Raw genomic sequence first — 103,513 nt, 5'->3', positions numbered from 1 at the left:
CCACTATGTTCTTAAATCACTACACTATCCCACCCACTCTGTTCTTACATCACTACACTATCCCACCCACTCTGTTCTTACATCACTACACTATCCCACCTACTCTGTTCTTACATCACTACACTATCCCACCCACTCTGTTCTTACATCACTACACTATACCACCCACTCTGTTCTCTTACATCACTACACTATCCCACCCACTCTGTTCTTACATCACTACACTATCCCACCCACTCTGTTCTTACATCACTACACTATCCCACCCACTCTGTTCTTACATCACTACACTATCCCACCCACTCTGTTCTTACATCACTACACTATCCCACCCACTCTGTTCTTACATCACTACACTATCCCACCCACTCTGTTCTTACATCACTACACTATCCCACCCACTCTGTTCTTACATCACTGCACTATCCCACCTACTCTGTTCTTACATCACTGCACTATCCCACCCACTCTGTTCTTACATCACTACACTATCCCACCCACTCTGTTCTTACATCACTACACTATCCCACCCACTCTGTTCTTACATCACTACACTATCCCACCCACTCTGTTCTTACATCACTGCACTATCCCACCTACTCTGTTCTCTTACATCACTACACTATACACCACCCACTCTGTTCTTACATCACTACACTATCCCACCCACTCTGTTCTTACATCACTACACTATCCCACCCACTCTGTTCTCTTACATCACTACACTATACACCACTCACTCTGTTCTTACATCACTACACTATCCCACCTACTCTGTTCTTACATCACTACACTATCCCACCCACTCTGTTCTTACATCACTACACTATCCCACCCACTCTGTTCTTACATTATTACACTATCCCACCCACTCTGTTCTTACATCACTACACTATACCCCACCCACTCTGTTCTTACATCACTACACTATCCCACCCACTCTGTTCTTACATTACTACACTATACACCACCCACTCTGTTCTTACATCACTACACTATCCCACCTACTCTGTTCTTACATCACTGCACTATCCCACCCACTCTGTTCTTACATCACTATACTATCCCACCCACTCTGTTCTTACATCACTACACTATCCCACCCACTCTGTTCTTACATCACTACACTATCCCACCTACTCTGTTCTTACATTATTACACTATCCCACCCACTCTGTTCTTACATCACTACACTATCCCACCCACTCTGTTCTTACATCACTATACTATCCCTCCCACTCTGTTCTTACATCACTGCACTATCCCACCCACTCTGTTCTTACATCACTACACTATCCCACCCACTCTGTTCTTACATCACTACACTATCCCACCCACTCTGTTCTTACATCACTGCACTATCCCACCCACTCTGTTCTTACATCACTACACTATCCCACCCACTCTGTTCTTACATCACTACACTATCCCACCCACTCTGTTCTTTTACCAAGGACCAGCATCTTACCTCAATACTAATATATGAAATTCAGATGTTATAGGTCCCCCCTTTACCACCGTCATGTTTCCCCTTTACCTATGGCTCCGGGGGTTGCAATAGTCATAGGAAGTGCAATAGAGACCCTTCTGCCATCCAGACTTCCAGTTCTATAATCAAAAGAAACATTTTGTAAAACACTTTAACTTACTATTTTCCTTCTGAAGGTTTCTAGATTATAGGTAGAGGGAGCAATGTTTGAGGGTGGATATAGAGAGGGTATATTAATAGATATACGGTATGTGCACTGTAGGGGTCTTATAGGCTTTTGTGTTGTATCCACGGTGCGTACTCAGTAATTGCTGATGTATTATGCTTAGTGTACATTTTTGAGCAATGACTCCTGTACATACATACTACAAATGGGGGAGTATATAAAGTCCTCTGTATACCCTTGTGTAAATATATTGTCTCTCTTGATTGATGTATGTTATTTGCCATAATATCCAGATGTAAATCTAAGCTTTACAACTCTTGGGGGAAGGGGGGGGGGGGGTTGTCTTTGTTGTGTGACTGTAAAATTGAAAAATATTCTATAAAATAGATTGGATTTGAAAAAAAGATATACAGTATGTACCATATGAAAAAGAAATTTAGGTAAGTAAATGGTTTAAACATTGGGGCTCATTTACTAAGGCCCGTTCCAGACTTGCGAGTGTGATGGGATGAACTCGCATCACACTCGCAACGCATGCTGCCGGGATCGCACGGCCCGAACGCTGCACCGCGGGAGTGAACTCAGCATGTCAGTTCACTCCCGGTGTGCAGCGTTCGGGCCGTGCGTTCCCGGCAGCATGCGTTGTGAGTGTGATGCGAGTTCATCCCATCACACTCGCAAGTGTGGAACGGGCCTAAGGGTCATGGATCGCACTTTCGTCAGACTACATCTTTTTCAGGGAATTGCACTGCTTGGACAGGTATTTAACAGGACAATCCGACTAATTCGAACTAAGCGGGGGATTTAACTTTCAAATTGTGTCGTAAGCCAAGCACTTATATACACCATGAAGAAGAAGGTGAACTCTGTCGGACGTGAGCGGGGAATCGACACATGCAGGATATCGGGCGCACCATCTTAGTGACTCGCGGCACAGTGCATTATCGTCGGATAACTCCGCAGACCGGGTAAGTAAATGTGCCCCATTAAGTATATATATACACATTCTTAACTTGACTTTGTATGTACGTCGGAACACATATTTATATTAGTGTAACTCCAGAAAAATTATTTTTTGGTTCCAGTGACTATTGGACCTTTTAAACGTTAGTTGTTAAGGGAACAAGGATTAACAATTAAGCTTCATTAGAGACCCTAACAGCTTGAGCATCATATCCGGGGGCTTTCTTTTCATGCAATATTCTAACTAGTAACTAGTTCTAGAAAGGGGAACAGTTTGTCTAAATGGGGACGGGGGACATGTATATGTGTGTGTACAATTTAACCCAATTTAAACCCAATTTGGGGGACTTTTTGTTCTAATGATGTCATATAATAACTGTATATACGTGTACAATGAACAATTAGTCCTTGAAATGGCCATGGTTCTGTTTTATTTGGATCTTATCTTTGCGCATAGATATTTTCACACACAATTTCTGATGTTTCTCTCTTGGCGATTCAGCTCTCCCCGATACCGTGGTTCCTGTTTTTGGAACAATGCTCCATTCCTGTATGGCGGTGCCAGGATGTGAGTTTCGGGTGAGGTCAGCAGGTAGGACAGCTGTAGAGGAAAGGGGATTACATGGAAACGCCCCGGCATCTGACTGCGAGATTAGACTTTCGTGCCTGTATGAAGCAAGTTCATTACCCTCCACACTCCAGCTAGGAAAACATCTGCTAACTATGCTGATGTTTCCTGTCTGACTGTGGGGGAGGATCTAGAGAGGATGTAAAGTGCTCGGCTACACACAGCTCACATGTAACATTCAGCTGCACACAGGACGGACATCCAGGGCTGTGCCGGGGACCCCCAAGGTAATTTCATGGAGGGTTTCAGGGGGTGTCAGTGCTGGGCGAGGCGCAGCGTGTACTGGGTGCTCAGCATTTGTTTGAATAGCAAAGATTTTATTAGCTGGGAACATGTCTAAGCTTCATTTTCTGCAGTTTCTCTGGCTATAGAGAGGCAAGACCAGACAGATGTTGCTTTGTATGAGCTGCACATGAGAGCACGTTACATGTAGTAATAGCTATAATTACTTCTCTCACTAGATAATCCTCTGTATTCCTACCGGTCATTAGAGAAGTATCTTCTATGGATCGTAGCGACTGGGTAGTCTTTATGTGCTCCATGGTCACTTAATATTGCCTGTTCTTAAAGTAAACCTCAATTTTTAAACAAGAGAAGACGTTGGGGCAGATATGAGAAAAGGGCAAAAAGAAACCAATCCCAGAGGATCCTTGAAAGTGTTAGGTTTTCCTTTGATTCCTTGCGATGGGGAAGAATATCTATAATATCTATAATTCTGTAATACTGCATTTAGTATAAATCCCAATCCGTTAGACTCCCAGAAGTCTGTAACTTATCTTCTAACCTTGGTAGTAAGGTAAGGGGCAATACCAGGATCAGGGGTAATAATCCATCAGACAAAATCTCATGTGCCCTGGGCTGTATGAATATTATAGCTCCTACAAGTCTACAATCACTTCCTACATATGATATTAGAATCAGATTCCTGGGGAATGGGGGATTAGTTAGTTCTGCTTGGTTTCAGGACCCTTGGGGGACCTTCAAAGGTCCTTAAATGGCTCTTGTGTACATGTGCATTGAGAGCTGGAACAAATATACAGGTAGTCCCCGGGTTACGTACAAGATAGGTTCTGTAGGTCTGTTCTTAAGTTGAATTTGTATGTAAGTCGGAACCGTATACTGTATTTTATAATTGTAGCCCCAGCCAAAATTTTTTTGGTCTCTGTGATAATTAAGTTTTAGAAATGTTGTTGTCATAGGAACCAGGATTATCAATAAATCTTAATTGCAGACACCTTTAGTAATTGTTATAGCTTATCATTGTAGCCTAGGGCTAAAGTACAGAAAATTACGAACATCCACAGGTCCGTTTGTAACTAGGGGTCGTCTGTAAGTCGGGTGTTCTTAAGTAGGGGACCGCCTGTACAAGGATTTCATGGGTGAAGGTCTTTTTCAGTATGAAATTTGTTGGGTGGATTGGGTTGCCATGAGCCCTCTACAAGGCTTGGGCCCCGGACTACCACCCAAACCGCCTATATTATCATCCACTGCACATGTTTATCGCAGCTCATAGATGTATATACTGTGGATTTTTAAAATTTATGAATCCTGTAAAAATTTTCCCTCGATTTGTGTATAACCCATGTGGATTTAGCAATTTTAAACCTTTTTTACGATCAATTTACATTCCGTGTATATGTGCCCTGAAAATGGAAGGTCCCGTGGCTGGGGCTCTTAAAGGGGCAGGGGTTGTACTCTCATATTGGAGATGATGTAGTAAGAGTTGAACAAACTCAAGTGCATCTACTTATAGTTTTCAAAGTTTTTCAGTGCGATCTGACCGGCTGTCCATTGCTTCCTACTCAGTGGCATAACTAGGAGAGGCAGGGCCCCATAGTAGACTTCTGAAGGGGACCCCCTGCCGGCTTAAAAATATACATACATTACATTCCTATATACATAAACATACAGTTCATCACTCATACATACACATTTATACACTGTTACACACATATATTTCATATACACATCACATATACACACATACAGTGCCATATAAAGACAAACAGATAAGTACACAAAAAGCGTACTGTATTTATACACACCATACACCATATACACATACAGCATATACACATCACAGATACACACACAAGATATATATATATACCACAATGTGCAGCATAATATGTATATAATGGTGCACATTCTTTATTCTTTAGTGTCAGGTCGGATGACGGGGCCCCCTGACACTGTGGGCCCCATAGCGGCTGATATGGCTGCTACCGCTGTAGTTACGCCCGTGTTCCTACTATAGGGGTGGAGTACAGTATAGAGGATGATGACTGCAGATTATTTTGAGGTCACCCTACATGGAGCGGTGGTTCTGCAGTATAGATTTCCGCAAGGTCCAGTTATATAACCTAGATCTTGGCAGACATTACTGCCACATATCTAAGGAATCTAATTTCTTCCGGCATTTATATCTTCTAGCTTTACTTTGTAACAATTGCATTCCTTAGTGTCACATATAAATGAACGAGCCGATACCCTGCAGGCCAAGGCTGTGAGCACAACACTATCCTGACCCAAGGCGATAACGGGTGAAAGTGATATCTTTAGAGCAAACATTGAGTTCTCTGTTATTTTGCAAATACCCGGTCATGGGATTGTGCTTTAACTCCTTCCTTATGTATTCGCAGTTTGGTTTTCTCTTTCAGCTCAGGGATACAAAGTTCACTAAAAAAAAACAGGATCAAAAACAGCTTTTACCCAGCATTACTATTGGGAGAAGTGATTCACATGTGGCAGACCCTAAACCTGAAGCACAAGCCCCTGTGTGCCGCTGGTATTTCATGCAGTGTGTGGATAGGATTCGTTTAAATCCCCTCCTCTATGCTGAGACGTTAAATTGCCATTGGTTTCACACAAGAAAACTTTATAAAAATAGTAAAGAAAAAAAAACTCATTTTTCATCTAAGGTTTCGTCTATGCAGCCATGGGTTAATTTAAAGTGTAACTAAACTTTCGACAAAATTTTATAAATGAATAGAGCAGACGATAATAGTAAACTTTGTAATATATTTTATTAAAGAAATCTGTTCCGGTGTCTTTATTTTCCCTCGTTTGTTCCTGTATTTAGCAGTTTATGTAAATCAGCTTTCCGTCCTATAGTCAGAATCCTCTGTATGGATTCTGACTGCTCAATTCTGAACTTGCTGATCTCACAGGGTTTGTTAGGGTCTGCACCCCATTACTGTGTCATTTACTTACCCGGTTCTGTCACGATCCCGCGGTGCATTGTCCGACTTGGATTAAGGTCTGCCGGGATTCACTAAGGTCGTACGCCCCCGATATCCAGTAGGTGTCGCTGCTGCGCCGAAGTTCACCATCTTCTTCCTGGTGCATGTAAGTGCTTGATCTTGCGACACATTTCGTTTTTTTAAATTCCGCCGTTTTTCCGAATCCGTCGGGTTGTCCGACAGCCACGCCCCCGATTTCTGTCATGTGAAAGCCGGCGCGATTGCACCTAAATCTGATCACGTGCGCCAAAATCCCAGAGGAATTTGGCGCAAAACGGAAAAATTTGGGAAACCCGACCAAAGTGCGGACGCGGAGCCCTTAGTAAAGGAGCCCCACTGTATCCACTGACAGCTGAGAGCTAAGGAGAAGCTGGTAAAGTGTCTAATGACTTATCTCTTTATAGACAGTCCCTGGATAATCTAATCTCCTCAGAGAAGTGAATAATCAAAAATATTTTCAAGGGATGGAAAGAGTTAAACATTAGCCTCCTTATCTGTCTGAAGTGGATGAACCTCAGTAGGTTTTCAGATATACTGCTCACTGCAGACATAGAGAAGCTAGGTAAGTAAATGAAGTATTTTTCACAGTTTACTGCCATCACCTGCTGTATTCTTTTCTGAAAATAATAATAATTATAACAACAATAATAATAATAGCATCAAATGTTTAGTTACTCCTTGAAGTTCATGCATATTAATCGTTACAGACAAATATTTTAGGGGAATTTTTTAGCATTTTGGGCATTTATTTTAAACAAGCCATAAGTTCTATTTTTATCTGACATTTTTTATCCGATGGGTTTCTCTGTAGGAGGCAAATGCAAGAAAAAGGTTTTAAAATAAAAATATAAAGGAAAAAGCTAAAAGAATCTTCAAAATGCTAAACAAATCAAAAACCCACATTATTTGTATAAATCTGTGGGACAGCACCACGCCAATTCTGTGGCTGCTTACACTTAGAGACTACATACTGGGTATCCTCCTCCTTAAAAGGGTTTTCTGGGATCAGACTAAAATTAGCTGGAAGAGAACTTGTCACCAGGTTTTACCCCACTAAACTACCAGCCCCCTCAGTAATGAAAAGTTCTTTCTAGAATTCTACATTTTATGTGAAATCTCCCGCCGTTTACCTGTAGAAAATCTCGCGAAAATGCAAATATGACTCATGATTTACACATCAGATGATTGGCTGCAGGGAGTCACTTCAGCCTCCCCAATCTTCTGTTCTATAGCACCTAAAGACATGCTACTGGTGTCATATTAAAGATAAGGATCTCATCTTTCAGAGCACTCTTCTGATATTTGGTTGGCTAGGCTAGGTTTGTATCTTCATATATTTCTCATTATTGGAATGTCAGTCAGTAACACTGGATCTGTTACCCAATGTTCACCAATGGCACCCAACAGGACAGACTGACTGAAGATGGATTCCGCCAGGTTTTTATCATAGTGTCCGTCATTGTAGCTGTGCTGCATTCTCTGACATTTATAACTGGAGCCTCCAGCGGAGATATGAAACGAGTCTTACACCGGAAGGAAGTTCATAAATAACAACCATGTGTAGCCATGACAGCTTGTTCTGCGGTTTTCTTCTGTAAAAAATCAGCAAGTAAGCCGACACTGTGTAATGTGCCACCCAAAAAGCCATTGCCACATGGATGTGATCATCACCCACAGCAGAACAAGAGCATTCTGCAGATTCACAGGCTGTTACACTGTCTCACTCTATTCTTCTTGTGCTCGGCACCCCCGAAGGGCTCCTGCACTCTGTAACAGCCTTTAAAGCTACAGCATGATCCATTCTAGCTCATTAGCATCATTATAAAAATTTCTTTTAGAAGGAAGGAGACAATGGATAACATATATAAGAAGATTACCACAGTCCCGGTGCCTGGATCTATGAGTAATGTCCCGGGTTTATACATGCTTGATTTGAATGGTGGATTTCCTTTAAAGAAAATCACCACTAGGGGGAGCTTATTGTATATGAAGTTAATGCTGCTCAGTAGTTTCTGTGTTTTGTTAAAGGGGTTGTCTGGACAGGTCATTGAGCTGTTTGGGAAGACTCCCTTTACCCTTTACAGACAAAACAAACAGAGCTGGAAGAAGATGGTTCCATTCCCTTTTTAGCATGGGCCGTTGTACTCAAGTGGAGAGGAACTGTCCCTATGCACTGGATGAAGTTTCTGGTTCGGTCCAATGTGGTGCCTGGAGGTGCCAAAACAGCTGATCAGACACCACTGGTCGGATGTGATGAGCTATTTTGTAGATTGGCCATTAGTATCTGAAACAACAACTTCAACTCCTCTTTTGTTGAGTTGCTCAGTAATTTCAGAATTTTCTACATAGTAAAAGGTTGTATTGTTATGTTACCGGACTCCATAGTCACTACTTTCTGTTTCATTAGTAAAGGGGAACAATTTTAAAGTAAAGGGGAACATATCAGAGCTATTACTGACGTATACGGTTTTTCCACCAGAAATGACTTTGTATTAACTGTTATGGACTCGTGAAAAAAATGCTTTGCAAATATTTTAGTCTGTCGCCTGGAAGTCACGAGTCACACAGGTGCACAGCTCGTTATAACACATAAAGCTGTGTGATGCTAACGAGCCCTGCACCTGTGTGACATCACATGACCAGGGACTGGTGTTTATCTACAAAAAATAAAGTCACCTGTTGCATGACAGGAAGAAGACAGCAAGCAGAGATCTCGAAAACCATGAGGCATTGATCCAGAAAGTATATTGGAAAATGAAATAACTTTTCATTTCACAAACAATATCAATTATTTGCTGTAATGTGCTTAAAGTGTACAACCCCTTTAAGTCTCATAAGCAAAATAAGACTGAAGGGCTCCTGGGTTCAGTCTCATTAGCATAATTATAATAGTTGATTTTAGAAGGAAGGAGGCCATGGATAACACGTAAAAGAAGATTACCACAGTCACGATGCCTGGAATGTGCTTAAAGTGTACAATCCCTTTAAGTCTCAAAAGCATATTAAGACTGAAGGGCTCCTGGGACAGTTCAATCTCATTAGCATAATTCAAAAGTTGATTTTAGAAGGAAGGAGCCCACATATAAGAAGATTATTACAGTCACAGTGCCTTACTCATTGATACAGGTACTGTGACTGTGATAATCATCTTATATTTGTAATCCATGGCCTCCTTTCTTCTAAAATCAAATTTTAGAATTATGCTGATGAGACTGAACCGCCCCAGGAGCCCTCCAGTCCCTGCTTTATCATGATGGATTTTCAAGGTGGGTTTCCTTAAAGGGGTATTCTCGTCTGGGCATTCACATTCACTTTGATTAATCTGCCATTAATAAACATTTCTTCAATTGGATGTTATTAAAAAAAATGTTCCTGTGTGAAGATAATTTTCCATAAATGTAGTGATATGGTCCCTTAGAAACGAGATGGCTTCCTCGGATACGGCCACCTCTGCTGAAGGGATTGCACAAATAAACAAAAAGTTTTTGTATATGAAATATCTGAAAATTACTACATGTCCCACAGCCGTCCTGTAGTGATGATCGCTGAAGCCAGGTGGTCAGGCAGGGCTCAATAGTACATGTCTGGCCACTGCTGCCTAAATGTGACGTGGTCGTAACCGAGGAAGCTATCTCGTTTCTAAGGGACAACATGGCAACATTTATGAGAAATTATCTTCACACAGGAACATTTTTTTTAATAACATCCAATTGAAGAAATGTTTATATATAGAAGATTAATGAAACTGAATGTGAATGCCGAGACGAGAATACCCCTTTAAGTATCATAAAAGTGCCTAAGAATTCATAATTTTTTTACTTCCAAATGTGCCCATGGTTCGTGTATTTTGTAGTCTCGCTGACCTTCGGTTGTTTCGTTTTTGTGTTTTTTCACTGTTGCTCGTTTATACATGTTGGGACATTGCAAGGTTATTCTTTGTTTCTCTGGAGGCTTTATCTGCAGGGCCCCTGAGTCAGCAGATGTAGAGTCTGCCTTTATGACTGCTACAATTAGGTGAGAAGCTGATATGGCGTCTGAGGCTGATTAAATCAATAAGAGGCAATTACTTTTATTTTTGTAAGCGACTGGAAACTACCGAATTGTTCTGTGGGTTGAGAAGATGTCTGGATCAGTTTGCTTTCACAGCAGCGTCCCGGGCTCCTAAGTAATGGAGCTGCTATGATGGATACACATTATTCACATTTATTGGCTCGTGTGGATTTCACCAGGTTTGAGCAGCGAGAAGAGTGATATAAAATTGCCAGGGGGTCTAATGCTCCCCGGTGACAAATACATTTGGATCATCCACCAGGGGATTGGCTACAGCACTGTTCTAGCTGTCCAAAATCACATGCAAATGAGCTTTGAAAAGTCTCTTTGTGACTGAGAGGAGTCATTTCCAAAGGCTGAAGGGGTATCATCACTTTAAATGCTCCTACCATGGTTTTGGGATCACAATAAAGATGAGAATATCAGCTTTCAATATTAAAGGGGTATTCACACAAAGACATGTTTCTTAAATGTACTCAGGATAACAAAATAACACATTCTCTAATTCACTGTTATTAACAGAAATGCAGCATTTCACAGATATAAGTCCAACCTGTAGTACATATAAGTCCTGGTGTACACAACCTCAGTTGCCCCTAGACATGACCCAGCAACTTCTGATTTAGGGTCGGGCCGCCATCTTGGATGAGATTGTGCAGAGGAGATTTCTGTCTGTCTCTGCTGTGTGTCTGTAGCCACGCCCCCTGCATGGAGCTCAGAGACACTCACTGATCACTTCCTGCCAGAGGATGCTGAGCAGAGAATCTATAAAACTACAAGGAGAGAAGTGATCTGGGGGAAGGGAGAGGCAGGCACATATCTGTGAGGTGTAGCAGAGCTCACAGTTTAACAGTGTAATGGTTTGTCAGCCTCTGTCTGTCAGCCTATGTGTAGTATCCTTCTATGTATTAGTGTAAGCACAATGTCAGAAGCCAGATGAAAGTGCATATACACCTTGTACCCTGATAATCTAACCACATTGTTACCCCACAGAACTAGATGGGTCATAATGTGTCTGCTTAGAAAGTCCCGCCCACACCCTGGGATTTTACACAGATTAGCATAGAGAGTGAAAGGAGCCAAAACTGAGTAAAATTGTAAAGTAAGGGGTTAAAATGATCTTTATTCTGTTAACATCAGTAGGGGATTGAAATGTGAGAATTTTCTTTCGTGGGAAAACCCCTTTAAGCTGCGGTTCAATATCCTAACTATGTCTTTAACCTTGTAAATCTTCAGTTTTGTAGCTCATAGAATCACATTTTGTGTTTTAAAAGAAGTGATTCTGAGCTTTAATGTGATGCCGAAAGCTGCTGGGTACTAGGTGCTCAACATTTAAAGTAATGCATCACCTCCAACTTTTCAAAAAAGACTCATCTCAGGCAAAAGTGACTCTTCTCTGCTCATATGAATACAGCTTTGAAGGTGAACTGTTTAAAGGTAAATAGAGGGACGTGTATCTTCAGAGAGTAAATTTATCAATCCCCACGCTCAAGGATTCTGGCATCCATAAGTTTCAAAATGAATTGCAACTTTTTGGATTTATTTGTGCAAAAATTTTTAATTTCCACACTCTTCATCTCACTCCATTGGAGGGGTGGTATAGAAAGTGGGGTAACATGCGAAAACAAAATATGCTTAAAGATGCAGCAAATATATCAACCGTTGTGTGATTTGATAACTTTGGGATAACTTTGACTTTGTAACTTGATATTAGAATAAATTCAACAACAAAAAAAACTTCTGAGCTTTGAAGTATATCCTCAGGGAGTAATCGGCAAGGCAGAGGTTAAAAAGTACCTTGGTGTACTGTTCTAAGTAGACCTACCTATGCAGCACGGAGATGATAAGAATCTGTAAACCAATCACTTAAAGCGTAAGAGGAAGGAAGGAATTATAGTTTTGTCTGTTTAAGCTACCGTTACCTATGTCTGCACATGAGTGTATGAGGAGCTGTACAACACCCCAGGGCGTACATAAATAACATGACCACAAAACGAGTACAGAACTGACACAATGTACAACAGACTAAAGTACATTGCCCATAAACAATTAACAAGCACATGAATTATGAACGGTGCCTAAAAGCAGATACATTTCTAACCGAGCTCTTAGTAAAGCTGCCTGGAAGTTCATAAACTTCAGGTGTAATATGTTAAATCTACACATGTTGGTCAATGCATAAGTGTAAAACATACATATATATTCATTTACTTATACAGGGTAAGGTAATAGAATGGTAAACCAGCTCTCCCTGCCTGATTGCCCAGCCTGCTCTAAGAGGTAGGAGACAACTGATAAAAGTTTCCTTCCTGTGCCAAAATGCAAAGACAGAGACAAAGGCAAGACTATACAAATAGAGAGGGATAGTCCCCAAATACATGTCAGAACCAACAGGACAATGATATACAAAATCACTAGAAAAATGCGTAGTCAAAGATACAGGTTAAATAATAAAAGCTGTCAGAATAGAGTAGAGAGAATAAACACAGCGAGCAAAGTCCAAGACTAAGGCTGTCAAATAGATGTGCCTGATTGCCCAGCCTACCCTAAAAAGTAGGAGACAACTGATCAACGTTTCCTTCCTCTGCCAAAATGCAAACACAGAGACAAAGACAATACAAAATCCCCCACTGACTATATCAGCACATCCTCATACGTACTTTTACGGACAGTGGATGATACAGAATGTCACAGGTGCTCCTGCCACCCATCTCCCGGGTCGCAGGCGCACCCGTGCCCCTCTCTGCTGCTCCGGTCCCCTAGCGATACACTCACCTCGCCACGATCCATTGCTGACTCCGGCCGATAATTGGCGCTGGCCGGCCATTCTAGTTAAATTCCAGCCCCTTCCTGTGTCCCCTGCCGGATCTTTGAGCCTATGCCATAGAGAAAGCTCCCCTGCGATATTCCTGTGTTCCTGTTCCTATGTTCCTGTGTGTTCCAGCTCCTGAGTTCCCGTGTTCCTGTTCCCGTGCTCCTGTGTGTTCCTGCGTTCCTGTTCCCGTGCTCCTGTGTGTTCCTGCGTTCCTGTTCCCGTGTCCCTGTGTGTTCCTGCGTTCCTGTTCCCGTGCTCCTGTGTGTTCCTGCGTTCCTGTTCCCGTGTCCCTGTGTGTTCCTGCGTTCCTGTTCCCGTGCTCCTGTGTGTTCCTGCGTTCCTGTTCCCGTGCTTCTGTGTGTTCCTGCGTTCCTGTTCCCGTGCTCCTGTGTATTCCTGCATTCCTGTTCCCGTGCTCCTGTGTGTTCCTGCGTTCCTGTTCCCGTGTCCCTGTGTGTTCCTGCGTTCCTGTTCCCGTGCTCCTGTGTGTTCCTGCGTTCCTGTTCCCGTGTCCCTGTGTGTTCCTGCGTTCCTGTTCCCGTGCTCCTGTGTGTTCCTGCGTTCCTGTTCCCGTGTCCCTGTGTGTTCCTGCGTTCCTGTTCCCGTGCTCCTGTGTGTTCCTGGGTTCCTGTTCCCGTGCTCCTGTGTGTTCCTGCGTTCCTGTTCCCGTGCTACTGTGTGTTCCTGCGTTCCTGTTCCCGTGCTCCTGTGTGTTCCTGCGTTCCTGTTCCCGTGCTCCTGTGTATTCCTGCATTTCTGTTCCCGTGCTCCTGTGTGTTCCTGCGTTCCTGTTCCCGTGTCCCTGTGTGTTCCTGCGTTCCTGTTCCCGTGCTCCTGTGTGTTCCTGCGTTCCTGTTCCCGTGCTCCTGTGTGTTCCTGCGTTCCTGTTCCCGTGCTCCTGTGTGTTCCTGCGTTCCTGTTCCCGTGCTCCTGTGTGTTCCTGCGTTCCTGTTCCCGTGCTCCTGTGTGTTCCTGCGTTCCTGTTCCCGTGCTCCTGTGTGTTCCTGCGTTCCTGTTCCCGTGCTCCTGTGTGTTCCTGTTCCCGTGCTCCTGTGTGTTCCTGGGTTCCTGTTCCTGTGCTCCTGTGTGTTACAGTCTGTTCCTGTGTTCCCGTTCCCCTCTTCCTGGACCTCGCGTTGCTGAGCCTGGATTGGACTTGACTTTGCATCTCTGCCACCTGCCCTGACCCTGTACCTGAACCCTACCACGAGACTTTCTTTTGCAAAGGTACCTCGACCTTGGCCGCCAACGTGGACAAAGTCGCACCTGTGGAACGACCTGGTTTCACCCCGCCATAGCAAGGCCATCCCGCTTTGCGGTGAGCTCTGGTGAAGACCAGGTGCCACCTAGACTCCGGTCCCAGGTGTCGGTTAGTACCACCTCCCGTGGTGGTCCAGAGGATCCACTCATCCCGAATCCTGACACAGAAATAGGTTTAACACAAAACTGCATCAATTGTTCTAGAAACACTTGCAAGTTGTGTGAGAAGGAGGTTGTCCCAAACATGTTGCTCGAAACCTTCTCTATCTCCATGCCATCCATTTACCAAATATTAGAAATTGAACAAAAGTTTCTTAAAGTAAGACATTGCAAATTAAACAAGACAATCTTCTTCTGCATAAGATGTATCCCTGTTTCTGATGTTAGATGATAAATTTGGCGCAGTTTAATTGGAAATCTTTGTTTAGAAAGAAAAAAAAATCCAACAAATTTCTGGCACATTTGCACTAATAGCCCGTCCCAAGGAATTTCCAATATCAAAGTCCCCCAAAAATCAGCATATATCCATCACATATATGTCATATACATAGTGGGGCAGATTTATCAAGTGTCTGAAACTAAAAATATTTACAGTTGTCCATGGCAACCAATCACAGCTCAGCTTTCATTTTACCAGTGCTCATGAATATTTTAAAGAGGAGCTGTGATTGGTTGCCATGGGCAACTGGAAATATTCTGACTTTCAGACACTTGATAAATCTGCTCCATGATGTATATAACGGTGCACATCCTTCATTCTTTAGTGTCAGGTCAGATGATTGGGCCCCCTGACACTGCGGACCCCATAGCGGCTGCTATGGCTGCTACCACTGTACTTACACCCTTGATATTGATAAATTATCTAATATCTGGTCCCTACACTAACACACATTACAAAAAAACATGAGGTAAAATGAGGGTCTCACCATATATTTTTGGATAGAACCCGACCATCCTGTGGAATGATGCAAAAATATAAGAATTTTACCATTATGTGTGGAAAACATGATCAGTAATGGGCCAAATTCTTCTGTATTTAGGTGGGTAGGAAGTGATGCAGAAAAAGGGGTTTACAGGCGGTCCCCTACTTAAGGACACCCGACTTACAGACAACCCCTAGTTAAAGACGGACCCCTCTGCCCACTGTGACCTCTGGTGAAGTCTCTGGATGCTTTACTATAGTCCCAGATTACTGATAATCCTTGGTCCCATTAAAGCAAAATATTTTGAAACTCCAATTGTCACTGGGGCAAAATAATTTTTTTTCTGGATCTACAATTATAAAATAGACAGTTTCGACTTACAAACAAATTGAACTTAAGAACAAACCTATGGACCCTATCTTGTACATAACCCGGGGACTGCCTGTATGTAAAGTAAAAGTACAAGAGAGAAGTTTACAGTAACGCAGGGCTATGCTTCCTCTATTCTTACCGCCTGCCTCTAAATCCTCCTCATCTGGCACCAGACTTCCCATTACGACACAACTTGAGATGAGAAACCACTGATCAGGTTTCTGTCTTTTCCTCCCTTAGGCTATACATTCCTCAGAAGACAAGGCTTTAGCATTCCTCAGGATTGTTCTTCATGATAGATCAGCAACTTGTAGGAGGCAGTGGCACAGGACGCTGGCATCACTGGTGTCACCGGCGCTGGGCACCTCAGGGGACTTCTGAGGGAACCCACAGAGAAGCTTTAGTGGGCTTCACCATGCGTCAGCTGTGTAACGGGAATGGCAGCTGTGCAGGCTTCATCCTGAGAGCAGGTTAGTGATTATGTGTCCTGTCACTGCAGGGACATGTGTACCCTGGATGTAATGATATATTAACCCTCTCCTGACTTTCACCAGCAAATTAATGCCAAGTAATGCAGGCCTGCTCTGGCAGCGCGCCATCTGTGCTGTGTTTCTTCTCTTCGCTTTTATTTATCCATGTATAATATTACTTTATATTATATGATAATTTATCTGTGGTCTTCTCTTGTTATACGTGTAACTAGAGGAGACTGGGGGGCATTTGGCCGCAGTCCTGGGAGAGGGGATTTTTATTGGTACCGGCTGGAAGTCAAGTTTTACAAGTAGGGTATAACTGAGTAAAACATGTAATGTAGCCTCTCATAAGTTCTTTGATCAGTATGTAGGACTTTAAAGAGGACAAGTCCTCCCCATATCACCTAAAATTAGCTGCTAGTGGGGTACTGTAACTTAATTACAGACATTTTTCTGATATGCAAATTAGCTTTTCTAACTCATCTCTGGCATCTGTGACTCCTCTCTCTCCCGGGCTGGCAGTGAGCCCCATTATTGTGACTGACAGCTCTGTGTCTCTTCAAATCCCTGCTCTGCCTCCTTGTACTAAGGGACCGTCTGCTAATATTCAACTACAGACATATAAAGCTCTATTTACTTATAGGTAATATTATGTCAATTTTTTTTCACAGTGCCCTGTGCTACATTTATGACATGTGATCAGTGACATCATCGCAGGTCCTTTAGCCTTCTAACAATAGCAAACTATACGCCACCCCTTTCTTTCTTCTACTTCTTCAATATTGTGTTAAAGATATGCCCAGCAGCCCCCCCCCCCACTAATAAAATTCCCAGCACCCTACACCACTAATAAAATGCCCAGCAGCCTCCCCCACTAATGATATGTCCAGTAGCCTCCCCCACTAATAAAATGCCCAGCAGCCTCCCCTCACTAATGAAATTCCCAACAGACTCCCTTCACTAATGAAATGCCCAGCAGCCCCCCCCCCATTAATTAAATGCCCAGCAGCCTCCCCCCACTAATGAAATGCCCAGCGGCCTCCCCCCACTAATGAAATGCCCAGCAGCTTCCCCCAGTAATGAAATGCCCAGCAGCCTCCCCCCACTAATGATATGCCCAGCAGCCTCCTTCAGTAATGAAATGCCCAGCAGCCTCCTCTCATTAATGAAATGCCCAATAGCCTTTGCTCACTAATGAAATGGCTAACAGCTTAGCCTCATGAATGAAATTCCCAGCAGCCTCCCCCCCAATAATAAAATGCTCTGCAGCCTCCCCCGATAATGAAATTCCCAGCAGCCTCCCTTGATAATGAAATGCCCAACAGCCTCCCCCTGATAATGAAATGCCCCGCAGCCTCCCCCGATAATGAAATTCCCAGCAGCCTCCCCCGATAATGAAATGCCCAACAGCCCCCCCCCCCCCGATAATGAAATGCCCAGCAGCCTCCCCCGATAATAAAATGCCCAGCAGCCCCCCCCCCATAATGAAATGCCCAGCAGCCTCCCCCGATAATGAAATGCCCAACAGCCTCCCCCCGATAATAAAATGCCCAGCAGCCCCCCCCCCGATAATGAAATGCCCAGCAGCGTCCCCCACTAATGAAATGAGTGTCTATGTGTAGTACAGTGAATGCATGTGCTGTGCTCTAATCTTGTCCTCCCTAACAAGACTCACCCACCTGCTACCCAAACCGGTTGTATCATTCATTTATCGTTGGGACCTACAGGGCACCAACAAGCCCCTGTCACTTGGCTGGAGCATTTTAATACAGGAATAGAACAGAAAACTAAACCTGGTATAGGAACGTCTAGCTACAGCCCCTAAAAAGTTTTTGCTACGATGTAAACCATGGTAGTGACTCTGCACTGACAGCTGTAGGTACATGTTTGCCCAGAAGCGAGCGCACACATTTCCAGGCTACAGAGCTGCTCGCTGCCCACATTTCTCTGCGTGTTGCTATTTTTCCGGCACTTAGAAACCCCAGAGGTTTGGCGGCCGTCCACTATAAATCAGGTGGCTCCTTGCAGGGAGATGGGGCGGCCTATATTTGGGGGGTTTAGATGTCGAAATAGACTGTTTACTTGCAGGATTTTGTAGGTAGTGACAGCGATCCATACAACCCCTGCACGTACAGCTGCTATTTACTGAGCTATTTATAAGCGCGGTGACTTCTCGTCATAAGACGTGTGCGGAGGTGAGAGAAAGACATCGATGGAGGCGACTTTCAGCTGTAGGAATACAGAGAAGTGAAATCAGAAGATCTCAGAAATGTACACCGTATAATATGCAGCCTGAGAAGCAGGTGAAATGTCTTGGGATTACACAGTACGAGGAGAGCTAATTTTATCTCTAGGCTTTAGCTAAAGATCTTCTCCAGGGAATGTATCAAAAGTATTTAAATAACAAAGCAAAAGCTATATACTACCTCTGTATTCTACTCTACTATCTACCAATAAAATCCAGCCTGATAAACCAGGGACATTACTCATAGATCCAGGCACCGTGACTGTGGTAATCTTCTTATATTTCTTATCCGTTGCCTCCTTCCTTCTAAAGTCAACTTTAAAATTATGGTTATTATGTTATGGTGTTACCAAAAGTGTAGAAGCACTTCCCCCTCCCACTATGCGAGATTACAGCTGGCAGAGAGAGGGGGAAATGCAGAGGGAGTGGTGGGGAGGGGCAGATAGTGTAACAGCCTGTGAAGCTACAGCAAAAACGGCTCTGTAAACTCCTAGCAGACCCCTATTGTCTCATTAGCATAAGTTGATTTTAGAAGGAAGGAAGCCATGGATTACAAAAATGGGGAGTATTTATCAGGGCTTCTGTGCGTGAAAAGGGGGTGCGGCTGGCTGAGGTGGGCATGGCTGGTGGGGATTGGGTGGACGCTGGGCCTTCTAGTTCCCAATACAGCTGCCAAATTTTCATATGTGAAAATTCACAAGCTGCGATTATTTCTATGCCAGACAGGACTCCAGGCTGGAGCCTCTTAAAGTATCCTATTGTGCACGAGTGCCGGTGTATGATATATAGCCCACTCTTAGTAGATTACCACAGTCACGGTGCCTGGATCTATGAGGAAGTGTTTATCAAGAGGGATTTTAATGGTAGATTTCCTTTAAACATCACATGTGAACTTGATGTTAAATGACATTAACATGACTTGTTACCCAAACACATTAAACGTGTAATCAGGAAGGTCATTTTTACATGATGGAATGTTCCTTTTGCCTCTGGCACCTTGATTTAAAAAATGCCTTTGTTGAATAATTCCAGTGTTTTTAAATTGTATAACATTACGTGCTCCCTGCCAGTGGTGTGTGGTGAGTCCCGGAGGAGGAGCAGTTCAAATGAGAAATGCTTGTGGCAGTGAGCTTACATAATTGGGGGAGGGAGCAGGGGAGAGGATGGGGGAGGGCAATGAGTGAGAAGGAGGGAGGAGGGATTAAGAAGAAGACGACCTTTGCTATTGTAGCTCATGCAGTATTGATCAATCAATGGACTTTGTAATTTGTTACCTTATAGTGGTTGTGAGACACTGAAGGGGTTAACTGTGGATGGGCGGTATGTTTCCCCTAGGTTTTGCTTCTATGCAAGGCCTTAGTGCTGAGGTGGGTTTGTCCAGCACCTTGGACACAGGTGATGGGTGCAGACTAATGAAGCCTGGATAAAATCACTCAGCAGAGTTGAGTGGGTTGTCTCTCTGGAAGGAGGCTGGAGAGGACGCATCCTTGATCTCTGTGCCTGGAGCTGCCAAGTGTTTTTTTGTTCTTAGTGGTGAGTCAGCGAACCAATGTTTAGTTAGCACCCTGACGGGTAGGATATTATTTTGTTTTGGTGCCTGAATGTAAAGGCTATTTTGTTTTCCTGCTGAAATAAACACAGGCTAGACCTGTTTTGGACTATACTTTGGTGTCACTGTCGTGAACTGCATCACAGCACCCCGCTACCACGGTCTCTACTGGGCCAAATCCCCACATATGGTGCTTCGGATTGCGGGCAGTTCAAAAAGACATACACCTGAAAGTCTTCCTACGTCCTGCAACATGGCATGTCCTGGGTGAAAGCAGCAGGCAAAGTGCAGGATAAAGCCAAGATGGAGGACTTTATTAAATACCTGCAAGAGGAGGCCAGAGCTAATCGGCAGCAGCAGCAGGAAGAGTCCCTGATAGCCATGGGAGTAGAGAAGGCGTCTGTCTCCAAGAAGGTGACACCGGAGGTAGGTGTACCCGATGCCAAGGTGCCTGAAGTACGGATCTCGGAGTCCCTCTCCAGGGCCCAGATTCAGGAAGCGAAGGAGTTTGTGCTCCGAAATATGGATGTGTTCTCTAAGTTACCGGGACGTACTTCAGTCATCAAGCATGACATCATAACCGAACCCCACATCCGGGTACACAAAAACCCTACCGGGTCCCTGAAGCGCGCCGGCTTGCCATATCCGAAGAAGTCAGGCAGATGTTAGACCTGGGGGTTATCAAGGAATCTAAAAGTGACTGGTCGAGTCCTATTGTGTTGATCCCCAAACCTGATGGTTCCCTACGGTTCTGCAATGATTTTAGGAAGTTGAACGAGGTGTCCAAATTTGATTCCTATCCCATGCCCAGGGTTGACGAGTTGATAGAGCGACTTGGACAGGCTAGGTTCTTCTCCACCCTTGACCTGACGAAAGGGTATTGGCAGGTACCCCTGACTGACAGGGCTAAAGAGAAGACCGCTTTTGTTACCCCTGGGCTTTTTCAGTACGTGGTACTCCCCTTTGGGCTACATGGGGCTCCCGCCACATTCCAGAGGTTAATGGATCTCGTGCTAAAACCTCACCGGAGTTATGCCTCGGCCTACTTGGATGACATCATAGTCTATAGTAACGACTGGGAGAGTCACCTGGCCAAGGTGCAAGCAGTGGTAGACTCCCTGAGGGCAGCAGGGCTGACAGCGAACCCCCAAAAGTGTGCACTGGGTCTGGAAGAGGCCCGTTACCTGGGGTACCGTATTGGGCGAGGGGTCATCAAACCCCAAGTAAATAAAGTAGAGGCGATCCAGCAGTGGCCACGACCTTTGAGCAAGAAGCAAGTGAGGGCTTTTCTGGGCATAGTGGGCTATTATTGCCGATTTATCCCCGATTTTGCGACAATAGCGGCACCCCTGACTGACCTGACCAAGGGTAGCAGGGCGGTGATGGTAAAGTGGAGTGAAGAGGCTGAGGGGGCGTTTCAGCGACTCAAGACGGTTTTGTGTGAGGGACCGGTACTGATCACCCCTAACTTCACCAAGACCTTTATTGTGCAGACTGACGCTTCTGACGTGGGCTTAGGGGCTGTCCTGTCCCAAGTAGTGGAGGGTGAGGAACATCCCGTGACATTCCTGAGCCGCAAGCTCACACCTCCTGAAAAGAACTATAGTATAGTTGAGAGGGAGTGCTTGGCGATCAAATGGGCTCTGGAATCCCTGAGGTATTATCTGGTAGGGCGACAGCTTACACTAGTGACTGATCACTCTCCCCTAACCTGGATGAGTCAGGCCAAAGAGAGGAACGCCAGGGTCACAAGGTGGTTCCTAATGCTCCAGAATTTTAAATTCACGGTGGAACATCGAGCAGGAAAGCTGCATGGGAATGCCGATGCCCTATCCCGTACCCACTGTCTGATGGCCAAAAGTGTTCGTCCCCACAGGGTCAAACAGAGGGGGAGGGTATGTGAGACACTGAAGGGGTTAACTGTGGATGGGCGGTATGTTTCCCCTAGGTTTTGCTTCTATGCAAGGCCTTAGTGCTGAGGTGGGTTTGTCCAGCACCTTGGACACAGGTGGTGGGAACAGCCCAATTAGCCTCATAAGGCCGCTCAGCATAGTTGAAGTTGTTGTCTCTCTGGCAGGAGGCTGGAGAGCACGCAGCCTTGACCTCTGTGCCTGGAGCAGCCAAGTGTTTTTTTTCTTAGTGGTGAGTCAGCGAACCAATGTTTAGTTAGCACCCTGATGGGTAGGATATTATTTTGTTTTGGTGCCTGAATGTAAAGGCTATTTTGTTTTCCTGCTGAAATAAACACAGGCTAGACCTGTTTTGGACTATACTTTGGTGTCACTGTCGTGAACTGCATCACAGCACCCCGCTACCACGGTCTCTACTGGGCCAAATCCCCACATGGTCTAAAAGTGTCATGAATAGCACCAGGAGTAGCTACCTCTTAACGTAGAAAGGAGATGATGACATGGGGTGGAAGTGATCAAAGGAGGGGGCAAATTTTGGCAAAATATCCCATTGTCTGCCTAATCTGCCACTGGTGGGTGCGTTTCCATTGTCCATGGAGAAGAGATGTTTTGGGGAAAATAAGAATCGTAATGTTACTACTTTGTGCTGTCAGGAGATTAGTCACTTTTTCAAGCACCTGCACATCTCCTCTCCCTCGCACTTTGTATTTTAAGGGACACTGTCGGAAATACTGTAGTTATCATTGGGCATTCAGAGCCCATACTCCAAATCTCTTCAGTCCATTGAAGGAGCATCGACCTTTTGTAGGGGCAGTACATTATTCTGTAAATGTGAGATTGTGCCCAAGGCAGAAAATATAACATTATTTCTTTATAATAAAATGGCAGCGATAGACGGGTGACAATGTATCTAATTCCACTTACTGCTCAGCATCGGGTACATTAGTCTTGTGTAGATTTGTGGCTGTACTGAGCCAAACCCTGGAGACTTCTTCCAGACGTCTCTTAGACTTACTTTCCTTGCCAACTATCCCATTTACTTTTATGCATTGTCAGCAAAATCTCTCCACCTGTCAGCCCGCACATAAACAATACCGACCAATAAGTACACACGGAGCAGTGTAATATCACAGGAGTCATCTAGATCGCCCACAGCAGATTCCTGCTGAATGGAGATTAAAGAAAGACAAACTCTACATCACTTCATCCTTCACTGATGTGTCATGGGAAGGTAACGCAGTACGTTAACGATTTTTGTATTTTTTAGTTAAAGGGGTTGTCCACTTTCAGCAGCTAATTGTTTTGAAAAGTTCTACAATTTTCCAATATTCTTCATGTATCAATTCCTCAAAGCTTTCTAGATCTCTGCTTGCTGTCATTTAACAGGCTTTATTGTTTACTTCATGTGGGTAGAAATCAGTTCCTGGTCATGTGATGTCACACAGGTGCACGGCTCGTTAGATCCCTGATCATGTGATGTCATACACATGCATCGCTCATTATATTACAGAGAGTAATCAGAGCTGTGTCATACTGATGAGCAGTGTACCACTGTGACATTGCATTACTAGGGATATAACGAGCCGTGAACCTGTGTCACATCACATGACCAGGGATATAACCAGCTGTGCACCTGTGTGACATTACCTGACCAGGGATATTACAATCTAAGCACCTGTGTGACATCACATGGCAAGGGATATAACGAGACATCACATGGCCAGGGATATTATGAGCTGTGCATCTGTGTGACATCACATGGCCGGGGATATAACGAGCCATGCATCTGTGAGACATCACATGGCCAGGGATATTATGAGCTGTGCATCTGTGTGACTTCACAGGACCAGGGATAATGAGCTGGGAACCTTTATAACATCACATGACCAGGGATTTAACGAGCCGTGAACCTGTGTGACATCACATGACCAGGGATATAACGAGACATCACATGGCCAGGGATATTATGAGCCGTGTATCTGTGTGACATCACATGTCTGGGATTAAAGGAGCAGTGCACCTGTGTGACATCACATGACCAGCGATAATTAGCAGTGAACCTGTGTAACATCACATGACCAGGGATATAACGAGCTGTGCACCTGTGTAACATCACATGACCAAGGAAATAATGAGCCGTGCACCTGTGTGCCTTTGCATGACCAGGGATATAATGAGCCGTGCACCTGTGTGACATCACATGACCAGGAATATAATGAGCCATGCACCTGTGTGACAACACATGACCACAGAAAGTAAACAATTAAGCTTCCTAGAGAATGACAGCAAGCAGAGATCTAGAAAACTGTGAGGAATTGATACAGAAAGTATATGGAAAAATTGTATAACTTTTCATTATGCAAACAATATCAATTATTTGCTGAAAGTGGTCAACCCCTTTAAGTGAATAAATGGATTATGTAGGTCCAAAAGTGGTGTAGTAATAGTTTTCCTTCGGTTTTCCCACATGGAACGACTTGAGGCTGTTGTTCACCTGTTTTTGTTATGCCTCTGAGAAGCAGCCAGGTTTGAGCTGCGATTCCTATTTCTCAGTCCTTCCATCGAAAGGGCTGTCCAATTCTAATTCTTAAAGGGCTGTCTAATTCTAATTCTTAAAGGGCTGTCTGATTCTAATTCTTAAAGGGCTGTCTAATTCTAATTCTTAAAGGGCTGTCCAATTCTAATTCTTAAAGGGCTGTCTAATTCTAATTCTTAAAGGGCTGTCTAATTCTAATTCTTAAAGGGCTGTCTAATTCTAATTCTTAAAGGGCTGTCTGATTCTAATTCTTAAAGGGCTGTCTAATTCTAATTCTTAAAGGACTGTCTGATTCTAATTCTTAAAGGGCTGTCTAATTCTAATTCTTAAAGGGCTGTCTATTTCTAATTCTTAAAGGGCTGTCTGATTCTAATTCTTAAAGGGCTGTCTAATTCTAATTTTTAAAGGGCTGTCTGATTCTAATTCTTAAAGGGCTGTCTAATTCTAATTCTTAAAGGGCTGTCTAATTCTAATTCTTAAAGGGCTGTCTGATTCTAATTCTTAAAGGGCTGTCTAATTCTAATTCTTAAAGGACTGTCTAATTCTTAAAGGACTGTCTGATTCTAATTCTTAAAGGGCTGTCTAATTCTAATTCTTAAAGGGCTGTCTATTTCTAATTCTTAAAGGGCTGTCTGATTCTAATTCTTAAAGGGCTGTCTAATTCTAATTCTTAAAGGGCTGTCTGATTCTAATTCTTAAAGGGCTGTCTAATTCTAATTCTTAAAGGGCTGTCTAATTCTAATTCTTAAACGGCTGTCTGATTCTAATTCTTAAAGGGCTGTCTAATTCTAATTCTTAAAGGACTGTCTGATTCTAATTCTTAAAGGGCTGTCTAATTCTAATTCTTAAAGGGCTGTCTATTTCTAATTCTTAAAGGGCTGTCTAATTCTAATTCTTAAAGGGCTGTCTAATTCTAATTCTTAAAGGGCTGTCTATTTCTAATTCTTAAAGGGCTGTCTAATTCTAATTCTTAAAGGGCTGTCTGATTCTAATTCTTAAAGGGCTGTCTGAACATTGTATACAGTGAGGTGCACTCAAAGGACACATTACTAATAAGTTAAGTCATTCACATGCCTCTGGTGCATATGTCATAGCAGAGACCAGTGAATGGCTGCAGCAGTGATGTCATGACAAATGGAAAATCGCTATTTCCAGGCAAGGATCAGAAACACCAGGGGCCAGCTGTTGGCATTTAAAGGGTATATAGGAGATTAAGGTTTTCCTTGTTTTACTTTTTACTTTATACAATTGCCAATCTCTTCCGTCTTACAACCACTGTAATTAAATGTGATGAAAATGTAGATGATAATTCCAGGTTTTGTGTTCACATGTGGAAGATGTATAGCAGAAACTTTAGTGAGAAATACAATTTTTGCATTGTTTTTAAGCTGCTGTAAAGAAACAGCCTAGAGTGGAAAAACAGACAAGGACAGTGAGCCCTAAGGCTAAACTTTCTTCCCATATGTCCCTGCCTAATTGGCCAACGTCCCTAAGCAGTAAGTGACAACTGATTAATGTTCTTTTCCTGTGCCAAAGTGCAAATATGGATGCAAAGACACAACAATAGAAACATAGAAGAGTAGTTGACAAATACAGAAACAGAACCAAGAGGGAGAAGCTGTACAAAATCGACAGTCAGAAAACAGGAAACAGGTAATGGAAACCAAAATACAGAGGCCAAGTTAAACATCAAATAATAGTTACCAGATAAATATGACTTGTAGCAAGCAAGGAGGAAACAGATTGCAAACCTTTTATGAGTTGTTAGGGTCCTGGTCGGGAATGTGATTGGATCAGTTCTCTGATATGCAGAAAGGGCATATAAATAGGGAAGAAATGTGAGTGGAAGGAAATTTTGCCCATCACAGCTGATTTCACTGTTTGCAACTCAGATCAAAATGAACAGGAGACATATACTTGTGGTGGAAATCAAATAAGAGAGTCAGGAAAGAAATGATTGAGACAAATAGGAAAAAAAATAAAAGAAAATCTGCACAAGCAACTGCTAAAGGTAGAAAAATCATCTTTGGAACTTTTTAAAATACATAGTTAAAAAAGTGACATCACAAAGGGGAAAAATGATGCTGGTGACGCTTTTCAGACAATGGCAATTAGCCATTTTAGCCATTTTAATAGGAAAGAAATAAACCAGTGTTCAGACTAGTAAGATCAGAATGAATCTTATCAGCACATCTTCACCCAGACTCTACAGACAGAGGATGGCGCTGTAGTCTGAAGGGGCACATATGTTACAATTGTATTCTGACACAAGCAGCTTGTGGAAACTGATACTCTACATAACTTTTTTTTCTTTATGATGACCGACTATATATTTATATAGATAAGTTTTCTTTGTCAGTTACAATGAGGATTTGAGACATTTATGCAGAACTGAAGATGTGGAATCTGCATTAAATTGCAGAACAATGGCAGCGAATGGTGTTATAGTAAACCTGGTCACGTACAGTATGGGACTGCAATTTTTTGGGGTTAAACTGACTACCGGTATTTTTCTTTTTAGTATCTTCGCAAGGGGTGGCTTAACATAATAAAAGAGCTTATACTTACCTTATCCCCCCTCCATGGCACCTCCCATCACCTCCCATCTATCGTTGTGCTTTATTCATCTTTTATAAACCCTACTACTTTCTCTATTTTCCTTGTACTTCTCCCTTAAGTGGCAAAGCTGTGATGTCCAAACGTTCTGAAATGTTACGCTGAATAGCTCCATAAATTGTGTTTAACAACAGGCTGCCAGGAATGTAGAACATTACACAGCCCTGTCCTCCCACGTCTGGTGACATGGGAGGCTGGAGAAGGATGAAGAAAACACTTACATTTCCCAAGGTTTTTGCACAATGAGATTATTTTAAGGGGTGTACGGCTTTTTACAGTCCCCAAAATGCAACCAATCATTTATTACCCAATCATTCAGGTCTGGGACACAATCACACTGAAACTTAGCATGTGCAGTGGTGCAGTTAGCAGCACGTCTGACTCCATACATCTACAGATACAGAGTCCACATATAATGATTGAACACTGTACCCAGCTTTCCCATGGAAAGTGAATGGAGCACACTAATGTTATCACTCACATTCTGCTGATTGCTTGGACCATCAGTGATTAGGCACTTATAACCAATCCTGGGAACCTGGTTAAAATAGCGCATTTTTTAATTTTCTGCTGCTTTAGTCATGAGTTATAGGAAAGGTAAGGACTAGACTTAAAGGGGTATTCCTACGAAGACAAGTTTCTTAAATGTACTCAGGATAACTAAATAACACATTCTCTAATTCACTGTTATTTATAAAAATGCAACATTTCACAGATATAATTCCAACCTGTCTCTATCAGTCCTGGTGTATACAATATCAGTTGCCCATTAATCTTCTGACTTTAGGGTCGGGCAGGTCATATTTTTCTCATGAATAGATTTTCCTGTCTGCAACCTGTAGTGTCTTTGTATCAAGTAAACAGAGCTGACAGTGTTTGTTCAGATGTAGCAGAGTTAAGAGTGTCATTGTGTGTTATATGCATCTTATGGATATCATCATCTCATCTCTGATTTGTCTCATCTCTCTTTCTATGTATCAGATACTAGTGAATGTTCAGAAGCTAAATGAAAGTGTATATAAACCTGTACCCTCATAATCTAAGCACATTGTCAGCACACAACATATCATAGCACAGAGGAATCATGAAGTGTGTGTTTAGAGAGTCCCTGTCCACACTCTGGAGTTTTGCACTGACCATCAGGGAGTGATAGGAGCTAAAAAAGCAATCACACTAAGTAAAATTGTAAAGTAAGGGGGTAAAATGATGTTTATTGTGTAAACATCACTAGGGGGTTAACATATGGACCCTAACCACAATGTTCGGGTCTGTGCTGAACATTGCGAGTTTGGGTTTTCGAACTTGGACTTCCGCCAGAAGTTCCAGATTGGCATTTAGGCTCACCCCCACTGACACCAGTCACAGGTGTTTACCCCTTAAATTCTGCTGGCAAAGCAGCTGGTGGTTATAAAATGCCAGCAGTTTGATCAACAATTTTAGGGAAAATAGCGACACGCATGCTGGCAGCTTCAAAGAGCACCTGAAATGGATCTTATGTTCAAAGTTCGGCATAACTCGGTGAACCTGAACCTGAGCCTGAGCAGAGCCTTTCATCAATTGTAAGGATGGAGACATATATAATAAGGTATATATGCCTAGTCATAGGTTTTTTCCAGAATATTATTACTATTGTGTTTTTTTGTTTTTGTTTTTGTATATACTGTGAAACCTCTTTGACCACCCAAAAAGGCCATTAAAAAAATCTTCTGTGTAACATATGGAAAATTTGGTGAAAGAAGCCAAGTCTAGATAAGGGAGAGGTCTTCTCATAGAGGTGGTCTGCAGGTTTCACTGTAATAGCTTATTACAAAGTAAGTGTTCTAATGCATATGGATGGATCGTTAGGTGATCGCTATAACACCCTCTTCCTTCACTTTCTCTAGTCTTTATTCAATGCTTACAGCCTTCTAAATCATAGGTCTTCATTATCTTTCAGAATCTTCCAAGACTATTCCAAGAACTTCCACATAAAGATATGAAGAACTTGAAAATTATTTCAGATTAACAAATTTGGGACCTTATTTGAAATTACCGTTGACGATAGTCTAACGCCACATGGTCTACCGATCCCTAAATGGGATGAGTCCATTTTATTTTCCATCGGACCTGTTTTAAGAGATATATGTGCTTATTTATTGTATTTTACATCCAAAGCAAAATATTTTTGGAGTAAAGTTCCCCCAAGATTCTTTTTGATTTTGGATGCATGGAGTAAGCTGTGATTTTTGCCAATATTATGGACTGTTCAGTCACCAAGCTCTACCTCACGAGGCTCCATAAATATTTTTTACCTAAGCAGTATTTATGTTAGGCGGAAGATCAACTAAGATATTGTCCAAGCAAAGTATTACATTGATCGTCATCCCCGGCACATCACATGGATAAGATACAACAGATATCATGCTACATTTCATTACCATGACAAGTCTTTAAACCTTCTTCAATCCTAGAGGACAAGTCTTCTTGTTGCGATGATGCTCTGTATTCGGTGGCAGTACCGGTTAACCCACCCGAAAAGGACAGTATGGATCCCACCTCTTCTCTGTGCCGTTGCCTTCTTGATCTATTTCATCTATTTCTGCCCAGACTACTCAAATCCAGTGGATTCTGTAGATGCATTTGATAAGAATGTTTGCATGTGTGGACTGTGTAAGCCGAAGCCCCTAAGGACTCCATGGTTTGAGCAACATTTTAATGGATCTATTGAGCCTTTACTAGTAAGAAAGGATCAGGTCATACCCATCCATGTTCTGAAATGGTGGCTGGTGAGTATAACTGAACAAGGTTTTGCTCCTCATAGTTATTAAGTATTTGCACGTATCCTACACTTTAAAGGGATTCTCCAGGCAAAGAATCTTCTGTGATATGCCTAGAGTATTGATGGCGAACCTTTTAGAGGTCGAGTGCCCAAACTGCAACACAAAACCCTGCTTATTTATCGCGAGGTGCCAACCAAAAATTAAAGCAGTGACTTATTGCTCCCTGTTCCACAACTTTAAATCATATTGGCAGCAACACAGTAGAAAGATGGAAAATTTTCATCATTTTAGCTTCTTTCCAGTTCCCCTCTGTACACAGAGAATCGTGGGCCAGCAGTAGGTCCTCCAAAAATAATTCAATCCTGTCTTATTCTTCCTCTTCCTACAGTCCCAAGTAGCCAAGTAAGTATCAAAATATCACTGAAAGCAGTATCTTTTAAGTTGCTTGGAACTGCAGGAAGATTCTTTGAGTCGTGTCTGGTGTGCTGGGGCGATGGCCCGGGTGCCCACAGAAGGAGCTCTGAGTGCCGCCTCTGGCACCCGTGCCATAGGTTCGCCACCACCGGCCTAGAGTATGGACAGCGGCGGTGGAGCATGTTGCCTTTTCCATAATACACAGTGCAGTGAGGTTCTGCATTTGGCATAATAATTAGTTCTGCCAATGTTGCACTTAGTAGGAATTCCTATTTCAGCAATCAGAGCCCCAAAGGTTTTATATTGATAGTATAAAGCATAAATCATAAATGTAAAAGCTCTGTACTACAGCTTAAGTGCTTGCCCGGTCTTTATCAGGGGCGAGCACGGGGTCGGGAGGAGGAGGTGGTAGGGTTGAGCTTCCATAGGCAGATGGGTGTTTGCGTCACAAATCTTCCGACAAGTCCTATATTTTGCGGCACGAACGCCCGACTCACTGACAATACGGTGACACACTGTGAGCTCACCGTCACCTGGAACCATAGAGGTCTATGGGGGCCGTGATCTAGCCGCAAATCATGCAACCAGATCACGGTCCCCATAACGGCCGTGTTAATGCACCCTAAGCCTGGCCTTTAAGAGTGAAGTCTATATTTGCTGGTAGACCTGAGGTATGTTAGTGGAAAAAGTCCAGCATCTGATTTCCAACACTTTCGAGATCCTATTTGGTTCATGGTCCATTTCGGTGGCTTCATTTTGAAAATTAACTTTCTAGTGAGATGTAAATTGGTTGTATAAAGTCATTTCTGGCGAAGAGTTTAGCACTGAAGTCAAGCTTTCCCAACCCTAGAATGTCCCATTCGTTGTAAATGATGTTGCTGAATCAAAGGACATCACTAACAAGCTCTTCTGAAATTTGCCCTATGATGCTAATCTTATAGGAAAGGGTGTTCTGAAACAGGGAGAGCTTGACTTCAGTAATAGATACTCCTCCCCATGTTATTCACTTCAAAGTTGATTTTCTGGATGATGCCACCACACTGGCCCATGAAAGAAACATCATCTGGAATCTTTGTGATTGTTCTGTGTTGTTATAAATCCCATGATGCCTGAGCATAGCATCACTTGGGCAGCTAGAGACTGTACCATCTCTGCCTTCTGGAAAGTTTAAGGGAAATCTACCATCAAAATCCATAAAGATAAACCAGGGACACTTACTCATAGACACTATGGGGCACATTTACTTACCTGGTCCTGTCGGGATCCAGTGGCGCGTTCTCCGTCGAGGATTCGGGTCTTCTGGCGATTCACTAAGGTAGTGCGCCCGAGGTCCACCAGGTGTCGCTGCTGCACTGAAGTCCGCCGGAGTTCGCCGGAGTTCATCATCCTACGCTGGGTGCAGGTAAGCGTGTGTCAAGCGACACTTTTTTTAAAAAAAATACGTCTTTTTTTCAGAATCCGTCGGATTTTCCGACGGCCACGCCCCCCCTGATTTCCGTTGTGTGCATGCCGCCGGCGATGCGCCACAATCCGATCGAGTGTGCGAAAAACCCGGGGCAATTCAGGGAAAAATGGAGCAAACCGGTAATATTCGGGAAACTGACGAAAAATAGCGATTTGGGCCTTTAGTAAATGACCCCCTATGACTGCGGTAATCTACTTATATTTTTATCCATGGAATTCCATGGCAATTTCACATATAATGCCTCGCTATATTTAAAATATATAAAAAAAAATGTTTGAGATCATATTTTATATGTTAGGCAGAAGTTTTTCAAACATTTTTCTAATATACATTTTTACTTATTTTGTAAAAGAAAATCAGGCTCGAAATTCATCTCTTAGTAACAGCTTTTATCTCTCTCTTGTGATGTAAAATCCCTAGTCCAGCCTATACAGTGTCTGTCTGTGGAAACGGACTCCAGGATTAGATCTAATTCCCCTGTGTTTTTTTTAATTCAACTCAGAGCATTGAGTTTTAACCCTTTCCATTCTCTGCCTGGCTGTAGTATTCTATGAGCACTACTTTGCAATAGAATATCCTATAAATCCCTCAGCACGTCTCTCCTTGTTTAGCTCAAAGTGAGAGACAGGGAGAAGGAGTAAAAGAATTCTGTTGTAAAATAATGCTGAAAACAGGGAGAGAGCAGAAAGGGTTAATACTTACTGTTAAGAGGTATGTAAAGAAACACAGGGAGTGCAGAAAGAGGCCCATAGTTTGACTGGAATACAGATTTCCCTTATCAACTGAGAGATTGAAGGGTCACTTTGCAGCCTGTTACTTTACAAACTAAGTAGAATTTCTAATTAAAGTGCATTAGAACATTATTCACAACATTCCTCTAACATTCTTTATCAGGAATTATCTTAAATGGCAGAAGCTCTTTAAATATTGCTGTAACGGGGCTGACTGGGAACAGATAGACAAGCACAAACTGTAAGCCCTAACCCTAAACCCACCAGAACTTTCCAAATCGAAACCACCCAAGGCGGTGGCCATTATGTGCTTAACTATAAATAATAGCAACTGACGAAGACAAGACAAACTATTAAGAGAAGTCAGAGCTGAGTCAGAAATCTAGAGAAAAACAAAGTACCAAATTGATAGACAAAGGGATAACCAGAAAGACAAGCCAAGGGGTCAGAAGATACTAGATGTAAGCAGACGCTTGGTCAAGTTTGAACTATAACAAATGCTGAGTATTGATTCTAAGGGCCTTTGATGTGATGTCATAATCTTGGTACAAACCCTGATAGGATAAGGATTCTGTCCATCACAGCAGTAACTGTTGATGAACCAGAAAGGACTCTGCTGGGTGTGGAGCATAATTAATCAAACCTGCTAGGAAGAAACCGACCAGTGTTCCCACTAGTGAAGGCAGAACACCTTATTGACCGAGGTTGATTCTGGAACAGATATAACAATTGTTGTGCATGATATCAGCAAAGGAACACAAAGTCCAGCAGAAGTAGAGATCTTCTCAAATCGAATTTCTTTATTATCTCATATAAAACCCATACAGATGGGAGTTATGAGTAATTATAATATGAGTAAGGACTTTTGTCCGAAACGCGTCAACATGTGATTTGCTTATCTGTATGGGTTTTATATGAGATAATAAAAGAAATTGGATTTTAGAAGTTCTCTACTGCTGCTGGACTTTGTCTTCCTCTGCTGATTGCTGCACATGTTCATCCAGTGTTGGTCATGTGCACGTGGAGATGGTTTAGTGTGGGAGACTACTCCGTTGAGGTGGGAAAGCTGGAAGTTACTTTCCTTTGGATGATAATACTGTTTGCACACACTTCTGCAGGGTCTTCAGCAGGTCACTTGTTTTCTATGAAATCTGGTGCCTTCTTCGGTCTTTGCAATGCAAAAGTTAAGTTCTCCCAAATGTCATGACTTTGTTACTGGCGCATTTCGGTTGTGTTGCGGAAACCATAAGCCAGTGATGGCGAACCTTTTAGAGGTCGAGTGCCCAAACTGCAACACAAAACCCTGCTTATTTATCGCGAGGTGCCAACCAAAAATTAAAGCAGTAACTTATTGCTCCCTGTTCTTCAACAACTTTAAATCATATTGGCCTCCTGAGGGCAGCAACACAGTAGAAAGATGGAAAATTTGCATAATTTTAGCTTCTTTCCAGGGTCCCTCTGTACACAGAGAATCGTGGGCCAGCAGGAGGTCCTCCAAAAATAATTCAACCCTGTCTTATTCTTCCTCTTCCTACAGTCCCAAGTAGCGAAGTAAGTATCAAAATATCACTGAAAGCAGCATCTTTTAAGTTGCTTGGAACTGCAGGAGGATTCTTTGAGTCTTGTCTGGTGTGCTGGGGCGATGGCCCGGGGGCCCACAGAAAGGGCTCTGAGTGCCACCTCTGGCACCCGTGCCATAGGTTCGCCACCACTGCCATAAGCTGTAAAAACATTTAGCAAATTAAGATAATAAAGATCTGAATTTTGTGGTTTGCATTTAGCATCCTGGCTCCGTGTATTTACCACCACATGTTAAATCTTTCATCAGATCTTGTAATTGTCAATGGTACAAAACACTGAACAGATTATAAAGATATAGTTCAGCCTGCGGCTCAGTATTTTTCAGAATAAGTTAGAGCTTTTACAAGAAAACCCTTTTGATTTGTTCTCTAAAGCCTTCCATGAAGCTCTGTGACTGCCAGCAGGCTTCAATAATTCACATCTGAATAGAGGAGCATGGGGAGCGGATACAAAGAAACTGGGGCAGACCTGAAGATAGACACATTCGCTAGTGTAGCATTAAAATCCCACTATATAGACAATTTTGGGTTCATTTATTTAGTATCTTTCTCTGCTTGTTTCTAGCAGAACCATAATTGCATCTATCATTGGACCTAAATGAAGCTGAGGTCCACTTTTCATCTATATAGAACTTGTCCAGCTATAATGGTATCATAAATGTGTTATCGTTGGATAATCAAGACCTAATCAATAAGAACAAATTTTTTGAGAAAATACTAATTGACCTAAATATGCAAAAGGATTTATAACAAAAAGTTTACTGTGTCGACTGTCTGAATAGCCAGGATGTGCTATAAATGTCTAAACCGCCCAATGGGTGGACAAACATCAGTTTTGGTTGGTTGGGGACCTCCGTTCTTAAGTTAGGTTCAGGTCCAATGAGGTCAGAGATTGGAAATCCCCTTTAAGGCCAAGCAACAAAACAAATATGTATTCCAGGTGCAAATATGCAGAAAAGTGCTTGCTATCTTTTCTATAAAATAGTGTTTTTATTAATTTTCTGGTTAGTATTCATATAATATAATTGAACTTTTTGTTGCTGGTTTTCTAGCATCTTCAAGGGTTAAACAATGCAAGTCACATCCCCTGGGTCCTGGAGCAACTGTTTCAAGTTATTCAAAGTGGGAACCCATATGAAGAACATTACAACCGGCCGTGCCGAAGCTGTGCTGTGGTGGGAAATTCTGGTAATCTCAGAGGATCACGTCACGGGGAAAAAATTGATTTGCATAATTTCATTATCAGGTATTTTCCCAGTTTATTTATCATTAATTAAAAAAAAAACCTTGTAGTTGACACATTAGTTTAAGGTATAAATAAGGTATAAATCAGTTGTACTCAATGTAAAGACTACAGGATTGTAAGGTTATAGTTCTGTCCTATAATGTATATAAAAAATCCAAAGCTGGGATCTCATTATTACTATTCAACGTAACCGTCAGGCACCAGGGGTAGTGAATCCTCTGGACCACCGCGGACGATGACGTAAGCCAACACCTGGGACCGGAGTTTAAGTGGTACCCGGTTTTCACCAGAGCCCGCCGCAAAGCGGGTTGGACTTGCTCCGGCGTGGTACCACCAGGTCATTCCACAGGTGCGACTTTGTCCACAGTGGCGGCCAAGGTGTAGTACAGAGTCATAAGGCAAACTCATGGTCAGGTAGGTCGAGACAGGGAGCAGGGGATCAGTGTCAGGGACATAGCGGAAGGTCAGGACAGGCAGCAGAGGAGCGAGATCAGGAACGGAACGCGGAGGATATAGGAACAAGCTTTCTCAATGGAAACGAGGCACAAAGATCCGGCGGGGAAGACAGGAAGGGGCTGAGAATTTATCAGGATTGGCAGCCGGCCAGTGGCAATTATCGGCACACCGGACTGCCGGAGCCAGCGTTGGAACGAGGAGAGAAAAGCACCATGTGGGGTCCAGGGACACATATAGGAGCACGGGTGCGCCTTCGACCCGGGTCGTGGGTTGTAGGAGCGAACCCGTGACAGTAACTACGAGTATAAAAACATCCTACAGCATTCTAAGCTCTCATACACACAACGGCCATGGCCAAAGCACATGGTCCTGTAGATGAGGCCTAAGGATGAACAGACAAAGAAGTTCAAGAAAGTAGCCCCCCTCCATGCTGTATTTAAAGGAAACCTACCATTTGATTTCATGCATTATGACATACCTTGGGAATACATTGATGCAGACACATATCTTGTTTGACCCCTGTGCTGAGTGGTTTTGCTCAATTAAGTATAACATTCAGGACCTTGCTTCAGCCTGCCATTGATAAACACATTACACAGAGCTTTCTGAACAGTCCAGACAGAACTAATCAACCTGAGCTGGATGACTCAGCAGCTGGGGGATGGTGCAGCGATTGATTACTTCTGCCTATCAGGCACAACACAGTGATTACAACATTCTCTGGTGCAGTGCATACTTAATGTGAAAGGAAAAGTGGGGAGCCAGAGCTTCATTATCATAATTTTATAATTGTTTTTTCAGCAAAACCACTGAGCTCAGAGATTAAACAAGATTTGTTTGTGCATCAGTGTAGCTACAGCATTCTCAAGGTATGTTTTCTTCGAAACGCTTGAATTCAAATGGTAGGTTTTCTTTAAGATTCCATGAAATGTAAGCCTCTAAGAGGATTTTTAGGGCAGTGATGCCAAACCTTTCAGAGTCCAAGTGCCCAAATCACACTCCAAAACTCACTTGCTCATCGCAAAGTAGCAACATGATTTAAGCTGGGTTTTAGTATTAGTAAATAGTAATAGTGAAAACTATTCTGTGCTTCCTAACTACACCTATAGTATAAGTATTATTGCCACCCCCCCCCCTTAGTACACACGTAAGTTTGTGCCTCCACTCTCCAGTGTCAGTACTGCCTCTCAAATTTTGTGCCCTCTTCCTGTCCCCTATAGTTTTGTGCTCCTTCCTGCCTTTTTCAAATAAATTTAGTCTCCCTCAAACCAAGACATCCACTACCATTGAAAGGGGTGAAAATCCTAAGTAACATTAGAGTTTAAGTCTAGAAAGAATAGTGGGTCATGGATCAGCACCAATAATAATCTGTCCCTATCTGCGCCTCCCTGGGGTTGTCACTTTACCTCATGTTTTTTGTAATGTGTGTGTATGTGTGGGGGGCATGATATTAGAAATGTACCAATATACATCTATTAATAGTTCTGTTCTGATTTCTTGATAAGTAAAGTGAAGCCTCCTGTATTTTACCTCATCAGTCAGAGATTCCTGACCATAAAATAACCGCAGATGAAGGGTCATGTGATCTCTATCTGTCCATGAACAATCACCCTGCCAGCGCCTTATGAATTCAAGCATATAATACCAACATAAGGTCCTGGCAGGGCGTGTGCCCAGAGAGAAGGCTCGGAGTGCCACCGCTGACACCCATGCCATAGGTTTGCCACCACAACTATTTGAGCAGTTCTGTAATGAAGAGGAGCCTCTGGTGTGGCAGTAGTATAGTAATGAAATATCTGCACCTCTTTTTAGCTGGATCTTCATCATAATTATTACTTATAAGTCACAGAGGTGGGAATGTTCTGGTTTATTTCCAAGACTAAGTAATATTAAAGAAGTTTTCCCACCAAACAAGTTAGGCCCTATCCATAGGACTGATGTCAGTCGCTCCACAATGAGTTAGGAATCACTAAAATAAGGAAATAACAAGAAATTTCTGCTGACATCTGATATTTTGGTATAATTCTACGCCATGTAGTATTTAGCAATGTCACAGACAAACTGTCCACTAGTTCAGCCCCTTATCACTGCCATATTGTAGATGTCTATGGTAAATACGCACTAGGCAAATAATGAACATTCTGTAAAATTTTGAGCATACACAACTTTTTTGTGGACTTTCGCACCTTTTTTTACACTCTGATTCGCCCATTAAGATGAAGGGGTATCACAGCACACGTGGCCTGATTCTTGGTATGGACAAGAATCATCTACATTGATGTAAATTCACTTCACTCTTGGTTATTCTATCAAAGTTTGCATTACTTCTTAAAGGAAATCTACCATCAGAATCCATCATGAGAAACCAGGGACACTTACTTGTAGATCCAGGCACCATGTGTCATGGGTGCTCCCGTGACCCATATCGCAGCGCCCACGCATCTCACCTGTCCCCGTCCCTGCTTCCGGTCCGTCGGCTGTGTGAGCATATCCCTGGCTCCTAGGGCACGCGTGCCAGCATCAGCAAATTTAAAGGACCAGTGCGCCATTAATTGGCACTGGCAATTTCCCACAATGCTATTTAAACTGGCCTCTTCCTGCACTCTCTGCTGGATCTTTGTGCCTCACAGCCTTACAAAAAGCTTGTTTCCCCCTTACCTTTGCGATTAGTGAGATTTCCCGTTGTGACCCCAGACCTGTTCCCATTTATGTTCCTCCTCTGCCTGCCCTGACTTTCTGCTCTGCCTATGACCCTGAACCTATGGCGCCTGTCTTGACCTCCTGCCTGTTCCCTACCAAGAATTTGCCTTCTTTTTCTGTACCTCGCCTTGGCAGCCACCACGGACAAAGTTGCACCTGTGGAAGGACCTGGTAGTACCACACTGCAGCAAGTCCTACCCACTTTGCGGCGGGCTCTGGTGAAAACCGGGTGCCACTTACACTCTGGTGTCGGCTTACGTCATCGTCCGCAGTGATCCAGTGGGTTCACTACCCCTGGAGCCTAAGACTGTGGCTGTGGTTTGTTATTCATGGCCCCCTTCCTTCTAAAATCAACTTTTAAAATTATGCTAGTGAGCCAGAAGGACTTAGAGGTTGTTACCAGAGCCCCTCTGTACTGTAGCTTCACAGAATGTTACTGTGCGCTGAAACCTTTTCTGCTGCTGTGAGATTACATTAAGTACAGGGCGGTGGATTTGGGTCTTCTGGCGATTCACTAAGGTAGTTCCTCCAATGTCCACCAGGTGTCTCTGCTGCGCTGAAGTTCATCGGAATGCACTGAACTTCACCAAGCCGGGCCGAGTGCAGGTAAGCGCGTGTCCAGCAACACTTTTTTTTTTTTTAAATGCGGCAGTTTCTCCAAATCCGTCGGGTTTTCGTTCGGCACACGCCCCCCCGATTTCCGTCGCGTGCACGCCGGTGCCGATGCGCCACAATCCGATCGCGTGCGCCAAAAACCTGGGGCAATTCAGGGAAAATTGGCGCAAAACGGAAAAATTCGGGTAACCCGCCGTAAAAACGCAATTCAGGCCCTTAGTAAATGACCCTCATTGACCTCCATTCCTGAACATAAGACTTCTGTCTCCACAGCTACAGCGGACACTCACATTAGACAGGTGATAGCTAAAGGCTCTCTATTCTAAAACCGAGGTATAAAAGTTGACTCTTACAGGCCCGTCCGTCTCACAGTCCTATAGCCTCTCAGTTGTTGCACAGATGAACAAAATTTGTAAATTTCCAGGCCCCGACCCTTACATTGGTAAAAACTGTACCTTAATGTTCATGCTGTGAAGACATAGCAGTTACTGTAGCGATGAAAGATGTTAAAGTGCCATGTATCACCTTCAGTCCTGCATCTTATTACAAGTCTGGATGAGGGAAATGCCTCAGATGAAAGGACTAATGGAAGTACATGAGTCACCGTGTTTGCTCAAAATCCATTCACACTACATAAATAATTGACATGGAGGCTGAGAATGGGTGTTACAGGAGAAATCCAGCTCATGGCAAAATAAAGAAGGAATTTAGGTAGTAAATTCATGATCATGATAATAATAATAAGCTCATTGCTGCAAAGTGATCTCCACAAAACAGGAATTTATGGTTGATTTTCTTATTCTTAAAAGTTACAATTACTTTAATATGAAATTCAGTCTAATTCTAACCATGATCACTCAAGCTCTGTTTATCCATATGTTGATTTTTTAGATTTTTTTTCAATACTATTTTTATATTGTATATTAGAGTGCATTTCACCGCTTCTGTTCTGTGTTTTAACAGAATGAATGGGGCTCGTACTTCTGGTTTTGAAGTGGATGTTGGCTCCAGGACGACCCACCATTTTATGTATCCGGAAAGTGCTGTGCACCTTCCAAATGGAGTCCACTTGGTACTGGTCCCTTTCAAGCTACAAGACCTAAGATGGATTACAAGTGCTCTTTCAACTGGGGAAATAAAGTTGTAAGTAACCACTCACTACTAGGTGGTAAAGTTCTGGCATATGACACAGACAATTAATTGTCATAAATGGCTCGTACGGCTCATAGAGTGACCCTTATTTCCGAATCTTCAGAGCTCCCCGGCTTCCCAAAAGTCTAAGAGTGATGACACACGTGGCGTTTTGAACGTGATTTTGGACCCTTTTTAAGCAGTCCATCAAAAAACGCATGCATTTTTTGAAAACACATCCGTTTTTGACAGGTTTAACCAAATATCTTAATTCAAACTGGTCAAAAACAGATGTGTTTTTTTGACGGACTGCTCAAAATGCCACGTGTGTCATCACCCTTAGTCTTACTCATACAGCAATCGTATCAGACACAGAGTTATTACTAGTAACTATAGATGAGCGAGTATACTTGTCCGAGCTTGATGCTCGTTCGAGTATTAAGGTACTCGAAGCGGCTCGTTGCTCGGACGAGTATTTCCCCGGCTCGAGATCGAGCATTTAATTAAAAAAACACAGTGAAGAACAATGAATAATAGAATAAAAACAGTGAACACAGTGAACACAGGATCATTTAAGTGAAAAACACAGTGAAGAACACAGTGAAGAATAGATTACAGATGTTCGGCACATCTGCTTACTTGTCGGGAGATACGCGCGGAACGGTGCAAACAAAATACTATGTGAAGAACAATATATATGTGTGAAGAACACATTGAAGAACACGGTGAGCAGGACAGAGACACTGGGGAGCAGCACAGAGACACCGGGGAAGCGGCAGCACGGAGACATCGGGCAGAAGGGAGACAATGGGCCAGCACGGAGACATCGGGCAGCACAGAGACATCGGGCAGCGGCAGCAGGGAGAGATCGGGCAGCACGGAGAGATCGGGCAGCACGGAGACATCGGGCAGCAGGGAGACATCGGGCAGCAGGGAGACATCGGGCAGCAGGGAGACATCGGGCAGCAGGGAGACATCGGGCAGCAGGGAGACATCGGGCAGCAGGGAGACATCGGGCAGCAGGGAGACATCGGGCAGCACGGAGACATCGGGCAGCAGGGAGACATCGGGCAGCACGGAGACATCGGGCAGCACGGAGACATCGGGCAGCACGGAGACATCAGGCAGCACGGAGACATCAGGCAGCACGGAGACATCAGGCAGCACGGAGACATTGGGCAGCGGCAGCACGGAGAGATCGGGCAGCACGGAGAGATCGGGCAGCAGGGAGACATAATAGAATAAAAACAGTGAACACAGGATCATTTAAGTGAAAAACACAGTGAAAAACACAGTGAAGAATAGATTACAGATGTTCGGCACATCTGCTTACTTGTCGGGACATACGCGCGGAACGGTGCAAACAAAATACTATGTGAAGAACAATATATATGTGTGAAGAACACATTGAAGAACACGGTGAGCAGGACAGAGACACCGGGGAGCAGCACAGAGACACCGGGGAGCAGCACAGAGACACCGGGGAAGCGGCAGCACGGAGACATCGGGCAGAAGGGAGACAATGGGCCAGCACGGAGACATCGGGCAGCACGGAGACATCGGGCAGCACGGAGACATCAGGCAGCGGCAGCAGGGAGAGATCGGGCAGCACGGAGAGATCGGGCAGCAGGGAGACATCGGGCAGCAGGGAGACATCGGGCAACAGGGAGACATCGGGCAGCAGGGAGACATCGGGCAACAGGGAGACATCGGGCAGCAGGGAGACATCGGGCAGCACGGAGACATCGGGCAGCACGGAGACATCGGGCAGCACGGAGACATCGGGCAGCACGGAGACATCGGGCAGCGGCAGCACGGAGAGATCGGGCAGCACGGAGAGATCGGGCAGCAGGGAGACATAATAGAATAAAAACAGTGAACACAGGATCATTTAAGTGAAAAACACAGTGAAAAACACAGTGAAGAATAGATTACAGATGTTCGGCACATCTGCTTACTTGTCGGGAGATACGTGCGGAACGGTGCAAACAAAATACTATGTGAAGAACTATATATATGTGTGAAGAACACATTGAAGAACACGGTGAGCAGGACAGAGACACCGAGGAGCAGCACAGAGACACCAGGGAGCAGCACAGAGACACCGGGGAGCAGCACAGAGACACCGGGGAGCAGCACAGAGACACCGGGGAGCAGCACAGAGACACCGGGGAGCAGTACAGAGACACCGGGGAAGCGGCAGCACGGAGACATCGGGCAGCACGGAGACATCGGGCAGCACGGAGACATCGGGCAGCACGGAGACATCGGGCAGCGGCAGCACGGAGAGATCGGGCAGCAGGGAGACATCGGGCAGCACGGAGACATCGGGCAGCACGGAGACATCGGGCAGCACGGAGACATGAGGCAGCACGGAGACATGGGGCAGCAGGGAGACATGGGGCAGCAGGGAGACATGGGGCAGCAGGGAGACATCGGGAAGCACGGAGACATGGGACAGCAGGGAGACATGGGACAGCAGGGAGACATCGGGCAGCAGGGAGACATCGGGCAGCAGGGAGACATCGGGCAGCAGGGAGACATCGGGCAGCAGGGAGACATCAGGCAGCAGGGAGACATCAGGCAGCAGGGAAACATCGGGCGGCAGGGAGACATCGGGCGGCAGGGAGACATCGGGCGGCAGGGAGACATCGGGCGGCAGGGAGACATCGGGCGGCACGGAGACATCGGGCAGCACGGAGACATCGGGCAGCACGGAGACATCGGGCAGCACGGAGACATCGGGCAGCACGGAGACATCGGGCAGCACAGAGACATGGGCCAGCACGGAGACATCGGGCAGCAGGGAGACATCGGGCAGCACGGAGACATCGGGCAGCAGGGAGACATCGGGCAGCAGGGAGACATCGGGCAGCACGGAGAGATCGGGCAGCAGGGAGACATGGGGCAGCACGGAGACATGGGGCAGCACGGAGACATGGGGCAGCACGGAGACATGGGGCAGCACGGAGACATCGGGCAGCAGGGAGACATCGGGCAGCAGGGAGACATCGGGCAGCACGGGGAGACATCGGGCAGCAGGGAGACATCGGGCAGCATGGAGAGATCGGGCAGCAGGGAGACATGGGGCAGCACGGAGACATGGGGCAACACGGAGACATCGGGCAGCAGGGAGACATCGGGCAGCAGGGAGACATCGGGCAGCAGGGAGACATCGGGCAGCAGGGAGACATCGGGCAGCACGGAGACATGGGGCAGCATGGAGACATGGGGCAGCAGGGAGACATGGGGCAGCAGGGAGACATCGGGCAGCAGGGAGACATGGGGCAGCACGGAGAGATCGGGGAGACTTCAGTGGAAGAAGAGCAGCGGATCCCGGGACATCGTATCTCCCGACAAGTAAGCAGATGTGCCGAACATCTGCAATCTATTCTTCACTGTGTTTTTCACTGTGTTTTTCACTTAAATGATCCTGTGTTCACTGTTTTTATTCTATTCTTCATTGTTCTTCACATCTGCTAACTTATGAGAAGACATTCTTTTTCAATTAATTAACACATTTTATTCCCGAACCATGGTCCCTTTGAAAAATGCTCGGGTCTCCAATTGACTTCAATGGGGCTCGTTATTCGAGACGAGCACTCGAGCATCGGGAAAAGTTTGTCTCGAATAACGAGCACTCGAGCATTTTAGTGCTCGCTCATCTCTACTAGTAACGTATTGGCAACTCTACTCAACAATACTTACTTCCATGATTTGATAAAATTTGAGCAAGTGCTCTTGGTGCTTTCGTAGACATAAATGGTGAGAGCTGCACTAGAGTGACCGCCTTTCTATTGACATTGGCTGCTATACTAGATGAAGGACCCCTACTTTGGGAATTAGTACAGGTCCTGGTATCAGAGGTGGATTAAGACTGTATGAATATTATCGCCCCTACAAATCTGGAATCACTTCCTACATCTGGTGCTAGAATCAGCTTCTTGGGGAATGGAGGATGAGCCCCTTCTGCCTTTGGAGGACCTTCAGAGGACCTTTGTATTGAAAGCAGGAACAAACACATGTATGAGGATTACGTGGGTAAAGGTCCTTCCCAGTATAAAATTTGGTGGGTGGCCATGGGCCCCCTTGGCTACTGCCCAAACCGTCTATATTATAATCCACTACTATCAATGTCTGTCAGGAGAGCCCTCCTAGTATTCATAATCAACATCTTCAAATGGAGAAAAAAAAGTAACCATGAATAAAATAGTTAAAAAAAAAACAATAAAACTGATTAAATTTTAGTGCTACCCTACAGCAATCTGATCGGAATCCAGAAGTTTGATAGATATGAAATAGTTGTATAACCTAATGACTAAGTCCTCATGTATACAGGGTGTTTCCTAAGAGAGGAAATGATGAAGCTGGCCAAAGATCAAGGTCTCAATGCCAAGTCTGGAGCTCGGTGCCCTGTAAATTTGTACTTTGCTTCTAGCTAGTATGAAATAATGTAGTTATAATTACTGTTTGTAAGTTTATGATGAGAAATGAGCACAGGTTAAATGTCGTATTGTTGTGGGCAACAGTTTGTAACAAGAGCTTTGACAAACACAAATTACAAAAGCCAAAAGTGACTGTTACACTGTGCTTCGGCACAGTGTAACATTCTGTGAAGCTACAGAACAGAGGGGATCTGGTAATGCCCCCCAGAGCCCTTCTGGCTCATTAACATAATTTGGAAGGTTGGTTTTAGAAGGAAAGATTAAGAAGATTACATCAGTCACGGTGCCTGGACCTTTAAGTGTCCCTGGTTTATCATGATTGATTTTAATGGTAGATTTCCTTTAAAAGAACAGTCCAGTAACAGCCGATTCATTGAATTATACTTTGTGCAGGTCCTAAAGGGAGGAACAGGACTCTAGGTTCTAGGAGTACAATAAAAATTTGTCCTGCTCCTCCCTTCAGACCCTGCACCATGGATTTTCAATGAATTAGCTTTGACTGGAGCGTTCCTTTAAATACTTACGACATGTTCCCTTTTTGTTTCTTTTTTATTTTTACATATTTCATTTTATCTATTATATGACAAATCTACACACGTTTTCCACATTAGGATTAGATAAACTTGGCCTCAGTTCTACCCTAAAATGCAGCTCCCAATACATCATTGCATTCATCAGTGAGTTTCAGGAAGCCTAATAACATGATGGAGGGTAATAAACAATCAGTATGTCTTTTTTTACCATTTTACATATCATGTTGTTAGGCTTCTTTTAGGTCATACATTGATACAGGGAACTGCATTTCAATGTAGCACTGAAGCAAAGTTCTCCTTCGAGGACTCCCCAGGGGAGCATGCATGGTCCGTCTCCGTACAGTTATAAATGTGGCCTGAATAGGCAAATTCTCCATAAAAAGTTTAGAAATGATGTAATGATGTTATTCTAAGTCTCCCTTATTAATTATATTTTGTAATTTGCTCTGTGTTTATTTCTCTGTTTTAGTACATACACAAGAGTGAAGCAGTTTATTAGAGCAGATAAAGATAAGGTAAGTACTACTAAAAACAAATCTTTATATTCCTAAAACTTCTGTGACTGCTCTTTATTCCTCTCCTTACATTATAAGGGTTTTCCCATGAACATAAGTTTTGTTATGCATGACCGTTCTGCTCTATTAAACTCTATGGAGGTGAAGGAGATCAGTGAGCGGCGCGCTCAGCAATTTCCATCAGCTCCATAGAGGTTAATGGAGCAGAACGGTCATACACGGCCTTCTGCTCCATTACTCTGACAGAGCGACAATGGGTCCGAAGGAGGTACGTGGTCTCATCACTAAGCCCCCCACCGATCAGCAAGTTAGGCCCTACAGACAATTGTGTGTTATAACTAACCTTGCAACCTGATCCTCTGTGTAGTCCCAGGGGTTGAGTTTTGGTTTGGATGCATTTTAAAAAAACAATATGTGACTTGTCTGTGCTGCAGGCTGCTCAGCTCTCAGCCCCCACCTTTGTGCTCCTGTACAGCTCCTCCGTCACCCACTGATGTCAGCTCCCCAGGCTGTGAGCTCTGTGAAGGAACAGGAGGGAGGAGCTGTACAATAGCAAAAGATGGGGGCTGAGAGCTGAGCAGTCTGCAACAAAGACAAGTCACATATTGTTTTTTGAAATGCATCCAAACCAAAATTCAACCCTGGGACTATACAGAGGATCAGGTTGCAAGGTTAGTTATAACACACAATTGTATTGTGAAAGCAAAAGGGCATATTTGCAATGCAGCTGTAATGGGCTTCATCTGTCTTTAGTGAAAATGAGGTCTCTGGTGATAGGCAGGGCCGGCGCTATGGGTAGGCAAAGTGGGCAAGGGGTGAATCTCTTCTTTCAAATGAATCTTGAATTTTGTTTCTAGGTGCTATGGATCCAGAGATATTCAGCTTTAAAGTGAGAATATCAGGTGCCATTTTTAAATATAAAAATCACTCCCAACGGCAGTTTAACAGTTAATATCTCCATTTTCCTGACACTTAGAAACACAAATTTAGATTCATATAAAAGAGGAGACTCTATTCTTTCATAGGAACAAAGAAGTGAGGTTTTTAGTGATATTATGTATGTGATTTATTTATGTGAACATATCAATATGGGACATTTGTGAACTCTACACATGTCCATTTATTACATTAAGGAGATGTGAAGGTAAATATGTTCTGTTTGGAGAACATTTTTTGCAATGAAAGTAAAATTTAAAGTATTTTTTATAAAATGTTTCAGTTTGAATCAAAATTGTATGAAGGCGCCTCTGTCTATAAACTCTTTAATGCAATTTTGAAAATGGGGCAAGTGTCTGCTTTCAGAAATTAAATGGTTTGTTGGGTTTACTTTAATTCTTTTAGCTGTAATTTCGATTTTATTTTTAAAAGTCAAAATTGTAAAAATTGCTCTGGTCAATAAAGTGACAAAAAATCTAGAAATGCCTGGCGGTGAAAGGCTTAATACCCCTTGGTTGGATTCCCAGGTAGAGATGCTTATCATCTCTCTCCTGTCTATATATCTGTCATCTATCTGTCTAGTTATCTATCTCCTATAATCTGACCATTTATATATCTCGCTATTTTTCAATCAATCTTCTATTTCTCTTCTACTGTATTTATCTCTCATATCTATCTACTGTATATATCATCTCCTGTATATATAATCTACTGTATATATCATCTACTTTAATGTTCTGCATCTCTTTCATCTTTCATATTAATGTTCTATCATAATAATTATAATTAATAATTCTTCATTTATATAGCGCACACAGATTACACAGCGCTGCACAGAGCTTGTCACATCGGTCCCTGTCCCCATGGGGCTCACAATCTATTCAACCTACCAGTAATTTTTTGGAGTGTGGGAGGAAACTGGAGGACCCGGAGGAAACCTACGCAACATACACACAGACAACATACAAACTCTTTGCAGATGTTGACCAGTGCTTCAAGGCTGTAGTACTAACCACTGAGCAACCGTGCTGCCCATCAATCTCCCTATCATCTGTTTATCGACTATAAAATTATCCCATATTACAGTTTGTTTTACCATACTAAAGGGAGCCTCTTACTGACTGTGGCTTGTCATAAAATAGTTTTATTTTGGGGCCCCACTTTTAGTTTTGCCCAGGTCCCCACTTTGTCTAGAACCGGCCCTGGTGATAGGTTCCCTTTAAAGTCAGTGGCTGCTGGAGCACTCCATGATGTGAGAGTCTGTGATGAGGTGTGGAAGCTTTCTTCTTTTTGTAAAAGTTTCCTATCAATACCATAGGTCATTATTAAGTGGTTGGGGTGCAACACCCTGTAGCCCCACTTACAGCAATGCTGCCTGCAGAACTACTACATGCAGGATGGAGCCATCATCCAGGCCTGCTGCAGACTCAGCTCCTGTTCCCTTCAGTATAAGCCTGACAGATAAGAATCCTAAACTGCACCCCAACCAATCACATATCCAGTAATTAGGTCACTGATAGTTTTTCCACTAAAAATATTTTTTATATGGCACATTTATCATTGCAGCATGTACTAACATGTAATACCCTACATATCATTTCAGGTGTTAATATTTAATCCGGCCTTTTTTAAATACATTCATGATAATTGGACCAATCATCATGGAAAGTATCCGTCGACTGGAATGCTGGCGCTTTTTTTTGCATTACATATATGTGATGATGTGAGTAGATCCACTTCTATATATAAATGTATGGCTGTTAACTGGGGCTAGATTGTGTATCTCAAGTAAATTCTGCACAGCAGAATTGTGAGCTACTCCCAGCTCTCTTCCTTTCTTAAAGGACATCTACCATCAGGATGAAGGACTGTAAACCAATCACACTGACATACTGGTGTGTGCCCCCTCTGTCAGGATCTGCTCTTCTTTCATCTTCTTAGGACCTTGTTTAAAAAAAATTAACCACAAGGCCTCTGGCTCCATATATGCCAATGGAGCTTGGAGCCCCTTAGGCTCATTTGCATAATTTTTTAAAACCTTTATTTCTTAAAAACAGGGGCATAAAGAGCTACAAGAATAGTGGATCCTGCCAGAAGGGGCACACACCAGTATGTCAGTGTGCTTGGTTTACAGTCCTTCATCCTATTGGTAGATGGCCTTTAAAGAAAATCTACATCATGATAAACCAGGGACACGTAAATCCAGGCACCGTGACTGTTATAATCTTCTAATATTTATTATGCATGCCCTCCTTCCTTCTAAAATCACCTTATGCTAATGAGCCCGAAGAGCTCTTGGGGGTGTTAACAGAGCCGTAGCTTCCAAGCCTGTTACAATGTGCAAGGAGCACATCTCCCCTCCTACTGTGTGCCTCTGGTTTATCATGATGGATTTTAATGGTAGATTTCCTTCAGAGGAATTTTCTGGGTTTAAGGATTTTTCTAACTGGTTGTGTAAAAATAATAAAAAACGTTAATTGGTAATGAGTCATATAAAAGCATTGACCATATCTGTAAACTATACACTTTATTGTTATATATTTTGTATTTTATGTTGGAAAATTAAATAAAATGTAGTTTCAAAAAAATAAATAAATAAAAATGTCATCAGGGCCCGATTATAGGGGGGGCACCCGGGGTATTATAGGAAGGCTGTATATAGTTATCGGGAGGCTGTATATATTCATTATAGGAGGCTGTTTATATTTATTACAGAGGGCTGTATATAGTTATTATAGGGGGCTATATAAAGTTATTATATGGGGCTGTGTATAGCTATTATAGGGAGGCTGTATATAGTTACTATAGGGGGCTGTATATAGTTATTATAGGGGGCTGTAAACAGTTATTATAGGGGTTGTATATAGTTATTACAGGGGGCTGTATATAGTTATTATAGGGAGGCTGCATATAGTTATTATATGGGGCTGTGTATAGTTATTATAGGGGATGTATAGTTATTATAGGGGGCTGTATATAGTTATTTTAGGGGACTGTATATAGTTATAGGGAGGCTATATATCATTATTATAGGGGGCTGTATATAGTTATTATAGGGGGCTGTATATAGTTATTATAGGGGACTGTATATAGTTATTATAGGGAGGCTGTATATAGTTATTATAGGGGGCTGTGTAAAGTTATTATAGGGGGCTATATATAGTTATTACAGGGAGCTGTATATGGTTATTTTAGGTGGCTGTATATAATTATTATAGGGGTCTGTACATAGTTAATACAGGGGGCTGTATATAGTTATTATAGGCGGCTTTATATATAGTTTTTATAGGGTGCTGTATAAAGTTATTATAGGGGGATATATATATAGTTATTATATGGGGCTGTGTATAGTTATTATAGGGGGATGTATATAGTTATTATAGGGGGCTGTATATAGTTATTATATGGGGTTTTATATAGTTATTATAGGGCACTGTATATAGTTATTATAGGCGGCTGTATATAGATATTATAGGGGGGCTGTATATAGTTATTATAGGAGGCTGTATATAGTTATTATAGGGGGTTTTATATAGTTATTATAGGGCACTGTATATAGTTATTATAGGGGCTGTATATAGATATTATAGGGGGGCTGTATATAGTTATTATAGGGAGCTGTATATAGTTATGATAGGAGGCTGTATATAGTTATTATAGGGAGCTATATATAGCTATTATAGGTGGCTGTATATAGTTATTATAAGGGGGCTGTATATAGTTATTCTAAGAGACTGTATATAGTTATTATAAGGGGCTGTATATAGTTATTGCTAGGGGGGGCTGTATATAGTTAATGATTGGTCCCTATGATTGGTCCCCATTTGTCTGCTCCCCTTCCTTATAATGCCCCTCATCTGCTCCTCCTCTTACTGTTCCCTCTCTCTGCTCCTCTTTCTTACTATACCACCCTCTGATCCCCTCTTCTTGTGCTCCCCCTTTCTGCTCCCATTCCTTATTATGCCCCCCTCTATGCCCGCCTTTGTATTGTGCCCCCTTATTCTGCTGACCGCTGACCGCTTTCTGTATCACCATTGAAATTCATTCAACTCTATCGGTGACCGAAGGACGCCGATAGAGTTGATGTCCCAGGCCATACCGTAATCCCGAAATCCGGGACTGTCCCGCTGGAATTTATTGGCCAATGTAAAAGGACTATACATACTGATATATACGTCTATAGATTACAATCCACATCTCGTTTAATTACGATGTTTCTTCATATTTGGAAACATTTCACGATATTAAACTTTAGCCACAACCTCCAAAGTAAACAATTGACTTTATTTATCTACTTGATGTTAGATTTTCTATAAAATAAGGATTCGAGACTGATGATAAGCTCCGCATACATACCGTAGGTAACTAGCAATGTAAATAATTGTGACATTTAATGATCTTGCCAGTAATTGATTTATGTTTATTTTTGTAGATATCAGTATTTGGTTTCGGTGCAGACCAGAAAGGGAACTGGCACCACTACTGGGAAAACAACAGGTTTGCCGGAGCGTTCCGATGGACTGGTGTTCACAATGCAGAGTTTGAGTCGAAGCTCATAGAGGCCTTAGCCCAGGAAGGAAGACTGAAGTTCTACAAATAACTCACTCGTCTGTACATTCACAGAACAATATCATGTTTTCTACTTTGATAATATAAAAAAGATTCTCTAGATGTATGATGTGAGTGTCATGGTCTATTTTTGCTAAAGAGAGTTGATTTGAGGTGATGGGGCAAGTCCCGGCAGAGCTGATTGCAGAGGCACACACCCTAATAACATGAGAGGATTACACATGATGTACAAGCATTTTAGAATATCACAAAAAACAGAATTTTTACATGTATTTGTTAAATACATTGTTGATGCATTTTTAATACTGGGTAAAATGAAAATGGGGCACATTTACTTACCCGTCCATGCGCGTTCCCTGATCCGGAGTGTCCGACTGGAAAGCCACGATTCACTTAGATCGTGTGTCCGATGTCCTGTATGTGTCACTTCCCCGATCAGGTCATCTTCCTCCCGGTGTATGTAAGTGCTTGTCTTGCGACACAATTTTTAAGTTAAATCCTGCGGTTTCTCCGAATCCGTCGGATCGTCCCCCAATTTGTGTCGCATGAAAGCCAGTGCCGATGCACCAAAATCCGCGTGCGACACAATCCCCTTCTAAATCCCTGTCCTAGCGGCGCGTTCCCCGAAAATGTTGGAAAACCCCACGGAAATGCAGCCACGGGACCCTTAGTAAATAAGCCCCAATGTGTCATTGCACCCTAAAAACTGGAAATGCTATAATATAAATATAATAAATCCCCTGCCACTATAGCGCCTGCCTTGCAGTGTTCACATCAAGTGTATCATTCACATGATTGCTGTAGCGCTAAATGAGTCAAGCATTCATAAATAAAGAACCAGACGTTAGCTCAGTAAATATATGCAGCAACAGAACCAAGCTAAGGACATAAAAACAGCAGCAGAACCAAAATAATGACAATTACAGAAGCCTGTACACAAATTCAGCCTCAGGACCAACCATAGTACATAATTACAGCACAAGAACCAAGATCAATAAACAAACACAGCACCAGGACAAAAATTACTACATACATACAGCAACAGAACTAAGGTAAGTACATAAAAATACACCTGAGTGAAGTTGCCCCCCCCACCTTGTTCAAATCAAACAAAATTGGTGTCAAACGTTTGTGCTACGTTTATGCTGGTTTGTGCAGCAAAAATGTTCGTTTGTGCCGCTATCGTTTTTAAGATATTGAAAGTTTCTAGAGGTCATCAGAGGTCAACCAGCTCCCCCACATTGCCCAAACCAAACAAAACTGGTGCCGAACAATTTTGCTACGTTTGTGCTGGTTTGTGCTGCTCAAATTTTTGTTTGTGCTGATTTTGTTTTGAATATATGAACAAAATATTAAAGGTCAAAAGTTCAAGCAGCCCCCCCACATTAACCGAATCAAACAAAACTGTTGTCAAACGTTAGTGCTACGTTTGTGCTGGATTGTGCAGCAAAAATTTTCATTTGTGCCGCTATCATTTTTAATATATTCATACTTTTTTCCAGAGGTAATCAGAGTTCATTTCTTCCAAAGTAAAATGTGTTTGCTAGCTCCATCTGGTGATCAAACCAGGGATGTGTCACTATGTTTGTTTTTTACCAGTTCATCCTAACCACCTTTAACCTATGTAAACACCTGAACATACATTAAAAATGATAGCGGCACAAGCGAAATTTTTTGCTGCACAAATGTAGCACTAACGTTTGACAGCAGTTTTGTTTGATTCGGTTAATGTGGGGGGGGCTGGTTGAACTTTTGACCTTTAATTTTTTGTTCATTTATACAAAACAAAAGCAGCACAAACCAAAATTTGAGCAGCACAAACCAGCACAAACATAGCAGAATTGTTCGGCACCAGTTTGGTTTGGTTTGGGCAATGTTGGGGGGCTGGTTGACCTCTGATGACCTCTGGAAACTTTCATCAATATCTTAAAAACGATAGCGGCACAAACGAAAATTTCGGCTGCACAAACCAGCACAAACGTTTGACACCAATTTTGCTTGATTTGAAGAAGGGGGGGGGGCAACTTCACTCAGGTCATAAATACAGCATAAGAACCAAAGTCTGTATATAAATACAGCAGAGAATCCAAAATAACTACATATACACAGCACCAGAATAATAATTCCTTCATTTATACAGCGCCCACAGATTACACAGCGTTTGCCAAATCTGTCCCTGTCCCCACAGGGCTCACAATCGAATCAACCTAACAGTATCCGCAAAAAGAAGAGTAAGAAAGGGCACTATCTAGGACACTTTACAGCAATATATGGATATAGTGATGCATTAACTTGAGATGACGTCCGTTGTGATAGAAGTATAATGGTGGTGCTCAACGTATGGCAGAAAACAGTCCATTGAATCACATTTGAAAGAAAAAAGAAGAAACGCGGCCACTCACCATAAAAACTTCTTCTTTATTTTGTCTTCATATAAATAGTATGGTGGCACAGGCAAGACAGGGTAGGGGTGGGAACAGGGGGTAACACAAGGCAACAGCCGTTTCGCGCCGTCCGGCGCTTTCTCTAGCCTCCATGAAGTGGCGTCCACACCTGATATTTAAACTAACAGGTAGGGCGTCACTTCCTTGCAGCCTAGCAACCAAAGACGCTCTTGGTCAAGAGCGTAGAAACACTATGTTTATAAAGAGCGTTGTGCAAAACGAGCTAAAAACAATTGCATTAGCGGAGAAATCGAATTTTCCTATATAACGGGTATAGAAAGCTATTAAATAGACCATATTTGTATTAAACTAAGGAATATGTGGTATCGACATATCGAGGAGGTATGCAAATTTCTTTCACGTTTTTTTCTAGCGAATGCGACTAGACTACAGAACAGTATAGACCATAGCACAGGATAGCATAAACATGTACAACATTTGTTCAATTACAGGAAGACTCCCATGTCGTTTTTATCATTAAGACCTAGGGGGCCCATTGCATTGGTTCTCATGATCCACCGTGCCTCCCTTCTCAAAAGGTCCCTGTGGCGATCCCCACCGTTAGGTGGTACTGGTACGTATTCTATACAGCCAAAACGAAGTGTTTGTGTACTACCTCCATGTATTCTGTTCATGTGCTCAATGAGTCTTGGAGCGCCCTTACCGCTTTTTATTGAGTAACAATGTTCGCTAAATCTGATGTATAAGGGGCGTATTGTTTTTCCTATGTAGAAAAGTCCACATGGACATATGATCACATAAACCACGAATTTTGATTTACAGGAGAAAAACTGACGTAATGGTATGTCAATGCCACCCAAACGAAGGTACTTGGCTCTTATGTTTTGATCGCAATGTCTGCACTGGCCACATTTAAAATTGCCAGTAGGAGTCATTTTGCTTAACCAATTGTCCCTAGGGGGTGGTAAGCGGCTGCGTACCAGTATATCTTTTATACTTTTACTTCGTCTGAAGGAGATGAGGGGAGGTGCTGCGGTGAGTTCCCTCAGTAGGGGATCTTCAGCCAACATGTACCAATTTTTATATATAGTGTTTTTAATTTTTTGGGCTGTGGGGCTGTAATTGAACGTGAAAGTGAAACGTCTTGAGTTATGCTGCTTTCTCCTAATGTGCTTGGGGTGTAGCAAATTCTCACGTTTAAGAGTTACTGCTTTTTGAAAAGCTTCTTCGACGGTCTTAGGGGGGTACCCTCTTTTTAGGAGTCTCCCCCTGAGATCATCTGCTTGTGCCAGAAAGGATTCTTCACTACTATTTATCCGCCTTAGGCTACATTCACACTACAGTATGGGGGACGTATATACGGCCGACGTATATGCGGCCGATATACATCCCCCATACACTCCTATGGGCTCACGGCCCTGTACGGGAGCGGTACGGTGCAGCACACGTGCGGCACCGTACCGCTCCGTAGCCCGGGGAAAGATAGGACCTGTCCTATCTTTCCCCGTATTACGGCGCCGTGCGCCATTAGTTTCTATGGAGAGGGGCGGGGGTGAGCTGCGCTCACCTCCTCCTCCTCTCCCCGCGCTGCCGTGAGCCCGCCGTACTACGGTGCGGCGGGCTCACGGCAGTGTGAATTTAGCCTTAAGCGGACGAACTGGCTATATGGAACAGAAGTTTTAACATGTTGTGGATGATAACTCTCGTGGTGTAGGAGGCTATTTGTGGCTGTATCCTTTCTAAAGACAGTGGTGGATAGAGAAGAGTCTTTAACCTGTACCAGTACATCTAGAAATTCACATTGTGTCTCTGCAATTTTATAGGTAAACAGCATATTCATAGCATTATCATTGATATATGACATAAATTCTTGAAACATTTCTTCTGTACCTGACCACACCACGAAAATGTCATCCACATATCTTAAAAAACAATGTATAAACTTAGCAAAGCGATTTTTTGTTGAGAAGACATATTTGTCTTCGAATACGGCTAGGAAAACATTGGCGTATGTGCACGCCATGGGCGTGCCCATGGCTGTGCCATCGATTTGCTTAAACCACTGGTTCTCAAATTGAAAGGTGTTATTAGTAAGGATGAAGCGAATAGCATCGCATATAAAATCCACGAGACTGATGTTCCGATTAGAATTAAGCAGTACTTTTTTCACTGCCTCTATCCCTATATCATGGGGGATTCTAGTGTAGAGGCTTTCCACGTCTATTGTGGCTAATTTGAAGCCATCCTGCCATGGGACATTTTCTAAATTCCGAAGAAAATCATTTGTGTCTTTTAGGTACGTGGGGATCTCATGTAAAACTGGTCTTAAGATCCAATCCACGTATCTAGAAAGGGGCTCCGTAATGGAACCCACTCCAGCTACGATAGGGCGCCCTGGAGGTGACTGTAGGGTTTTATGAATTTTTGGGAGGAAATACCACCCTGGTTTTTGTGGATGCGACGGAAGGAGTTTTTCTGCAAAGGTTTTGCTCAATAGGTCTTTCTCAATGCCTTTTCTGAGGAGGGCACACAAGTTCGCTCTAATTTTAAAGGTGGGATCTGATGGTAGTTTTTGATAGACACTAGAATTGTTGAGTTGCCTGTATGCTTCTTTTTTATAATAGTCCCGGGACATAACTACTGCGTTACCCCCTTTATCTGCCCTTTTAATTACTAGGGTCTCATTATCTTTTAACCATTTTAGAGCTGTTTTTTCATTCTTAGTTAGGTTGTCTTCGTCTTTTTTGTATATTAGAGCTTTCATGCTCTGCAAGACTCTCTTATAGAATTGATCTAACGCTCCGCCTGGTGGGATGGGGGGATTAAATCTAGATTTATTTCCGCCTCTGAAACCGACTTCTGTCTCGGGGCCGGGGTTGGGGGTGTCTTGTTCTTCTAAGTCCATAAGGGACAGTAGAAGTTCTTTATCTTGTGAATCTAGTGGTTCGTTTACCATAAATCCGAGGGGACCTATTTGTACTGGTTGTTCTCCTTCTTTTTTGGGGGCACGTACTTCAGGTGTTACGGAGCTCCTACTTCTAGTCTCGCTTATTGAAAAAAACCTCTTCAGATTAATGTTACGTACACTCTTGAAGAGATCTATTTCAAAATCAACGAAATCGAATTCATTAGTGAGACAAAACCCAAGGCCTTTAGACAACACTGAAATGCATGCAGGACTTAAATCAATATTTGTAAGATTAATCACTAGTAAGCCATCGTCATTAGTCTCTCTTTCTGCCGCACTCAGGGTTCTTTCTCCTATTGTCGCCACGATACTTGCTTCCTCTTTTTTCCTTGCCCTTTTTTCCGCGCCCCCTCCTCGTGCTTTTCCTAAAGGGCCGCTCTTTTCTGTGCTTGTAGGTGGCTCAGGTTGTGGATTTTGCACTCGATTTCCAGTTCCTTCGTCGGAGACACTCGAATCGGAGTCAGTTGTCCAATAGTCGCTAGGCTTCTTTTTACTGTTAAACCTTTTGCGGATTTTGATTTGTCTCTGACTGCCCCAATCGAAGATATTGTCGTTGTCAAAGTCGTGTTTGTCTCTTATGAATTTGTCTTTTTTCTTTTCCTTTACTTCTGCTTGGATAGGTACAAGGCGTTTTTCCAGTTTTTTGATGAACGTGGTGAATTGTTGCTCTGTTAGTCTTGTCCTTAGTTCTAATTTTGTTTTGCATAATTCTTCTGTCACCGACACATATTCCTTTTCGTTCCTAGATAGCACGAGTCTCATTAGGCTCAGAGAGTGGTCGAGGTGAAGTTTTTTCCACTCTGCCAAAAAAGCGGGATCATCTTTAAATTGTGAGGCGTTTTTAAACACTCTGAGTCCCCTTGGGACTCTATTACTGGCATCATAGGAGCGCAGAGAATTGACGGTCCAGAAAATTCGTACTTCGCGTTCTGCCAAATTAAAAATCCTTTGCTCAAGGACCTTTGTGCTCAGAACCTGTAGTTCGTCTTTTTGGTTACATTGAGCAAAAAACTCCCCTGCGTCCTCTCTACCTGTCTGCAAAGCCACGTCTTCAGTCATCTCAATATTATTAGAATCAATTGCAATATTCTCCATTTCGAAAAGAAAAAACAGTTGTTTTCTAGATGTGCTCTCCTTCTTTTGTAGAAAGGTACAGTGGATCCGCAAAAAGAAGAGTAAGAAGGGGCACTATCTAGGACACTTTACAGCAATATATGGATATAGTGATGCATTAACTTGAGATGACGTCCGTTGTGATAGAAGTATAATGGTGGTGCTCAACGTATGGCAGAAAACAGTCCATTGAATCACATTTGAAAGAAAAAAGAAGAAACGCGGCCACTCACCATAAAAACTTCTTCTTTATTTTGTCTTCATATAAATAGTATGGTGGCACAGGCAAGACAGGGTAGGGGTGGGAACAGGGGGTAACACAAGGCAACAGCCGTTTCGCGCCGTCCGGCGCTTTCTCTAGCCTCCATGAAGTGGCGTCCACACCTGATATTTAAACTAACAGGTAGGGCGTCACTTCCTTGCAGCCTAGCAACCAAAGACGCTCTTGGTCAAGAGCGTAGAAACACTATGTTTATAAAGAGCGTTGTGCAAAACGAGCTAAAAACAATTGCATTAGCGGAGAAATCGAATTTTCCTATATAACGGGTATAGAAAGCTATTAAATAGACCATATTTGTATTAAACTAAGGAATATGTGGTATCGACATATCGAGGAGGTATGCAAATTTCTTTCACGTTTTTTTCTAGCGAATGCGACTAGACTACAGAACAGTATAGACCATAGCACAGGATAGCATAAACATGTACAACATTTGTTCAATTACAGGAAGACTCCCATGTCGTTTTTATCATTAAGACCTAGGGGGCCCATTGCATTGGTTCTCATGATCCACCGTGCCTCCCTTCTCAAAAGGTCCCTGTGGCGATCCCCACCGTTAGGTGGTACTGGTACCCCAAGCACATTAGGAGAAAGCAGCATAACTCAAGACGTTTCACTTTCACGTTCAATTACAGCCCCACAGCCCAAAAAATTAAAAACACTATATATAAAAATTGGTACATGTTGGCTGAAGATCCCCTACTGAGGGAACTCACCGCAGCACCTCCCCTCATCTCCTTCAGACGAAGTAAAAGTATAAAAGATATACTGGTACGCAGCCGCTTACCACCCCCTAGGGACAATTGGTTAAGCAAAATGACTCCTACTGGCAATTTTAAATGTGGCCAGTGCAGACATTGCGATCAAAACATAAGAGCCAAGTACCTTCGTTTGGGTGGCATTGACATACCATTACGTCAGTTTTTCTCCTGTAAATCAAAATTCGTGGTTTATGTGATCATATGTCCATGTGGACTTTTCTATATAGGAAAAACAATACGCCCCTTATACATCAGATTTAGCGAACATTGTTACTCAATAAAAAGCGGTAAGGGCGCTCCAAGACTCATTGAGCACATGAACAGAATACATGGAGGTAGTACACAAACACTTCGTTTTGGCTGTATAGAATACGTACCAGTACCACCTAACGGTGGGGATCGCCACAGGGACCTTTTGAGAAGGGAGGCACGGTGGATCATGAGAACCAATGCAATGGGCCCCCTAGGTCTTAATGATAAAAACGACATGGGAGTCTTCCTGTAATTGAACAAATGTTGTACATGTTTATGCTATCCTGTGCTATGGTCTATACTGTTCTGTAGTCTAGTCGCATTCGCTAGAAAAAAACGTGAAAGAAATTTGCATACCTCCTCGATATGTCGATACCACATATTCCTTAGTTTAATACAAATATGGTCTATTTAATAGCTTTCTATACCCGTTATATAGGAAAATTCGATTTCTCCGCTAATGCAATTGTTTTTAGCTCGTTTTGCACAACGCTCTTTATAAACATAGTGTTTCTACGCTCTTGACCAAGAGCGTCTTTGGTTGCTAGGCTGCAAGGAAGTGACGCCCTACCTGTTAGTTTAAATATCAGGTGTGGACGCCACTTCATGGAGGCTAGAGAAAGCGCCGGACGGCGCGAAACGGCTGTTGCCTTGTGTTACCCCCTGCTCCCACCCCTACCCTGTCTTGCCTGTGCCACCATACTATTTATATGAAGACAAAATAAAGAAGAAGTTTTTATGGTGAGCAACCTAACAGTATGTTTTAAAGTGTGGGTGGAAACCAGAAGACACCCCCGCAAACATAGAGCGAACATGCAAACTCACGTTCCACGTTCCGGACTCTCTGACGACAATGCACTGTGCTGCGATCCACGTAGATCATGTGCCCGATATCCTGCATGTGTCGCTTCCCCGAACAGGTCCGCCGAAGTTCACCTTCTTCTTTCTGGTGCATGTAAGTGCTTGGGCTTGCAATACATATTTAAATGTTAAATCCCGCGCTTAGTCGGATCGCCTGATGGCTCATCCCCCGATTTGTGTGGTGTGAAAGCCGGCGCGATTGGGGCACAATCCGATCGCATGTGACACAATCCCCGAAAAGTCAGGAAACCCAACGAAAAAGCGGCTTCGGGACCCTTAAATAAGCCCCAATTCAGATGTTGACCTGGATGGGACTTGAACCCAAGGCTCCTGCACTGCAAGGCTGTAATGCTAACCACTGAACCAAGGTCAGTATGGCTAATAATGTAAATAGAGTACCAGACAGAACTCTACATCCTGCCTTTTAAAAGAATGCACTGGATAGCAGTAAAGTGAACCTATGGTTACTGTACATCCGCAATCTATTAAAGGAAATGAACCAGTATGAAAAAGCAAAAAAAAAAAACACTGAAAATACTTAGCTACAGTCCTCTTCATCTTGATCCCAGCGGTCTTGACACACAGGGAACATCTAGAAAATAGACATAGAAAGCGGGGGAGAGATGCTGCCATCTTATTAAGGGAACTACTCCTGCCTTTTCATTAAGGAGGCTACTGCTGCCATTTTATTAAGGGGGCCTCTGTTGCCATCTCATTAAGGGGTCTCTGCTGCCATTTCATTAAAGGAAACCTACCACTACGGACCTACCTATTAAGGTAGATCCGGTGGTAGGTGCATCTAACAAATGTATGGAGTAGCCATAGCTGAGGCCATAAGGTGCGGCTACTCCACTCTCCAGTAGTCTCTTTAATCCTCCTACCAGATATCTTCAGTGCGCAGCTACAAGGAGCTGCGCGCAGAACACAGGCCAGCGGCTGTGCGATCTCGGCTCCAAAGCCAGAGCTACTGCGCATGCGCAGAACTCCGGCTTCACGGACGAGTGCTACAAGGAGCTGGGCGCTGAAGATGTCTTGGTAGGAGGATCAAAGAGGCTACTGGGGCGTGTAGTAGCCGCGCCGTGTAGCATATCAAATTTGCATATCAAGGCCATTCGTTAGATGCACCTACCACTGGATCTACCTTAATAGGTAGATCCGTGGTGGTAGGTTTCCTTTAAGAGGTTGACTGCTGCCATTTCATTAAGGGGGCTGCTATGAGCATATCATTAAGGGGGTCTCTGTGGACATTTCATTAAGGGGGCTGCTGTGAGCATTTCTTTAATAAGAGCTGCTGGAATAAGGGAGGCTTCTAGCAGTAAAAATAAGGTGTATAAGGAGTCTGGTTCTATGAGTATAATTCTGTGTCGCATATATGTGTATTCTCAAGTGTAATGTGGGGGACAGGGGTGGTAGTGAGAGCTTAGGTATATTGGGGCCCCAATCCAAAGTTTGCACCAGGGCCCAGTAGAGTCTTGTTACACCACTGATCATGCCCCCTGCATAATGTCACCTTCCTCTCCCAGCATGGGAGGAGCAAGAGGCGTGCATAATTAGCATCCAGGAGCACCGGACATCTCGTCCCTGCACTCCAGCTTGGTTTTTATGTCTATTTTCTAAGTGATTCTGAAATGTCAAGACAAGCAAAGACTGGTGTACCAGTGGAGCCACCAGTGGGCCACGACACCTGCTGCAATTGGTTCTGATAACGTATCTATGCAATAATCTTGGTTCAAGTGCTGTATCAATGTTCCGCTGCTGTATGTAATCCATGTAGTTAGAAACCAATGTGGGGGAGGTGGGTATTACTTTAATTTTTATTTCACTGCCTAGAATTTCCAGGATTTTGGACTTCCTCGTCATAAGTAAAATCAAATATTCAGGTAATACCAAACATTGCGGGTTCAGGTTTGTAGAACATGAACCTGGACCTCAGTCCTACCCAAACCCCCATGGTAACATCCGTGATCAGTGCTGGCACCTATTTAAGTTGTTATCTTTATACTCCCCAGCAAAGCCCACACCTGCATCACAATTTTGGCATTGATCTTGTTGCCTCCTGTGATAGGCTGTTAAACCGTGCTGTTAAAGAGTACATGCCCCATCCCACTATGAGAGAATACAGGAGACTGGGGTAAGTGCTGAATGAGCAGAGGAGGAGGGGGACAGTGTAACAGCCTGTGAAGCTACAGCACAGAAGGGACTTTGGTAACAACCACCAGGAGCCCTTCTAGCTCATTAGCATACTTTTAAACTTGATTCTAGAAAGAGGGAGGCCATGGATAACAAATATAAGTAGTATCACAGTCACGGTGCCCGGGTAAGTGTATTGGTTTCGGACTCTTTCCCACTGTCCAGCCAGTGGGAGGTATGTACCAGGACATCATCATCTTATGATGTCATCCCTTCCTGACGGTTTCACTGCTACATATGCAGTGCCCGGGTTATGGGTGGCCCCAACGCTATTCTGGATCCACCAAGCCCCGTCAAGGTGTCACTATGGGGCACATTTACTTACCTGGTCCCTGCACGATCCCCGAGGTGCGTTGTCCGCCGGAATGCCCATCTGCCACGATTCATGAAGATCGTGTGCCGAGTTCCTGCATGTGTCGTTTCCCCTCCCAGGTCCGCCAGAGTTCACCATCTTCCTCCCGATGCATGTAAGTGCTTGGCTTGCGACACAAATTGATTTGTTAAAACCCGCCCATTGTCCGAACCGTCGGATCATCTGATGGCCCGCCCCCCCGATTTGTGTCGTGTGAAAGCCGGTGCTGATACGCCAAAATCTGATCCCCTGCGACGCAATCCCAGCCGCGATCCACGAAAACGTCGGAAAACCCGACGGAAATGCGGCCACGGGCCCTTAGTAAATTAGCCCCTATGTGTTGCTGCTCTTCAGCAGGGATGGTAAATCATGGTGCACCCCAATGGGAAATAAGTCAGTTGGCCTGAGGAAATTCAGATACAAAGCAACACAGGCAAATCAAAGGGATGATCTCCTTCCTGGCAGAAGAAGGGTCAGTGCTGAGGAAAGGCCTGGGCTAGCTGTCCCTTTCTTTTTCAGAAGCCTGGCCACAGTCTAGGAGTCCAGGGTCTATGGCAGAGTATCCCTGTCTCAGCTTCTTCTTCTAGTTGCTCAGGTAGACTGTCAGTCTTCTCCTCCAAGCTCTGTTCCCTAACTAAAAAACACTAGGGACTAAGACTGTTATCCTAATATACCTTAGGTTCTAACAAAATTATATAAAATCATAAAAAATTATAAAGCATTTTCCAATAGACTTACATTGAGTCCCCATAATATTCTATGGCAGGAAGACTCTAAAGTAGTAAACAACTTCCAGGCAGCAGCTGTCATTCTATAAAGGTCAAGCTCAGAAATGTCTCACAATGTTCATTAACCCTTTGAACTAGTCTATACAGATACAGTAATAATAAACACAATGTATATAGGAAAACACTATACTTTAATGTAGGTTAACCATTAATAAAAAAGAAAGTAAGAAGTGTTGAGTTTGCACAGGGGAATGTTCACAAATGTCCAAAGTGCAACTTCTCTGTTCCAGGAAAGAGGAGCTGCTGCGGGGGAACAAGGAAAGGTGAGTACATGTGTTTATTATCTTATTGAGGGGGCACAATACCAGGGGGGGCTGCTGGTGGGGAGCACAATATGAGGGGTAGCTGCACAATAATGGAGTACAATAACAGGGGGAGCTGCTGAGGGGTACAATAACAGGGGGAGCTGCACAATAAGGGGGTACAATAACAGGGGGAGCTGCAGGTGGGGGCACAATAACAGGGAGAGCTGCACAATATGGGAGTACAATAGGATTGAGAGCTGCTGGGGGGGAACAATAACAGGGGGAGCTGCTAGTATGGGGGCATAATAAGGGGGAGCTGTTAAGGGAAGGGCACATTAAGGGGGGCATAATAAAATGGGAAGCTGCTGGGAGTACAATATGAGGTTGACCTACGAGGGGGCTTTAATATGAGGGTTGCTGGGAGGACACAATAAGAGGGGGCTTTAATATGAGGGGTGCTGGGAGGACAATTTCAGAGGGGCTACAGACAGGTAGCTGGGGGGACACAGCCTGCAGCCTGCACTGTGGAGAGATGAGCGCTGTGTGACGCAACGATCCTGGAAAATGGCTCATAAAGACATAATCGTCTGCAAATAAAAAGTTGGTCCTAGTTTACACATTTAGATGGATCTTCACACATTTTAGAATTTAAAAAAGCCATAAAATCTATTTTCTAATTTCCATACAAAAACTTTTTGTGAAGCGTTTTCCACAGTAAAGTCCTTACATTCTGTATTATTTGTAACAACTATAGAAACATTTATCTACTGGCAATGACCAATTTTAGCCGCTTGGTGGCGCCAGAGCCAAATTAGGCTGTGAAAGAAAGCCACAACGCGCATGCGCTCCTGCCGGCCTCCTCAATGAGGCTGTGACGTCGGCTATCTAAGTGTCTAACTCTAGTTGTAGTGAGTTGCGCATGCGCCTGCTGAGTGCTGCTGTGTTATTGGCTGCCACTCTAACCAATGACATTAGGACCTATAGTGAATGGACCCGGAAGTGCTGGGCTGGCTGTCTGCTTCCGGTTGAGAAGATGGAGGCGTTTCACCGGCTCCGGCAATTTGATGCTTATCCTAAAACGTTGGAAGATTTTCGAGTGAAGACGTGCGGCGGAGCAGTGGGTGAGGACGGGGCCCAGTGCATGGAGGAGCGGGGAGAGCCCCGGGTCCTCCGCAGCAGCTGCTGCCACTCACTGACAGGAGGAGAGGGGAGCACGGTACTGGCAGGAGGAGTATACAGGGTGCTGGCAGGAGGAGTATACAGGGTGCTGGCAGGAGGAGTATACAGGGTGCTGGCGGGAGGAGTATACAGGGTGCTGGTGGGAGGAGTATACAGGGTACTGGCGGGAGGAGTATACAGGGTACTGGCGGGAGGAGTATACAGGGTACTGGCGGGAGGAGTATACAGGGTACTGGCGGGAGGAGTATACAGGGTACTGGCGGGAGGAGTATACAGGGTACTGGCGGGAGGAGTATACAGGGTACTGGCGGGAGGAGTATACAGGGTACTGGCAGGAGGAGTATACAGGGTACTGGCAGGAGGAGTATACAGGGTACTGGCGGGAGGAGTATACAGGGTGCTGGCGGGAGGAGTATACAGGGTGCTGGCGGGAGGAGTATACAGGGTGCTGGCGGGAGGAGTATACAGGGTGCTGGCGGGAGGAGTATACAGGGTGCTGGCGGGAGGAGTATACAGGGTGCTGGCGGGAGGAGTATACAGGGGTGCTGGCGGGACGGGAGGAGTATACAGGGGTGCTGGCGGGACGGGAGGAGTATACAGGGGTGCTGGCGGGACGGGAGGAGTATACAGGGGTGCTGGCGGGACGGGGGAGCATGCGTGGTGCTCATTCATACTGTATGAACCCTGACTCCTTGCTCAAAGGTAGCTACATAACAATCTGTATGGACTGTCACTGGTGTTTTACATCACAGGACAAGGAGTACCAGTCCTATAGGGGTGCGCTGCCGGACCTAATGCCCTCACTCATGGCTACTAGCCTTATGGTACTGACGGCCTCAGATTAAATACCATTCTTACTCCTTGTAAAATGCTTTTTAAAGATTACCAGCCCTGCTATCCTCAGTGACGGGTGTAGATTATGGACTAGCAGCCCTGCTGTCCTCAGTGACTGATGGAGATTATGGACTGATAGCCCTGCTGTCCTCAGTTACGGATGTAGATTATGGACTAGCAGCCCTGCTGTCCTCAGTGACGGATGGAGATTATGGACTAGCAGCCCTGCCTTCCTCAGTGACGGATGGAGATTATGGACTAGCAGCCCTGCTCTCCTCAGTGACGGGTGTAGATTATGGACTAGCAGCCCTGCTGTCCTCCGTGACGGGTGTAGATTATGGACTAGCAGCCCTGCTGTCCTCCGTGACGGGTGTAGATTATGGACTAGCAGCCCTGCTATCCTCCGTGACGGGTGTAGATTATGGACTAGCAGCCCTGCTATCCTCCGTGACGGGTGTAGATTATGGACTAGCAGCCCTGCTATCCTCCGTGACGGGTGTAGATTATGGACTAGCAGCCCTGCTATCCTCCGTGACGGGTGTAGATTATGGACTAGCAGCCCTGCTGTCCTCCGTGACGGGTGTAGATTATGGACTAGCAGCCCTGCTATCCTCCGTGACGGGTGTAGATTATGAACTAGCAGCCCTGCTATCCTCCGTGACGGGTGTAGATTATGGACTAGCAGCCCTGCTATCCTCCGTGACGGGTGTAGATTATGGACTAGCAGCCCTGCTATCCTCCGTGACGGGTGTAGATTATGGACTAGCAGCCCTGCTTTCCTCAGTTACGGATGTAGATTATGGACTAGCAGCCCTGCTGTCCTCAGTGACGGGTGTAGATTATGGACTAGCAGCCCTGCTATCCTCCGTGACTGATGGAGATTATGGACTAGCAGCCCTGCTATCCTCCGTGACGGGTGTAGATTATGGACTAGCAGCCTTGCTTTCCTCAGTTACGGATGTAAATTATGGACTAGCAGCCTTGCTTTCCTCAGTTACGGATGTAAATTATGGACTAGCAGCCTTGCTTTCCTCAGTGACGGGTGTAGATTATGGACTAGCAGCCCTGCTATCCTCAGTGACGGGTGTAGATTATGGACTAGCAGCCCTGCTGTCCTCAGTGACGGGTGTAGATCATGGACTAGCAGCCCTGCTGTCCTCAGTGACGGGTGTAGATTATGGACTAGCAGCCCTGCTTTCCTCAGTGACGGGTGTAGATTATGGACTAGCAGCCCTGCTGTCCTCAGTGACGGGTGTAGATTATGGACTAGCAGCCCTGCTTTCCTCAGTGACGGGTGTAGATTATGGACTAGCAGCCCTGCTTTCCTCAGTGACGGGTGTAGATTATGGACTAGCAGCCCTGCTGTCCTCTGTGACGGGTGTGGATTATGGACTAGCAGCCCTGCTGTCCTCAGTGACGGGTGTAGATCATGGACTAGCAGCCCTGCTGTCCTCAGTGACGGGTGTAGATTATGGACTAGCAGCCCTGCTGTCCTCAGTGACGGGTGTAGATTATGGACTAGCAGCCCTGCTGTCCTCTGTGACGGGTGTAGATTATGGACTAGCAGCCCTGCTTTCCTCAGTGACGGGTGTAGATTATGGACTAGCAGCCCTGCTTTCCTCAGTGACGGGTGTAGATTATGGACTAGCAGCCCTGCTGTCCTCAGTGACGGGTGTAGATTATGGACTAGCAGCCCTGCTCCTCAGTGACGGATGTAGATTATGGACTAGCAGCCCTGCTTTCCTCAGTGACGGGTGTAGATTATGGACTAGCAGCCCTGCTGTCCTCAGTGACGGGTGTAGATTATGGACTAGCAGCCCTGCTTTCCTCAGTGACGGGTGTAGATTATGGACTAGCAGCCCTGCTTTCCTCAGTGACGGGTGTAGATTATGGACTAGCAGCCCTGCTGTCCTCTGTGACGGGTGTGGATTATGGACTAGCAGCCCTGCTGTCCTCAGTGACGGGTGTAGATCATGGACTAGCAGCCCTGCTGTCCTCAGTGACGGGTGTAGATTATGGACTAGCAGCCCTGCTGTCCTCAGTGACGGGTGTAGATTATGGACTAGCAGCCCTGCTGTCCTCTGTGACGGGTGTAGATTATGGACTAGCAGCCCTGCTTTCCTCAGTGACGGGTGTAGATTATGGACTAGCAGCCCTGCTTTCCTCAGTGACGGGTGTAGATTATGGACTAGCAGCCCTGCTGTCCTCAGTGACGGGTGTAGATTATGGACTAGCAGCCCTGCTCCTCAGTGACGGATGTAGATTATGGACTAGCAGCCCTGCTTTCCTCAGTGACGGGTGTAGATTATGGACTAGCAGCCCTGCTGTCCTCAGTGACGGGTGTAGATTATGGACTAGCAGCCCTGCTCCTCAGTGACGGATGTAGATTATGGACTAGCAGCCCTGCTTTCCTCAGTGACGGGTGTAGATTATGGACTAGCAGCCCTGCTGTCCTCAGTGACGGGTGTAGATTATGGACTAGCAGCCCTGCCGTCCTCAGTGACCGGTCTAGATTATGGACTAGCAGCCCTGCTGTCCTCAGTGACGGGTGTAGATTATGGACTAGCAGCCCTGCTGTCCTCATTGATGTCAGAAGCTTTAGTGATCCTTAAAACTTAGCTGTCTTCATTGATGACTACAGTTTAAGGACCAACAGTCCTACTGTCCTTCCTGCTACAATGTAGTCTCTGGTAATCTGAGTGTGTTATATTATCTATGTGGCATAGAGTGTATATATACTTGTCATATATGACCTCCGCCCTGCTTTATCCTTGGACCGTGGAGCTTGTCTGATCACTGTGGCTGCTTCATTGATCATGTTACTCCCACTGCTTGCACTGGTGGTGAAGGGTAGCAGCTTTGTCCCAGTCCACCTATGATAGAGTACACAGCATTTAAGGGAAATTAACATATTAACTATTTGTTGCACTGGATCCATGTTTAAAGGGGTTGGCCACCTTTCTACTAAAATTTTAATAAGGCTGCTACATATAGTCCATAATTATATAAATGCAGATGTGCTTAGAAAATTTTACAAAAAGTTGCTATTGTTGTACAGAGAATAATCCTACCAGCGGCTCCTTTGGTCCTTCGTCCGTCCATAAAATGGAGTCACGTGACTGCTTTGTCCAAAGCGTGGTCACAATGTACGATCCTTATACTGCCGCACCAGGCGTCCTTCACACAAGTGCAGCGCAGGTGAACTCAAGAGAGGCCGAGAAGTGGAACAGGAGCATGAGCTGTTATCAGATGTCTTCCATAGAAGGGTGATATCGGCGCATGTGCACCCTCGGCTCTTTTCATTGCGCCTGCACTGCAGTTGTGTGAAGGACGTCTGGTGCAGTGGTACATGGAAGATGCATCATAACAAAGCGGTCATGTCTGCTTTCTATGGTCACAACTTCTGACGGGTTTCCTTTAAATGTCGGCATGGAACCCCTGTTCTTTCTATTGGTGGGTGCTGTATGACACCCGGTGATCAGACGCCTTATTCTCCATCCTGTTACGGATTCTGAGGCAGCTCCCTTTCAGCAAGACATTGGCAGTGCACAAAGCGACCAAATTCTAGCTTTCATTTTTCTAGTTTAGGAAAACTTCTTCTTTGTGCCCCAGAATTTACCACTAGACTCCAAGTTATTGTAGGTGAATAGAGGAGACTGGGTACGTATTGCTTTAATGTGAGCAAACAGCTAGCGGTGAAGCGTGACGCTGCTGCTGCTCTCGTGGCGTCTCACCATTTGTTTAGACTATTGGTTTATCTCACTGTAAAGCAGGAAGTAGGATTAAGCCCGGTGTATTGTGTGTATTCTGGATAGACCTGTACTCACTGTGCTCACTAATAACATAGAATGGCGTCTTGTGGAGTAGCAGTTCCTTTTTTTTGGTGGTGAATAGAAATACTAAAAACATCTTGGGGTCTGTTGTGCCTTATGCTGTATACACTGCATTACAGTATAAGGGTGCCCTTACATTGAGTCCCACCCATCCCGTTTAGGGCCAGTTCACAGACTGTGGGTAATAGCTACTCCATGCTGTGATGTCCAGTTAAAAAAAGATTAACCCTAAAATGTTGGAAAAAGTTTATTATTCCATATTTTTGTTTACTTGGGAGTCTTTGTAGGATTGAAGCCACTCACTCCCCACTGTCTCTTTACACTTTGTGTGGTGAGCCTCCCCTGGCTGGAAGTGTGAAGGAATCCTTTATATTTTAGTCTCTCGGCTTTGGCATGATTCTATATAACATGGATAAATATGGCTGAAGAGCACAAATGAAGGGGGTTAGACATGTCTGCATGTATATGCTCCTGTGTCTTTGAGAGCTTTAGTCTTTCCCTGTCCTCCTCATTCTGTGCTCTGCATATAAACACAACGTCCTCTTTCACTGCTATTCACCGTACTAATGGCCAGTGGCTTAACAAGATATCAGTGGGCCCGACGCAAACTTCGGATGGGGGCTCCTATATATTTAAAATCGCACTGCCAACCCTGTTTCGCATGTTACACTTGAAAATACATATATATATATATATATATATATATATATATCTATCTATATCGGCTGCACCGACATATACTCATACGCCTTATACATAGTGTCCAGTAGCAGCTCCCTCATTAATATGCTGGCTATCAAATCCCCCTCCCCCCCCCCCCCCCCTCATTAATAAGATGTTCAGCGGCAGCCTCCACTCACGTCCAGTGCAGTAGTGAGGCCAAAACACCTCTATGTGCTCTCTGCCCATGCTTACAATGTGATGTCACACAGACGTGCCTCTGCCTGTGCGCTCTGATAATCGGTAGTATGTGTCTGTGTGCTTTTTCCATCCTCGTTGCGGTCTCGTCTTCTGTGACCACTAACATTACGCCACCCGCTGTGCCTCTTCTTATTGTCCCACTTCACTAACCGAGGTGTGAAAAAGGGAGGGGGAGGGAACATCTTGAGTCATGCACTGCTGCTGTAGCTCCTCCTATTCAGCAGAGCTCTGACATGTAAACAAAGAAGCATGGGGAGTCTGCACACAGTAAAAAAAGAGTAAGTAGCAGGATTGATGTACATTCAAGAATTATCCAGAAGGCAGTCAAGGCACATGGACTACTTGCGTAAAAGAGTGGCAAACCCCTTTAAGCATTTGTTCAAAGAACGCCTTATAGATACATTTGCCATAAATCAATGGCAGTGATAAAAATGGTAACTATGTATTGGCTCAAAAACTTTGTCTTTTCTTTTAAGAATTAACCTTTTTTTTTGTCTTTTAGTTACCGTGATCAGCGGGCTTATTATGCTGATATTATTTTTCTCAGAGCTCCAGTATTTTCTCACTAAAGAAGTAAGTTTGCCCTTTTATGTGACTTGTTGCTTGTACACTCAATGCACTGATAAATGACAACATTTTTACCGTTTCTTATTCGCCCAGTACCGGTTTGGTGCATGCATCTGAAAGGACTGTTCATATAACAGTATTTAACTCAGATTTTCCAGGGGAACTTAAAGTCTAATATTATTGCAAAATTGTCTTCAGACTTTGACTGACGTGTCCTGTATCCCCGATCTGGTCTTTTTTCTTTCCCACAAGTGGATTAAGCTGCTTGTGAAATAAAGGCCTAGAGGCCTCCCATTGATTCCTGTGACATTTTGGACAATTTTGAGCCCTTACTGTTTGTGAAAGTCCCCTATATAAAAGGAAGGGGCAGGAGCCTCACATCCTCTTTATTTCTTGTTTTGTCTAAGATTAAAGGAAACCTACCATTTGATTTGATGCATTATGAAGCAGACATACCCTGAGAATGCTGTAGCTACACTGATGCAGGATCATATATTGGTAAATCCCTGAGCTGAGTGGTTTTGCTGAAAAAACAATTATAACATTCAGGACCTTGGGAAAGCTGGGTCAATGGCTGCCTAGATCAACACATTACACTGAGCTTGTGCATGGAGGTTAATCAAGACATGACTAATTAACCTGAGCTGAATCACTCATACATAGCAGCTGGGGGTTGGTGCAGCAATTGATTATTCTGCCTTCAGGCACAAGCCAGGGATTACATCATCCTCTCCTGCAGAGAATAAATCAAGTGCTAGGAGAAGAGCTGAAGGAGCCATAGAAGGGACAGAGTTTCATTATCATAATGTTGTATCTCTTTTATCAGCAAAACCACTCACCACAGGGATTAACCAATATATGATCCTGCATCAGTGTAGCCACAGCATTCTCAAGGTATGTTTGCTTCATACTGCATCAAATCAAATGGTAGGTTTCCTTTAAGTATAGATCGTGAGTTGTAAGCTCTTGTGTCATTCCGATCGTTCCATCTGACCATGTTATTTCTCTGTAACGTCTTATGTTGGCTGTATATGTCCCCCTCTGTACAGCGCCACAGACTATGATGGCGCTATAAAAATAATAATTTATTATCAGTTTTGTTGTTTGTGGTTACAATGTCTAACGGGAAATAACTTGTCAGCAGTTTGTTTGCAGTTTAAGGCTTTTATCTATATTTGTCTTTTTTTTTTTTTTTCTTTTACAGATCTATCCAGAATTATTTGTTGACAAATCTAGAGGAGACAAGTTAAAGATTAACATCGATATAGTATTTCCACATATGCCATGTGCCTGTGAGTAATCTCATGAGTTATGGTCATGCCGCTTGTGATATTCTAGCAAATGTTTGGCCAGAATAAATGACATGTGACATCGCTGTGGATTGAGTTTCATTGTGACTTCTCCTTGCAACAAATTGGTTGTTTTTCAATTCTCCCATTGACAATTGGTGCTAAAGGGCTTCTACCATCAGATAGACCAGTCCTACTCACACACTCCTTAAGCATTTCGTCTTCTAGGAACTTCTTTTATTATAATCCAGAACAGCGCAGTTTCTCCGAGAAAGGATGTAAAAAAAAATTATGCAAATTGGTCTGAGGTGCTCCGCCTTGGGTCACCTGAGCGCCTATTAGTGCTTCTACTTGTAATTTATTCACTCCCTCTTAATCATCCAGTCCCGCCTTCTCCCGCCCCCATTCAGATGGCAGAGAGTTGGTGACATCGGGGACCATGAGGAATGGAAGAGTGAGGAGAGGGGAATATATTATAAGCTCTGGTGATGTAACACAGAGCATCTTAGACTCATTTGCATAATTTTTAAACTTTTTTTTTTTTTTTTTTTGGCCTAATTCCGCTGTTCAGGAATATATTAGAAGTTCCTAGAAGACAGAATGCTAAGGAGCATGTGAATAGGAGTAGTCTACCGTCCGTTTCATGGTAGATGTCCTTTAGCACATGCACAGATACTATCAGTGGAACCTTTTGTATCTGCACATGTTATTGTGTATCTTACCAGACATTTATATTTAATATAGATTGCCTACATCATTGCTTTATATATAGATCTTGTGACTTGTTTTTGCGGCAGATCTGAGCATAGATGCTATGGATGTAGCCGGGGAGCAGCAGCTGGATGTGGAGCACAATCTCTTCAAGCAGAGGTTGGATAAAGATGGGAAGCCAGTGTCTTCGGAAGTGGAAAAGCATGGTAAAAAAAGTAGAAAGCAAATAATTTGATTACCCCTTACCCTGTTCTTTATCAGGTTAAAGGAAATCTACCATCAAGATAAACCAGGGGCACTTACTCATAGATTTGGGCACCGTGACTATATAATCTATATAATCCTCTTATATTTGTTATCCATGGCCTCCTTCCTTCTGAAATTAACTTTTATAACTATGCTAATTAGCCAGCAGGGCTCTGGGTGTGGCTGTTACCAGAGCCCCTCCATGTTGTAGCATCACAAACTGTTACACTATGCAGGAACACTTCCCCCTCGCACTCTCTGAGTTTACATCAGGCAGAGGGAGGGGGAAGTGCTGAGGGGAGATGAAGACAGTGTAACAGGCTATACAGCTGCAGCACAGAGGGCCTCTGGTAACACCCTTCAGGCTCATTGGCATAATTTTAAACGTTGATTTTAAAAGGAAGGAGGCCGTAAATAACAAATACTAAAAGATTATCACAGTCCCGGTGCCTGGATCTATGAGTAAGTGTCCCTGGTTTATCATGATGGATTTTGATGGAAGATTTCCTTTAAGGGTCCTTTACAAAACTGAGCAGGTACTAGAGGTAGGTAACTATAACTTCTCTAAGTTTCTGCCTGTAAGTTGGACTGCACGTACAATGTAAGAGGTTCCCTTTAATGGATTACATATCACACAGCCCTTATCTAACATGGGAGGAGAAAAGGATGGACCATCTTGACCTCTTTGTAGACATTTGTACTGTTTGTGCTTGGATTAAGCAGGCAGCTTAGTATCTTTGTCTATCTGGCGTGCCTACAGGTTCTGCTGGGTGTCATTAATATCTGCAGCAGATATAGGGTGCACAGAACAGCTTAATATTTGGCATTGGCAAACTTACTGGGTCAGATTTTACTAATCCAGTGTAGTTTTAAGTGTATAAACCAGGCAATCCATGACTGTAGATGGCAGCCATGTTTCCTGTAAAATTAGTGGTAGGCTAAATTTGGTACTTGTTAGCAAGTCTTAAGCCAGGCCCCTTTCTTGCTAAGCCATATACCCTCTTACCCATGGATGGACAAAAAGTGTATATAGCTCCTATGAAATGTGGAAGGACGTATAGCATTTTATCACCAGAAATCTCATGCATTAGCATCAATAACCCCCCCCCCATCCCTTTTCACTAAAAGAGAACCTAAACTACCAGCCCCCTCAGGTAGGGTATGAAATGTCCTTTCTAGAATTCCCTCTTTTTATGTGAAATCTCACCCGTTTACCTATTAAAAAAAAAAATCTCCCCCACAGTCGGGCAAAAATGACTCTTCTCACCTCATTTTCACATGAGATGAGTCAAGTTTAGTGGTTGCAGGTGGAGCATCACTTCAGAAGCCCCTATCTTCTCTTCTGTAGTAGTAAGAAACATGTTTTCTGTGTCATATTAAAACCTCTCATCTCTCAGATATCCCAGAGATACAGGCAGCTAAAGACCTAGTTCTCCCTATACTCCGTATATTTTAACTACCTATATGACCAGTTATGTAGCTCACAGAACCATAAGCGTGGTGGGATCTGAAAGATGAGATTCTTAGATTTGATATGACACCTGTAGCGTGTTTCTAGGTGCTATAGAGCAGACGGGCATCTGAAGTGATACTCCACTAAACTTCACTCGTCTCATAAGAAGAGTCATATTTGCCAGACTTGGCAGAGACTTTTTAGGTGGGTAAATGGGGGAGATTTTAAATGTGAGAGAATTCTAGGAAGGACATTTCGAACTGTACTTGGTGGGTGGGAGTTTATTGGGGTAAAATCTGGTGATATGTTCTCTTTAAGGATTTGTCTATAGTAAAACATAATATGGTTTTACTAGATGTTTATTCCTTGTCCGTTTCAATTGAATATTATTTATGTTTGTTTTTTTAGATCTAGGACAGGAAGAGGAACACGTAGTGTTTGACCCGAAAACGTTAGATCCCGATCGCTGTGAAAGCTGTTACGGTGCCGAAACTGAAGATTTTCGGTACGTCTATATAATTATGAATGTCTGTGATAATTTTATGTTTGCAGTCCTAACCCCCCCCTCTTTGTGTCTCCTGTAGATGTTGTAATTCATGTGATGATGTGCGAGAGGCTTATCGTAGGAAAGGCTGGGCATTCAAGACGCCAGATTCAATAGAACAGTGTAAGCGGGAAGGGTTCAGTCAGAAGATGCAGGAGCAGAAGAATGAGGGCTGCAAAGTTTATGGCTTCTTAGAAGTTAATAAGGTAATCTCTTTGCTGAAGCTGTAGCTTGGGTCTGGGAATATGTCATCAGTTTTGACCATGGGAAACTGAAAATGTTGTTTAGTAGTCCTACAGCTCTGTGTGACCATACCTTTTGTGTGTGTGTGTGTGTTGATAGCAGCATGATTGTGGAAAATGTATTTATATTCTAGGATTGTAGCTGGATGTGGTGCCCTTGTGTGAGTGAGGTCTCTTCACACAGCACAGCCCTTTCAAACAAAAGTCACTGACTCGTGCTGTGCTCAGTGAAGAGATATCACACATCCGTGCACCAGAGTGCTCCAAGTCCAGCTACAATCCTGGAATATAAATGCATTTTTCAAAGTTCTGCTGCTACTTACAGACATATGGTTAAACAGAGATCCAGGGCTATTACCGAACAATGTCTGCAGTATTCTATGGCCAAAATTGATGCTGGACTTCATTTAATTGACATCATTAACTAAATAGAAGTAGCTTGAAGGGGGTGTCTTATTATTTGTAACCATTAGTTCCACCTTGCTGCTCACGTTAACTTTTAAAAGCTAGAAACTGGTTGTCTCCACCACAACTTCCAGCCTTAGTTGACTTTTCTAATTTTATTTAGGTGGCTGGAAACTTTCATTTTGCTCCAGGAAAAAGCTTCCAGCAGTCGCACGTCCACGGTAAGCATCGTATCACTGCCAGCATGAGGAAGAGGGGCAGGCTGACTGGAGAACAATCACATGTTGCATGGTTGAATACACAGTAGTGGTTAAACAGGATCTGAACAGGAAGATCTACAAGGAGACTATGTGGGCCGGGAGAATGGGGACGTGTACTTATTCTCTACAAAAAAAAAAAAAATTAATTTCTGCTAGGGAAGATATTTTTTTTTTCTGTAAACTTGGTTGCATTTTCTTCAATTGCCATTTGCAATTTTTTTTAAAAGCTTTTGTGGTCATACAGGCAGTCCCCGGGTTACATACAAGATAGGGTCTGTGGGTTTGTTCTTAAGTTGAATTTGTATGTAAGTCGAAACTGTATATTTTATCATTGTAGTTCCCGACAATTTTTTTTTTTGCCCCAGTGACAATTGGAGTTTCAAATTTTTTTGCTGTAATAGGACCAAGAATTATCAATAAAGCTTCATTGCAGACAATTTTAAGCTGATTATTGCAGTCTGGGACTATTTTAAAGCATCCAGAGAGCTTCACCAGAGGTCACAGTGGGCAGAGGGGTCTGTCTGTAACTATGGGTTGTCTGTAAGTCGGGTGTCCTTAAGTAGGGGACCGCCTGTATTTGTATTTATTTTTTAAAATCTTGTTGTTGGATCTGAAGCCGTGTGAGCTTATGGTAGGATATATCATAGCCAGTTCTCGGTAAGAAAACAGTGTGAATCCGCGCCATAGAGCTGAATTACATTGGTACTTTGGATTTCTGTTCTCCTGGTCCAAGGGGGACCTATAACTGAGACCCCCACCAATTAGCACCTATGGATAGGGTCTAGTGAAACGAGTGTAGTACACCCCAGCATTGCTGACCAAGCAGGACAAGTACAGCACATGCTTGATCAAGCCGGGTTATTATGCCGCCTTCGGTAGCCACAAGGCGAGGGGATCTGCAGATGTTTTTAATTTTTGCAGTACCTTTTAGAGTCCAGTGGGTGTTTTGCAGGAGTTTCACGCGATGTGCATGCAATGCGTTTCAGAGCGTAGTCCAAGCGCAATGTGTGAACTGGGCCTTATGCTCTATATGTGGCTGCCTCTATAAAGTGGTTCCTGTTAAATGATCATCCTACAACTCTTTAAAAAATTATATAATCATACTTGTTAAAAATTGATAAGAGACTGTGGTGACCCCAGTTTTTAATATAATACTTTTTTTTATACTTCACTCGCCCCCCCCCCACCCCCCACCCTGAGCTGGGGGGGGACACACAATTTCTGTGGATTAGCTGCAATGCAGAGATTGAGCAGTTGTTGTCAGGACCTTCAGTAACTCCTCTTGTCATTATTCAGAGAATCTGACTAATGTAGTGAAGGGAAAGACTGCAAGTAGCGACCTCAAGATTGATTAAGCCACGTTCACACACTGCATTTAGAAAAAGCAGTTCAAGCACAATTAGGAGGAGCCGCTCCAGGATGCAGATGTGTTTAGACTTAAACACTTGCAATCAGGGAATCGCAACACAAATTTTACTAGCAGACAATACAGGTCTTTACGGGATGAGGGCTAAACACATTTGTGTTTGGGAGTAGCTCCCCCCTTTTGCGCTTGACTTGTCTAATATATTTCACAGATCAACCTGCCAATTTTTTTTTTTTTAATTTTACAACAGAATTGCCCAAAGTTTCTTTCCAGTAAGTCAATAGGAGGGGATATTTCTGGTCTGCTGGGGACACAGTATTGTACAGGGGTCAGAGGGGTCCGTCTGTAACTAGGGGTCGTCTGTAAGCCGATGTCCTTAAGTATGGGGCCGGTATTGGTAAAGATGTGACCTATGTATGAGGTGATTATAGCTCTGACACCCTGTATGTACAGTGTCTGCAAAGAGCATTTCCTGTGGCACTGTGTTTACAGTGTTGGTTCCATTTTGGCAGTTTTTTAATACTCTTAAGGAGGGAGGGGACATTACAATGATACAAGGACTCCTGTTCACTCCTGTCCTACCCTTGAATAGTATTATTTGGAAAGCGCTGTGGGATATAGCAGGTACTGTCATGTAATAAGAACCCACTTTTCTCTTCTCTTTGTGCCTCCTCTGTGCAGTACACGCTGTGGAGAGTAAGTCTGTATTACTCTTGTATGCTTTATTACTACACTGTTGCAGTTTTTGTTGTGGTGTTGTCATTCTCTCAGTCCACATAGTCTACCAGTGTCCTGTATGATGCTCCATAACGTTTGTTGGAGTTATTAAATCAATTTGGATGGGTCCACGTCACGTTTTTTGTATGTGCTAAGTCGGGGGGAAAGCACTTGACGTATACGCTTTGCCTATACATTGACAAATAGCGGCAGACAGAGGCCGTTGTTGCTTCCGTCTGGCCACTATACGTCCTGTTTTCAAAAAAATCTGGATTGGATGACGTTGGAAGCTAAGTCTTTTCATCCTGCAGCCTCTGCCTGCGCGACGTCTGTGCTTAGTGGAGGCAATTGATGGCTATGGGGAGCGGATGCGGTGTATTGCATCTCTCCTCACAGCCCTGCAAGGCGCATACGTCTGGTCCTCGTCAAGTGAGGACCTGGTGATGTCGATCTACATATTAGGACAGTGACCTCGCTGGGGAAACACCCCCTTCATCAGCAGCAGCCAATTGTTGGCTGCTGCCGATGTACACTCCTCCCCCTGCATTCAGAAGGGGCGGGGAGGGGGGGTTCCCTGGGCGACGTACCCACTGTATAGGCATATAGAGGGACACATCTGTGCCACACGTTGTAAGGACTCGTCGGAATCCTCCTGACCTGTCCTCACAATGTATGCACAAAAAGGAGGTCTTATATTATATCCATGTTATATACAGTAATATATCTAGTAGTATATATCTGCTGGCTCCTATTATGAAGGCAGTCATTCTCTTTATGGAAATGCCATAAGAAACGGCTCAGTTTCTTGAGGGTTTAACATTAGCCTGTGCTGAGAATCCCGTTCTATACCCATGGCTAGCAATGTAAATTAACCACGTGTCATACACACATTTCTACAACAAACACAAACGCGCACACACACCCCTGCTACACTCACTCTTGTGCATGCACACACACACCCCTGCTACACTCACTCTTGTGCATGCGCACACACACCCCTGCTACACTCACTCTTGTGCATGCGCACACACACCCCTGCTACACTCGCTCTTGTGCATGCACACACACACCCCTGCTACACTCGCTCTTGTGCATGCACACACACACACCCCTGCTACACTCGCTCTTGTGCATGCACACACACACACCCCTGCTACACTCGCTCTTGTGCATGCACACACACACACCCCTGCTACACTCGCTCTTGTGCATGCACACACACACACCCCTGCTACACTCGCTCTTGTGCATGCACACACACACACCCCTGCTACACTCGCTCTTGTGCATGCACACACACACACCCCTGCTACACTCGCTCTTGTGCATGCACACACACACACCCCTGCTACACTCGCTCTTGTGCATGCACACACACACACCCCTGCTACACTCGCTCTTGTGCATGCACACACACACACCCCTGCTACACTCGCTCTTGTGCATGCGCACACACGCACACCCCTGCTACACTCGCTCTTGTGCATGCGCACACACGCACACCCCTGCTACACTCGCTCTTGTGCATGCGCACACACGCACACCCCTGCTACACTCGCTCTTGTGCATGCGCACACACGCACGCCCCTGCTACACTCGCTCTTGTGCATGCGCACACACGCACGCCCCTGCTACACTCGCTCTTGTGCATGCGCACACACGCACGCCCCTGCTACACTCGCTCTTGTGCATGCGCACACACGCACGCCCCTGCTACACTCGCTCTTGTGCATGCGCACACACGCACGCCCCTGCTACACTCGCTCTTGTGCATGCGCACACACGCACGCCCCTGCTACACTCGCTCTTGTGCATGCGCACACACGCACGCCCCTGCTACACTCGCTCTTGTGCATGCGCACACACGCACGCCCCTGCTACACTCGCTCTTGTGCATGCGCACACACGCACGCCCCTGCTACACTCGCTCTTGTGCATGCGCACACACGCACGCCCCTGCTACACTCGCTCTTGTGCATGCGCACACACGCACGCCCCTGCTACACTCGCTCTTGTGCATGCGCACACACGCACGCCCCTGCTACACTCGCTCTTGTGCATGCGCACACACGCACGCCCCTGCTACACTCGCTCTTGTGCATGCGCACACACGCACGCCCCTGCTACACTCGCTCTTGTGCATGCGCACACACGCACGCCCCTGCTACACTCGCTCTTGTGCATGCGCACACACGCACGCCCCTGCTACACTCGCTCTTGTGCATGCGCACACACGCACGCCCCTGCTACACTCGCTCTTGTGCATGCGCACACACGCACGCCCCTGCTACACTCGCTCTTGTGCATGCGCACACACGCACGCCCCTGCTACACTCGCTCTTGTGCATGCGCACACACGCACGCCCCTGCTACACTCGCTCTTGTGCATGCGCACACACGCACGCCCCTGCTACACTCGCTCTTGTGCATGCGCACACACGCACGCCCCTGCTACACTCGCTCTTGTGCATGCGCACACACGCACGCCCCTGCTACACTCGCTCTTGTGCATGCGCACACAGGCACGCCCCTGCTACACTCGCTCTTGTGCATGCGCACACAGGCACGCCCCTGCTACACTCGCTCTTGTGCATGCGCACACAGGCACGCCCCTGCTACACTCGCTCTTGTGCATGCGCACACAGGCACGCCCCTGCTACACTCGCTCTTGTGCATGCGCACACAGGCACGCCCCTGCTACACTCGCTCTTGTGCATGCGCACACAGGCACGCCCCTGCTACACTCGCTCTTGTGCATGCGCACACAGGCACGCCCCTGCTACACTCGCTCTTGTGCATGCGCACACAGGCACGCCCCTGCTACACTCGCTCTTGTGCATGCGCACACAGGCACGCCCCTGCTACACTCGCTCTTGTGCATGCGCACACAGGCACGCCCCTGCTACACTCGCTCTTGTGCATGCGCACACAGGCACGCCCCTGCTACACTCGCTCTTGTGCATGCGCACACAGGCACGCCCCTGCTACACTCGCTCTTGTGCATGCGCACACAGGCACGCCCCTGCTACACTCGCTCTTGTGCATGCGCACACAGGCACGCCCCTGCTACACTCGCTCTTGTGCATGCGCACACAGGCACGCCCCTGCTACACTCGCTCTTGTGCATGCGCACACAGGCACGCCCCTGCTACACTCGCTCTTGTGCATGCGCACACAGGCACGCCCCTGCTACACTCGCTCTTGTGCATGCGCACACAGGCACGCCCCTGCTACACTCGCTCTTGTGCATGCGCACACAGGCACGCCCCTGCTACACTCGCTCTTGTGCATGCGCACACAGGCACGCCCCTGCTACACTCGCTCTTGTGCATGCGCACACAGGCACGCCCCTGCTACACTCGCTCTTGTGCATGCGCACACAGGCACGCCCCTGCTACACTCGCTCTTGTGCATGCGCACACAGGCACGCCCCTGCTACACTCGCTCTTGTGCATGCGCACACAGGCACGCCCCTGCTACACTCGCTCTTGTGCATGCGCACACAGGCACGCCCCTGCTACACTCGCTCTTGTGCATGCGCACACAGGCACGCCCCTGCTACACTCGCTCTTGTGCATGCGCACACAGGCACGCCCCTGCTACACTCGCTCTTGTGCATGCGCACACAGGCACGCCCCTGCTACACTCGCTCTTGTGCATGCGCACACAGGCACGCCCCTGCTACACTCGCTCTTGTGCATGCGCACACAGGCACGCCCCTGCTACACTCGCTCTTGTGCATGCGCACACAGGCACGCCCCTGCTACACTCGCTCTTGTGCATGCGCACACAGGCACGCCCCTGCTACACTCGCTCTTGTGCATGCGCACACAGGCACGCCCCTGCACATCTACCGTCACTATCATTTTCAATTTGTTTTGCGCAGAAAACAAGTGCTCACACAGCTCTTTACATTAAAAAATAAAAAAGTTATAGAGTTTTGAAGGTGTGGAGTAAAAAATGAAAACTCAAAAATCTCCCCCAATGTTCTGATCACTGAAATTTGCCCTGTGTGGTGTTACTATCCAATATTTGCATGGATTGATCTCCTTTTTAATCATCAATATATTAACATGTTTAATTTTTTTTTTTCCCCTTTACCAGTCCACGACCTGCAAAGCTTTGGACTTGACAGTGTAAGTTCCCTTCTGATTTTATTATATAGGTGTAAATTCACACTAAGGTTGAGCTTCCAGTCTCTCAGCCTAATACCCTTTTGATTTGGAGGATTTTCCCGATGTCAGGATCCCTATCCCATCCTTTCCTGAGCTCCGTATACATTTATCGTAAAAAATAATGAAATATTATTGCCAAGTCCTCGTGCTGAGCAATTGCCCTGCCCATCGGCACTGATTTTCAGTTTCAATGAGCCATGAGGAATTGATTGGCTGCCAAAACACAGTTGTAAGTTATAATACTTAGGATGAAAAATCCTAAACGTAAACTATTTCCATCCCACAGATTAACATGACACATCATATAACTCATCTCTCCTTTGGAAGAGACTATCCAGGTCTGGTGAACCCTCTGGATGGGACGAGTGTGTCGGCCGTACAATGTGAGTGCACATCTTGTTCTATCAGTCTTGGTAGTGTCTTCTGGCTCAGTGTTTCCATGTAATTGTCAGACTCTCCGATGTGTCTTGCGTTACATTGTCGCTGCTCTTAAACAGTGATTTCCACCAATGTTATAGATAAAATACTGTAGTCGTACAAGAGCAAGTACTGCCCTGTTTTCCTCATGATTACATCTTTGTGGCAGATTTTCTGTGCCAATTCCATATTACAATCGTAGAAGGATGCTAGCTGTAGTATGTATCAGACGCTCTGCTCTTCTAGGGTATAGAAAGGTTTTGGATACTTTATACAGTGACATTTTGTAATCAAAATTCATCATGATAAACCAGGGACATAACTCATAGATCCAGGTACCATGACTGGGGTCATCTTCTTATATCTGTTATCTATGGCCAGTGGCGTAACTAGAGTCCACTGGGCCCCGGGACAAAATTCCTAATGGGGCCCCCCCTCCCCAACTATACCTAAAAAAAAAAAAAAAAAAACTCAAAACCCTTTCTGCTAACCGATATTTCAGTGATTATTACATATTCTGCCCCCCACAATTAATTATTACGATCTCTCCCCCCACAATGAATTATTACATATTCTGCCCCCCCCCCACAATGAATTATTACAATCTCTCCCCCCACAATGAATAATTACATATTCTGCCCCCCCCACAATGAATTATTACATATTCTGCCCCCCCCCACAATGAATTATTACATATTCTGCCCCCCCCCCCACAATGAATTATTACATATTCTGCCCCCCACAATGAATTATTACATATTCTGCCCCCCACAATGAATTATTACATATTCTGCCCCCCCCCACAATGAATAATTACATATTCTGCCCCCCCCCCACAATTAATTATTACATATTCTTCCTCCCCCACACAATTAATTATTACATTTTCTTCCCCCCCCCCACAATGAATTATTACAATCTCTCCCCCCCCCCCACAATGAATTATTACAATCTCTCCCCCCACAATGAATAATTACATATTCTGCCCCCCCCCACAATGAATAATTACATATTCTGCCCCCCCCCACAATGAATAATTACATATTCTGCCCCCCCCACAATTAATTATTACATATTCTTCCTCCCCCCCACAATTAATTATTACAATCTCTCCCCCCCCCACAATGAATTATTACAATCTCTCCCCCCCCACAATGAGTTATTACATATTCTGCCCCCCCCCACCACAATGAATTATTACATATTCTGCCCCCCCCCACCACAATGAATTATTACATATTCTGCCCCCCCCACCACAATGAATTATTACATATTCTGCCCCCCCCCACCACAATGAATTATTACATATTCTGCCCCCCCCCCACCACAATGAATTATTACATATTCTGCCCCCCCCCCACCACAATGAATTATTACATATTCTGCCCCCCCCACCACAATGAATTATTACATATTCTGCCCCCCCCCACAATTAATTATTACATATTTCCATAGCGTCCCCCATGACGGCCCCAACTGGAGGATGACCCTTGACCTCTGTAGGGACAGGAAGCAGAGAGGTTAAATACCCCACCCCGGCATCCGTACACCAGTGGCTTCCTGTCCCTACACAGGGCAGGGAGTAGAGAGAAGTCTCTCCTCATCCCCAGTAGTTGGGACGGTGAGGGGGGACCAGTGTGGCGCAGGGAATCGTCCCTTACCCTAAGGCAGTCTCGGCCTCGATCGGACTTCGGTCCTTTCCTCTGCCACAAGACAGAGATGCCTTCTTCTCCGGCTCTGCCCGCGGCTCTGCGCAGCTAAGGACACCCGGAGCGTGTCCATCGCGGCGGTCACGTGGGCCGGCCGCCGTCCGACTCTGGTGACGACTTCCGCCGGAAATGACGGGACCGGATGTGACGTCACGATGGCGCGACCCGGAAGCAGGAGCGTGGAGCGGTAAGCTTGAAAAAGCAGGTATTCACGTTGATCTGAGGTCTAATAGTCGCACTCTGGTCCTGACGAGAGTAGTCGCTAGAATCGGACGCTATTTTGAGCATTTTCCAGCCAACAAGGTCGGTTAACATGCTGTATGGTTGCCTCATATGTGTCATATGTGTTATATACAATTCAGGTCTATATAGACATGTGTATATCTTTCTTAGGGGCTTGTGCTGTGTAACCCTCAAGATACCTCAGGTACTCCTTTGTTATATTCCACTTGATTAAATGTCACAGTCTATCTCACATTTCTATAAATGTTTAGGCTTGCTGATATCAGTGGTCCCACAATTGGGAATATGGAGACACATGGCATGGAGGCTTCAAGTCTGGACCTCATATCCTTGAACCCTGTAAGTAGGGTCAACCGGGGATAGGGTGGTGGGTCACCCACATGTCCCTATATTTTCACATGAGGTGTCGGTTATGGACTAATTACCTCTCCTTCTCCTTGGCAGGAGCCCAGGGAAAAGGAGAAGGATAAAGGGAGAGCTAAAGATCAGTCCGGCACAAAGAAAACCACTTCCAGAAAGTGTAATATGTGCTTAGAGAAACTCCCTACGGACTATAAAAAGCCGGTCTGTAAAACCTGCGTAGATAATCTACTCAGAGAAGAGAGAACCTCATTTGTGGATGAAATGCGTAGCTTTATCAGAGAAGAAGTTAAAACATCTATAGCATCATCCATAACAGCTTTCATACCTCAGGAGCCTCCACATAAAAAACAAAGAGTTATAGAATCCATGTCAGATTATACATCAGACTCAGAAGGGACCAAGGAGTCTACGGATATGGAGCCCGGTCCCTCAAATTCAGCCAGTAAGATGGAGTCGAGATATTTGTTAGCATCCGAAGATCTGGAACCCTTATTAAAAGCTATGAGGGATACCCTCAAAATTGAGGAAATAGAAGAGACCAAATCTATTCAGGATGAATTATTCGGACTTCTTAAAGTTAAGAAGAGGCGAGTGTTTCCCATAAATGACACTCTTAAGGAACTAATACTAGAAGAATGGAGAGAACCGGAGAACAAAATCTCCATATCTAGAGAATTTAAAAGTCGTCTGTCCTTTGATGAAACAGAAGCCAAAATTTGGAACACTACCCCTAAGGTAGACATCCAGGTCACAAAAATGACCAAGAAGACGGACCTCCCGTTTGAGGATGCAATCCAGTTAAGAGATCCCCTGGATAGAAAGGCGGACAGCCTTCTAAAGAAGACATGGGAGTGTGCCATGTTAAACCTAAAATCAAATATTGCCACAACATCCATGGCACGGACTCTCTTTCATTGGATTACCGAACTGGAGGGTCATGTCAGAGACGGTACTCCTAGGGAGATGCTATTGAGTACATTTTCAACATTGAGAGCAGCCACCGCCTTCATCGCAGATGCCTCAGCGGAAGGAGTTAGAATAAGTGCCAAGGAAGGGGCACTATCAAATTCAGTTAGAAGATCACTTTGGCTTCGCCAGTGGACGGGCGATTTCAGATCGAAGTCAAAATTATGTGGTATTCCATTTGAAGGGGAATACCTATTCGGTTCCGAACTTGACACGCTGTTGGAAAAAGCGGCAGACAGAAAGAAAGGGTTTCCGGAATCCAGAAGTAACCAAAGAAAGCAGCCCTTTCGAGACTCCAAGGACAGAAAACAGCCCTATAGAGGGAAAGGCAAACAGGGCAGGTGGAGCTACCCTAAAGGAGGGAGAGGAAGAGGCTTCCTTCTCAGTGCCAGCAACTCGGCCCCAGCGTTTAGAAAACAATGACGCCAGGGTGGGGGGAAGACTATTGAAGTTCCACTTCCAGTGGACTCAGATAACATCAAATCCCTGGATACTAAGTATTCTTCGGGAAGGTTATCATCTAGAACTAACCTCTCTTCCCCCCAGAAAATTTGTTTTGACAGAGCAGCCCTCAGGAAACCTCTCAAACTCGCTGTGGTCAGAGATACAAAAGCTCATTCAATTGGATGTCATCATCCCAGTACCTCAGACACAGTTAAAAGAAGGACACTACTCTCCCCTCTTCTTGATAAAAAAACCAAATGGCTCTTTCAGGATGATATGCAACCTGAAGAATCTGAACAAGTACATACGATATCGAAAGTTCAAGATGGAAACAGTGAGCTCGGCAGCAGTTCTGATCCAACCAGGAGCGTCTATGTGTACGATAGATCTGAGGGACGCATATTACCATGTGCCAATACATCAAAAATCTCAAAAATTCCTCAGATTCGCAGTACGATCACCTTGGGGAGAAGAGGTCCACTATCAGTACAAGGCGCTGCCTTTTGGGATTTCTTCGGCCCCCAGGACATTCACAAAGATCATGATCGAGGTGATAGCTTTCTTGAGGCGGAAAGGGATTCTAGTCATCCCCTACCTGGACGATCTGTTACTGGTGGCCAGTTCGAAACAAGAGCTTATACACCACCGAGATTTCACAATGAGGATCCTTCATCAGTTAGGATGGATAATAAACCTGGAAAAGTCCAAACTAAACCCAAGTACAGAGGTTGTGTTTCTAGGAACGTTATTAGATTCGATACAGCAGATGTCCTTCTTACCGCCAGAGAAAGCAATGAGACTAATGCAACATGTCATATTGTTTCAAAAAAGAAGTCATTGCACGATAAGGGAAGCCATGAGGATACTGGGCCTTATGACATCTTCCATACAGAGTGTACAGTGGAGCCAGAGTCACACCAGAGTCCTTCAAAGTTGGATATTGGCCTCCTGGGACAAAGATCCCCAACATCTAAATCAAAAGGTCCAGATTCCGGAAGCTGTCAAGCAATCCCTGGAGTGGTGGATAGATACTTCCAACCTGGGAAGAGGGATATCATGGCATCCCTGGCCAGTGATAAATATCCGGACGGACGCAAGTCAGTCAGGATGGGGAGCGGACATAGCAGGCCTTCCCGTTCAAGGTCTTTGGCCGTCCTCGACCAGATCCCGTTCCTCGAACTTCCGAGAACTGAGAGCTGTTCTAGAGACCTTAAGAGCAAGTGCTCAAAGCCTGAGGGGAAAACATGTAAAAATTTATTCAGACAACACCACCACGGTGGCTTATCTCCGTCATCAGGGGGGTACCAGGAACCCCGATCTCCTCAGTCTTTCAGACGAGATATTCATCTGGGCAGAAACCAACATCCGCTCTCTTTCAGCCACCCATCTAAAAGGAGAATTGAATCAAGTAGCGGACTATCTCAGTCGTCAGACGATAGACCACAACGAGTGGTGTCTAAACGAGAACATCTTTTCAAGTCTCATACAAAAATGGGGACAACCAGTGACAGATCTTTTTGCCACCAGCAAAAATACAAAAGTTCCTCATTTCTTCTCTCTGGATCCAAATACTCCGGTTTGCCAAAGGGATGCCTTCAGCCAGTCCTGGAGCGGACCTCTAATGTACGCATTTCCTCCTATACCTCTCATAGCGAGAGTGATTCAGAAGATCAGAGAGGACCAAGCAAAGGTTATACTCATTGTTCCCTGGTGGCCAAAGAGGAACTGGTTTCCATGGCTAGGAAAGATGGCATTGGAAGGACCTGTCATGCTGGAACCTCTAAACAACCTTCTGTTCCAGGGTCCAGTGTACCATCCAGATCCACAGGCTCTCCGGCTCTCGGCTTGGATCCTGAAAGGCAATTGCTGATATCCAGGGGACTATCAAACAAGGTAATTTCCACACTCAAAGCGAGCCGCAAACCAGTTACCCACAAAATCTATGCCAGGATATGGGGAAGATTTGTGTCTTTTTGTGGCAGGACTCCTCCTAACCAAATGTCCCCTAATGTCTCACAGGTGCTCGACTTCCTGCAAGCAGGGTTTGACAAGGGCCTTAAGACGAATTCCTTAAAAGTCCAGATTTCAGCCCTCAGTGCCTTTTTCGACACCCCATTAGCCGAAAATAGATGGATCCAAAGGTTTGTCAAAGCTACGGCTAGACTAAGACCTCAAATAAAACAGAATATCCCCAATTGGGATCTTTCATTAGTACTGGATTATCTCACAAAAATACCGTTTGAACCTCTGGAGTCGGTCAAGCTTAGAGAGTTAACGCTAAAACTCACCTTTCTCATAGCCATAACAACAGCTAGGCGTTTGGGTGAGATCCAGAGTTTGTCTATTAAAGAACCTTATCTTAAAATATGTGAAGATAAGATTGTACTAATGTTAGATAAAGCCTTTACTCCCAAAGTAGCTTCATCTTTTCATCGTAACCAAGAGATTATTCTGCCTTCCTTCTGTCAGAATCCAAAACATCCCAGAGAACAGGAGTGGCATACGCTAGATGTCAGAAGATACCTGCTACATTATCTGGAAGTCACCAAATCCTGGAGAAAAGACAACAACATTCTCCTACAATTTAGAGGAAAGTGCAAGGGCAGAAAAGCTTCAAAGGCATCCATCGCCAGGTGGATAAGAACAGTCATCAAAGAAGCTTATGATGCCAACAACCTGGACATTTCAGGGACTATTAGGGCCCACTCGACCCGAGGAGTGGCAGCCTCCTGGGCGGAAAAACGGGGCGCCTCGTTAGAGGACATATGTAGAGCAGCTACCTGGTCTACTCATCTAACTTTTGCCAAACACTATAGGCTAGATGTTCAAAGTGCTAGAGACCAGTCCTTCGGAAGGAAGGTCTTACAAGCTGTTGTCCCACCCTAATTATTTATCTGGTACATCTCCAGTTGGGGCCGTCATGGGGGACGCTATGGAAAAGGAGAATTATTCTCACCGTTAATTCGGTTTCCATTAGTCCACCATGACGGCCCATATATATTTCCCACCCTGTAATTTGGAAAAAGTTAAAATTGCCTATTTGTTCTGTGTGCATCGATAACATACAATAAATGGGTTGCATCCAAGGCCGGTGTAGTTATTTAGAAGCCACTGGTGTACGGATGCCGGGGTGGGGTATTTAACCTCTCTGCTTCCTGTCCCTACAGAGGTCAAGGGTCATCCTCCAGTTGGGGCCGTCATGGTGGACTAATGGAAACCGAATTAACGGTGAGAATAATTCTCCTTTTTCCCCCAATTAATTACCACATATTCTTGCCCAACCAAGCCCCCCCCCCCCCCCATGAGTTATCAGATCAAATTAATGATTTTATAAAATAAGCCCCATTAAAAAAAAAAAAACCCTATACTCACCTCTGGCTGCGGATCCTGCGTCTCCTATCTTCTTGTCGCGGGCAGGAAGGGGTGCGCGGCAGCGTGATGACGTCATCACGCAGCCGCGCATCCCAGTTCATGGAGCGATGTGCGCCGGGGTGGTTTTCCGGCCACATCGCTCCAGTAACAGTGCTCGAGCGGCCGCTTACTGCCGCATCAGGCGCTATACAGTGACGGGCAGGAGCTTTCTGTCCGGACGGACGGAGGCCCCTGCCCGACTGCCAGTGGCTTATCGACCGCGGTCGCCATTGAGACGGTCGTCCGGGCCCCCCCGTCCGATGGGCCCGGTCTCAATGGCGACCGCTGCGACCGCGGTCGGTACGCCACTGTCTATGGCCTCCTTCCTTCTAAAATGATGCTGCTGAGTCAGAAGGTCTCTGAGCTGGGCATTACCAAAGCCCCACCATGCTCTAGCTTCAAAGACTGTTACACTGCCTTCAACACTTACCCCATCCCTCTGTGTGATGTAATCTCACAGGGGGAAATGCTTCTGCGCAGTGTAACAGCCTTTGAAGCTACAGTAACTGTACCCAGAACCCTCCAGGGTCATTAGCATCATTTTAAAAGATGATTTTAGAAGAAAGGAGGCCATGGATTTCCACAGTCCCGGTGCCTGGTTCTGAGTACGTGCCAATGGTTTATCATGATGGATTTTGATGGTAGATTTCCTTTAATATCTCTTAAAGATTTACTCATTTTGCAAGTAAAGAATTTCTCAATTTTCAACTTTTTTTTCATTTCATATGTTTTTTTCTTTCCCTATAGCATCTATGATGTTTCAATACTTTGTCAAAATTGTGCCAACAGTATATGTGAAAGTAGATGGGGAGGTAAGTAAATTAAGCTCTTCTCATCCAATAATGTATGATTAGAATGTCGAGTTTGGCAGTACTGACCAACCATCTAAAGCTACAGGAGGATTCCCAACATATCCTTACAATGTAAAGCAGCAGTGTATCCCACTCTATGCTCATACAGTGGGATGCGTCCTCCAGTTCCACACCCACCCCAAAAAAAAAAAGCAAGGCAGAGGGGTTAAGATAGGCAGTAGCCAGTGATTTGCAGCTGATGATTGTCTGGGTGTCGCCCAACTGAAGTAACTGTCCTCATATGGATAGGGAAGTTCCCACAGCGTGCGCTCAGCTTCGGCCAGGTATGGATGCCATATAGTTGCATCTGTCTCTCCAGCAAGAGGCAGGATAAAAAAAAATGCAGCTTGCTGCTTCTTTCCATCCTGTTTCCTGCTGGACGCACCGTACACTGTGCAGGTGGAGGTACAAAGGAGAGCTCCTTCAGCCAGTATAAGTCTATGTACACATACACACTGAACATGTCCAAAAATCTAGCAGAACGTGTAACCACTGTTGGGTTGAAGTTGCATGCCCATGTCTTTTCTGCTCTTATGGATGTGTATTCTGCAAGCTTCCTCTCCCCGTCAGTACATGCAGTGCGCTCTGCCAAGCATGCATGTGTACAGGGGAGTTGCTAGAGATAAGAAAGTTAGACATAGTGGGGGTCATTTACTAAGGGCCCGTTTCGCGTTTTCTCGGCGTGTTACCCGAATATTTCCGATTTGCGGCGATTGTACCTGAATTGCCCCGGGATTTTGGCGCACGCGATCGAATTGTGTCGCATTGGCGCCGGCATGCGCGCGACGGAAATCGGGGGGGGGCGTGGCCGAACTAAAACCCGACTTATTCGGAAAAACCGCCGCATTTAAAAACCGGAAATGTGTCGCTTGGGAAGCGCTTACCTTCACCTGGTCCAGCTCGGTGCATTCCGACGCGTCCAGATGCTTTTCAGCGCAGCAGCGCCACCTGGTGGACAGCGGAGGAACTACCTTCATAAATCCCGGCCGGACCCGAATCCACCGCAGAGAACGCGCCGCTGGATCGTGAATGGCCCGGGTAAGTAAATCTGCCCCAATGAGTTCAGCAAATGAAGTAAGAATATATTTGCTTTTCCCCCCCAGGTATTACGCACCAATCAGTTTTCAGTGACCAGACATGAAAAGATTGCAAATGGTCTGATTGGGGATCAGGGTCTTCCGGGGGTGTTCGTCCTCTATGAGTTGTCTCCTATGATGGTAAAACTTACGGAAAAGCACAGGTGAGAGAGCGGCCGGGAGTGGGGGGCGTCGCTGTGTGCTCCGGGGGTTCTAGAATTCACTCCTGTATCATATATTTTACTCCTTATTCCAGATCATTCACCCACTTTTTAACCGGAGTCTGTGCCATTATCGGAGGAGTGTTCACAGGTAAGTGCTACCCTGATGCCAGGAATATTGTCGCACATCCTGCAGATTGTAAATAAGAGGGTTTTCTAGGTTATAGCACTATTTTAACCCCTAAAAGACAGCTTATTTGCATTTCTGTTTTTACTCTGCTCCCTTCTCAAGCCGTAACTTTTTAAAATGGATTTATTTTTTTGTTTTTATTTTTATTTACAATGGGCTTGTTATCTGCGAGACAAATGGTATATTCTAGTTTATTTAATCCGCGCCATGTACCATATTTTTCGGACTAAGGCGCACCATCAATAAATGCTTGCTAAAATCTAGGATCATATATAAGGCGCACCGGATTAAAAGGCGCATTGGATTATAACGTGCAGCGCAATAAATGACCAGCAGGTGGCAGACCTGTGCAAAGTTCAAGGCAGTACGTGTTGTCTGTACAGTGTGGTTCATATATAAGGCGCACCAGACTATTAGGTGCACCGACACCCATCATTTTTATGGAGCTTTGTCATGTCATTTTTTTTTGTGGGATCGGATGACTTTTTCATTGAATTAAAAGTGATCCAAAGGTTGTACAGTTTTCAAAATTATATCAAATTTTTACTGGAGGTAAAATAGCGAAAAAGTGTCGATTCAGACATTTAGGCACTATTTTCCGTTAAGCGGGTTAACGCCAGGAATAATTATTTTTATGTTTTGATAGATCAGACATTTTGGGATGTTGGGATAACCTAATAATGTGTTTGTTATCCATGACCTTCCTTCCATAATCAAGTTTTATCATTATGCTAAGGAGCCCTAACTTCCCAGAACCCTTATGTGCCTCAGTAGTCTTTCAAGCTCATTACCATAATTTTAAAAGTAGATTTTAGAAGGCAGGAGGCCATGGATAACACATATAAGGAGATTACCGCAGTCCCGGTGCCTGGATCTATGAGTAATGTCCCTGGTTTATCATGGTGGATTTTCATGGGAGATTTCCTTTAAAGCTGCAGTCATTAATCTGCAGTTCCCTGTGAATGTTTTTCGATGTGTTACAGTGATATATATATATATATGGTTTTTGTTAGCTCTGTTCTCATTCTTTACTTTCACTCTCAGTTGCAGGACTTATCGATTCTCTCATCTACCACTCCACACGAGCCATCCAGAAGAAAATCGAACTTGGCAAAACCACATAATGGCCGGCGACTGGGTAATCTGCACAATGGAAATCGGGAAGGGGATGTGTTGTCTTTCTAGGCAAAACGCCATGAAGCAGTTTTTATGTCTCTAGCTGGAGCCTGCGTTGTTTCCCACGGAAATATTTTACGCCCCAACACGCCATGAACTGAGGCGGCTTCCAGCTGGGTCATGCTGTGTCACTGGTGAGGACTTGTGTCATCTCATCTTGCCTGGCGGTGACTGCAGTTCTCTCCCGGCGATGTATTTGGTGGATGATAATGTTTGGTTTTCTATGACTCTGAAGCCTCGGCTGCTGTTCTCCTCCAGCCGGAGAAATGGCTTCCACTGCCCAGGGTTGTGCCCCTGCTGCTTCTCTCAGCAGGTGACATGGAGCGTCTGCTCTTCACATTAAAGCAGATGTCGTGTATTTTTTAACCAATGACTACAAGAAGGTGACTGTAATTGTGGATCTCATCATTGCTGTACAGCTATTAAATTAACAGAATGAATGTTTCTTTTATGTTGGTGTAAGAAGCTGATTCCTTTCCTTACATGTGCAGTATTTGCAACTGGGCTCTTAGTTTTTTTTTTTTTTTTTTTTTTTTTTTTAATTCTACCTTTTTTGGAGATAACCCAGAGACGGCTGGATATTACACAGAAATGTGTAGTAACAATTTTTACAGAATAAAAGAGGCGGGCATAGGTAAAAAGAGATGTTCTTTAAAAATGATGTAAATGCTGCCAAGTTTAGGTAACATATTTTTCTGATGAAAAATCAAATCCTTTGATTTTCTCCGAAAATAAAAAGTTGCGCCTTATATATGAACCGTACTTACAGACAACAGCTGCCTTCAACTGTGCACAGGTCTGCCACCTGCTGGTCATTCATTATTATAATCAGGTGCGCCTTATTTATGAACTTAGACGTTTTAGCAGGCATTTATTGATGGTGCGCCTTATAATCCGAAAAATACTGTAAATTTTTCTGTCCGAAGCCAAGCTAAAAAATGAGAGGTGCAGACAATGACAATTCTAAACTACTCTGAATTCGGCATTTGATAAATCTGTTCATCTCGCTGTGCAACATGCAACGCGGTGGACGGGTGAAACATAAATCACCTGCGCCAGACTTCTGCCAAATTAAAGTCTAAAACACCTTGCAATGCAATTATGAAGGCTTTAAGAACTTTTTTTTTTTTTTTTTGACACTTTTCCGACTCCTCTGACAAGGGTTGCATAGTTGGACAAAAAACAGGCTGTGCAGATAAGAAATAGTCTGTGTGCTAAAAAAGAAATAAGGGCGCACCACAGCTGCTTTGAGGGTCTCCTGCTTGTATCTCTCTGCTCCGCTTCTGGATTCTCCTTTTTCCAATGCAGCCTGCGATTCTGGGCAGCTGCTCTCTGCCCCACTTCTGTTACATGTGACCAGAGCTATTACTGGGTGGTAGATTTAAATATGGAAGCTCTCAAATCAAGTAGCTCTGTTTTGGTCCACCTCCAACCAACCACAACCTGTGTAATTGCCTCTTAGGATTAACCAGCTTATAGCGTTGCCTCTTCTGTGTGAACATGAATTCGGATGAAGAAGTCGATAGAGAGGACCCATCGGTAACCGACTGCACATGACCCAATGGGGGGGGATTTAACAATTGTGTCTCAGGTTCCGCCAATTTCTAGCTGAAAAACACTTGTCTTTTGCTGCGCCAGATTTATCACAGTGATGATGAATTCTGGTGCAGCATTAGACTGTCGGTTCCTACTTTAGTTGGCCTAAACTGTGCTCCAGAATTTTGGCAACACAGACGATTCCCCACAAGCCACGCCCTTTCTTGCGAGGCCACGCCCATCTCCCAGGGGCCACACCCCTTGATCGGACAAAAAAAGTCTAAAAGCCTTTAAAATCCCTTCCACCACAGTTAGACACAAAAGCACCAGAATTGTGGCACAAGTGGCTGATTTAAAGGGTTCTGATGGTATATTTATTCCTGGTTTATTTTCTGGAGTGAAGAAGCTGAGAGAAGAAAAGCATCTAGAAATCCTCCATGTTTGGTACAACGCAGGCATTTATCCAGAGAAACGCATGCAGTTCTGTAAAAAGCGACTCAATCTCCCGGTACTTCTGCAATTTATGTCTCTGATCTCAGGAAAACCCCTAAACCCTTTGGAGAATATAGATCCTTAAATTCGTTAAGATCCGCAATGGAGGTTGAGGAGGTAAAGGAACAAAAATCCAATTAGGATATAATGTTTCAGGGGCTGGGTGAAAAACCAAAGAGTCTTTCCTGTTCATAAATATGTTATGTCTCTAATTACTGATGAGTGGAAAAATCAGGAAAGGAGCAGTTAGTCTTGGGATTGGGCACCTAAAGCAGATGTGGCTCTATCCAACGTTTCAGTGAAATCCTGCTAGTGTTTGAAGTTTCAGGTTTTTAAAGGGAACCTGCTATTAAGAACGGTCACAGTAAACCTTACTCGCCCTCCTTCCTCAGTGCCTTTGTTGAAAAGTACAGTGCAGAAGTCCTAGCTTATATCTGCCTCCTTCCACCAGTAAAATCATTCCCCAAACGTTTTCTGCCTGTATCTATGTTGGCATCCTCATCTCCGCTTGGCTCCGCCCAAAGATGGGTGCATGGAATGGTGAAAAAAAAAATTCATGCTGTGGGAGGGACAGCATTTTCGTAAGGACAGGAAGTGGACAGAGAGCACTTCCTGTCAGCTCGGGCTTAGATAAGAAGAGACACAGAGTTGTCAATCAAAAGAAGGAGGTGAGGTTCACTGGAAGCCTGAATAAAACCTGATTCTACTATTTATATCAGGTAATTTCAGTCCTATATCTTTTAATAGTGGCCAATTACATACTAGAAGACTCCAACTCTGAAGGTAATGTCTGACTACGGCAGAAGCTTTCAGAAACGGACAAGGCAGTAAGTGCAGTTGCTCACCAATGGAGTTGGCCTTCAAAGTTTTTTCCATGGAAGCAATAAGTATAAAATCTAATACAAATAATATAATACCCTCTACCTGCAAGTAATAGTTTACAGGAAAAGAAGTATAAAATCTCTCTTCCTATATAAAATATAAATGGAGACTTCCTAAGCCATTGTCGGTTAAATCGAGGGGAATGAAGTCTCCAATAGAAAAATTTTGTCAAGATAACCAAACTTTGGAGGACCCCAGGAATAGATTTATTTGCAGCCAGATGGAGAAATTCTGCTTGTTGAATCCTCGAAACAAACCCTGAGGGCTGGATGCTCTATTGCGTCGTTGGGACTCCAGACCTGCATATGCGTTCCCTCCTCTGTTACTTCAGAGGGTGCTGAAGACATAGACAAGACCATGCAAAGATCATTCTAATAGCCCTGTTGTGGACCAGGAGAGCAGTGTGGTTTTCGGGCCTGAGAGATCTATCATCATCAGACCTGTGGATTGTAGTGGACATGAAGACCTCCTGAGCAAGGGCTCAGTTTATCATACACAAGTCGACAATCTCAACCTATCAGCCTGGATTTTGAAAGGCTAATACTGTCACCACATTTGCACATATACGGCTAGTGACAGGTTCCTATAGATCCCTAATAACTGACCCCCTTCTTTTAGCTAAAAATAGTTTCCCCCACATCCACATATATCAAATTTTATCTTATGTTATCTGGCATCAGAGGGGGTGTGTCCTGCTTGGCCTCCCATTTACTCCGCCTTATGCCTCCTTACTGTTCAGAAGTTGATGTCACTCTGGTCACATGACATTATCTCATGTCTTTTAGCCTCTTAACAATGGCAAAATGTACCCCATGTATGTATCTGACCACATGAAGTCACAGCAGCCTCTATGGACTTCTTCTCCTCCTCATCCTCCATGGAGGCTGCTGTGACTTCATGTAATCACATACATGGTGTACAGTTTGCTATTGTTAGAAGGCTAAAGGACCTGTAATAATGTAATCACTCTGGTCCCATGACCTGAATGTAACACAAGGCACCATGTAAGAGTAAATAGAGCTTTATATGTCTGTAGTTGAATATTAGCAGACGGTCACTAAGTACAAGGAAGTGGGGCAGTAGTTTAAAGAGGCACAGAGCTGTCAGTCAAAATAATGGGGCGTGGTTCACTGCCAGCCTGGGAGAGAGAAGAGTCACAGCCAACAGACAGTCAGATAAGCTAATTTCCATATCAGAAAAACGTCTGTAATTAAGGTACAGAGCCCCACTGGCAGCTAATTTTAGGTGAAATGGGGAGGACTTGTAACCCTTCATGAGAAGGCATTGCTACTCAGGGAGTGGTCAAAATCTGGTGACAGGTCCTCTTTAAAAAATAAAAAATTTCCAGTGAGGTTATAAATACCCTTCAGAAAAGGGACACGTCTTCTCGGAAAGGCTTTTAAGAGTTTTGTCCTGAGATAAATCTGGATGAACCCAAAGAGTAAAGAGACGTGGTCCCTCCTTGGAATTTCTCTTGAATCCTTGACTTGCGCTTCATTGACACCAATTGACAAGATTTCTGACAAATAGCTTGTGTTATTTCTTATACCCATTATGTCAGCTAGGAGGGTAGGGGACACTTCATCTCTCTTGTGAATCGCCTTAAACTAAGGTTCTAGATGGCAGTCTCTTGTTATATCATTTCTGTTTGATACTTCAGGTACAGGTAGAAGCAGTTCTGACAGATTTGCTCATTCTTAGGAACCTAGCGAGGACAGACTTGTGAAGTTATTCGTCTGACAAGGCTTTTTAGCTCACAGGGGGATATGCCCCGGGTAAATCCCCTATTATTGTCCTGGTAGGTTTCTGGTTTCCTAAATTCTTTATTTTTGTCAAATGCTGGAATAATGAGAGAGAATTTTCAAGGTATTTTATTACTCTCTGCAAATTCAAAAGTTTATATGCATGTAGATTACTATGCCTTAACATTCAAATTCAAAGCGTTCCTCCTGCTCCTCCCCCATCGCCCTCCTGCTCCCTCCTGCTCCTCCCCCCTCGCCCTCCTCCTCCCTCCTGCTCCTCCCCCCTCGCCCTCCTCCTCCCTCCTGCTCCTCCCCCCTCGCCCTCCTCCTCCCTCCTGCTCCTCCCCACCTCGCCCTCCTCCTCCCTCCTCCTCTCGCTGACCGTAGCAAGCAAATACTTGTCATGTGCGGAGCAGTGAAGATGGGATAGATTTGAATGTGATAATAGTAGAAGATCCAGCTCACTTCGAGCCCGTGTAGAGTGCCTGACAAGGCGCGGATCACCCTTCTGTGAGGGCCGTGGCAAACTGTGCGAGGAAAGGAAATTCCAAATCCAGCCGTGTCAAAGGCAACTCGGACTTTATTAAGGCTTAATGTTAAAGGGGTTATCTGGGTGTTAAAAAATACTGAGGGCTGGGGTGGGCTAGTTAAACAAAATAAACATGTACTTACCTCATCCGGCGCCGCTGATGTCTTGCCCCGCGGTCCTTCTCCTCTGTGCGCCGGTTTGTATACAGGGAGCTTCCGGCCGGCTGGAAGCTCCCATCCGACACCATCTCCCAGCACTTACAATGCTGAGAGATGGGGACGGATGGGAAGAGCCATCCACATCGCGGATCGAAGGGCCCGCGGCGCAGGACATCGGCGGCGCCGGAGGAGGTAAGTACATGTTTATTATGTTTAACTAGCACACCCCAGCCCGGCCATAAGTAATTTTTAACAGCCGGATAACCCCCTCAGAATCCAAGCGTGTTGTTGGCCATCAACACGCTTGGATTTTAACATTATGCCTTAAAGGGGTTCTCTGGAGGTGGAAAAACATGGCTGCAGTCTTCCAAAAACAGCGCCTCACCTGACCATGGGTAGTGTGTGGTATTGCAACTAAGCTCCATTCATTTCTATACAGCTGAGCTGCAGTACTGTCAGTAACCATGGTCAGGTGTGGTGCTGTTTTTGGAAGACTGCAGCCATGTTTTTCCACCTCCTGAGAATCCCTTTAATAAAGTCTGAGTTAATATAGTATAGTTTATACGGTTGAAAAAAGACACTTGTCCATCAAGTTCAACCAAGGAAGGGAATGGATTGGATGAGGAAGGGATTTAGGGGAAACAATTCTATATAACATAACCATCAATGTCATTTAGGTGTAAAAAGGCATCTAGACCCTTCTTGAAGCTCTCTGCTGTCCCTGCTGTGACCAGCGCCTGAGGCAGGCTATTCCACAGAGTGACAGTTCTCATAGTAAAAAAGCCCTGTCGCCTCCGGTGATTAAACCTTGATTTCTCCAAACGGAGACAGTGCCCCCTTGTCTATTGATTTGATTTAATCTGGAACAACTTTCCACCATATTTTTTGTATGGACCAGTCATATATTTAAATAAATTAATCATGTCCCCTCGTAGTCGTCTCTTTTCCAGACTAAATAAATCTAGTTGTTTTAATCTTTCCTCATAACTAAGACCCTCTATACCCCTTATCATTTTTGTGGCTCTACGTTGAACCCTCTCCAGCTCCAGGGCATCCTTTTTATGGACCGGTGCCCAGAACTGGACAGCATATTCCAGGTGTGGCCGAACCAGTGCCTTGTATAGTGGTAATATTACATCCCTATCACGAGAGTCCATACCACTTTTGATACATGACAAGATCCTACTAGCTTTAGAGGCAGCTGCTTGACATTGAATGCTGTTACTCAATTTATGATCTACTAGTACCCCCAGGTCCTTCTCAACAAGGGACTCTCCCAGATTTACTCCTCCGAGGACATATTTTGCCTTTGGATTATTGGCCCCCAGGTGCATAACATTACATTTATCCACATTAAACCTCATTTGCCAAGTGGATGACCAAACATTCAGTTTGTCCAAGTCACCCTGCAGCCTATGAACATCCTCCATAGACTGTATTGCACTACACAGTTTGGTGTCATCTGCAAAAATAGACACAGTGCTATTAATTCCTACCTCTATATCATTGATAAATATATTAAATAGTAGTGGGCCAAGCACAGAACCCTGAGGTACACCACTCATAACTGGTGACCATTCCGAGTAGGAATCATTGACCACAACTCTCTGGATACGATCCTTCAGCCAGTTTTCAATCCAATTGCAAATGATTTCTGCCAAACCAATAGCCCTAATTTTACCCATCAGGCGTCTATGAGGGACAGTGTCAAATGCCTTTGCAAAGTCCAAGAACACAATATCCACAGCAGCTCCTCCATCCAGGCACCTGCTCACCTCTTCATAGAAGCAGATAAGGTTAGTCTGACAACTTCTATTCTTAGTAAACCCATGCTGGTTGTCACTTATTATACTATTTGATGTCACATACTCCAGTATAAAGTCTTTTACTAACCCTTCCAATACTTTCCCCACAATGGAAGTTAAGCTTACAGGCCTGTAATTGCCTGGTGAAGTTCTAGAGCCCTTTTTATATATTGGCACCACAGTTGCCTTTCACACGGCTGGATTTGGAATTTCCTTTTCTTGCACAATAGATTTGAATGTGGATGATCAGCAAGAGGAGGAGAAGGGAGGATATGTGGAGGATTATAAGCAATTGCCTTGAGGGGAGGGGTCTCGCACCCCCAGAACTTGAAGCTGAAAGCTGGTCGGGGTGCGACGATTCCGTTTTTTTTTTTTTAAATCTGCCTGTGTCATGATACGCAGTTATAACTTTGGGACGGTTTATGTTACCGAGTTTATTTACAGTCTCTTTTTTTCATGACATGTTGTACTTCACATTAATGCTATATTTTAGGCACTTACCTTATATACTCGAGTATAAGCCTAGTTTTTCAGCACAAAAAATGTGCTGAAAAACCCAAACTCGGCTTATACTCGAGTCAAAAAAAATAAATATATCAAAACTCACCTTTCCGGTGACCCCTGTATATCTTCTGTGCGATCTGTCCGGCAGCGGCGGCAGGCTATATACACTGGGGCAGGGTCTGGCAGGCTATATACACTGGGGCAGGGGCTGGCTGGCTATATACACTGGGGCAGGGGCTGGCAGGCTATATACACTGGGGCAGGGTCTGGCAGGCTATATACACTGGGGCAGGGGCTGGCAGGCTATATACACTGGGGCAGGGTCTGGCAGGCTATATACACTGGGGCAGGGGCTGGCAGGCTATATACACTGGGGCAGGGGCTGGCAGGCTATATACACTGGGGCAGGGGCTGGCAGGCTATATACACTGGGGCAGAGCCTGGCTGGCTATATACTGGGGAGGCTGTGACCAATGCATTTCCCACCCTCGGCTTATACTCGAGTCAATAGGTTTTCCCAGTATTTAGTGGTAAAATTAGGGGCCTCGGCTTATACTCGGGTCGGCTTATACTCGAGTATATACGGTATTTGTAAAAAAAAAAAAAAAAAATGGAAATTTGTTGAAAATCTTGAAAAAATTTAATCTGGCCGGTTAAATTAACTAACATTAACCATATGTCTGCTTTATGCTGACTTTTTTTTTTTTGTTTACTTTATTAGGACGCTAGGAGGCTTACAGTTCAAACAGCGATTATTATTATTATTTTTTTTTTTCAAAAGGTTTAAGTGAATTTCAAATTCAATATTTTTTTTAGAACAATTGATCTTCACGATGGTTTTCAAAGTTCTATTTATTAGAAACTCCCCACAAATCGCCCTAGTTTTAAAACTGCACCCTCCAAACTATTCAGAACAGCCTTTGTTAAGTGTGTTAACCCTTTAAGCATTGTACAAAAATTAAAACAATTTTTGTTTTAGTCCTGGGGTCCTGCCTATAGGTAGTGAATGCATTATGTAAGAGATCAAATGCTCTCATGCGAGTGTCTCCATGTGGGTCAAATAGAATTTTTTTTTTTTTAAATGAAGGGAAAAAAAAACACCAGCACACAAAAATTGCCTGCCCCTTTAAAAACAAATCTGGTACATTTTGTACCAACCATTGTTACAAAACTGCAATAGTATTTATCCCATGTGACAAAAACTAAATGAAAAACCATGCCAAAATTGACTTTTTTTTTTTATCCATCACACATTGTGGTCAAAAAAAACTTTATGAACCTTGATTGTGTACAGATAAGGTATGTCAAAAGTTATGGTGCTTGGAAGGTGGCAATGCAAAAAGTTATATTTTTCTTTTCCCCAAAAGTATTTCATTATGCAAAGAAAGGTAATTAAAAAATAATAATAATAATAAACTTTGTATTGCTGTATACACATTGAACAAGAACTTTTTTATGTTATTTAGGTTTGATGATAAAGGCAGAAACTTTTTATTTAAAAACCCCCACCATATTTCCATGGGTTTTTTTTTTGTTTTTAAATATGCTGCAAAAAGGGTTCACCAATAGGATATATGATACCCAAAATTGTGCTACTAAAAACAAGAAAAAAAAAAACAAGAAATAAATACAAATAATTATAACTTGTAGAAGACATTGACAACAAATTGCAGAGTAGTTGAGGGAAACTAGTTGTGGAGATGAGGTGTTAAACAATGTGGGACGGCCCCTCATGATGATGTCACGTATTTGGAAGCTTCTGAGAAGTTTATTAGCAACATCTGTGTTAGAGATACTTCTGCTTTCAGCGTACAATGGGCATTCAATGCTGTTCTTTAGATGAGCATTTTCCTCTTGAACTCTTGAATATTTTATTTTTGCAGTAAAGTAGACAATAACAACAACTGTATAGCTGGTATAATTATTTTAGACTTTATTTTTTTTACTTTTAAGATCTGATAAAATAAAATGTAACTTCACAAACTAAAGAATAGATGAGAATCTGAATATCATTATGAGACAAAGTAAAAGCTGCTCACACAGTTAAAGGACATCTATCACCAGGATGATAGACCGTATGCAAATGAGCCTGAGGGGCTCCAGGTTCCATAAACACCTATGGAGTCTGGAGCCCCTCAGGCTCATTTGCATACAGTCTATCATCCTGGTGGTAGATGCCCTTTAAACCTCTCCTGCTTTCCAACAATAGGGATGAGCGGATCTAAATTGGTTCAGCCAGAAGTCCGGGCTCAGGGTTTGTGCTCACCCTTGCCGGTAACATCGGTGATCAGTGCCAGCATCATGGGGAGCTACTATTGTAGGGGAAATAGTTGTAGACTCGAACTGCAAAGAGTCTACTCAGCAATATTCACCAATGAAATGGTACTTTGCCAGGCAAAACATTAGTAGTGTGTTGAAATCATGTAAAATAAATCCTCCTATTCACCTATTGCTAGAAGTACTGGTGAGGAGTATTTTTTTTGTCTAGCAATAGCAACGCAAAATGCAACCAAAATGCAGCTTATGAGCGCACCCTTATAGCTCTCGACCAGATTACGGTACCAGAGGA

The 103,513-nt window shown here is 44.3% G+C and overlaps 3 protein-coding genes and 1 long non-coding RNA gene across 6 annotated transcripts; 3 read left to right on the top strand and 1 right to left on the bottom strand.

Moving 5' to 3' along the window:
* Nucleotides 1-1,468: 1,468 nt before the first annotated feature.
* On the bottom strand, nt 1,469-3,293 carry LOC140064908 (uncharacterized). Its single transcript, XR_011847829.1, has 2 exons — nt 3,090-3,293; nt 1,469-1,608 (listed from the first exon to the last, which is right to left on the bottom strand). It is a non-coding gene; the product is annotated as an uncharacterized lncRNA (long non-coding RNA).
* Nucleotides 3,294-3,298: 5 nt separating this feature from the next.
* On the top strand, nt 3,299-51,441 carry LOC140064906 (CMP-N-acetylneuraminate-beta-galactosamide-alpha-2,3-sialyltransferase 2-like). Of its 2 annotated transcripts, XM_072112230.1 has the most exons (8): nt 3,299-3,473; nt 16,149-16,378; nt 29,174-30,002; nt 35,239-35,432; nt 40,167-40,346; nt 45,782-45,827; nt 48,367-48,486; nt 51,196-51,441. In XM_072112230.1, exons 3-8 carry the CDS (start codon nt 29,709-29,711, stop codon nt 51,361-51,363), a joined length of 1,002 nt encoding a protein of 333 aa, XP_071968331.1. In that variant the 5' UTR covers nt 3,299-3,473; nt 16,149-16,378; nt 29,174-29,708; the 3' UTR covers nt 51,364-51,441. The 2 variants fall into 2 exon arrangements, with proteins under 2 accessions (XP_071968331.1, XP_071968330.1); XM_072112229.1 differs by lacking the exon at nt 16,149-16,378.
* Nucleotides 51,442-64,509: 13,068 nt separating this feature from the next.
* ERGIC3 (ERGIC and golgi 3) lies at nt 64,510-93,747 on the top strand. 2 transcript variants are annotated; one of them, XM_072112227.1, is made up of 14 exons: nt 64,510-64,668; nt 70,817-70,887; nt 72,086-72,173; nt 72,968-73,087; nt 74,989-75,085; nt 75,165-75,330; nt 75,935-75,992; nt 78,079-78,093; nt 82,219-82,250; nt 82,576-82,672; nt 90,590-90,654; nt 91,797-91,933; nt 92,026-92,081; nt 93,165-93,747. In XM_072112227.1, the coding sequence occupies exons 1-14, from the start codon at nt 64,581-64,583 to the stop codon at nt 93,242-93,244; spliced, it is 1,170 nt and encodes a 389-aa protein (XP_071968328.1). In that variant the 5' UTR covers nt 64,510-64,580; the 3' UTR covers nt 93,245-93,747. The 2 variants fall into 2 exon arrangements, with proteins under 2 accessions (XP_071968328.1, XP_071968329.1); XM_072112228.1 differs by lacking the exon at nt 78,079-78,093.
* Nucleotides 84,173-86,410, top strand: LOC140064904 (uncharacterized). Its single transcript, XM_072112226.1, has 2 exons — nt 84,173-84,997; nt 85,103-86,410. Exons 1-2 carry the CDS (start codon nt 84,902-84,904, stop codon nt 86,408-86,410), a joined length of 1,404 nt encoding a protein of 467 aa, XP_071968327.1. The 5' UTR covers nt 84,173-84,901.
* Nucleotides 93,748-103,513: the final 9,766 nt, after the last annotated feature.

This window comes from Engystomops pustulosus, chromosome 6 (genome assembly GCF_040894005.1).
Source record: "Engystomops pustulosus chromosome 6, aEngPut4.maternal, whole genome shotgun sequence".
Classification (NCBI taxonomy): Eukaryota; Metazoa; Chordata; class Amphibia; order Anura; family Leptodactylidae; genus Engystomops; species Engystomops pustulosus.
This window is presented reverse-complemented; position numbering and strand designations above follow the sequence as displayed.

What these genes read in the sequence shown, in the direction of transcription:
- ERGIC3 (XM_072112227.1), top strand. Translation starts at nt 64,581, where the DNA reads ATGGAGGCGTTTCACCGGCTCCGGCAATTTGATGCTTATCCTAAAACG. An exon ending in GCTTCTTAGAAGTTAATAAG is followed by an intron (nt 75,331 to 75,934) that starts GTAATCTCTTTG and finishes AATTTTATTTAG; the next exon opens with GTGGCTGGAAACTTTCATTT. An exon ending in AAACTTACGGAAAAGCACAG is followed by an intron (nt 91,934 to 92,025) that starts GTGAGAGAGCGG and finishes TCCTTATTCCAG; the next exon opens with ATCATTCACCCACTTTTTAA.
- LOC140064906 (XM_072112229.1), top strand. Translation starts at nt 29,709, where the DNA reads ATGATGCTCTGTATTCGGTGGCAGTACCGGTTAACCCACCCGAAAAGG. An exon ending in ATGTTCTGAAATGGTGGCTG is followed by an intron (nt 30,003 to 35,238) that starts GTGAGTATAACT and finishes CTGGTTTTCTAG; the next exon opens with CATCTTCAAGGGTTAAACAA. An exon ending in CATTACATATATGTGATGAT is followed by an intron (nt 48,487 to 51,195) that starts GTGAGTAGATCC and finishes TTATTTTTGTAG; the next exon opens with ATATCAGTATTTGGTTTCGG.
- LOC140064904 (XM_072112226.1), top strand. Translation starts at nt 84,902, where the DNA reads ATGTTTAGGCTTGCTGATATCAGTGGTCCCACAATTGGGAATATGGAG. An exon ending in ACCTCATATCCTTGAACCCT is followed by an intron (nt 84,998 to 85,102) that starts GTAAGTAGGGTC and finishes TCTCCTTGGCAG; the next exon opens with GAGCCCAGGGAAAAGGAGAA.